This window comes from Trachinotus anak, unplaced genomic scaffold (genome assembly GCF_046630095.1).
Source record: "Trachinotus anak isolate AG129_WGS33_773 ecotype Australia unplaced genomic scaffold, CSIRO_AGI_Tana_v1 ptg000020l, whole genome shotgun sequence".
NCBI classification, from domain to species: Eukaryota; Metazoa; Chordata; class Actinopteri; order Carangiformes; family Carangidae; genus Trachinotus; species Trachinotus anak.
Genome location: NW_027273871.1, coordinates 964,281 through 1,108,459, shown reverse-complemented (window position 1 = coordinate 1,108,459; position 144,179 = coordinate 964,281). Strand labels below are relative to the sequence as shown.

The 144,179-nt window shown below is 40.0% G+C and overlaps 5 protein-coding genes and 1 long non-coding RNA gene across 9 annotated transcripts; 3 read left to right on the top strand and 3 right to left on the bottom strand.

Annotated features, from left to right (window-relative positions):
* The first annotated feature begins 17,099 nt into the window (after positions 1–17,099).
* LOC139637598 (UDP-glucuronosyltransferase 2C1-like) lies at positions 17,100–19,906 on the top strand. Its single transcript, XM_071506434.1, has 3 exons — positions 17,100–17,408; positions 17,525–18,238; positions 18,846–19,906. The coding sequence occupies exons 1-3, from the start codon at positions 17,115–17,117 to the stop codon at positions 19,428–19,430; spliced, it is 1,593 nt and encodes a 530-aa protein (XP_071362535.1). The 5' UTR covers positions 17,100–17,114; the 3' UTR covers positions 19,431–19,906.
* Positions 19,907–24,337: 4,431 nt separating this feature from the next.
* Positions 24,338–30,437, top strand: LOC139637500 (UDP-glucuronosyltransferase 2C1-like). 3 transcript variants are annotated; one of them, XM_071506239.1, is made up of 4 exons: positions 24,338–24,437; positions 25,858–26,156; positions 26,273–26,986; positions 27,678–28,839. In XM_071506239.1, the coding sequence occupies exons 2-4, from the start codon at positions 25,863–25,865 to the stop codon at positions 28,260–28,262; spliced, it is 1,593 nt and encodes a 530-aa protein (XP_071362340.1). In that variant the 5' UTR covers positions 24,338–24,437; positions 25,858–25,862; the 3' UTR covers positions 28,263–28,839. The 3 variants fall into 3 exon arrangements, with proteins under 3 accessions (XP_071362340.1, XP_071362341.1, XP_071362338.1); XM_071506240.1 differs by having other exon boundaries at positions 24,346–24,464; XM_071506237.1 differs by lacking the exon at positions 24,338–24,437 and adding an exon at positions 25,551–25,672 and having other exon boundaries at positions 27,678–30,437.
* A 7,518-nt stretch (positions 30,438–37,955) lies between these two features.
* LOC139637431 (periostin-like) lies at positions 37,956–55,383 on the bottom strand. Of its 2 annotated transcripts, XM_071506136.1 has the most exons (23): positions 55,098–55,383; positions 54,206–54,304; positions 49,210–49,274; positions 48,896–49,053; positions 48,628–48,792; positions 48,381–48,527; positions 48,044–48,185; positions 46,678–46,890; positions 46,438–46,572; positions 46,065–46,213; positions 45,534–45,670; positions 44,845–44,975; positions 44,569–44,699; positions 43,190–43,292; positions 43,035–43,102; positions 42,880–42,925; positions 42,759–42,794; positions 41,064–41,216; positions 40,925–40,951; positions 39,290–39,334; positions 38,968–39,054; positions 38,841–38,876; positions 37,956–38,581 (listed from the first exon to the last, which is right to left on the bottom strand). In XM_071506136.1, exons 1-23 carry the CDS (start codon positions 55,214–55,216, stop codon positions 38,529–38,531), a joined length of 2,445 nt encoding a protein of 814 aa, XP_071362237.1. In that variant the 5' UTR covers positions 55,217–55,383; the 3' UTR covers positions 37,956–38,528. The 2 variants fall into 2 exon arrangements, with proteins under 2 accessions (XP_071362237.1, XP_071362238.1); XM_071506137.1 differs by lacking the exon at positions 39,290–39,334 and having other exon boundaries at positions 55,098–55,330.
* A 4,953-nt stretch (positions 55,384–60,336) lies between these two features.
* Positions 60,337–86,453, bottom strand: trpc4a (transient receptor potential cation channel, subfamily C, member 4a). Its single transcript, XM_071506324.1, has 15 exons — positions 85,958–86,453; positions 81,408–81,637; positions 80,222–80,440; positions 75,598–75,738; positions 75,169–75,345; positions 74,126–74,326; positions 66,332–66,677; positions 64,969–65,108; positions 64,682–64,882; positions 64,463–64,584; positions 63,968–64,163; positions 63,645–63,839; positions 63,315–63,356; positions 62,845–62,934; positions 60,337–62,029 (listed from the first exon to the last, which is right to left on the bottom strand). The coding sequence occupies exons 2-15, from the start codon at positions 81,564–81,566 to the stop codon at positions 61,322–61,324; spliced, it is 2,937 nt and encodes a 978-aa protein (XP_071362425.1). The 5' UTR covers positions 81,567–81,637; positions 85,958–86,453; the 3' UTR covers positions 60,337–61,321.
* Positions 86,454–101,840: 15,387 nt separating this feature from the next.
* LOC139637436 (uncharacterized) lies at positions 101,841–125,699 on the bottom strand. The gene is made up of 4 exons (XR_011694596.1): positions 125,617–125,699; positions 124,534–124,673; positions 104,845–104,920; positions 101,841–104,679 (listed from the first exon to the last, which is right to left on the bottom strand). It is a non-coding gene; the product is annotated as an uncharacterized lncRNA (long non-coding RNA).
* Positions 125,700–125,816: 117 nt separating this feature from the next.
* ufm1 (ubiquitin-fold modifier 1) lies at positions 125,817–134,887 on the top strand. Its single transcript, XM_071506142.1, has 6 exons — positions 125,817–125,955; positions 126,057–126,113; positions 128,331–128,388; positions 130,716–130,755; positions 132,484–132,516; positions 134,446–134,887. Coding segments are annotated over exons 1-6 (264 nt in total). The 5' UTR covers positions 125,817–125,953; the 3' UTR covers positions 134,520–134,887.
* Positions 134,888–144,179: the final 9,292 nt, after the last annotated feature.

The window sequence follows — 144,179 nt, the reverse complement described above, 5'->3', positions numbered from 1 at the left end:
AAAAACTCTGCTCCCTTATTAGTAATGTTGATGTTTCAAGTTGAGTAAGAGTGGTTGACCTTACTGTGGATAAGATAAGGTGGCGCTTCCTCACTCTGCTCTGTGTTAAGTAAAAAAGTCCAGTCCAGTTTGTCAGATCCAGCACCCTCCTTTTGCCTCTTTGTCCGTTGGCCTGGTCTAAGCTGAACCTTAACATCCAAAATGACTGTGCCTGATACTTTTTGTTCTACATAATGTTATGTGTGTGTGTGCTTCCCTGACTCGCCTCAATGTGTCTGTAAATCCAGGTGTGGTATCAAAGTTGTGTAATCCCAGACTGCGCTGCCCAAATACAGGGGAAATCATACTAAAGTAGAATAAAAAAAACAAACAAAAAACTGCAGTGGTTTCTGACTGACTGTGCGTGTATAATATATGTGCAGTGTGGGAGCTGAAGTTTCTGGAAAAACAGTTTGAGAACGAATACACTGATATCTTTCTCTGCACATTCCATGTGACGTACTGGGTCTGTTGGGGCGTTGTTATGTTCTGAGGAAGGAGCTGAGACTCCTTCTGAGAGGGAGACACATATTTGGCTCCAGCTCAGCACTGGAAAGTTAAAAGGTGTTTGATATTATGGACGACACTGGGGGTGGGAGGAACGGGTCTTAGTGTGGAGCCTGGGGATGTAATTACAGCTTAAACTGATCCTGAGTGGGATTTTAAAGTGGGCGAATACAAAGGACAGGTAGAGTAGTTTATATTTCTCTGTCTGGCTCTGTGTGTAACTATTCAGAAATTCATATGGCCAGCATTAGGAGAGAGTCTTTGGAGAAGAGCTTCTACAGTTCTCAAAAAGTACAATCATGGAGTGCTTTGGGCAAGGGCAAGACATTGTTTTCAGAGGATGCAAATAAGTACATAATTACAATGTAATCATCTTAGCACACTTATTAAAAGAAACAGCGTCTAACTGTCTGGAACAGTTGCAACAGGAGAAACAACAGAATACAAATGGAGTTAGCAGCTGCTTTTAATGAGGCTCAATTCTTGCAGATAATAAAAACAGACATGACTTTTCTATTAAATGAATGTATTGCAAATATATTATTTTATGGCTAAGCTAGGACTCATATCTTGTCCTTTGGCACATTCTATTGATTTCTTCTTTTAGTCTTCCTGCAGCCTAACCACCAAACACAATGTTGAAACAGTATCTGATGATGTTGCAGAACTTTACATTGTGTCTTGAGACAATAACGACACATTAGAAAAAAAAGCCTTATTCCAACAGTAGCCATGCAACTGCAGTTACAAAACCAGCCATTATTTGAGCAAATCATTTGCTTATTTTATCTTTTTATAATACCATAATGACACATATGCTTTGGCTGCGTGGTTTGAGGTAGCGCTGGTGGTTTTGGTGTGTGTGTGTGTGGTGATGGCATTATAAGCTGATTTCTCCACTGCTTACATCATGCTGTGGCCTTAACCTTTTCACTGTTTATGGATATTTACAAAAGACTCTCCAGTTAAACGTTAAGCATGTGGAGATCTTTGAAGCCCTTGTGACTAAACTCTTCTGTGTTCTGCATGAGGCCCTCGTGCCTAAACACAGGCTTGCTTCATGCAAAACACTTCTGACTATAACTCTGGATGTTGTAAATGGACCTGACCCTCTGACACCTAAACACACAGGCAACATACATGAAGTTTAGCCTGTGCTCAGTGCGTAACACTACTTCCCATGACACAGGACATTCCCGGTCTTGTTTGGTTTATGTCCTAAATGGTTGTTTATGGAGCTATAAATATCCATGTGTATATGTCTTAGTCTTTTACAGAAAATAAAATACAATTAGTCTTTCTTTAGGGCGCAAGCACAGGAAGTGGATATCAGGTATCCCTCTTTGATAAGAGAGCATGCCCTCTCACACACTCCGTGTTGGACTCTGAACACACTCAAACAGCTCATTCAGCACATTAACAAGCCCATGAGTAGTATATTGTCTTATTAGAGATGTGAGAAATCAGCAGAGGTACAGTATAACAATGCACACACCTCACTGTTGTGCGCTGTGCGTAATGCAAAGTTCACAGTGTGATCAGGTTTGACAGCTGGAGCGCTGCAGAGTTTCAAATTTGGCCTTCAGCTTTTTTTCTAAAAGGATACAGTTAAGTGATTAAAGTGTTTCAACCAAGTGGAATTTTACCAGGAAGAGTAAAAGTTATCCCCACGTGGAATGACGCACGGCAGACATGCCCTTTCCTCTTCCCGTGAGTGCGCTTTGCTAGCCAGCAAGTGTCGGCCACAGAGTTCAGCGTTGTCTGTGAAGATTATGGTTCTGTGAGTGGGCCTGTGAGGGCTGCTTGTCCGATCGGCTTTCCACTTTTTCTGACCTTACAATGAGCTTGTTGTTCTCTGAGAGTGAACATTTGACTCCTGTACCCCACTCAGAAACATTTGTTTTTCATATGAAAGAAGGGTGAACAGACTGATCTTTAACAAAGGTGCACATTTACCAAGCCCCATAAATATAAAGAAGATAATGTCATACTGTTTTCTGCTGGTATCTTGTCATCGACGTATATTTAAATTTTTATTTCTGTCTGCTCATTAGAGCAAACACAGAATCTGGGAAAAACAATATTCAGTGATCACATGCTGTTAATAAGAGGTCCATCCATTTCAGCCACAGCATGGTAAACAAACTGGTTGGTACATCCCTCGCCCCAACCAGTTCTTCCAGTTATTTTAAGGGAATCATGTGGCGGATGGGAAATTTAATTCCTCCAGTGTGAGTCTGCCCTGCAGTTGTTTATTAACGAGCTGTGGTTAACATGGGTAACCTCAAATGAACACTATTCTGTTGCTTGACATTTCAGAGGTCAGAGGCCCAGCTAACGACTTGAGCCTGTTAAAAGAACTGCTCCCCAACTCACTTCCGCACAAAAACAAAGAGCCCACCTGAAAACATGAATCAGACATCAGACCCAGGATATCAGTAATTAATCATCCCACTCATCAAACCAATTTGTGTGTATGTGCATGCAAATGTATGTGCACGTGTTAACATACACGTGTGCATTGGCGTGCTCTCTCCAGAGAGCTGTCAGTGCTATTCTCTGACGTTCTCCATGTCCAGGATGGAGGACAAACTGAGCGCTATGGATGGAAAAATAACTGCCGCGTTCACACATGCCTGCAACTTCGCATATGTATGCACACGTGCGGGAGTCAGCAAGGGGGCCCGCGCTGAATCACGTCCAGTCATGAAGATGGCGAAATAGAATGAAATCATAAACCTTGAGGAGTTTTTGATCTCTCCCAGATGATTGAACTGACTCCACCATGCAGAAAGTAAAGCAGAGGTTAACGTTGTTAAAAGCTGCTGAACTTTGGACCATGTTGGGTGTTTTGCATTTCAGTAGCATGCATAATTTGCTTTCCTGTAGATACCTGCAAGTCAGCAAGTGAGTCAATAGCACAGATATTACTCTGTATCTGTGGCTTTCACATTTAAAGACTGTAAATGATGTAACAGGCTCCATTACTGTGTGGGGTCTTTATGTAAACAATCCAAAAGGCCATGCTGTTTACAGCTGTTTATGTGTTATGTGCGTGTTATGACTATAACGGGTTGCAGCACAGATTGTTGACTGGGTGAGACTAGTTTGTTTTTACTTGTCTTCAGTCAGTGACGAACATGAGAGGAGATCTGAGATTGTAACAGTTTGCATCTGTATAGACAAATAGATGGACTTTGGGAAATTGTTGGCTACATCTGTTTGTTACATTAATGGTGAAAGTGAGGATGTCATGCTATGTCATGCAGTTTTCTTTTGTTCTCTTTAATGGATTCATATTTTCTAATCAAGTTACCTGCTTGGGATAATAAATAATATACTGGAAATATGAGAATGATTGATGATTATTTTAATGAAAAACTTGCCCGACATTAGAGAGCAGATTAAAGAGGCAGACCAATGTTTTTTGCATGTGTTAGCATGCTACGAATCCTAGACTTTCACTGACTATTTTCCATATTGTAGCTTTTTAGATTTCTGTTCCTGTCAGTGCTGTCAATCAGTCTGCAGGGATGTAAAACTTGCTTGGGGGGAATATGTGAATGTTTTGTTTTGGGAAACACAGTTGTGAGCAGGAGCTGTTATGACAAATCGTCATCGTTGGCATGACTAACTGCTTTGAGGAAACGCGATACATCTGACACTTGGGAGACAGGTGTCAGCCATAACCTTTTAAATACAAGTGCAACAATAGGTGAGTTTCCATTAACCGCTTTCTGCACAATTTGAAATTGTGAACTTACTACTTACTATTGCTTACTACTACCGAGTAATGTAAACACATGAATTTCCAAAGAAAATGTCTTAAATGTTGCAAAAGAATTTCTATGTTCACATGGCGTGGTTTTTCAGACTATTCGACCAAAGTAATATTTTGCAAAACTGAAATTGGAAACTCTTCTCTCACAGTCGTTGCACCTGCTGTAACGTGCCCCAGGGAGCCAGTTCCAGTTTCTGTCGTCACGTTTAATTGGAACGATATCGCGAGAGGAGAAAACTCTTTGTTCACATGACATCACTCAATGGAAACACAGAACAGTTGCAATTGTGGTTTACTGACTATTTTGAACAAAACTGCAATGGAAACCCGTGACAATAAACTGAATTTAACAAAGAATAAATGTGTGTGTCCAGCTACTCAGGCAAACTGTATCTTATATGAAAAAATGCACTAGCATTTTGAAAATGGTTGTGTCTACTCTTGCTGTCGTCACTGTATGATGCACACACAAATGCAGGTGTGGCCCTCTTATACAGATTTAATTTGCAAACGCTCTTTTAATTTATCAGGTTGCACACATTGAGTTCGTGCTGTGTACAGCAAAGTCATGGCAGTTTCTAATTATCTTTTTGTGTACACAGTGACAGGTCACTTACGATGACATGGGATGATAAGGGATGAGTCAGTGGGATACCACAATAAAGCAGGTTTTCCAGTTGTATCTAACTGATGTTAGCCTGCAAGGTGTAATTAAAATAAGCACCTTAAAAAAAAAATCTAAGACAAATGAAAGGCTAAGATGGAGCCTGTAATCAGCTTTATATTGTCTCAGAGGACTTATCTGTCCTTTAATTCAGACTGTATAAACAGTAGGGGGAAATTAAAGATCAGTTTTGTATGGGTGGATATGAATGATAAACTAACACCACTCTGTATGAGTAACAAAACTAAAATCCACCCAAGTCAGGTCAGCTCAAGTGGGGGGTACTCCACATTTCCATTATCATAAGAGACACAGTGTACTCTTTCAGATAAGTAAGACTTTAACCAGGTGGGTCCCAGGTCAGAGACACCAAATTTGTTTTCCAGGTGGTCTGAGTTTGTACAATGATTTATGGTACTGGAAGCTGCACTGAGCACAGAGGAGGTAGAACCTGAGCCCACAGAAAGCAGAAGATCATTTACCACTGTAGTAAGTGCTGTTTCAGTGGAGTGACATGCCCTGAAGACAGACTGAAAAGGTTTAAGCCGAAAGCTGCTGAGACACAGCCCCTTTTCAGCACAGTCCCTCTGTACTTCTGATTTTGTTCACAAAGGAGAAAGAATTTGACAGTTTTTTCCTGAAAAGCTATCCATCACTGAAACACTGAGCTTTCATGTGCAGCACGTTTCTTCCCCGAGCAGGTTGGCACTTGAGAGTGAAACTTCATCAGGGAGTATCTTGGAGTTGTGTTTGTTTTTCTGGTCTTCATCTTCCAGCTGCAGGATCCTGCTACAACACTCTGAGATCACCATCATCATCATCATCATCTCCACCCTGAGGAAACTTGAACAGCTCCATTCCAAATACACACACACACACACACACACACACACACACACACACACACACACACACACACACACACGGAAACCTGTACTTCTATATACTTCTATTTTTATGAGGACTCTCTAATGCATTCCCTAACCCCTTACCCTAACCTTAACCATCATGACTTATACCTAACCCCAACCCTTACCCTAACCCTAACCTAGACCTAATTCTAACCTGAACCCTAAAACCAGGTCTTAACCCTCAAAAAGCCATTTGAAGGTGTGTCAGAAAGTGAGGACTGGCCAAAATGTCTGAAAGCGCTCCTCACAAAGGTAGCAGTACACACACACACACATGCACACAGACACACACACAGAATGTCACTGTAATTGGAAAGAGTCATTTGGCAAGTGTATACCTGCTCTCCCTCAGTCTGAAGTGAAAAAAAAAGGTAAACAGAGGGATGAGCAAGAGCCTGTTCAACAGAAGCGACATTGACCCCGGTTCTACGTGTATGACAAAAATGATGTATCCATATTGGGCACTTTTTAGGAACACGAAGTGATGTCCCAGTGGACTTCATCTTAAGTCCATTCAGTGATGATGAATATAGTTAAAGATTTGTAACTCGGTCAGTCAATCCAAAGACCTCCAGACTCCGGAGCAAGATATAATAATGATCCTCCATTCTTAATTCACTAACACTAACACAGTAATGCAGAAAAGGAACAAACTTGCTCTCATCCAAGATTCCCAGGTAAGTGCACAATCTTGGCACCAGCTACTGCCCTGTATTTAACCTTCAGGGGACTAGGAGTCTTTCTTACAAGACTTACAAGTAACAGACATACATAGATGTATGTCTTGAATACCTTGTGTTGAAATTAGCCTTCAGCCTTTGAATTTAACAAATTGTACAGTGTTAGTTGTTTAGTAAAACAGCTCACAGCTTAGGATTTGTTGAAGCTGCACATCTTTTGCACTTATTACATTACATGTGAAATATCACACATTGCCTATGCTTTGGTATATTTGTCAAACAACTGCCATATATTTAAAAAAAAAAAGAAAAAAACTTAAGATTTATTTCAGTGGCCAGTAGTTTTAAGGTTATTACAGCTGTCAATAAAAATTTATTTAATTTTGTTTCCCAGGGACAGTGCAGATTAATTCACTTTGATGTAAGGGAGATTTAGTCAGAAGGTATTTTGGTCTTTGCAGTCCTTGGACAGAAAGATGTTACACATTGATGTGATTGTTAACCAATAAACTCACTCAACTTGGTTAATGAGCAAAGTAATTGTTTGCCAATACTATCTCAAGATGAAGAAGACAAATACTCTAAACCAAATAAAAGAAGTTGAGCAAGTTGCCGAATGATGGCTTCAGAGACCCCTTCGCTGCTGCATGAGTCAGACATCCCTGGGTTTCCACATGGTCATTATCCTGTCCAGAGCCCTGCTGACAAATGAAAATGGCTTGTGTAGACTGTAACAAAAATAATCCTTCTGATACTGTAATGGCAACTTCTATTTATTCAGACTTGAACTGTTGCTTAAGATATATGACACGACATACTTCTGCAGGCATGGCTGAGTAGGTTTGTACTTTAATGTTATTTTTATTATTTACTTTTCCCAGTTAATCATTTTGAAGTAGTTATTTCATATGAATTATTGGACAGCCGATGATGAACAAAGTCTGCCAAACCTGCCGTGTAATAGATTATGATCTGGTCTACAGGGTGTGTTTGCCTTCCTCCATATAGCTGGGGAGAGAATCAACTACTAAAATGTAGGAAGCACCTGGACAAATAAGGAACACAAAATATAAAAGCTGATGGGGAGCAGTTTCCTGTAATGTCTGCTCAAAGCTGTGGGGGGCAAGTTAAACACCAGTAGACCTCATATTTTAGTGCTCAAACATCCTGTCCCTGACCTCAATGTTGAATCACAAACTTTCAATCAGCTTAAGTGAAAATAATGAATCCTATCATGTGTGTGTAAATTAAAGTATTTCTTTTCGGCATCTTTCTCACGGCATATTTAACCACGTTAGCTCTTGCTGAATGGGAGATGCTGTATGAGACAGTGTTCCCTCCATCAATAAATCATGAGATGGTGGAAACTGCCACGGAAGAAATAGTCACAGGGTTTCATCCTCCAGCCGACTTGCATGCTTTTTTTCATATCATACATGAGGAAATCCTTTATTCTTAGTAAACTGTGGTGAAACTGATTTTCTCTGGAGACTTGAGGAAGCCCGATGTAATTGTAATGGAAGAGCACGGGGGATTGAGTAATTTCATATTGCACATGTGTACAATTTCTTCTCCTGTCAGTGCAAGATTAAACTCTTGCATGCAGTGCGTGACAAGCTTGTTGTTTGGTGACCTGTGTTTGTTGTGTTTGTGTGTGTGGTGTCCTTTGATGCAGGTGGCAAAGTGACATCAGACATATCAGAAAGCGACCTGCACTTTCTCTGTGGAAGTGTTTCAGTGTGTAGAGTTGAATTTATAACATAGGTAATTCCCACTCCACAAGCACAAACTTCCTTGAGAAAATATTTTGAAGACCATCAATAAAACACCATTAATTCTCTCTCCATACATTTCAGGAACCATGTCATTGCATCGTGTGTGTGGAATATTTGTGCTCCTCAGTGTATGTCTGGTTTCCTTCACAACACCTTGTGATGGAGGGAACATTCTGGTGTTCCCTGCAGATGGCAGCCATTGGGTCAACATGAAGATCTTGCTAGAAGAACTTCATGCCAGAGGACATAACCTCACTGTGATCAGGGGCTCCAACGCCTGGTACATTGCAGAAAAGTCTCCTCTTTATACATCCATTACAGTTAAAATGTATGAAAGATTTAAATACTTTTTAAAACCATATCTACAGGAGCACATGAGGGTAAGTCATTAAGGATGATGTACTGGACCCCATATGGGTCATTTAGTCACTGAATTATCAAAATAATCTTTTTTCTGCAACTTTTTTCTCTAAACTCTCAGAGAGAGGGCGCTTCAGCACTCACTTTCTTCAAACTCACAAAGGATTTCCTTTCTACAGTTTCTGAGGGCCATCTACTGTGGTGTGAAGCCTTCGCTCAAATCTTTGATGATAAGATCATGGTGAAAAGCTTAAGGGATTCCCAATTTGACCTTGTTCTCACTGACCCGGCCGTATCAACAGGGCTTGTACTAGCCAAGTATCTCAAACTGCCTGTGGTGCTCAATGTTCGCTGGATCACCAGTGGAGAAGGCCACTTTGCAATAGCCCCCTCACCACTCTCTTATATCCCAGTACCAGGATCAGGCTTAACTGATAAAATGAATTTCATGCAGAGGATCAAGAACATGTTTTTCTACAGCATCATATTGTTCCAGCAGAAATTCATGTTGGGGCCAAGCTACGATGCCCTTTGTGATAAATATATCGAAGGTGGATGTGACATCATCTCACTTCTTCAAGAAACAGACATTTGGCTGTTCAGGTCCGATTTTGTGTTTGACTTCCCTCGGCCTACAATGCCAAATGTTGTCTACATAGGAGGGTTCCAGTGCAAACCGGCCCAACCTCTGCCAGCAGACCTGGAGGAGATTGTTCAGAGTGCTGGGGAGCATGGAGTGATCATCATGACTCTGGGAAGTACAGTTAACGCTTTGCCCAAAGATGTTGCAGATGAAATTGCCAGTGTCTCTGCCAAGATGCCTCAGAAGGTAACTGAGTCGGTGATCTATTTGTAAAGTTGTGAAATGTTAAAAGCTAGAAGTGTGCAACTCAAAATGTCTTTTGTTTAACACTGAGAGACCTGGATATTCTTGTGTGGCAATTAAACCATTACGGAATAGATCAAATTAATTCAATTCAATTCAATTCAATTTTATTTGTATAGCGCCAAATCATAATATACATTATCTCAAGGCACTTTACAGGGTAAGGTCAAGACCTTACTTTGTTACAGAATAAACCCAACAGTTCCCACAAAGAGCAAGCGCTTGGCGACAGGGGGGAGGAAAAACTCCCTTTTAACAGGAAGAAACCTCCAACAGAACCGGGCTCGGGGTGGGCGGCCGTCTGCCTCGACCGGTTGGGTTTAGGAGAAGATAGAAAGAGGGGGAGGGGGAGGAGAGGGGAGAGAAGAGAGAGAGAGAGAGACCAGGAACAGCTGTGTCGGTAATGGTGTTATCAATAATAATGACAGGTAACAGTGGTTAATAGTAAAGATGAGTAGTGGTGGATCTGGATCCTGCTACTCCCCGGGCAGAGATACCTGCAGAATGAGGACAGAGAGAGGGAGAGAGAGGAGAAGCACAAACTACGGGAGGGAAAAAATACAAAGTTAATGGCATGAAGTTATCGAGAGAGAGAGGGGGAGAGAGACAGAAATAGAGAGAGAACGCCCAGTGAATCATGGGAATCCCCCAGCAGTCTAGCTCTATAGCAGCATAACTAAGGGATGGGTCAGGACATACCTGAGCCAGCCCTAACTATAAGCTTTACTAAACAAGACAGTTTTAAGCCTGATCTTAAAGGTAGAGAGGGTGTCTGCCTCCCGAACCCACACTGGGAGCTGGTTCCACAGGAGAGGAGCCTGATAGCTGAAGGCTCTGCCCCCTATTCTGCTCTTACAAACTCTGGGAACCACAAGTTGACCTGCATTTAGAGAGCGAAGTGTCCTATTGGGAAAATAGGGAACTATAAGCTCTCCAAGGTACGATGGTGCCTGACCATGAATGGCTTTGTAGGTGAGGAGGAGGATTTTAAATTCGATTCTAGAGTTTACAGGGAGCCAATGCAGAGACGCTAACACAGGAGAGATGTGATCTCGTTTCCTAGTTCCTGTCAGTACTCGTGCTGCCGCATTCTGGATCAGTTGGAGGCTTTTTACTGAATTTTTGGGACATCCTGACAATAAAGAGTTACAGTAGTCCAGTCTTGAGGTAACAAATGCATGAACTAGTTTTTCAGCATCCTTTAGACATAGAATGGGTCTGATTTTAGCAATATTGCGCAGGTGGCTGTCCTAGAGACTTGCTTTATATGTGAAGTAAAGGACAAGTCCTGGTCAAAAATGACACCAAGGTTTCTGACTGTAGCACTGGAGGCCAAGGTGATGTCATCCAAAGTCAGTATATTATCACATAGTGTATCTCTGAGGTGTTTTGGGCCAATTACAATAACTTCAGTTTTGTCTGAATTTAAGAGTAAGAAATTAGTGGTCATCCAGGTTTTTATGTCCTTAAGACACACCTGAAGCTTGGCTATCTGGTTAGTCTCACCTGGCTTAATGGATAAGTACAGCTGGGTGTCATCTGCGTAACAATGGAAATTCATCTGGCGCCTCCTAATAATGTTTCCCAGAGGGAGCATATATAGACTGAAGAGCATTGGTCCTAGCACAGAACCTTGTGGAACTCCATGACTAACTTCTGTGATGATAGAGGAGTCATTATTAACATGAACAAACTGGAGTCTATCTGACAGATATGACTTAAACCAGCTTAGTGTGGTTCCTTTGATGCCGACCATATGTTCTAGTCTCTGTAATAAAATCTTATGATCAATGGTGTCAAATGCGGCACTAAGATCTAGTAGGACAAGTACAGAGACAAGTCCATTGTCTGAAGCTATGAGGAGATCATTGGTAACCTTAACCAGAGCTGTTTCTGTGCTATGATGGACTCTAAAACCTGACTGAAAATCTTCAAACAAACCATTCCTGTGCAAATAATCACATAACTGGTTTGCAACAACCTTCTCAAGGATTTTGGAAATAAAGGGGAGGTTGGATATAGGTCTATAATTGGCTAAAACATCAGGATCAAGAGTAGGCTTTTTAAGTAGAGGTTTAATTACTGCAACTTTAAAAGCCTGCGGTACATAACCAGTTGATAAAGATAAGTTAATCAGACTTAATATAGAGTTGTCAATTAAAGGAAAAACTTCTTTGAACAACCTTGTTGGAACGGGGTCAAGAGGACAAGTCGATGGTTTAGATGATGAAACTGTTGAAGTGAGCTCAGGGAGATGTACAGGAGAGAAACAGTCAAAATATAAGCCAGTTACAGTCGACTCTGAGGCTGCTGAACTGGACAGTACATCTGAGCCGGCTGAGGGGAGGAGATGGTGAATTTTTTCTCTAACAGAGACAATTTTATTTGTAAAGAAGCTCATAAAGTCATTACAGCTGAGGGCTAAAGGTATAGATGGATCAACAGAGCTGTGGCTGTCTGTCAGCCTGGCTACAGTGCTGAACAGAAACCTGGGATTGTTCTTGTTTTCTTCTATCAATGATGAATAATAGGATGTTCTGGCTTTACGGAGGCTTTTTTTATATGCCAATAGGCTGTCTTTCCAAGCCTTTAGAGATTCATCCAGGTTAGTAGAATGCCACCTTCTTTCTAGTTTCCTTGAATTTTGCTTTAAAGCTCGTGTTTCTGAGTTGTACCATGGAGCTAGCCTTCTCTGACTCATTACCTTCTTCCTCAGAGGGGCCACAGTATCTAGAGTTGCACGCAGTGAGGCTACAGTACTGTCAACAAGATCATCAACCTGTGTGGATGTGAAGTTAAGAGAGCTGTTACCTACTGCATTGATACATGGCAGCGGGCTAAGTACTGATGGGATTCTTTCTTTAAATTTGCTAATGGTATTGTCAGAGAGACACCTGCTGTAATAGATTTTTTCCCCAGATGCTGTGTAGTCCATGACTGAAAACTCAAATGTTAACAGAGAATGGTCAGATAAAAGAGGGTTTCTGGGAGAAACTGTTAGATATTCGATGTCAATCCCATAAGTCAGAACCAGATCAAGGGTATGGTTAAAAGAGTGAGTGGGTTCATTAACATGCTGAGAGAAGCCAATTGAGTCTAATAATGAATTAAATGCAATACTCAGGCTGTCACTTTCAACATCTACGTGAATGTTAAAATGAATGAATGAACTTTATCTGTACTGAGAACTAACTCAGATAAAAAGTCTGAGAACTCAGATAAGAACTCAGAGTAAGGGGCAGGTGGACGATATACAGTAAATTAAAAGAAACACTAGTTTTGAAATAGAGGAATTGACAAAAGACTAAAAATTAGAATTACTGCCTGGATGTATGTATGCCTCCACCAACAGATAAGTTGACCTTTAACCATTTGGATATAAAACGTCATCACTTCATTTTATCGTTATGGACATTTGAGTTACATTATGTCATAATTAGTGTATGAATTTGTGAGTTTTTGTGAGATCACAGTGACCTTTGACCTCTAAATTCTAATCAGTTCAGCCTTGAGTCCAAGGGAATGTTTTAGCCAGATCTAATGAAATTCCCTCTTGGCGTTCCTTATATATTGAATTCACAAGAACATGCTGTCTCTGTGACCTTGATCTTTGACCTTTGACATCCAAATTATAATCAGTTCATCTTTAAGTCCAAATGAATGTTTGTACAAAATCTAAACAAATTTCTGCAAGCTGGTCTTAAGTTATTATCGTAAGGAGGCCAAAACCATGTTTTGTAAGGTCACTGTGACCTTGACCTTCGAAGACCTAAATCTAATCAGTTGATCCTTCAGTCTAAGAAATTCCCTCGAGGCGTTACTGAGATATCACATTCACAAGGCCAAAACAATGTTTTGTGAGGTCACCGTGACCTTGACCTTTGACATTTGACGACCAAAAATTTATCCTTGAGTCCAAGTGAATGTTTCAGTGTTTCCATTGTGATGTCCTTTTAGGCATTACTGAGATATCATGTTCATGGGAATGGGACAGATGAACAGATGGAAGGACAACCCAAAAACATAATGCCTCTGGCCCTGGCTGTTGCATATAAACCTGTGACTTTCAGGCATTTTAGACCTCAGTTATACTTGCTTACAGACACATAAACAGACAGGTGTAGACACCATGGATGCCTAACTGTTTTCCAGTCCATGTTTGTTTTCCAGCTCATGTGCAGTTGGTACCCTTGTAGCGTTGTAGCCAAATAGACATAACAAATTGTTCGGTACACTCTCTGATGATGAAATTTATGTCTCGTGGACCCAAGTGGACCCCCGTGCACAAGGAAAGTATAACATTTGTGTGATCGCTTATGAGCAGTAATAGAAGATGGATTGATCAGTTTATAGAGTTTGAAAATAGAGTGATGTTGTCCAATAAATGGTGCACCATTGAAAACTCACCATTAAAAAGTACTTTTAATGTCAGATTTTATCTCCCACAGTATTTTGAGCTTCTACTGTGCTCTTGATTTCAAGTCTTGTAATCATGCAAAGCAGCAACTGTCCTGCTGCTGTCTGCTTTGGCCATTTTCAGGTTTCTATGCTGCAGCAGTAGAAGAAAGACCAAAGCCAAACAACACTGACTGAGGTCAAATTTGCTACAGTGGGTTCTCTAAAGCATCGTATTTAGACAAAAACATAAATGTTATGATATCTCATTTGTGCCTCTTTATTATTCAAATCTGTTCCCAATCAATTAGTCAATTGATTTAGTTGTATAAAATATACATATAGTTAAATTCATATAACCAATAAAGAACCCTTCAATCAGCTTGGCCTTCTCTCTTTGCCTGTCATGTGGGGTGTGGGATGGTCATAGTGGATAAGTCCGAGCCTGTATGCCTTTGACAGTCCAACCATGCGGTCTCCACCACTGGAAAGCCTTACCAATGTTAACGAAGCACCTTGCCCTTGCCTGATCATAGCACCTCTTTTTCAACTTTCTCCTCTTTGGCTGTTCCTTAGCCATCTTTTCATAACAATGTGATTATCTTGTGGGCTATATTCCACCATTCCGCCGGTAGATATTTCTTTCATTCGCTTGCTAACACTTTCGGTCTCTGCACCGGCCTCTCGTTTGTAGTGCCACTCAGTTCCATTCAAAACTCCGCAGTCTGGTGTGTCAGTGCAAAGTCAGACACCTTCTCCTATTACCCAAGCTAATCCTTAAATTGGCACTGTCAGATTTGCCGTCTACTGCTTCCACACCCCCTTCCCTCCATTTTCCCTCTTCCTCTTTACCTTAACCTGTGCACGAGCATGAACGCCGCCTCTTGCTGATTGGCTGAAATAGTGTGGTGTGACTCAGTGTGAGCCATTTCGTTTATATCCCATTTACAGAGCCACGGCTGTATGCAGACGCCAGAATTTTTTTTCGGCACACACACCGAATGGAAGGCTAATAGCCCATGTGGAAATATTCACTCAATCTGACAAAAGTTGTCTACAATTACAAGCGCTTACTCTACCTTTAAATGTAAGTATTCGCCTTCATCGGAAATACTGAATTTCATGGATACGTGAATGGATATAGCATATCAGAACTACAGAAGCAGGTGTGGCAGTCCTCTGTTTACATTCGATAGATTCAGTCAGATTACTGCTGTTCAGGGGCATTTTCAAAGCATCCACATCCCGATACTCAGTTGTACTGGTGTGAGGACCAGTCCAGACAGAGAAATATAAGGTGAGCTATTTTCAACTTTGTCCACTGACAGAAATATGAGGAAGTCCAGCCCGGACTTCCGGAACCAGTGCAGACATTGATAAACTAATATTTAGGCTGCAGTAATATAAGTAAAACTTATTTTATACTTTATAAAATTTGTACAGCTCTTTTCAGAGCCAGAGTTAAAAAGAGCTGCACAGTTACAAAAACAGGATAAAAGCAGTTACCTGTTCTAACTCATAGGCAGTGATGGAAAGAAAAAAGCACATTTAACCTACTCAAGTACTAACCTTACGTTAAAATTTGAGGTACTCGAACTTTAATTAAATTCTTCAGTCTTTTACAACTTAATACTTTTACTTGACTACATTTCATGAAATACCATAGTTTTGTTTTGTTGATAGTTACTAGTTAATTTACACATTCAAATTATACATCAAAACCAGTAAAGAGCCATTAAAGTATAATGCATTCTAAAGGATTAAACCCCCAAACTGTATAAAATTGGAGCTGAAAGGATTAGTAAATCTACTGACGAGTTGTTGATCATCAGAAAATTAACCTGTAACTTTGCTAACTGATTAATTGTCATTTTTCAGGCTTTTAGCTTCACAAATGTGAGGAATTGCTGCTTTATATTTGACTATAGTAAAATGAATCATTTTAGGCTTGTAAACCAAACAACTGATGAACTGATCATGTTAACAACTGTCACCTCCAACTGAGATGACTCCAAGTGCAGGCTGAGCACTCTAGGTGGCTCAGGATAGGACAGGACAGTGGAGCTCACCTGGTGCATCAGCCGTGAGTGTAATATCTGGATCTGCAGTCTCTAATGAAAGTAGTCAACTTTTTTTCCTCAGTATGGATTTTGAAACATGAAGTGTTTTCATCCACCCAGGAAAAGTCGCAGTTAGTTTTCATCCCTGACAGATCCCCTGCATCAGAATCATTGCTGACCAAGTGCTGAAGAATCTTCAGGCCCATAGCAGATAAAGATCAATGTGACAGAGTATGGTTTAAATAGGTAAAAAGGATAATATTTTCTTAGCTTTTTGTGCAATTTATATGAAGACCCTTTTCAATGAAAATACATACACTTTTAGGAAAAGTTAAGAATCAGCAGCGCTGTATTTTTTTATTTTTTTATTTATCAAGGTTATTACGCGTGTAAGTTTAAAAAATGTCAAAAAGTTATGGTTGTTCTAGTGTTAATTGCAGCCGAATATAAAATAATTAAGACTTGATTAACGATCTATAAATCAATCCAACTAACTAACTGAACTGAGACCTCCACCTTGAGAGGTGGTCACTATTCCATTTGATTAAAGGAGCTATTTGTAAGTTTTGCTATTTCAACAAAGCCAATGTAGCATCAATAAGTGTTTTCTTACTAGTCTAGAAGAAACATAGCAGGTTCAACATCAAGCTTCATTCCTTTTCTTGAGAGCTCTCTCCAGCTGTGAAAAGCCTGTCTCATTACTTTCCAATGGTGATTCACTGTAGCCTCAAATCTTCCCTGAAGACATAGTAATGCTCAGAGGTCGTATTATAACTTGTTTTTAAATGCAAGAAATTTAAATGCACCTGCTCTTGGCATGAAACCGTGTTCGGCAGCAGGGAAACCTTACAAATACCCCTTTCAAAGCCACTGTTGCCTTTCGTTACACTTGTGTATTTCGAACAAAAACACCCACCTTTTACCTTTTGCCATTGTATCTCAGCCCTGGCATTGGCAGATCACATGCTATTGCAATGAGAATGCTTGAAAAAAAAAAAACCAAACAAATGGATGGAAACATTGCCATTAATTCTCTCTCCATACATTTCAGGAACCATGTCACTGCATCGTGTGTGTGGAATATTTGTGCTCCTCAGTGTATGTCTGGTTTCCTTCACGACACCTTGTGATGGAGGGAACATTCTGGTGTTCCCTGCAGATGGCAGCCATTGGATCAACATGAAGATCTTGCTAGAAGAACTTCATGCCAGAGGACATAACCTCACTGTGATCAGGGCCTCCACCAGTTGGTACATTGCAGAAAAGTCTCCTCTTTATACATCCATTACAGTTGAAATGGAAGAAGGTTATGAGCACTTCTTTGGTGCATACCTAGAAGAGCATCTGAGGGTATGTTATTAAGGATGATGTATTGGGCCCCATATGGGTCATTTAGTCATTGAAATATTAAGATAAGCCCTCATACCACACTTTTTCAACACTTCTTTTTAAATCATTTTTTTCAGGTGGAGAGAGAGGGTGCTTCAGTGCTTACTTTCTTCAAACTCACAAAGGATTTCCTTTCTATGGTTTCTGAGGGCCATCTATTGTGGTGTGAAGCCTTCGCTCAAATCTTTGATGATAAGATCATGGTGAAAAGCTTAAGGGATTCCCAATTTGACCTTGTTCTCACTGACCCGGCCGTATCAACAGGGCTTGTACTAGCCAAGTATCTCAAACTGCCTGTGGTGCTCAATGTTCGCTGGATCACCAGCGGAGAAGGCCACTTTGCAATAGCCCCCTCACCACTCTCTTATATCCCAGTACCAGGATCAGGCTTAACTGATAAAATGAATTTCATGCAGAGGATCAAGAACATGTTTTTCTACAGCATCATATTGTTCCAGCAGAAATTCATGTTGGGGCCAAGCTACGATGCCCTTTGTGATAAATATATCGAAGGTGGATGTGACATCATCTCACTTCTTCAAGAAGCAGACATTTGGCTGTTCAGGTCCGATTTTGTGTTTGACTTCCCTCGGCCTACAATGCCAAATGTTGTCTACATAGGAGGGTTCCAGTGCAAATCAGCCCAACCTCTGCCAGCAGACCTGGAGGAGTTTGTTCAGAGTGCTGGGGAGCATGGAGTGATCATCATGACTCTGGGAAGTACGGTTAACGCTTTGCCCAAAGATGTTGCAGATGAAATTGCCAGTGTCTTTGCCAAGATGCCTCAGAAGGTAACAGTCAGCGATCCATTTGCAAAAACATGAAAAATTAAAAGCTAGAAATTTGCAACTCAAAATGCTTTTTGATGGACCCAGAGAGACCTGGAAATTCTTGTGTAGCAATTACACCATTACTGAATAGATAAATTTAAAATAAATACTAGTTTTGAAATAGAGAATTAATAAATGACAAAAAATCAACAAATTAGTCTTCTAAGAAAGACATAAAAATTAAAAGACTGGTATCCTGCCTGGGGCATTTAATGAATCATAAGTGCGTATGGAAAACAGCTGGCTTGAATTGTGGAGGGGTTGAAAGTAGATTAATGTTACCTAAGCATTGATGCTCACTTCACTACGCAATTTTCAAGACATTACTCAAAACTCACCTTCCAAAAGTTCTTGTAATATTGGATTTGATCTCCCATACTTTTCTGAGCTTCTACTGTGCTCTTGATTTCTATATTACTGTAATCAATTTGTCATATAAATCATGTTTGATTGTCATGGAAAGTGCTCAGCACTCAGGCCGCAGCAATCCCAACATCTTTGTATTGTCTGTCTGCTTGTGTACATATATGCACTAAGTTCATAATAAATCTTTTTGTTTTCTGATCAGGTGATATGGAGGCACAAAGGGGACCGTCCCTCCACTTTGGGCAACAACACTCTGATAGTGGACTGGATGCCACAGAAGGACCTGCTGGGCCACCCACAGACCAAAGTCTTTGTAGCTCATGGAGGAACCAATGGAGTCCAGGAGGCCATCTACCATGGAGTCCCTGTGCTTGGCATACCCTTGTTCTTTGACCAATATGACAACCTGCTACGTTTGCAGGAGAGAGGAGCTGGAAAGATCATTCAGTTAAGTGATGTTAATGGCGAGAGGTTTGAACAAGGTGTGAAGGAAGTGCTCCATGAAGACAGCTACAGACAGAACATGCAAAGACTATCACGTCTGCACAGAGATCAGCCAGTCACACCCATGGATCAGGCCATCTTCTGGGTGGAATATGTGATGCGCCATAAAGGGGCTCCACACCTGCGAACAGAGGCTTATAAGATGCCCTGGTACTCATACTACTGTGTAGATGTAGTGCTACTATTGCTGACTGCAGCAACTGTCCTGCTGCTGTCTGCTTTGGCCATTTTCAGGTTTCTTTGCTGCAACAGCAGAAGAAAGACCAAAGCCAAACAACACTAACTGAGGTCTAATTCATTTACAATGGATTCTCTAGAGCAGATAAGTTATAATTCAAGTTATATAACCAATAATGAATCCTTCAATCAGCTGAAGTAAGGTAAATAATCTCATCATGGGTGTGTAAATTAAAGTATTTCTATTCACAACATATTTACCCACATATGCTCTTGTTGTATGGGAGATCTTGGAATGCTGCATGAGTCAGTGTTTCCTCCATCAATAAACCATTAGATGGTGGAAATTGTCATGGAAGAAATTGTCACAGGGTTTCATCCTCCACCTGATTTGAAAGCACTTTTTTTGTATCATGCACAAGGAAAGCCTTTGTTTTTGGTAAACTTTGATGAAACTGATTTTCTCTGGAGGCTTGAGAAAGCCTGATGTAATTGTAATGGAAGGGCACGGGGGAATGAGTAATTTCCCATCGCACATGTGTTCAATCTCTCCTCTTGTCAGTGCAGTGTAATAAACTTGCTTGCTGTGTGTGACAAGCTTGTGGTCTGGTGACCTGTGTTTCCTGTGTTTGTGTGTGTGGTGTCCTGTGATGCAGGTGGCAAAGTCACATTGGACATGTCAAAAAGCGACCTGAACTTTCTCTGTGGAAGTGTGGATGCTGAGGTTTATGATGTTTAGAAAAATCCTCTTTTCCTCTAAGCCAATGCTAGAAATCATAATTAGGTGGCACCTTCCCTGGTTTAAGCAAAGCACTGCACAGGCTGGACTGCCTTATGGATGTCTACTCCACCTCATGTGGAGATATGTTGTAAAAATGTGATATTCATCAAGCAAATTGTCACAGACTAAACATTTACATGTTGCTCCAGTTGTTCCATGTAGAGAGTGATGGATTTTCAACCAGGCTGTGATGTTTCTAGATCCTCCTTCCTTGAAACCACCTTCCTGTCAAACTTAAACAATCAGAGACTATGTTGCAGCTTTGTAGGTGGGGGGGTCATTGTCTGTGATCTTTTTCCTTTACCTTTATGCCGTATGTGGCCTGTATGAGGTTCACAGTGAAACACCAGGAGGGAGCAGCCATAAGGACCCAGCAGAGTGCACACTGTGTGCATTGTTTTTTCCTGGTAAGGATGATGGTTGTTTTTCACCTGATTGAGTCTGATGAAAACAGGTAAACCAGAGAGGCCAGAGCGGAATAAGAAGAGAAGCAACTGGTATAATCAAAACTGATTGACAGACTATAGAGGTCATGTTTAAAACATATCAGCACATAGAAACCCCAATGATTACCTATAGAGAGGCATGATCTGTGTTAGTAATTATAACAATTTGGTATAAGAACTAAGCTTATTACATACTGTAGTTCATAGATTGTATTTACAAGTGAATATACTTTAATCATCATTTAATCACGATTTTTCTTAGTCTACAGACTTGGCATTTGCTTCCTCTCTGCTTAAATGTAAGTAGTATTCACTTTCATCAGAGATGCTTTATATTTACAGGATTCTTTGTCTTCATGAATGGATACATCATTTAAGATGTACAACAAAAGGCGCTGTAGTCCTCTATTTACATTGGATCCAGTCAGATTACATTTTATCAGAAGCATTTAAATAGAGGTTGCAGTCACATATTTACTTTATTTAGTTTTTACCTCAAATGTAATCATTATATAATTACTCTATTTATATACTATTTTTTGTGGTTATGACTGGAGGAATGTTTATCTCTATAATGAGCTGCTGGATATTTGAATTCTATCTATCTATTCAGTTGTGAAGGTATGAGGACCAGTCCAGACAGAGAAATACAAGGTGAACCATTTTCAACTTTTTTCACGAAGAGAAATAGGAAGAAGTCCACCCTGGACTTTCAGAGCTGGTGCAGACGTTCAGAAATATCAGTCATATAGATGAAATAACTGTTCTCTTGGTTGTCTCTCTGAGTTAAATTGATTCAGGCTGCAGTTGACAAATACATATACAAACATATAACATAAATATTTTAAGCATGTTTTTAATGAATTCCTACAGGAGCACATAAACACACACACACACACACACTCATACACTTTTTCAACACTTCTTTTTAAAATCATTGTTTCAGCTGTGATGCCCAGGTACTCATACTACTGTGTAGATATAGTGCTACTATTGCTGACTGCAGCAACTGTCCTGCTGCCGTCTGCTTTGGCCATTATCAGCTTTCTGTGCTGCAGCAGTAGAAGAAAGACCAAAGCCAAACAACAATGACTGAGGTCAAATTCATTTAGATATATGGTACATTGGTTTCTCTGGAGTAGATATAGTTCAGGTTATATTGCCAATTAAAGCTGCAAGAGGCGTTGAGTGGGAACTCGCACTCTTTTGGACATTGGGGGGTGCCGTCAGGAGGAGCCATGTATCGTTGCACCCATTGGACACCATGCTTATAAGTTAGATGCTATTTACTGCAAGTGCTATGCAGCTGTGGACACGATGCATTGTATGTTTTGTTTTGTTTTACTACTTGTGTCCACTATATGGTGCCAGAGAACACACACCAAATATGTGTTATGTTCCTGTATATCAATATATATAGACCAGAACATAAACTTTAATGCAAATCAAATGATGTAAAGACATCATATTAGTATGCAAAAGGCTTCAGCATAGGACTGATCAAATGTGAAATTTGGGGCAGATTGGACAATTTATTATGAAGCTACAACAACTTCCTGAATGAATGGCCACAAATGTGCCCTTAAATGAAAACTCACAATTTTCACAATAAATCATCATAAAGGTCTTAAGTGTTATGTAAATGATCATCACTGCCACTAAATGTCGCACTCTACCATGAGCATCATGCGCACCTTGGTCTCCGTGTCGCCATGACCCCCCTCACCTCCCACACGTTCTCAGTTGGCAAGGTGTTAAGGAGCACAGTGAAAGCAGCCACACACAACAAGAAGCACAACTGAATAAAGTTACCAAGTGCATGAGAGCCAACAAAAAACAATCTAACCACAACCATTAGCTTGTATTGCTGTGATATGCTCCATAGCTATGCTGACAGTTAGCCAGCTAGAGATAGCAACAGCAGCCAAACAAATTCAAAATAAGGGTAGGCAAACATTATCATGCCTTCTGTAGCTAGTCATTAATGAAAACAGACATTTAACATTATGTAGTCATCAAGTTACTTACACATGGAGGAGAAGAAGAAGAGGTTCAGCCTTGGACTTATCCGCTGGGATAAGTTGCAGGAATGACACTAATGGAGCTGGTAAAGACATTGGTGGAGCCAGTAAAAAAAAGTTTTTGGATGTTTTGATGTTACACTGGCTGACTGGCATTTGAACCAGTATCATGGTCAGTGCACCAGTCTCTTTCTTAGTCAAAGGCCTTTTTAGTTGAAAAAGTGGTTTCTTAAGTGGAGGACATTCTGGAAGATCACTTTCACCTGAACTCTTTGTGCTGCACTCTGCCATCTAGTGTGTGGGTGGTGTTTATAAAGGTGGGGAGGGCCAACATTTTAGCAGGATGGACACACATGCACAAACATGCATGCGGACATGCACTAACATGCACATGCTACCAGACCAGCTACCAAAAAAAAGACCAGGGAAACTCCAAAAACACACAGACGGTGTGTAACTTCATTTTCTTCTCAGGACTTCATTACTCCACTATATCTGTACAAAGTAAATAGTTATTTGCTGCTATATTATTGTTTAAAATCTTTTTTACTGAATCTTTAAGTATGTTATGACCAAGTTTGAGGTGGGTGTGGTTAACTGGCTAGATGGAGTACATACATCAAATTGTTAAATGTGATATTTCCCTTTGCCCTAAGGTGGCGCTATAGTATAGTAGTATAACTGAATATTGCCATGTACACGTCTAGAGGCTGGGATGCTTATCAAACATACAAAGTTTGTAGTTATTGGGCAATATGTGCTTGAGTTATAACAAGTAAAATTTTTATGACAAATCATTGAAATTTGCCGTGCTGCCAAGGGCATGCTGTTCAATGAAATTAAAAGCTTCACAATTTAGCATTTCAAAGGTCTTAAAAGTAATTCCCTACGAGGAGTTTGTTAAAGTACAACACATTTAAATGGCAAAAACAGCACCAAAATAGCAGAGTAAATTCAAAATAGCTCATTTCCTGTGGGTATGGGATGCAGTAGTCTTATTTTGTAGGTCTTAGCCAAGCTGCAGGCTCTGGGGCTGAAAAGTGAATCCAACACATGTTAAAACCTGCAATTCTTTGAATGTCCACTTGAAGCTGGCTCCAAAAGCGAGTCAATCCTCCCAATTTAAAATGGCCAATTTTACAGCAGAAATAAATATGTTTACAACCTGGTTTTAAAAAAAGGGGGTGTATATAAGTCACCCATTTAAATTTTATTAACACTATTATGACTATTAAGGCTATGGTCTTGGCATGTTACATGTGCCTACTGAATTTCATACATGTCGGTGAAACACAGGAGCCATTTTGTCAGACTCATGGGCATGACCCATAAAACAAGTAAATTTTCACCAGGGCCTGATGTGTGAGCAAAGTTAATGGGTTTTTTAAACATGTTTAGGCCCTCAAAAAAGCTATTTATTTTCAGGAATAAGAATAATCTAATGAATGAACAGGGGCCTCGCTCGCTCATCGGTGCTTGTGCCCTAATAACAAAAATGAATCTTTTTATCAGCTGAAGTAAAGTAATTAATCTTATCACGGGTGTGTAAATTAAAGTATTGGTGTCTTAGTCATAACATATTGGACATCTTGGAATATTGCATGAAACAGTGTTTTCTTCATCAATAAAGGTGACATTTAAGCTTTGTAGGTGGGGGTCACTGTGTCCCTTTTTCCTTTACCTCCATGAAATTCACAATGATGAGACAATGAAAAAAGGCAGGCATTAGGACCCAGCAAAGAGTTTGCAAAGTGCACATTGTTTTTTTCCTGGGGAGGAAAGGATGATTGTTTTTCTCCTGAGTGAGTCTGAGGAAACCAGGGAAACCAAAGAAGCCAGAATGGAATAAAGAAGAGAAGGAACTGGTATTATGAAACTCACAAACTAAGCAGGTTATCTTTAAAATATATCACTGTAGAGACAGTCATGATTACCTAAACAGAAGCATGATCTGTGCTACTAACTATGACAATGTGGTATAAAAGTGCTTCTTCATTTTTCCTTGTTGGACACAACAAAAACTTCTGCGGCATTTGGTTTACTAGCTTAATTGCATAACCCACATATGTCTGTTGAGAGCTATACATAAACATTTCCCAAGAGGAAGCCATAATTGACTAGTTGTTGTTGAAAATTATTCTGTAAATTTTTCATGCTTTTTTCATGCTTTCAACCAACTACAAGAGTAAAATGCTGCTTACACATTAATACATAAGTAATAATAATCAAAGGATGTAATATATAACAGTATAACACTCACAGGCGCCTTTTTCTTGAATTAAGTGTTAAGTGTTAAGTGTTTCCTTTTGATACTGTAATTAAATTTTAATGGTTAAACAGTTATACTTAAGTAACATTTTCAGTGTAGGATTTTTACCAGTTAATGGATTGTTTTTATAGTGAAACATTGGTCATTTTAGTTGAGTAAAAATTTGAATACTTCTTCCGTCACTGATTTTAAGAGTGATATGAGAGGACATGCTTGGATCACCTGAGTTCACTTCTGTGACCTGCAACCTACATTCAGCTGGCGGTTATATGTGACATATTTAGCAAGAGGGAGTTGTAATAAACAAGCCAGCAGGCCACAAACACAGAGAAAATTACTGCATGACATGCTAAAAGCATGATAAAAAGTACAATATACATTTATCCAGGAATCCTTTGTTGTTTTTCTCCAGGTTTAACATGGTCTGTGTGAACCTCATGTTGGTTAACATTACATAACACACCCTAATAACCTTATGAAAGCGGTCACAGGTTGATATGATGCAAGCATTGTTCTTGCGTGACAGAGAGAGACACATTCACAAAACTACACACAATATATGATATACTACCACTAGTTTAACAAGATGATTAAATGAAGCAATAAAACGATAATGACATGAAAAATAAAAAACAATCACTTTGATTGTTATTTGCCATACTCTTATTGCAGCACCATAGCTTCATATGACACGTGCCATGTGTAACTCATTTACCTGTGTAAGGACCAATCATCTCTGAGACTGGAGTTTGAACTCAGATATGTGAGGAATCTTTTAGATGGACTGTTAGTCCGCAGGCTTAGAGCTAGTGTTCCCACTCTCCAGCATGGGTAAGTGACTTTCAGGAACATTATCATGTTGTGGTTACTATCATAGTATTTTTTCAGTGTGTTGGATTTCATTTATAGCATAACTAGTTCCCACTCCACAAACCTGTAGAAGTACATACTTCTTTTAGAAAATATTTTGAAGCTCATTATTATAACACCGTTATTTCTCTCTCCATGCATTTCAGGAACCATGTCACTGCATCGTGTGTGTGGAATATTTGTGCTCCTCAGTGTATGTCTGGTTTCCTTCACGACACCATGTGATGGAGGGAACATTCTGGTGTTCCCCGTTGACGGCAGCCACTGGATCAACATGAAGATCCTGCTAGAGGAACTTCATGCCAGAGGACACAACCTAACTGTGATGAGGGCCTCCACCAGTTGGTACATCCCAGAAAAGTCTCCTCTCTACACATCCGTTACAATTGAAATGGATGAAAGTTTAGAGAACTTCTTTGATCTGTACCTGCAGGAGCACATGAGGGTATATCATTGTGGATTGTGTATTTGGCCCCACAAGGGTCAATAGTCATTGAAATACAAAGATAATCTTTTTTTTGCCAACTTTTTCAACATTTCTTTTTCTAACCATTCTTTCAGGCGCAGAGAGAGGGTGCTTCAGCACTCACTTTCTTCAAACTCACAAAGGATTTCCTTTCTATGATTTCTGAGGCCCATTCATTGTGGTGTGAAGCCCTCGCTCAAATCTTTGATGATAAGAATATGGTCAAAAGCTTGGAGGATTCCCAATATGACCTTGTTCTCACTGACCCTGCCATAGCACCAGGGCTTGTACTAGCCAAGTATCTCAAACTGCCTGTGGTGCTCAATGTTCGCTGGATCACCAGCGGAGAAGGCCACTTTGCAATAGCCCCCTCACCACTCTCTTATATCCCAGTACCAGGATCAGGCTTAACTGATAAAATGAATTTCATGCAGAGGATCAAGAACATGTTTTTCTACAGCATCATATTGTTCCAGCAGAAATTCATGCTGGGGCCAAGCTACGACGCCATCTGTGAGAATTATATTGAGGGTGGATGTGACATCATCTCACTTCTTCAAGAAGCAGACATTTGGCTGTTCAGGTCCGATTTTGTGTTTGACTTCCCTCGGCCCACAATGCCAAATGTTGTCTACATAGGAGGGTTCCAGTGCAAACCGGCCCAACCTCTGCCAGCAGACCTGGAGGAGTTTGTTCAGAGTGCTGGGGAGCATGGAGTGATCATCATGACTCTGGGAACTTTGGTTAACGCTTTGCCCAAAGATGTTGCAGATGAAATTGCCAGTGTCTTTGCCAAGATGCCTCAGAAGGTAACAGTCAGCCATCTGCAAACATATGAAATGTTAAAAGGCAGAAATGTGCAACTAGAAATGCTTTTTGTTTTTGCTATTAATCCATTACTAAGAAATAGTAGTTTTGAAATAGAGAAACTGATAAATTACTCAAAATCAACAAACCAGTCTTCCAAGAAATACATCAAATTTAAAAGGGGATATATTTTGCTGCAACAGTTTGGCAGCCTCCCTTGGGCATCTTGTGAATCACGAGTGGGTAAATTAAACACTTGCCAGGATGGATATGATGGTCTGTTCTTGATAGTTATTTCACAAAGTATATCCTAGTTATTGTTATCAGATACAATAAATAAATAAATAAAAGATACCATGTATGAACTAATGTAGTTTAAGGTTGGGTTTTAGTCCCCTGCTAAACAACACATTTTCAGAAACTTGAAGATGTTGCCTTTGGCCATCACATCATTTTGTATGGCCTAACAACTCCTCTGTAATAAGCTTTTTCATATGAATATGTAAATGTATGTGTCTCTTAATGAGGCTGGGTTCTATTTAATCTATTTAATTTGTTGTATAAACCATGTTTAAGTATCATGGAAAGTGCTCAGCACTGAGGCTGCAACAATGCCAACATCATTGTATTGTCTGTCTGCTTGTGTACATATATGTACTAAGTTCATAATAATTCTTTTTGTTTTCTGATCAGGTGATATGGAGGCACAAAGGAGACCGTCCCTCCACTTTGGGCAACAACACTCTGATAGTGGACTGGATGCCACAGAAGGACCTGCTGGGCCACCCACAGACCAAAGTCTTTGTAGCTCATGGAGGAACCAATGGAGTCCAGGAGGCCATCTACCATGGAGTCCCTGTGCTTGGCATACCCTTGTTCTTTGACCAATATGACAACCTGCTACGTTTGCAGGAGAGAGGAGCTGGAAAGATCATTCAGTTAAGTGATGTTAATGGCGAGAGGTTTGAACAAGGTGTGAAGGAAGTGCTCCATGAAGACAGCTACAGACAGAACATGCAAAGACTATCACGTCTGCACAGAGATCAGCCACTTCCACCCATGGATCAGGCCATCTTCTGGGTGGAATATGTGATGCGCCATAAAGGGGCTCCACACCTGCGAACAGAGGCTTATAAGATGCCCTGGTACTCATACTACTGTGTAGATGTAGTGCTACTATTGCTGACTGCAGCAACTGTCCTGCTGCTGTCTGCTTTGGCCATTTTCAGGTTTCTTTGCTGCAACAGCAGAAGAAAGACCAAAGCCAAACAACACTGACTGAGATCAAATATATTTAAAAATATGCTACAATTAGTTCTCTAAAGCACTGTATTTAGACAAAAACGTACATCTCATTTGTAGGTATCTAAGATATCTCATGTGTACCTCTTTACTATTTATGAGGTAAAATGATAATCAGTCAATTGATTTAGACATGTAAAATATACATATAGTGAAAGTAATATAGCTCCTTCCTGTTTGAAAATCAGTTGTCAACTATATCTTGACACTTTAAGATTTTGGTTATTAAATGCTCCCAAATCATTGGTTGGCAGTCTCACCTTGTCAACATTATTCTGAAATTTTATGTATTATGTATTAAAAGTATGGAGCCAAAACACCAATCACTGTCTCACTGCCCTGACATTGATCATTATCATGATTTCAAGTTGATGTCATCCATTTCTAATGTGCTGAGCCCCAAAACTGTATAAAACTGAGTGTTTTGGGGCCAAAATCAATTCAGATGTGACAAAACTGAGTCCAGATAATCAGTATAATTCATGAACTGTCTAACATAATTTGTCCCAGTTCATAAAAGATCAAGGATCAATAAATTTTTATGTAAAAGAAACTGTCCCTTTGTTATCTCTCCTAAAAGAGCAAATATTCGACCTAAAATCTTTTTCTAACATTAACATCTTTCTCTAACTCGTCGTCTGTGGACTTGCTCTCTGTTGCTCTCTGTTCATTTTACAGACGTCTTGGCCTCACATGCCGAAGACATTCCCCTGTCCAGATGCCACACTTGTAAAATAAGTGTAAGATATGTGAAATATGCTGAAAACCAGACCATTGCAGCTGACTTTTTCTGTCAAGGCTATGAGACCAAACTTCCACTGCACAAATCTACTCTATTCAGTTAGATTTAATGATGTTAAGATACCAATATTCTTATTGAAGAAACTGAAAAATACCAGAGAAACACGTAGCTGGGATACATTTAGTAATCTGTTATTTGTTACTAAAGACAGTGCAGTGTTTTCTCTGAGATGCCACTGGTATACGATTGTATGAGCAACCGCAAAGTTAATTATAATATCAACAACACATGTATGTATCTCTAGCAGGATGCCACAGGCAGTCAGTTTTTATGGAAAACTTGGAGATCAATTATGTCCTCGTTGTTATTATTTGTATTTATATCAATCCATATAAATTACATCATCTTCTAAACTAATATTAGTGCCAGTGAGAAGACAAATCTCAAAAATGAATCTTATAATTTCAGAAAATAGACCGTATTAAAACCATTTCCCTCTCCTGAAAAGTCCAAAAACAGATGCCTTGAAACAATCACAGGCGGGAAAGTAAAGCTCTCTTTGAATAAAGCATAAGCTCATATGGTTTTGATTTATAAGATGAGTGAGTCTGCGTTGGTAAATCTAACTAAAAGCTAAATTACATTCACTTATCATTCAGTGATACCCGTTTGAGACTTCTGAGCTTACTGATGAGGAAAGAAAATCTGTGAAAATGTACCAAGGTATGAAGGCAGTGAGGCGTTTTATTTATATTTTATGAAGTGTGCGTGTGGGTTTGTGTAGGTTTGCATACCTAATGTGTGTCTAAGTGTAGCGGCATGTATATATACTCACCTGTGTTATCCAAATCTGAAAAATGAACTATTGTAAATCAGTTAAATAGGCTAAAGTCAAAGTCAAATATAATTTTGTGAGAGAAATAGTGACCCTACTAAGATTTACAATATTGACAAAATAGATGCTTTATTTCATAGATTTGCACATTAATAATGAATATTTTCATAGAAAATGATTTGATACAAATACATATAAATGTGTAACAATCCAATAGACTTGGCCCTGCATTGGCCCTGTGTTGGCCCTGCACTTTGTATACACACCTCTGCTGCCCTTACCCTGGCTTGAGGAGGAGTGGTTTTAAAAGTTTCTTTTATCATATTATTTATTTTCTTCCCACTGTAATTTAGGACCATTATAAACCATGAATGACTAACATGAAAACAACAAAAACAAAACTTTTAACAGCTCTGAAGACGGATGAGGGCTTGACACTGAAAGGATTTTGTTTGGCACATTACTTTATTAGTAGATTTCAAGTATGGCTATAGAACTAAAACACTGCTTTGTAAAAAGGGGGAATGAGTTGAACGAATTAAAACTGAATTGAGAAATAAAGTGGAAGAATTGATGCAATTGTTTCTTGAGTGTAAATCACATTTTAATGACGATGAAACAGACAGTCCAAATCATTCTCTTTAAACAAATACAAATCCTAGATCAGTCCTCCAACATACTCAAGTAGACATTAACAGTCCCGTTTTGTCTGTGTTAAAATGTAGTCGATGAATGCTTTTGTTGTATAGTGGAAAGAATCCAGTTTTCCTTTTTCAAGTCAGACACAGCACTTTCGTAATTTTTTTTTTAATTAAATACACAAAGTAAGCTCACAAATCACAAATAAATAAAACTACAACCACATGAAGACAAATAAGCCAAACAAACACACAGTGCACACCCTGTTGCTGAGAAATAAGCAATAATATTTATTTTTGTTCTCTCTTGAAAATAATATTTCACATTCTGGACAAGGTTTTTTCTCTTTCTCTTTCCCTTTTCTCCTCTTTGTCTTTCTTCCTTTTTTCCTCATTTAATTCTTCCCACCTCAATCTTTTGTATTTCTATTCAATATACTTGCCGACACATAAAAAACCAAACAAAAAAAACCAAACAAAAAACAGAACAAAAACAAAAATGGACAAATACAGTATCACAGGGATGTCTTCCATCTTAAGACAGGCATTTCCACCTCTCCTGACAATTGGAGGAGAATCCTTGTTTAGTGACCTATTGACCTAAATAACCTAATTTAACTGCTCTGAATACAAAACCAATTATGTGTGTAAACAAGATTAATTTAATTATAGTGACAAACAATACAAAAATCTTTTATTAATTATCTTTTATAATCTTTCATCTTTTACAACTGTTCATTGTTAATAACCACAGAATTTACTGGCATTCAATGGCATAAAAGTACCATTTTATCTTACCATGGATGGCTTGTGGGGGAGACACTGTCATCATTCATCACCATGGTACAGTATACTTCCATAGTTGAACTTACATAACTCTATTGTGTGGTAACAGGGTGTCCTGGCAAATGTACTGTCTTTATCGTCTCACAATAAATGTATTCTCAAGGAGGATAAAGTTTACTGCGACCCTACTTATGTGATAATCCATGTAGTTCTGAGTTGCTGCTCACTGCACAGCTTTTACGCGTACTTCTCCACATTAGTTTTGCCCCGAGGGATGCGTCGACTAGTCCAGACATAAGGTCAGACACCTTAACATCTGCTGTGGGAACAGCCGACATACATACATAAAACAGATGCTGTGCATGGTTCTGTCTCGTCGCTGGTATCAGCAAATGTGCCAGTGAGCACACAGCCTTCCTCCCTTTGTGTCCTCATATCCCCCCCTTGATCTGTCCTTTCCCATCTCTGCCTGCCCCCTCTGATTTTGCCCCCCCCCCCCCCCCCCCCCCCCCAGTTTCCTTGGAAAATCCTGACTGTGATCATGGCTGATATTGGATGATGTCACTGTGCATGTTCTGTGTTAGACACTGGTCAAGGCTGGGCTGTGAATGCGGTTTGAGCAGATGCCTTCATATGATCAAATTCTATGTCTTGAGTATGTGTGAACCTTCACAGAGTCTACACAATAAAAGCAAAATAAAAACTTGACAACTGCCAAATAATTGAAGAATAAGTGAAAACAACTGAATTACCACAGCTGGCCGGGTTCAAATCTGGCCCCACGCTGCAGGTCATTCCCTCTGTCTCCCCTACATTTCCTGTCTGAAAAAATAAATAAATAAATAGAATAAGTGCAAGATAAAAAAATTGAGAAATAATTATTGAACTTTATTGTGGCTTCTGCGCACATTGATGTTGACCTAGCTGGACCTCCTTCATTTGCCTGGATTCAGTGTTGCATTGAAGCTCAGATTTCTCAGTATAAAAAAACAAAAAAAACAAAAAACACATCTCAGCCTAAACTGGAACATATATTTATTGACCTCACTGTAATGATCTGTATTAAAAAATCATTCTCAACTTGGATGTTAAGAGGCTTCATTATTTGACTTGGCAGCCTGGGTTACTACAAATCAAGGGGTCATCTATGCACCTAACTCTGTGAAAGAAAAGATGGCAGACGGAAAAGAGGAAAAACTAAAATGTTCATAAATTAGCTGATACAAAGCAAACACTAGACTTTAGTGCTGATGGCAAAATTGTGTGTGTATTTGTGTGCGCGTGGTTCTCTTTAAGCAACAAGCATGCACTTGAGGTTTCAGGTATCCCTTTCTTACCACTCATCACACCACACATTCACACACACAAATTTAAATTCGGCTGCTGTGGCTCCTAAAGGGGCTTTTTCAAGGCGTGACATCATTCTCTCCGCAGACACACAGATCACAATAATGGCTCTCTCTAAGAGGAACTGCTGGCCAGATGCTCAAATGGGGCCACTGATCTGCACAACAAATCCTGCTGTGCTTTGGCTGTTTGCACGTGTTGCTGTCTGTTGAGTCTCGGAAATCACAGTCATACTTCAGCGATGTGAATTTCTTCCAGACAGACCGCATTGTCCATTCCCCCGAATCTTTTGTTTGTTATAGGGGCTGAAAACATGACGGCACCTGCAGTGTTTTTCCCAACTCCACATGTGTCTTCTTCCTATCGCTGTTTTTGTATTTAAGGGATTACAGTAATATTTTAAATGTCTCAGCAGCTCATTTGTAATGGTGAAATATTGTTATGCAAAACTTATTGTAATATTAAGAAAATGACTCTAGATGATATGTTGCTTGCAATAATCATACCCTTCTCATTTTATTGTAAGTTACTGCCTCTGTTGCCTCTTGCTCTCAATTGTCAGTCATTTTCATTTAACTACTTACCTGCTATTCAGGTTAGATATAGCAACCCTAATTCCTAAGAAAAAACTATACAAAAACAAGGGATGCAGACACTATAGTTTATTGCTGCACATCTGTCGGTTTATAACACGCAACATCCAAACACATTGTCTAAGATCATTGAAAGTGGCACATTTGGAGTGGTTTGATAATGCTTCTCTGTCACAGCACATCGATCATGAAGCAAATCCTGGATGACACTTGTCTCTGCAGACTACCCTCAAGCTCCATGAATTTCAGCTCCGTAGCCACGGTCAGCTGCTTTTAATTTAGAGTTGGAGGACGGACAGACAACAGAGCTGTCTGGCAAAGAGCTTGGAGGGGAAGAGTGTAGTAAGCCTTTTGGTCAAGCCATGGGAGGAGGGCAAAGCGCAGTTTCAGTATAAGTGTGTTTATCAGGGGAAGTCGTAGTTATAGTTACAGGTAGCTACTTGTCCCGAAGCATACATACAAGGTCACAGTAGGTCACTAAGGATGATGATGACGGTATATTCATCCAACTCAAAAACTTTTAGACTTACTCATTTTGTATGCTCATTAAAGTGAAGACCCGGAAACAAGGTTACACATGAAGAAATAACAGCAACCACATTAAAATAACAGGAAGAAGATTTTTGTGTGACATAGATGTGACATAGATATGTTAAAGAGTCTCTTAATTCTGAAATTTAACATCACCTGGAAGTTATAATTACAGGTCATTTCTGATAAGAAATAAGAGCTAAGTGTTGAAAAGATGCATAAAATCGTGCAAGAATAACCCCTGTTACAGCCCGGCTCTTCAACTCCAACAAAAAAAAAAACAAACAAAAAAAAAAAAAAAAAACAGGAGACACATTGGTGTACTAAATAACTAAGCAATTTATGTGTAACGAGGAAGTCAGGAGTGTAGACTGGCTGAGTGGGTACTGTGTTGTAAAAGCCCGCCAGTGCCATACTCGACCGGCTGCAGCTCTTGAGGCCTCATGTAAGCACTGGCTTATTCGGTCCAACTTACGATCGTACCAGTGATGCATTCTCATGAGGGCAACTGAACCCAGGTGCTCGTGCTGCTCTGGCTTATATGCATGGGGCACAGCAGGCCCAGGTGTGTCCCATGCTGCTGATTAAGCTCCTAATTGGTGTGCAGCCCTGGAGACAGAAAGCACAGCGACAGCAGGGTGAACCGAGCAGAGGGGACCTCACACCACCTCTGCTGGGGCAATACAACCCACATGTTTAGTGTGGGTTTTTATTAGGTGATGAATTGTTAAGATTGTGTTAAACTACAAAACACCTTTCAGAGGAAAGCAAACTGTGTCACATGGAGCAGTCAATAATGTTTGAGTTAACTAATAAATATGGACTGAATTATGCTGAAAAACGATGTTTGGTCACGGTGACATAGTGTATTCCCACAGGCTGACAGGTATATGATTATTGATCACAAGCGACATTCACAAACCATTTTTCAGAGAGTTGATTTCCATTATTCTTATGTTCAGTTATTATATCCCTTTGTTATGCCATAATTCTGACTGTGAGGTCATACTTGGCCAACTGTAACATCTGGAACAAGATGACATGATCTAAATCACATCCATGATCCTGGATCAAATGTGTCTTTGTGAGATTCATCGATTCACCCACCACTTTTACTTTTTCAATTGTCATGTCTACATTTCTGAAGAGCAAATGGTTTCAGCGCTGATTTCCTGCTCCTGCAGCGGGAGAATGGACAAGTCAGTGCTCATGTCAGGTTGGTGAGGTTGCATGAAATATCTGAACATTTCTCTACATATTTCAGATGTGGTGATAGATGAAGAGGAAAAGTTGAATACCATTCATCCCACTCCAGACGTGACACTCTTCATGTCTCATGACAGCTGCGGATGAAACGGTAAAGTTTGTCCAGTTTGACACCTGGTCAGGCCTTAAGGCTTCCAGTGGGAGGACATCCAGGTGTTTTCTGTGTTTTTCTGTCTGGATCACATGGTCAACCGAGCATTGCAGATTAATTGTGTGTTTTTTGCAACTTTTTGTGCTTTTTTTAATCAAACGAGACCAAAAAACGCTGAAAATCTTTATTTCCAACTTATTGTCATATTATCCTTTTGCATTGGAGAAATGTAATATTGTAATTTTCTGTAACTGCAGCACATAGTGTGCTTCTGATTTGTTTGTCCTTTTGAGAGACGTGTTTTTCCTGCACCTGTACCTATTTACCACTTGCAGTTCAAAACTACAAAGCGAAATAGTAGAGAACTTATTATATACCATGCATGATGAATGATAATGTGTAGATACTCTTTTTTGGATACTATTATCATTTTCTACCCAAAAGCTGCTGAAGCAATTTTTAAATTTCAATAGAAATCCAGTCCTGTACAGTCACTTGTGGCTTGATCATGCCAAGATGTCTGGAGAAGTCAATGGTCTGCTGAATATCTGGCATTTCCAGTGAAATGGGTAAAATCAGCTATGTAAAACTCCATCTGAGCAGTTTTAGTTTGAGGGCAGTAAAATCACCAACAATGTGGATCCTCATCTCTGTAGAGCTTACACGTCAGGCAAAGAAGAGTAACGCTTTTGCACTTTTCTCCTGCTTAACATACATCAGTGATGATGTATTAAAGGTAAAATTTGTGTACCATTACATTGCAATACATGTCGGATCACGGACGAAAATAACATGCATAGTCTGCTGTTCATATTTACAGTCATCACTGCTTTTATTTCTACTAATACTAACAAAATACCATGACAACACTCAGCATTAATAAAATTATTGACTCTAAAAGCATCACTATATTATATATTATATCACTATTGCATTCTGAAGGGAACAATAGATGAATGAAGCCAGAATTCAATCCTGGCTATTAATGCAAATAATAAATCTGTCAAAACAATATAAACATATCCTGGGTGGTTAATAATCTTTGTGCTGACTGTTTCCTGCTGGTGTGACCTGCAGAAGTGAAAGTATGTCTGGATTTGATTAGTGACTTGAACATGTGTTTGTTTATCTGTGTGTCTGAAGTGGGGTCCAGTGTCATTGTCAAGACTTTGATGCAGGAGTGGAGCGTCATCATATATGTGTGTGTGTGTGTGTGTGTGCAGTTGAAAAAATGCTTAGACTCTGAGCTTCTTCAGTACATCCCTGTGCTGCATGAGCAGACCTAATAAGCTAGCATTTACTGTCACGTCCTCTTCTCATCACCTTGTTATCTGCACTCTGTGACGTTAAACCAGCAGCCCCTGTGCAAACTTCAACTCCCCTCTGCCCCTGCTGCTGGCCTGGATCTTTTCAGTGATGTTACGAAAGAGCTACACTACACACAGAGCACTGTTTCATGTTAATTTGCTTATAAGGTGAGAAAAAAAAGTATATTGCAGGAAAACAAGAGGCCAATAGATGCACACTTGTGTAATGTGCTTCTGTTATGCAATTCTCACCTTGCGGATACACTTTGATCAGATAAATAGCTTTCAAAATCATTTGAGCACTTGTCAGATCAGGCTCATGAATTTCATATGGCAGATTAGCCATGAGCGATACACAAGTGGCAGTCTAAAGCCAATGGGAGATTGCATAAATACTCACAACTGTAAATACTCTGGTCAAGACCTCGCTCTTCTCTGTTTGACACACCCTCATGTTGTCAATGAATGGTAATATCCTTGAAGGTGTGCATGTTTAATAGGGAGAATCAGTTTTGATTAAATTGTACTAAGTACATAATCAAGGCCTGGAGTGCTTAAGAAGGTTGGTTAAACACAACAAGGCCTTGGGTGTTAAACGTTTGAAAATTATTTTGAAACACAGACAGATCTCTCAGGACTTTCAAACATGCCTATTCAAGTCAGAGAAAAGAAATATTCACCTTTTAATAGCAACTAAAGAAGCCGTGGACTCAAAAAATATACAGAACTGTTTTCTCTATGTTCTGTATTGAGCTTTGGTTTAGGATCGATATGGAAAGACAACTTTGGAGTTTAGAAACATGTGGCTGATGGTGCAACTCATCTACTTTTGTGTTGGTGAATTACATGTCCTAATGCAGATCTGAGATAAACTAATCTCACGCTGTTAGACACTGTTCATTATTACTTTTCTTGTTGTTTTTGTTTTCCTATTAGCACTTTCAGCTATAAAAAATGAAAATTAAAGATTAAACCATTAACAAATAGAAATCCTGCAATAGTACTTTGTGTTGGTAGAGCAGGACACTCAAGACCATTTTCAGTGCAGTGCTATGCCTCTTTTTAATGGTGCTATTTGTAAGTTTTCTCAGCTGCTGAACAAGCGTTCACAGGACAATAGAAGAAAAGATGTGATAGAGACAAAAGTTAACATTAGCGTTGCTTCTCACCACTGGAGACAGCTCTTGGTGGGTAAAAGAATGAAGCTTCACACTGAACTTGCAATCTTCTAGACTGGTCAGTAAACAACTGTTAATGCTAACGCTGGCTATGTAGCAATAGCAAAACTTACAAATAGTTCTTTTAATGTAGTCACAATATCAATGGCTATAACCTGGAGAGCAAACATTATTGTAATGAAAATTAGGTCAAGCAAATGAAAGAAAATTAGTATACCATTTGTTGCTGAGATATGGTTGGGAAGCCTAGTTGTGAACAAACACAAGTCATACTAACATTCAAAAGCATGAAGCATATTTGGTACTGTGCAGTGAAAACTGTGATGGAAGCCGTAAAGAATGACTGAAAACTGTATAAAAATTCATTGTTTTTTTTAATTATCATGTGATAATTTACAGAGGTACAGTACAGCATTTGGTAGCAATGGTAGCAAAACACTGTTTCATTTGTTGTTGTCATTAAAATGCATCCACTGTACAGAATGCGAGCACCATAAAAAGCATACAAAAATCTTCCCAAGCCAAGTTTACAAAGCGACATGATTTTTAAAAAAGCAAACTTAAAAAAAAAATCTCTTTGGTAGAGTATATCTCACCTTACCCACCACACCTTACCCCGTGGCAAAAATTCCCCATGCACACTTAACATGACTTACATGAAGGGTATTCTAATGTCATTGCATTGCTATTACACATCATGCCTATCACATACAGTATGGTCCAGATGGAATAGTAAACAATCATCGTTATTGATGGTTTGAACAAAGCTAGATTTGTTGGATCGCTCCCTGTTGGTCCACAGTTTTTCAGTCCTCCAGCACTCGACCAGGAGCGCTGGAGATGCATTCAGTCTCTGCGGTGAGCCCGTAGGTGTTTATTGTTTTTTTTTTTGTTTTTTTTTTTGTTGTTTTTTTTATTTCTGCTGGATTCACTCCCTTGGCTTGTGGTGACGCCTGACCAGTCTTACTCTCCTCACTCCAGCTGTAAAAGAGGAGACAGAGTTAATGGAGGGAATCAGAGGTGTGAATGAAAACAAAGACAAAAGAAAACACGTCAACGAGGAAAGATATGAGACATGGGTAGAATAGGTGGAAGGACAGAAAAGGTAGATAATGGAAAGAAAAAAAATCCAAGAAAGACAATTGCATATTTTTCCCAGCAGTGATTATGTGGTTTTTGGCAAACTCTTTTTAGTCCGCTCCAAGTCTGGTGTTGATGAATCAATGACCTGTTCTCTTACCTGGAGCTCTCCTGGCAGCTCCACTTCTACCTCCCTCTGTGAAAAGAAGAGAGGCCGCAGTCAGTCATTGCATTTGGAAACACACATGCAAGAACTACTCAAAATCTTTGCGGTCATGAGTATTCACCTTTAATGATTTTGGTAATTCTCTCTGATTCCAAATCGATCAGATTTGGGTTGCCATGGATGGTGGTGATTTTAGAGAAGTCTGGGCCTGAACATTTGAAAGAAAAACATTAGGTCCAAAAGACAGGACAATTTATCTGTCACATTGAAAATCATGCATGGGGTTACAGTTCTAAAAATGCATTATATTCTCTTTCCCACCTTGAAGTAACCACTTAAAAGATGAATAAAGATTTGTAAACAGGATTATTTCAAGGAGGAAAGGACATAATTATTTGAAGCAACCTGTTTGGTGCTGAAGTGTTCATGTAAAAGGACCATACCCTCAATGATATAAGGCTCTTTCGCCGTGGTGTGTCTGGTTCCACCTTCAGACCGGCAGCGGAGAAGGGTGTTGAAAGTCATTTAACGACTTAACAACTGTACTGACTGACAGACAGACAGACTGACAGGTACATACACCCCAAAAAACCTCCTCCGCTACCACACAAAGTCAAGCACAGATGTCCAGTATTTATGAAAACACACACTCACATAAATTTGCACACAAATGCACAGGGTGTGATGTGCAGGTGTTCGGGGGGGGGGGTGCTCAGCTCAAAAAAAAAAAAAAAAAGACAGCAAACTCTTTTGCTAAGCCCACCGACTAAGCTGCAAGACAAACAGAGATGCAGCTCTAGGTGAAAATAGCTCCCTGCACCCACACAAGCCAGTGGCATTTTGGAGTTGTATACCCCAAAATGGCACGTCACAATGTGCACACTGCTCACGCATACGCATCACAGCTACAGTGAGTACGCAGGGTATGGGTAATGTTGGGATTCCTGCCTGAGAGGAAAGAATGCTGACGGAGAGATGAAATCAGGATGGATGAGTAATGACATGGACACACATCCAAATCATGGTGCACCGTGGGTAGTAGAAGAACAAGCACCAAAACTTTGCTTTAGCTTTGTGCGTGTGCCTAATCATGAGAGGGGCTGTAAAACTCAACCTCCTTCCTCAGTCACATCATTACTGAGGCTATATAAACATCATAAAGCAGAAGGAGCTTGTGATGTTTTGACTGGTGGCTGGCCAAAGCTTGTCAGAGTACAATGCGCAGTCCTAACAAATAGTGTTCTCCGTGGAAAGCACATCCTGCTCTCCATTATGACAGCTAGTTATTATAGATAACCTGTGATTCTCCCCCAGCAGGAAGTGACATAACTGCTCCAGCTCTTATGCTACTCTTAACTTGTGAACCATTAGATTTGATTTGGTCGGTCCAGTCACAAATTCAGAAAGTTCTGTTTGGGTAAATCTGACTTGATCTTCATGAGCTGCAGCAATTTATTTTTGGTTTTTGAGGGTTGGAAATGTAACTATAGAAGAAGGTTTATGTCATATAGTGCCCCAGGCAAATGTTTTTATTATCTTTAGTGGATACAACCTTGTCTTTTCAGGTTTGCTGCTAACTAAAAAATGTACTTGATGACTAATTTGTTTTGACTACTAATTTGCTCGATCGTGGGGGAAGCAAATGACAATTTGAGCAAGATACTTTAGCGACATGCCAAGTATTCGCTAAATTTGAGGACTGGCAAGTGACCATTCCACTTTTGGCAATCACAAAGTGTGAATGGTTACGGAAGCCAGTCTGAATATGGTTTTAGGTTTACAAATACATCGATTTACATGTGATGCAAATCTGCAAAATCATCCAAAAATAATTTGTCCCTGTGAAGCTAATATGGTGCCCACCATGAAAACGATGTGTCAGATGACTTAACTGATGATCACCAAGGAAATGTAATGTGAAATGAAATTCACATGACAGATGATGATGATGCTCAGTCAACCGTGTTCAACAGGACCACGGATGCATTTGTTAAAAGAGCCGTTAGGAGACGCATGAAACTACTTAGATCTAGACTATCATGCTTCTCATGGGAGCAAACGTGTCAAGAGAAACTGACCTGCATTCTCTGCATCAAGCTGTCCACCTGCGTCAAATAAAAGGTGTGGCGTCATCAAATGTGCGTTGAAGCCTTTGTGAAGTCCAAATTTAATTGTCTAATTTATCATTTGCACTTGGAACACGAATGATGACCTTACCCTCGATGACTCTTGTGACCTTGGTCGTGATAGGATCCCCCTCGATGACCCTTGTTACCTTGGTCGTGATAGGATCCCCCTCGATGACCCTGGTCACCTTTGTGTAAGTTGGTTCTCCTTCAATGACTTTGATCACCTTTGTTACGTCAGGAACTGTAGGAAGGGAGGAAAGAGAGGGAGAGGTACCGTGGAGAGGTTATCTATAAAACACCCACATAATCTCTGTTATGAGTGAAGAAGCGGGCTGGAGCTACAGCATGTGAAGTCATCAAAGCATGTAGAACAAATAGAGGCTGATGTGTGTTTAGATTGCATCACTTAATACACTCCATGGTCCAATGAACAGCTGTCTATGGACAAATTAAATTTTCTCTCTGTTGATTTTGAAGCATCACATTAGATTCTGATGGACATTTTCATACTTTGTACAACATCTACAAGTTTTGGTGTTTAAAGGATCGTGACTCCTGGTTAAAAAATGATACCAAAGATATTACTTTAACACAATTTTCTCAGCAGGATTTGAACCCAGTCAGTAAATTCCCATCTGGGAACAGATATCTTTATAAAACCTTACAAATCCTTTTTTTTTTGATTCGGCAGAAACTTCAGCCAGGAACATTCCTTTACTTCTTTTACATTTTCTGCTGCTGAGTGATGATTTCTTTTGTGGAACAGTACTCATATGAGCCATAAAGAGATGAAAGCTGACAGATGTGTGTTTCTATCAGAGAGCTAATTTTTCCTTTGATATGTGGCCTGACCCTGGAACCACAACCAGACTTGTATTAGTCTTTCAAAGTAATTAAGAGATTTTGATACATTTATGCCTCAAACTGTGGCTGCTTTGCTTTGAGAGCATATACTACAGCAAGGATACGATTTATTTTTTTTGGTACTTGTGTGTAAAAAGTGAGTATGCATTCTCCACGTGCATTTTATAATTTATGCGCATGTTTAATTTCTCCTTATATTCCTGTAGTAGCAGTATTTTGCTTTACCAAGATGATCCACTCTTATTACTGAGGAAAGTTAACTCATCAGTCACGTCCTAGGAACCATAATGCAATGTGATATCAGAATGAACCACAACACAGCTTCTGAACCTTTATGACATTATGGAAAATGTAGTGGTAGAAAACTAAAAATCATAATGCCTTTATTATGCCCATAGAATTATAGCATACTATTACAGCCCCTAAAAATTTTGCTCTGTTGTCCATGTAATCTGCCTAATCACCTGTGGAGAGTCAGACTTTAGCTCTCCTATGTTATCTAATCCATCGAGGCATGCTCCCATCTGTGTGGAAGTGCACTGGACTGAGCCCAACTGAATGAAGAGCCTCCAAAAGTCTTCTGTGGTCTCTGACCCTGTTATGCTCTGACAGCATAATTACCTCATCTCTAGAGGAGCTGATTAAACTTGCCTAGCGCTCCAAATGGACTTAAAGTAAGAGTGAGAGTGGGTAATCAAAGGAACAAAGGAGAGGGAAGTCGCCCGAATGGAGCAATGATATGTACAGTACGTAATATGCAGGTGGCTGCAGATTGGATTTCACTTTAGAGCAGCAGCTCATTTTTGAACAAAGGACATTATTAACTTTAAAGGCAGTCGTGCTTTTTATAATCATCGCTAATGATAAACCAAAACTAATTCAGAATATTCAGTCATGTGGTTAATAATAGTGGTCTTACCTGTCTCAACATAACGAGTAGTTGTGATGGTCCTCTCTGTGAAGTAAGAAAATTAGTTTTAACTTGTTGCAGATGCAATAATATTCACAACATGTCATACAGTGACATTACTGAAACTTACTGATGAAAGTGAGTGGGATCTCGGTGTAAGAAACTCCGGAAACAAACTAAAGAACAAAAAGCATAACAGATTGGAAGGTATGAGGCAAAAAGGGTACAAAAGGTAGAAAATGTGAGTTGTGCATATTCATACGCATGTGTTTTCTCTTTCTCTACCTTTATCTGAATGTACTTAATCAGCTTCCTCAGGAGGACCAGGAGGTCCTGACGGCCCACAGGCAGATCTGTAAGTAATCGAAAGAACATAATATAATGCATCCCAGCACAGCGTGCACATTGCATGAATATTTGGTAATGCGTGCTGTTCTCACCTGCAGGATAGAGAACATTCTTCACTATGTGGATCACACCATTAGTTGCCATCAGGTCACTGTCTGGAACGTCCACAGAGTTGACATGAATAGAGTTGTTTACCTGTCAAAACAAGGACGCAAAGTCTTTTTTTTTTTTTTTGTTATATCAAAAACTGCCTTGAAAATTTTTCGTACTGAGACAGTTATTGTAATTTTTTATACTTCCTAAGACATCTATATTTACACTTTTTCAAAAATGGTTTGACGTGAGGCGTTTTGAGGTCTGAGGAGTTAATAGAAATCCCAGGCAGTCTGCTCCATTATTGGAAGTGAGATCTGGCAGTCCTGTTTCTGATTAATTTCCTGCAATTTAACTGTCTCTGCAGATGTGACTGAAGGTGGACATGCTGAGTAAGTAAGGGATAGGTTTCCCTTCTCCTCTGCTTCCTCTCTCTCCCTCTCACCCACCCAACTGAGCCACATCAATTTAAGCCTCAGTCCAGTTTTTAAACCTAACCACACATTACCATGAATCACTGTCCCCTCTTTTTGTTTTAACTGATCGACGTCTGAATAATGTGCTTTCTTATCATGAGTGCATTATCCCAAACAAGCTTTCCTGTGTCTGTTAAGGAAATCCTGTAGGCCTGATATGAGACCTTGGCCGAACCTGATATCACGATAGGAAAGAGAATAAGGGCAAATTTGAGGTAATGGGTGAAATGGGTGATGGGTGGGATAGAAAAAGAAAGTAAGAGAAAAATGGCCAGGGGGGTCAAATAGGAGGTAGGAGTGGTGGGTGAATACCAAGAGTGGGTGTTGACGGAAATGAAAGGACGCCAGATTCTATTATTTCTGGCCGTTCTCCAGAGACATCCAGCTTTGAAGTAATGGGTTAGTATGGGGTCCTTGATGCTATTGTTTAAATGAGAATGTGGAGAAAAATTGTGTTCAAGTGTCATGATGGAGTCTGGTGTGAAATGGAGATGGAGAAGAGGTGAAAAATGCCTGGCCTTTAAAACTCAGTTACATAATACAAACATGCTTTTAAAGGAAGAAACAACACTTAGATAATGTCTCATCTGTTTCTTCTCCTCAGTTTACCACATTTCCCAGAATGCTTTTTCCCCCTAATTTAGGTTGGCAGGAATCTAGCTATTTTGTGGGGTATTCTCATGGCTGCACATCCAAGTCAAAACGCCAGTCTTGATGTGGTGGATTTCATGTGCTGATGCAACTGTTGGTGCAGAAAAAGGAATTTCCTTCAGTGGGTTTATCTCTGTTTGACTGTTCAGCGACTGTGAAATACAAAATGTAGAAAGACTGAAGAAATAAGCACTGCCTCTTTGATTCCAAGGACACAAACACAAACTCAAATGATATCTGATTGCACATACAGACATAACTTGGAGGTTTTTGCCCTGCAGGGTTTTGAGCAGGTTGGTAACTCCTCCCTCTAATCCTCCATTGATGAAGACGCCATTACTGAAGTGGTACAGCAGAATGGTTCTCAAAGCGTTTATATCACCTGTCAATGACAACACAAGGCAAACGTGATTTACATACATAGTTAGCACACTATATAACCTTAATCAGAACAAACCTGCTTGACAGCAATCCACAGTTTTTAAAAACAAGATGCATGAAAGGGAGTGTTCATTTTTAGTACTTACTTTTCAGCAGAGCTAAGTCCTCTCTGGAGAGGTCATCAAAGGCATCATCAGTTGGTGCAAAGATGGTGAAGGAGCCTTCCTGCTTCAGCAGATCAGTCAGACCTGCAGTCTCCATCAGTGAAAGGAAAATCCTACATTTATTCAAATAAAGTAAAAAAAAAAAAAAAAAAAAAAAGGAAAAGGAAAGTTATTAATTCATGCAATAAACATACTGCACAGTAGGAGTGAAATACATTTGGCTGAAATTTGACGCTTTTGGTTTCATGGAAATAATGTTGATGCTGATGTTGTTTTGCACAGTGAGTTGTGTTGCTCATTCTAGACTGGAGGATTATAGTTTTGGCAACATGATGAGAAGTCAATTTTGGGATTTGTGTGAGACTTATGTGCTTGTGTGGTCCCGCTTATTCACACATCTGCTTCCTCAATTTTTCATCATCAGCCTGTACTGGTGCCAGTATTTGTCACACAGCCAGAACATGTGAAATGTGTATGGTGAGGCATTGCCGCTGGTGTTTGGTCTTTGTATTGTGAAGAGGGTAATGTTCAAAAATTAATTCATAAGCTCCAGTAAGATAACTACTAAATAACATGAGCTACTGGTCATGCCAGCTGATCAACATTTTTTGAATTAATAATTCATGTAAAAAAAAAAAAAGCAAAACATAGAAAGAAGATGTAATTCTTACTTGAACCGTCCGTCGGCAATCAGGAGCTCATACATAGTTTTCTCGGCCGGTTTGATGAGGGACCTCATAAGATGGAGGGCCCCATTGCTTCCCTCCTTACTGCCACGCACCATACATGCATTTTCTATGCACACAGCCTAACCAGACATTCAGAGAATAGAGTTACAGGTCTAAAAGTCACTGTACAAATCTGATAAGTATTTAGTGTAGGGGAGGAGTACTGTCACGCTGTCCTGTGCAATACATTTCTGTGAGGAAATGTAACCCAGCTGATTCTAATATATGAACCACCAGAGCAGAAACACACACTTCATTTGCCAAGAGCTGCACTAATTGGCTATTTTATTGTTATTTGTTTATGGTTGAAAGACAGCAAAATCATGTTAACACTTAGTAAGGGGCCCGGTAATAGCTTTCAGATCTCCAACATGGTCTCTCCAGTGTCTTTCCATCCCCTCTTATATATCTTTTTTTTTTGTTTGTTTGACTCTCTGATATAACCAACACACACAACACACACAGAGTTCTCACAGTGCGGTAAATGAAGACTCTGAGCAGTTTGCCAGCCAGTGTTTCCAGCAGCTGTCCATTGTAGAGCTCACTCAGCGTAACCTTCAGCTTCAAGATGTGGTTCTCCAAAATGATTCTCAGCAGGTTCTGGTCTGTTGACATCACCTCATCTGACAAACGCAAAGACAAGTTACCAGTTAAAAAATGACACAGGTAATATGAGATGGCACTTTTGATAATTGATCCCATTATTTCTCCTATGTGCTCCTTAAAAGTCATTAAAAGTAGTGAATGTGACAAAGACAATTCCATCATATTGTACAAAGCATTTTTATTGTCTCGCACGAGGTAACTTCAGAACTGTCCATAAAAACTTCTTCAGAGGTCAACTCACTGGTGAAGGCAGTGTTGAGAGGAGCAAGAAGTGTGTACTCAGTCTGTGGACCCAAGGCAGCGGCTAAGCCCAGTTCGGACACCATGTCATTGAAGGTACTCTGGGAGTCTCCCATCAGCTCTCTCACCTCCTTGGCTGATATGAGTCACACGAACACGACAGGTTGGTCATCACAGGAAAATGATACAGCTGAATGATTTGAGCGAACCTCAGTATAATACAGTCCACAGCGAGTTTTACCTGAGTCGGGGAGGAGCACCTGGTCGATGAGGTGGACGACGCCGTTGGTGGCGACGATGTCCTTCTTCAACACCATCTTGATGCCATTGACTGTCAGAGTGTCGCCGTCACAGCCGATCTCTATGGTGCTGCCCTCTGCTGTCTCATACACTGATCCTCCCATGATCGCTTCTGAACACTGGACACTGTTCAGCAGGTGGTAGTTCACCAGGGCTGATGGGATGAAGACGGAAAAGTTGGCAGAAGTGTGTGAAAGAGAGAGGGAGAGGATTTTTTTTTTAAGTATCTGATCAGATTATGCACTTTTATAGACTTTGAGGCTCGCCTGTAGTTATTTTTATAATCTGGTTATGCACTCCTAAGGTTTACATTTGTGCTCATTATTCAACGCACAACCACATGGACACACACACATATTCTTTCAGCTCTTTTAGAAATATTTAGGTAATTCTGTCAGCATTTAGATATGGGATTACACCTCCAACTGAGTCCAACTGTCAAACTGAGCGAGCAAACTGGGCTGCAAAAGCGCTGCAATTGCAACATGGAGAATCCGTCCAAACCCACAAAAATTCAAATGCAATCAGTGTTGCACTGCAGGCCAAATTGCTCTGTGGCCCAAACCTTTCCTTGTTCAAACAAGGCACAAGGCTCCATATCACTTTTACTCGGTGGGTATTCTAACATGGTTGGTCAGCAAAGCCTGTTTGCCAAGTGTCTGAGAATGTATCTGAGGTTATCTTGTGTTCCCACAGGGAGCCACTCATTGAGGACACTGTAAACTGATTTCATGTTGATGGACATTCCTGGCTGCCCAGTGACTCAGCAAGTAAGCAGATAATCTGCCACTGTGGAGACATGAGCTTTCCGCTTGCATGGTATGTGGACCTGCTTGTGTACGTGTGTGAGGGGGCGCCTACTTCCTTATTTCTGACAATATTATGAAGAAAGGAATGTACAGAATGGATTTGAAAGATGGCTTCAATGGTTTAATTTTAATTTGACATTAATGTATTAGCCTGAACAGTAGATGTTAAATGATTGAAACAACCTGACTCTGTCATCTAATATCATTAGTTTTGCAGGTTTTTTGTCATAAGCAAAAGTATTGGACAAGACAAAATTTTAACCTGATGATGGTGCACTATGAGATGTCATGAATGTCTGGAACAGATTTTGTTTGTTGTTGGACTTTTTAAAATATTCTACTAAAAACCAAGTTTTAGTTCAAACAGCTGACACTTCCACCTCTTGAATAGCCAGCATGGCTAAAAATATTTAAATGCTCTTAACCTCTTCACACCCAAATCAACCAAAGGAGTTGTATGATAGTACTTTATGTCATTAGTGTACATGTCCAATATACCTGCAATAACAGCCTTGTCGCCCATGATACGCTCCAGGTAGCCTGGGCTCAATTTGTCAAAGGCTTCATTCGTGGGAGCGAACAGAGTAAAGTGGCCTGGCTGGTCCAGCTTGTCCATCATACCAGAGGCCAACGCTGCAGCCTGGGAAACAAGACAGGAGAGTACGTCTCTGAAAACTGGAGCAAACCTTTTGCCAGAAACACTGCAGTTCGAGTCGATACCATTTTTGGTGCTATTTCTTTTCCTGACACTTTATACTCCACTCCAATTCCACTGGGCAAATGTAATGTTTGCTTTAAAACCCAATGTGTTTGGAATGATGTGCTTTTCACATACATTGAAGGAGGAGAGCTCGTCGTTGACATCTAGGATTTCCTTGATTGTGTTGCTCACAGAGCTGATGACCCGGTCGACCACATGCACCACACCGTTTGTGGCCACCTGGTTACCGTGGATGATCCTGGCACAGTTCACTGTCACCACCTTCACAGAGAGGAGCATTTTAGATTAAGCCAAGATAATCAATGGGGTTAGATGTCATGTACAGACATTTATATGCATTTTTTACAGTTTATAAACTGACCCCATTTGGGTAGTGGTTGATGTAGAGCCCCAGGTCATTGTACATGGAAGTTTCAGTCATGCCGTTCCTCATGTCTTTGGTGAGAAGGCGGCGGTTCACCATGTGGAAGTGAAGAGCGTTGTACAGCTCGATGTTGACGTTGCTCACCAGCGCAGACCGAATAGCCTGGGGAGATCACACCATTAGTTAAAGGGAACTAACTGTGTGAGTAATTGTTGTATTTATTTGTGTTCCTCTAGAAAACCTTTAAACCTCCAAATTTACTTACAGGGTCAAGCTCATCCCATGCATCATTGCTCGGTGCAAACATGGTGTAGGAGCCTTTGCCTTCAATTTCCTCTCTCAGCTTGGAGATGTCGGCGTATTGCTGTGTGGCCGTAGCCTGTACGAGCCCCAGTGTACCATACACATGGTCGATGGGAGCCACTAGAGGGGGGAGAGAGATTGTTCACGCTACAGGCTAACCAACAGTACCAATAAACTGAAAATTTTAATTAACTTTGAGTTAACTTGTACATGGGACTGTTGCAACAGAGAATAATATTATTAGACCAGATGTTGCCTTTGGTTTGAGCCACTTACCTGCAGGGCATCCTTTCATGCCCTCCAGCTTCATGTACCCAGGACAGCACTCATATACGACCATGCTGCAAGGAAAAGCACATACATATTAGACCTGTGAGGGATTCAGGAAATTAACTGATCATGAAAAGCATTAATACATTTTTTCCAGCTACAGACTGTAAAAAAAGAATGATTTCTATGGTGTTGGAGTACATATGACCAGACAGCTGTACAGTTCATTATAATGATTCATTGTTTAAAAAAAAAAAGGAAAAGAAAAAGACAAATCAAAGCAAGCTGTGATATAAATGTAATGTAAGAAACAAAAGAACTAAGCAGAACAAAAAGGAAAAAAAAGAAAAACCTCTAGAGCTGTGACGGAGAGAATGACGAGGGTTTGGATTAAGAGGCTTGTGAAACAGGAGAGCAAGGCTGCACAGAGAGGGGATCTCACTCACCAAAATACAAATCCATAATTGGGCAAAGTACATTTCAAAGCTGGAGCAGAAGAAGTGAGAGTGTAAGAAAACATCCAGAAAGGCAAGCAAGTCAAGGATAATTAAAAAAAAAAAAGGCAATAAAAACACCATCAATATGAAAGTGGTTCATAAACTGGCAGAGGGCACACAAGTCCCAGCAGGCCAATAACAGAGAGAAAGACTAGCACAAGACACTTGACTCAAGTAAGCCAGCCAAAACCCTTTCCAATATCTCATGCACCGGCAATAAACCCAGCAAATGAAAGGAAAAATTAACAAGAATTTCAAAAAAAGCAATAGGAAGAGGGTCATGTAGGAATGTAGGAGCAAAGGGATCAAAACAAACCCTGAGAAGGGAATATAGTAATTACACTGACAAGCTGTGCATTGCTAATATGAAAGAGCAAAGACAGTAGGGAGCAGGCCCAAAGCTTCATAGCTATCATTGAAAAAAAATATGTAAAGAAGCACTTCTGCGGGCTGTCACATTAGTAAAACTCAACAGCATAGTTATATAGTCTAGCGGAGGGAAGCACAGAGAAAAGCAGAGATTTACAGCATGTACTTTATATTCATCGAGATACTGTAAGTATGTTAACCTGAAAACCAGACAGCTGCCCTCCTAAACTTTCTCTTGGCCATTAATCTAATTCCCAAGGAACTTTGGATTTCGGGGGCGGAAAGAGCAGCTTACATGAAAATTTGTAAAAACAGAGCTCAAAGGAGTAGAAACATCCTGGCAGGAAGCCGAGAGGACCTGCTAACACTAAGCACACCAAGGGAGCTGCACAGTTGACCCTCCTCAATCAGCCATAAGCTTTACAGGAAACCACGTTGCACTATATTGCTGTGCTATGAATGACAGGTTAGGATGTGAGAGGACTTACACTGTGAGCCACAAGTCACTATTCCATAAAATGTAGTTAAATGGAGGAATAAATTATGTTTTTTAAAGCAGCTTGCCACTGAAAAATAACTATAAGCAGACATTTGTTTGGGACTCGTCCCAAGTTAACACACATCTTCCAAGATGCAAAAGAAAAAAAAAAAACACCAGCAGTGAGTCAACATTGGCTGCTCAACAATGATCCACCAGAGAAAGAGCCTGAATGCTGGAATAAATTTAATTGGGGTTTGACCTGAAGCCCTTCATGGGTTCCAGTTGGAGCCTTCAGTGAGTTTGCTAAAGAGGTTTGCTTAGAGAGGTGTGCACGGAGCTTATTACACATTCCCTGCATACAGGGCTAGAGTTTTAAGGTTTCCTGCTTTCTGTTTTCCCATGGAAATACTGCGTTTCTATATGAACTCTGTGCTGTCGCTACAGAATTCACATCCAAAACAAACAACTATTTCCTTTGCTCTGCAGAAATGAACAGTAGTGGCATGTTATGCAAGGGCAAAGCACTCCCTTCAAAACATACAGTACACACACACACACACGCACACACACACAAAACTTTCTCCCATCAACTCCCTAAAATGACTCACATATTTTGGCGAGCCTCTCCAATCCACTTTAATCAGTGCTTGTGTGTTGATAGAAATATGTCTGATGATACTAAACTTTGTGAATTTGTGCACATGAGACATGTTGCTTACAGAACAATTATTCCATGTGTTGACATTAATTGATATAATGTAAAATACATAAATATCCATGCACAGCTGGCCGTCAGGAGGGCATGAAGTCATTACCCCCCCAGCGGCAAGCTGACAGGATAATGGATGCAGTATAGACCAGAGACAGAACAGGCCAGCGCGCTGCAACCAGGCCTCTGGCAGTGTCACTGCATGAACCAGCTCAATGTGGCTTCCAGATGAGCAGATGTGCAAACGCAGGGCATGAGCACACAAACACACATACCGAACACTTGACTGGAATCAGATTAAAAGAGTGACTGTTTTTTCCTGTTATGTAACCAACAATCATCAGTCTCTCTTGTGTCCTAATCAAGTGTTTGTTTGTTTTTTTCAACATTTTTTTATTTCATACACGCTAACTGACTGTTAATTAAGATGCCATACTGTGGTTTTACCACTTCTGTGTCATTGTCATGGTATTATTATTGTAACCATGATTAAACTTGATTTTAAACATGCACCCACTGCTCCCTGCATGTTGTGTCCGTCACCTACAGCACATCACAACGACGCAGAAAATTGCTTCCACCTGAACCTCCAGCAGCTCACTTCAAGAGCTCTTTATGGAAATGAAGGCATTAAGAAATCCCCATGGTGTCATTTAACTCCTAATGAGGAGATAATTAGACGAACAAAGTGCAGGCTGAATTCACAGCAGCATAAATTGTCCTTTGTAAAGTAGTGGTTTCTCAGAGATTGGATCCAGGTATGGCTCCAAATGCTGCACTCTCAGAGCTTGTTCAAACACCAGCTTTTTCATACACCACTGTGCAGTGACCAAACAGCAACGCTGTAGACTCAAACACCCGTCCCTAATCTCTCATCAACACCAAATCCAGCGCAGACATAACCACAGCTGGGTGGATTTCCTCCACTGCTGCCGAACAATGTCCCCTCTGTGACCACAGACGAGGGCTAGGTTGTTTTTTGGCTTTTGCATGTGTTTTTTGTTTTGTTCTTTCACTCATTTTTAATGTGGCTCATATTTAGTCTCTTTTTGTTTGAATGTACAGCGAGTATATTTCATTCATTCATGAACATCCATCTGTTTTCTTTACAGTTTATCAGTTTATGAAAACAATTTTATTTGTCTCTACTTCTATCCATTGTTAGGAACGACAAAATATTTTTACTTAACTTTGATCACTTTTATTTTAACTTAATAAACTTCTCTGAATTTGTTTGATATGCCTAACACAAAGGACAGAAAAAGCAATGGTTAAATGGTTAAAGAAGTCTGTAGCGTACCTTAGCAACCCAAGAAACAAAAACAATTAAACATGATCGGTATCTACTGTAGAAACCCTCATTACCTTCCTTCTCTGTACCCTCATATTATGTTCTTTTACAGTAATTGCTGGGTGGTGTTGTGTAGTATTACCCCAGTGTGGTCTGCCACTGTACCGTGTGTTGTACTAAATCACTCTTTTATCTGTTCTCCCTCTCATCTTCTTATTTTCATGCTAATCCTGACACAGCAGCAGGTGTTACAGCTGATTGCTTGACAAAGCGAAGGTGTGCTTGTGGATTCTTGTATGTGTGTGTGTGTGCATGTGTGTTTATGATTGAGGGTATGTGAGACAGACTATTTTTTTTTTTTTCCAATCTCCTGCTACACTTTAGTCACCGACGAGGCAGAACAGCTCCAGCCGAGCCTTACACTCCATCGACGCAACAGCAGCTACACCTATTCTTCCCTAACATCTACTCATCTGCACATCACATCACAAGAGTCCTCTTAGAGTCCCAAAAAATCTAAAACCATTCATTCAGTTCACACTTCCGTTTTGGTGTGGTATTTTTAAACCCGCCAAAACGAATTTTTTTTTTTTTTACAGTTCATCACTAAATTCTGAAACAGATCACTCCCACTGTGAGACACAAAACTCCCACTTACACCGGCGCTGTCACATTCGCCTCAGCAGGAGAGTCTTTACAGCTCACTCAAAGATTTGTCAGCATGAGACACACAAACACACATACTCTGCATGCACAAATTATGGCACATATCAGGTACCCCCTACCCCTGCCAAGACCCCAAATCTGGTGAAACTGGAGCTGCGGTATATTCTTGGTTTCGCTCACACACACACACACACACACACACACACACACACACTGAAAGCATACAGACAGTTTTTTTTTCTCCTGAGCACCTGAAACATGTCAAGAGGGGAAGTGAGGCATCAATCACACACTGTTGAGCAGAGTTTACAACATCAGCAGGCCTACAATAGTGTGCGCACCCACCCGCAGGCTACAGCATGCTCAGACTTGTGTGGGGTGAGGGGTGTGGAGGGGTTGGGGGGGTATGACTTTGACAGAGCGGGTGTTTATGCCGTATATATATAGAAATTCTGTGTGTGAAATTGTGTCGAAAAGGTAAAAACCTATGAAGGGATACAAACAAAAATGATTGTACTGTCTTTAAAATTTAAATGTTCAATCATCATCATCATCATCATGAAACCTGCAGCTTCTTTTTTCGAAGGTTCAGAGAGGAAAGTGAGACAGCTACATGCTCAGACGACTGAGACAAAAAGAGCCTGGGGGTCCACACAGCTGGGGCCATGCAGAGCAGGGGTCACCTCTGCTGTTTGAACCATAGTAAAAATAAAAAGTGACCAGGTAATAGATGAGGCGTGAAATCTATCCGCATGTGCAGAAACCTTAAGTTCCTGATGTTTCTCTGACTGATTACAGAATTTCATTTAGTTTGAATACATAAATTGTAAATCTGAGTAACAACCTCTATTGAAAATCATCTGTAATTTGAAGTCTTCAATGCGCAGGATGTGTGGAGGCTGGGAGTGGTTTGTACTCCGGCTGAGACCAGCTGGGCTCTATGCAAATGAAAATAAAACATGTCATTTCATCCATTCAGTCAGACTTACGCCTTCTTGCCACAGATGGAACCTTTGTACCAGTTCCTACATGTGCTGAAGTACTTCTTCTTGGTCCCCAGGACCTGCTGCAGAGCGCACACGTTGGGTCTGCGAGAGGAGGGATGGGGGAGGACAAAGAAAGTGAGAAGGTGGATGAGGGGAGGGGAGAGAGAGAGAGAGAGACAGGTAGGGTGAAGAAGAGAGGACGATGAGATAAGAAGAGAGGATGGTTGTTGAGTGAGGGTGTGAAACAGGGATGGGTGCAAGCAGGTAAAGAAAGAAAATGTTAATGATACACACTGAGGCTTATATTCACCGTTTCTTAACAATGAATAATTTGAAGCATAAACTTTTCACCCTTAATTTGTCTGTTAACAGCTCTTAATAGAAGTAAGTTTTAGAAAGTAATGAAATAAATTTAAAAAAAAGAATGTTCTTAAACTTAGATGAAGAACTTTAACTCAGAATCAATTTCAAACACTAAATTGAGCAGATATATTTATGGTAGAGGAGAGAATGAATGTGAGAGACAATATTGAATTTTCCGTTATGGCTTGAATCAATATTTTCATCAATGTGGCTGACCTGTTTCTCAAATCATGATCTAACGCTCTATGTATTTTAAAACCACCTTAAAACACAGCACAAATATAAAATATGACATGCATGGGCATTACACATATCTGTTGTCTTGTTAGTAATCATGCAATTTATGTTCTTATATATGCAAAAGAAAAATGATCAGGATTGTTAATATCACCAGATATTTGCTAAAAATCTAAAGTTAGAAAACAAAAAAAAAGCCAATAACGGTTTGACTGTTCTTTATATCTTTATATTCTTTATATTTGACTATTCTTTATATCTTTCCCCCCTTGTCACCCATGTCCCATCTCCTTACCCTTCATTCCTGGCCCGGATGCGACTGTGGGTCACTATCTTGTCATAAGCTGAAGAATCCACGCTCCCTAGGCAGCAGAGTGCCACCAGCACTAAGGTCACCACGAGTAGCTGATGCATCCTGGGGAGTTATCGGTCCTCTGTACTGCAAGGGCACTAACACACACTTTGCTTGCCTTTTAAACACACACACAAAGGTGCCCCCCCCCCTTCACTAAAATACACAAGAGATATGGGAACGCGTGAGAGAGGGAGCTTTTATACCAGCAAGTCTCTCTCTCACTCTCACACACACCCGTACCCACCCACTCCTTTTTTTTTTTTTTTTTAAACTCCCTCACTGTCTTTTCCATACCATTACATCCTGCTCTCTCCCTCACACACCCTTCTCTTTAGTCAGAATCCTCCCTCCAGCTCTGACTGGAGCACAAGCTCATTGTCTCCCCCTCCCTCACGTTGTTTCACATGAATTTCTCATGGATTTCTTTACTACCATCACATCCCAGAGCACCAAGGACACCCTGGAGCTCAAACTTTACCTTGCTCCACACTCTGTAGTGACACTTTGCCTTCCAACTGCTCATTGTCCTGTAAAACTACATCAGACCACAATGTGATACAGAGGTTTTGACACATGCATTTGAGAGTGATGGAGGATTTTAAGAGCGGAAACACACTTGGAGTCCCACCACAGCTGAAAGATGCAGAAAAAGGAACATGGAAGTACACACAGAGGAATACAGAGTCACTCTGTTTCACATTCACACCTAAACACACACACACACACACACACACACAGAGGCAGCAGGCACACTTCTAGTATGTATCCTTGGGACATTTGGCAGCAAAATGTGTAAATAAAATTGATTTAGATGTTTTTAATGTGCTAGAAAATGAGGCTGTAAATTAAACCCAAAGACCCTTGGTGCTGAATCTGTGAAGATGATAGTTTTACACTTTACACTGTATTTTTATATCATCCATCACCTGGGATACCACTCTCCTCCTCATTACTTTTATGATGTGGATTCATCATTTCCACCTGCCTTTCCTTCCCTGAACTCCCGTTTGTGCTGCAGCTCCTCTGTTCCCCTTCATCCTCCCTGCTGTCATGTTCATCGTTCATCAGCTCAACTCCCTCACAGGTCCCAACTTATCCCCATGGCTGTCTCGGTCTCCCAGGTTGGAGCCAGATCTGATACAGCTTCAAAGGAAAAATTCATCATGGGACAAGCTCCATGGATGTGGTCATGTACGGTCTAAACAGGACCAGGTAACTGGAGACACACATCAGGACTCTCTTAATGATGTCAGGTCCTTGTTATGAACTAAATCTTTAGTATACTCTTCTAATGTGACTACAGAGAGAGTTTTTTTTGTTAGTCAGAAATGATAAATAAATAGTTTGTTATCAGCAGAACAAAGTCAGCATGTTTTCTTCTTTGAAAAATTACTTTTTAAAAGTCACATTTAATAACCCATAGTGCATAACAGATGAACTCGCTCTGCATGAACTCGCATGACCTCTCTGATTCCAGGGAGCACGGCAGCACGCAGGAGGCTGCGCCTTCTCTGACGGGGCCTCCTCCCTCTGGAAAACGCTTCCTGTCTATGATGCTATCTTAGCATTGGATAGGAAAAAAAAAAAAACAAAAAAACATTACAATCTGAGAACACACATACAGTATTCAACCTGGTCTGCAATTTACAGCAATTTAAACTTTACTAGCTATTGATTTCCTTTTTGTTTCCTCCCATGCCCCAGGCTCCTCTAAGACACACACACACACAGACACACAATGCTGAACATGCATGCACACACAGACTCAAAACAGGACATAATGGATTATCACTTTGATTACAGTTAACCGTAAAAGATGCGCCTCTCTGTCATTTGCCTCTGCTACATCAGCTTTCCATCCTCTAAGACAAACCTTTAAGAGATATTTAAATCCTGTTCAGCCTTGTACATCCCTGTGTTGCTGCCCGCAGGACTGCACCTCAGTCCTCTCCAGCTTGCAGGTGGGAATTTTGGTTAATATGAAAAGGAACTAGAATTGAGGAACTCCAGCCTATAATGACATCTCCCCCTGGTGGAAAGGAGTTGTCAGTACAGTCATGTGTGAGGCCTCTAACTTTGGCCTACGGCAACCAGTCAGGTTGCAGTTTACATCCAGGTCTGTCCACACTCATGTAATATACAGTGAGGTCCAAAAGTCTGAGACCACTTTCTGGAATGGAATAGTGCTCTCAGACTTTGTATGTAGTGAAGACTTTAAAGGAATTTTGTGCAGTGAAGACTTTGAAGTGAAAACTTTGAAGTGTCTGAAGTCAAGACTTTGAAGAATTCTTCATAAAAAGTTATAAAGTGTATTATATATACATGCATAAAACTGATTTATCTTGACGTTGTTAAGCTTTGTTGTTTTCTGCTGTATGTCGACTCTATTAGTGTGTAAGATCATTGAGAGAAACGTGTTTGGCCAATTAAGCTGATTCTGTCACATTCTGACACAAAAAACACAAGGCTGTGGTCGTCTGACTCTTCCTGAGTCACAGCGCTGAAGAATGGCTAGAAAAGTGTTTTTTCAGAACATCATTGTGTCACAGTGAAGTTGACCTTTGACCTTTGTTATGACCTGGCTCAACAACAACAACTATTCTTTGTTAACAGTTAATAAAGAATTTTTTTAAACCATTAAACCAATTAAAGCCCCAAATTAAATCTTAACAGGATGGTGTGATGTAATCAGTAAAGTCAGCAGTGTGTGGTGCTGCATGAGTGAGGAATGAGGGTGCTGGTGTTATAAGGTGCAGAAAAAAACCGTGTGTGTCTGTGGAGAGGAGCAGAGAGAGAATGGTTAGTTTGTAGCAAAAACTTAGGACTGTACCCTGGAACACACTGAACGCCACAGGTGTTCCAGATCCACCAATCAGCTGCCATGACAGACAGAAACGGATCAGTATGGGACAACTAAACCCCAAGAGGACTCCAGGGGTCATTACACTTTTTGGACATAAAGTGTCATCACTTCATCGTTTTATCCTAATAGATATTTGTGAGAAATTACAATATATAAAAACATATTAATTCTCTATGTTCACAAGAAGGGGACCGATGTGAGATCATGGTCTACATGCTCTGCACTATAATAAACCAAATCTGTTTGGAAACTGTGAAGCTTGTGTGTCGACTCTCAGCTTTTAGAAACCTGAGTCATGTTTGGAAAAAAAGGATATGATTCCATCAACTGTTTGTAAATGTGAGTGTGCCTGTTTATGTTGGTTCATGCATTTGCTGCACCTGGTTACTGTTGCTGCTGGAGCCTTGAGCATAAGTTATTCACTTCTTTTGCCCTTTGCTTTAGAACAGAAATGACACGCTTCATTTTGGATTAAAGTGTCCACTGCCCACATGGCATGAAAGCTTCTAAAGGCCATGACAAGTGGTACAAAAAAAAACAGATGTTCTGTACAATCAGTTTAATCCATTAACTGGGTATAAAATATAGACTCCAGCATGTAAAGTTCTAATTTTTTGTTCTGCTTTTTCTAAATTTTGAATCATACAGGTCATATTTAACAGGACTATAGGGACACAGAATTCCTCTAAATTATTGAGAAAACAATAATTCATATCAGCTCATCTTGAATGAATTTAATTTCATCCTATTTTTTAGTAAAATAACACAATTTTATGTGAATTTAAATGTAATTGTATTGTATGGATAATACAGATCTTTTTTTAAGTGATGAAGTAAAATCTAGAGGGCTCAGAACTAATCAGCTCAGTCGTAAATTAAAGTCACACATCATTGTCTTCAACTAATACTGCATGTAATGTTGCATAATACATAATACATACATAATAAAACATTCTAACATATGAAATAAAATATGAGCATGAGCATATTCAGGTTTGAGCACTTTATATTCATGTGTTTCTGCATGTGTGACAGCCTGGGTCATTGCAGCTGGAAGATCCATCACAACCCCAAAAGCATTTCAGCACAGCGGGACAGTTTCATCATCTGTTGAATATTTCATCTCTTTTTCACTTGCTTGGTCACTTGTTCACTAACAGAAATTACAGGCCACTGAGAAGCACAGATAAGAAAGTGGTGGAAAGCAGCCAAAAAAAGGGTTGGTGGTTCAATCTCCTGCTCCTCCGCTCTTTGAGCCAGACTCCCGAATGAATATAATGTCACATAATGGCTGTAGCACACATTTGACTAAGTCCTGCTCCTTATAGGACCAAAAATGTTTTTGGGGGCAGTTTAAGACCAAATTGTTGGCAGATAAATGACACATTTACAATGTCCTCTCAGTTTGTGGTTTTGCTGTACTGGTACTGACTGTCTGAACTAATGGAAAAATATTTCAGCTTTTAATGGCCAGATTGTTGTTGGACCAAAAAGTTTCCTGAAAGGATTCAGTAATTCTGTGCAGAACTTGAGTTAACTCTACATTAACACAATCAGTATAATTTTCAAAAGTAAAACACTGTTGTTAAAGCCCAATCAAACAGCAAAGTTACGTGGTAAACAGTTCAATAGCTGGGGAAGTGTTTAGTGAAGGGGACAGAGTCCAAAGATTGTTTTAATTGAGAGATAACTGACTAACTTTGAAATCCAATACATTTATAGATATTTCTTGTCTCACAATCGGTTTACTGAGCTGACATTGTGCCTGTGCAGAATTAATCATTTTGGATTTTGCACGAGCTTTTATTTTGGAGCCTGAGGAATGGAGTGAACCTCAGTCTTATAAACAGGAAGTGATTAGGCAAAGTTGATGACAGATTTTGAATGATTTATTTTTTCAGATCATGTCTGGTAGATTGTGAGCTGGATAACCAAATTTAACCAATGTGTCAGCTACATGTCAACTATAAACCAATTAATGATCCTTGTATGTGTGCATTATCTTCAGTGGCAGTTTGATGCTGCTACTATGTTGTTGCGTTTCCATGGCTTCAAAACTCTTTGACAACAGACTAAACCCATGAAAACACCAAAAAAATATAGTGATATCTTTTTTAAGGAGCTTTTTGTTTTGCTATTGCAACATAGCCAACATTAGCATGAACAGCTGTTAACTTACTGAAAAGTAAAATTCTCATAACTGACAAATTTCCAAACAAATGTGTTGGCCCATCATGACAGCATCATAGCATTTGTGTGTTAAACTCATGTTTGTATCTGTCTGCAATCTGCCTTGAACAAAAGAAAAAACGAGACTGTATTTTTCAGTTTATTTCTTGTCTATGTTTTAATCGCTATAACATCATTTATATAAACTAACATGACATCTAAAGATACTTTTTAAAAACAGCAAATCTTTTCAAAATAAAAAGCTTATTTTCTGTCAGAGTGATAAACCATGAATAATATGTTGCTTTAATTAAATGGTTGATAGGCTGTGTTCATGTTGTATATCTCCCATTATTCTATCAGCCACACTTTACCGTACATATGTAAATACTTGTCATGAACTGTCGCTGCCAAACATACCATCGTCTTCGTCAGAATAATGACAATCACAATCCCAGGTTTTTGCATAGAAAAACATTGACAGAGTTGCTGTTGCATTATCAAAGCTTGACACGTTCAAATACCATATGCCAGTGTAAAGTGTGTAAAGTGCAGAAACAGAAAGAATAAGGCAGAGAGTGGGGTCTAAAACAGAACACATCTATTGCTCTAGTGAGATAAGCATGGGTGGAGATAAAGCAGTGTAGACACAAACAGGAAAGGAAAAGAGGTAGAGAGAGATTGATAAGAGAACATGTTGAAGGATGGAAAACTGGAAAAGTAAGGTCGCATGTCAGATAAGAGCAAGGGAGAGAGAGGCTGTTAAAAAAAACAGGAAATTATCAGTTTCAGGAAATAATTACTTTCCAATTATCTGTAGGGAAGATATAAGATAAAATGATTTTTATCCTAAAATCTAAATCCTTTACACAGCTCTTTTACCTTTGCTGCATCTCCTTTGCTAATATAGCGGCATTTTAAAACTCTTAAACCAGAGGCCTCCCTGAGTCTCCACAGATCAAAGCTGATCATTAGTTTAGTAATTACTGGAAAAGTTAGACTCTTTGCAAAACAAGCAATGACACATACAGTATGTTTCTGAAACGGCATTCCTCACTTGATTGTCAGTCTCTGTCTTCAGTCCAGCAATACGTGGCCTGTAGTTATGTTCATGCATTGCAATGTCTTACGCTTATTCTCTGCACGTTCCTGTCAAGCATCCATCAGCTACTGGGTCAGCACAAGATAAACTCTCTTTGTCCTTTTCATTGGTTTCTTTTTCCTCATCTTCCTCCAAGCTGTGGTTGGTATTTGAGACCTCGCTATCTTCATTTGTTGCCTCAGCTATTGCACCTTCTTCTGCCTTTTCTCCCTTTGAGAGCTCTTTCTCATCCTCACCTCTAGTCGTATGCTCTTTGACCTGTTCCTCACCATCTGAGCCCCCAGACTCCCCTGCTTCCTCTGATAAAGAGTACATCTTTCTGGACATCTCCCCTACACCTGATGTGGCTTCATTGCCACTCCAGTGGCGTTTCTGGAACAAGCCAAAGTCAGTGATATCTTTGGGGAAGTTTTTCCTCTGGCTTGAATTTTCACTGGGGCTCACATCAGAGACCAGGGGCAGGAGTCCATTGGGTAGACCACTGAAGGCCTCAGGAGGCCTGGGTGAAGCTGTGGAGCTGCCCAGCTTGAGGATAGAAGTGGTGATCTTGAATCTGTTGAGTTTGCTTTTCACCTGGCTGCTCTGAGGGCAGGTAGAAACCATGAGGGAGGAATTAGGATAAGCAAGACTGGACTCCACTGAGCTGCCACTGGCCTTTGCCCCCTGTAGAGCAGGCTTGCCCGTCTTCATCATGCCCATCACCTCGTAACGAAAACTGGAGATATCTTGTTTCAGCTCCTGAGAGAGCAAAGCAAAGAGTAAGCTCCTCTGGTAAATAAAGTAATGCTTTTTATTTAACTATTATTAACATCAGTCGCAATTGTTGGTATCTGCAGAGCACTCCACAGAGTATCGATTACATTTCAACTCTGTCAATACTAAGTGGATAAAGTGTAATTCATAAAGTATTGATACAGCATGCTTTTTGACAAAGCACATAACACATTTTATCATGGCTTCTTCTTTTTTTTTTTTTTAGCAATTACATGTCTTGGAAAATCAAAAACACACTTTACAAGTAACAGGCAATATGCATTAACAAGCCAACAGTCAGTAGCTACTTGAGGGTAATGGAAACATGCAACTTTTTTTGGTACACAGTTGCTTATTTACACATCCAGCAGACACAGACTGACATTATCATTCGTCATGTGTGTCCTCCTGATGAATGTCAGCCCAATATTCACCCTCCTTTTAGCTCAATTTTTGGTCTCCACCAGATCTCAGGGGCAAAATGTAGCTTTCTAGCTGCTAAATGCTAAACAATTTTGCTAGCTAGTTGTTAATTTTGTCTGTCTGTTATTTGGTGTTTAATCTTTTAGAGTGGGGTTTTTTTTTCTAATGGAAACAGCTGCCTACTCTGCATGATTTGGAACCGACACTGATGAGTGTGTTGACAGTTGACAACCGACAAAGCAAAGTTGTGGGCCGTAAAACCAAAACAATGTGCTGAAAGATGCTAAAAAGCACTGGTGAGTTGGGTGCTATTTCTCTGTGAATTCCTCACCATGAGTGACCCCTTTGAGGAAGACCCCCTGTGAATCGAGCCCTACCTTGAAGTTCTCTTCAGTTAAGCCTTCCTCTGTCTTGGCATCTCTAATCATGGCGGCCACATAGCGTTTCACCAAGTTCCTCAGCACCTCCTACAACATTAAAAAAAAAAAGAGGCTTTGAACACAATAAGATCTAATATTGAATGAAAGTGTCAGAAAGCACATTTTATACTACAACTCCTATAAGAAGCACTAGAATAACCCCCTGCAGATGTGGACAAATAGAAAACGCTCTAGAGAGAATGGTAATGAACATCCCACTGAGTGTAATTGTCAGGCCTATTGTACAAGACATTGCTTTACCATCCTATTGACAGATTGAAATTGAAAGTGGAGAAAGGCAGTCGAAGAGCAGAATATGTGATGTGTCTCACACACACACACACACACACATACACAAACACAAACACACACAAGCAGCGGATAGAGAGTTTTTTTTTCCGTCTTGCTTTGAAAGACACTACATGTACCTGATACTGATGGTTTATCCTCAGATTCTCTGCTGCTCGCCTCTGCACAGATAGAGGATAGATAGAGATAGATAGAATGAGAGTTGGGGATGGGGGACAAACCAAAGCATTTTAAATTTCTCTTCAAAAAACATTGCTTTGTCTGTGTGTCTCACAATGTGATGAGCCCTGAGAGTCGTAGCTTGAAGGACTACTGCTCTAAAATGTGATTTCTATTGTCTGAAAAAAAACTAAGAACTTTTCAGTACAAACGTATTCCTTTCCAAACAAACCAGATGCTTTGCTCTGTCACTGTGACACTTGAATAAATGTGTTTGACATCTGACTTACTCCGAGGGATCCAAAGGTTTCAGGGCGCTTGGAGTTTGTCCTCTTGCACACTTGCCTCTTAATCCAACACATGAGGTACAAGAATGATTTGGGGCTGGGGATGATGTTGAAGGGGGCCGGCAGAGTGGCCCCTTCTTCAAAGTAACTCATCCACAGCTTTGTCCTGGCAAACTTCCACTCAATGTCTGCATGATCCTGAAATCAAGATTAGGGCACATGGGAAAAGCATGTCTGTATTATATCATCTATTCCACACACACACACACACAAACACACACACACATATGGCTTTTTGTTTGCAGTGTGTCTGTTTCTCTGCTCACAGCAATGTGCTGGTAGGAGTTGTTCATCATGGCTATGAGCATGTTGAGGAGCACCACCAGTGAAATGATGTTGTAGGTGCCGAACATGGTGGCGCCAACAAACTCGGTGAACTGGTGATCCGCGTCCACGTTGGTCACGTACAGGCTGATCAGGCCGAAGATTGACCAGAAGAGAGACTGCAGGGTCTCAAACAACCTGCGAGGGGAAGATGCAAGTTACCCCAATAGATATTTTATATTGTCATTGTTGGGTGAACATTTTATTTATTAAAGGATTTTTTTTTTTTATAAAGCTAAATAAAAGTCCATTACTCTTGTGTTTGTGAAATTCTGCTGAAACACCAGATTCTCTTAGCAACTGAAAACTTTTTTATGGGTTTTCACACATTTTGCACATTTTGACACACAACTCTCTCTTTCTTTGCCACTCAATTTCACAACATCACACATACTACACGACACGTGCAAGCAGAGTTTAGATTCATGTGAACTCACGTGGAGAAAGCGTTATTCTGCTCCACACATCGGATACCCTTGCATTTTCCCGTCTCATCGGAAGCCTTGGTCTCGTAGTAAAAGTACAGCTGGTTCAGCCCGTTAGCAAAGGCCAGCAGGACCTGGAGAAAGAAGATGTGTACACAGAGTGACGTGGTTGTATTTCTGTCATATTTACTGTTTATGTTCCTGCAGGTGTGCAAACATTTGCATGTTTACCAGACAGTAGATGAAGAGGAACTTCAGGATGTCCAGCAGCATTCTCCCCAGAGAAATCTGCAGTGGCCCCAGATGGGAGTTGGCGGTGAACAGTGAGATCAGGCGCAGAGAACTGAAAATGTTTGCTATGGCAAACACTGCCTCAGCTACTAGAGTTGGGTGCCACATTTCCCACTGGTTTCTTGGTTTACTGCCACTGTACTAAACGGGGAGAAGAAGAGGGAAAGAATAAAGTGAGAACACACTACACCTGATTATTCACCTGCTATTCATAGATAACTGGTTACCTTAGTGTAGGCTACAATCTTGAGGGATATGGTGGCCAGGTATAGAGAGTTCATGACAAAGTCCATCAGGTTCCACCAGTCATGGACATAGTCTTGGAAACCACCGTCCCACATTTGCTTGATCTCTGCCCAGATGAATCCTAGAAATGCAGAGATTGTCTGATCAGCTGTTCGATAAATAACCTTGAACAGTGCTTGTTCAGTTCAAGTAGTGTAGTTATTTTGGGCATCCAGGGTTGAGCAAATCCGCTCATTTGCCGCATAGGCAACTTTTGGTGAGTGGGAGTCACAGCACTTCAAGCTTGAGTGGGTGTGAAACTCCCCTGACTGAATCACCACTACAAAAGATCAGAGACTGCATTAGAAAATATCTGGTTATTTTATTAACAGGGCTAAGAGTCTGCAGCTGAGTTTAGATACAATGAGTTACATGCTAAAATCACCTTGCATAATGATAGAGCTTACATGCTAATGTTTAGAATAATACAGTGTCTATATATGTAAAATGTTTGAAAAAGGCAGCATCTTAGTGTAGCATATTTGCATGCTAATAACATGATAATTAGCAGTTTAGCATAAAATCAAGTATAACAATCCACAAAGCAGAGTCCAATCAGAGGGGAGGTGGTTTTGTTTCCTTTATCTCCGCTGCAGGTCCTGAAAGGTGTAAAATATTTTCAAGATGGATAGTGGCATGGACTCTTCCTCGACCCAGGTAGATTTGCATACATACATTGGACTCTGCTTTGTGATTGCATTGTCATTGTCCAATCAGATTCTGGTGTAAAGACAGGGTCAAAGGTCATATTTGTAACTTCTGTATCACACGCAGTGTTCGAACATTGAGCGCTGAGTTTTGTAGTTATATAGTTTTACAGTTCTATACTTTATACTTTGTAGTATTTGTAGTAGTAGTTGTTGTATAAATCTTTTCTATACATGCAGATTTATTTGACAGATTTCCAACTACAAACTTTGGAATTATTTGTGAATATCACTTTGCAAGCTCAAATTCTTTTTGACCCTAATTTGAGCCCATAGAAGTGTTCTGAATTTGCTCAGTGTGATTGATTAATTTTGATCAGTTTAATGACTAAGTAACTAATCCAGCATCCATCTCTGACTTGCAGCTCTGATTAATCTTCTCCACACTAATGTCATCTGAGGCTCATGGTATCATAGCAATTAGAGCCATTTACTTCACCACCATGAGCGAAGAAAATCTGATATTTTATAAGTGAAGTTTGGTAAACTGACTACAAATTAAACTCTTAGAAACAGTTGGTGAGTTGACCATGTTGTTATTTTCCAACATGAGGACACCCACTTTACAACCCTCGGTCGTCACCCCCCGTTTACTCACCCAGCACCCAGGGCAGGATCATCCACTCCACAGTGGTTGGTGCGGGCCCCTGCCTATCCTGCCGGTCCTGCTCTGTGGTGACAATGTGCTGGGAGGCGAGGAGCAGCAGGAATAGAAAGGTCAGGTAGGACGCCGTGTGGCAGATGAACTTGATGAAGGGCTTACGGATGAAGAGGCCGTAGCGACTCTTTGGAGCGATGAGGTAGCAGAGCGCGAACACTGGGTAGAGGAGGCCGATGAAGACGCAGGTGAAGAACTTGCCTGCCCAGTGCCGGCGCCTCCAGCCGGGGAACTCATCATACCACCGGGACGCCAACAGCTGCTGGCAGTTTGGCTGAGCTACAAACTTAGAGAAACAAAAGAGAGTGCGTGGTTATACTTTTCATCTGTTTGATCTCCAGAGATAAAATGGACTCAGAAGAACTTCTCATACACTAATCTGAGGTATGATTGCAGCATGTAAACCTGCTGGGAGTTAGCATCCTCAGCCGCAGGCTATTTAGTGGTTTTACACAGAACATTATACCCTAGTGAGCACATGCCAGAATTAGCACTTGCAGCAAGTTCCAGTTCAGAGAAGACGAATGGACGAGTAGGAAGTGTTGTAGGAGTGAAAAACTAAAGAGTAATCATCTACGCACAAGGATATATCAGAGGGAAATCAGGTAATGGAAAGAAAGGGAGCCTTACTCATGCAGCAAGGCTAGAGCAAACAAATCCACGTGTTGTCAATAAACTACAGGATCGTGTTTTTAATGGTGACTGCATTGCATTTCTTGTTGATTCTCTCCAGATAATAACACAGCACTGAGATGTCTGAATATGATTGGAACTTGACCTAAAGCAGACAGTATTTTGTCTAAAGCAGACAATACTTTGTCTCATTTTTACCCACAACTGGAACATAAATCAACATGTGGGAGATATTTTGTTTTCTCCTCTGTTCTTGGGCTTGATTGATGTTTTGTGTTCCTGGGGCATCAATACCTTATGTGGCTGCAAAAGTGAAAAAATAAAAATAAAACAGGAAATTTCATGTAAGTTAAAGCTGCTCTCCTCTTGGTAACTAAGTACAGGTTTCACATAATCAGCAAGGCTAAAATGTCTGCATCCAAACTGCAGCTGTTCTATGAGACTGTCTCAGCGAGTTGGACCAAAGTTATATCAACAGCCTCTGGTGACAGTCTGGAGGTATCTGGGTTAAACTGGAGCAACAACAACATCTCATACTGTACTGCTTCAAACGAGTGTAACTGCATCCACACGCAGAGACACTTACACAGGCACACACACAATGCTGCAAAATATCAGGTTGAGCCTCCATATCAGAGTCAAAGTGTTGACCGGCACTGGTGGGTGCCAATTCACCAACTCTGCAGCCTTGTTACCATGGGAACCAGAGATCCCTATATGCATCAGGGTCTGGAGTGGAATGGCTCATATTTCCATTTCCATTTCAACTACACTATTACTGTAACACTAGAGAGGAAATGCAGGGATGTGAATACAGGGGATGAATTTCATGGATGAGTGGAGAAGAAGAGGAATAACTTTTCTTTTCCCAAATGAGGGAGAGAGAGAGAGAGAGAGAGAGTATTAAGATAATAGGGGTGATCAATGATATGGCTTCAACTCTTTGTATCACCAGCATATTCTGATGATGGAAGGATAAAGGGAAAAGAGAAAGGGGGAAAAAAACCCTGCTGATTTTCTTTTTTCATATGTCTCCTTTGAGCGTGAGCCTTATTATAGAGAAAATGGCTAACCTCATTAGGTTTCACCCAGAGTCTGAAGCAGACCAGTGGGTGCAGGGTGTCTCTTGTGATGAAGTATTTCACCCCAGAAAATAATTAAATAAAAGAATAATAATAAAAAAAAAAAAAGACAGCCATTGTTTTTAATTCTGCAGCAGCTATAGATAGAACTATTCTGTCTGTTTAAAGAAAGCTTCTGTGATTTTTATCACATCTGTTCTGTCACACAGGTATTTGGACCTTTGGATGCACAAGTGAGTGGTCCGATAATAAACAAAAAGGCTTTATTATTAGTTTGCATCTTACACCACTTGTCAGAGCGTTACTTCTAATTAATGGCAGTAAACAAGAGGCACTTGAACTGCCTAATGTCTTGCCTTAATCAGCATGGATTAAAACTTGACAGTGATGCTAATGAGGTCACAAATTAAGGTAATTAAGGCTATAATTAGGAAGCGTATCCATGCTAATATTCTTGTCTAAAAATCTAATCAGATTAACTACTTTAAAGAGGAAATCTGTTGTCATAGTAAGAAGCTTTTATTTTGTTATTTTGTTCACATTATTTTATTTTGCAGAGATAAGTTAAGGTAAGCAAATGTAGCAAACTCTAGCAAGAATGAGTGAGAAAAAAACAGCTACTGAGACAGGATGATTTGCCTCAGATTAATTCTTTTATTTAATATTCTATTTAATCTTAACTTCCATTCATTATACATAATAATTTCCTATCCTAAAACCTCTCTTCCAATCCTTTGTCCTTGAGGAGAAAGACCAAATCTGTCGTATACCTCTGTTACGGCACCCTGCCTTTGTCTGCAGCAGTCATTTCCAATGCTCAGCAGTGCTAAAGTGCCATATTTGCCTGAAGTGGCTTGTTCTCACAACTCAAACAGAATCTCTCCTGGTCTCAAGTCCAGGGGGAAAAGTGTCTCTCTACCTTTCCCGCCTCTCTCCATACTCAACTGTCCAAAAAAATGCCAGGTAAGTGCATATCAGCTGTTTCCACTCTGTGATGACAAGTTCTTCTGCAGCTTTACCAGCATAAAAGCTCCTCTCCTCCACTTTCACAGACTCACACTAACAAGCACACAACTTAGAGTTGGTTATGTTTTAGTTGCTCTTTGCTGTGAAAGGAGTTGAGAACAGGTGGATATGAAGTCTATAGTTTAGACCAAGATCATAAAATCATAATTTCAAATATTTTTCAAAGGAACAATAAAGCTCTCTTCATTTTTCTGATACTTATTTCATTCTTTCAAAGCCAAAAGCTTATACATATTTACTCTTTCTGTGGTCAAATGTGGCAAAATCTTGGAAAGGATATTGATTTTGAGTGTTACAATGTGTAAATGTGTGATTTGCTTTTTGAACCTGTGGTGTTGTTGCATATAGACATATATTCCTTTACAGATTCATCAGAACGAGTCTACAAAGCTCAAGTCTTAACCCTCTGCACATGAACTTGAAGATGAAAAACAGGATTTCTGAATTGACCCACGCACCGATGATCTCATCTGTCTGTCTGTCACCTTTAATGCAGCCGAACTGAACTCTTCCAACGCTTAGATAAACAGGGTGTTAATGGACTTTACACGACACCGCCAAAACAGCACAAACATGATAGCTGGTGGTGAAAATGTCCCCTTTTAAAAGGTGTCCCTGCACATCTATAATATAAAAGTTTACAAATGAAAAAAAAATTGGCATGTGTGTGTGTGAGGTTATTTTACCTCTTCTAAATACAAATACACTTGTGTGGGCATGCACATTTGTTCCTAATGCAAGCTGCATTAGGAACAAATGGTGTTACCTATGACGTTGCTTGTTTCAAGAAAACCATCATTGGATGGCTGAACACTGGGGACTCACTTGTGAAGACAGATATATGTTGCAGTGAGCTGGTTAAACAACCGAGAGCTAATGGTCCTTCACAACATAACACTTAATCCTGTTAATGCAATTTCATCTGCCTATAATGGAGACATTAAAAAACATGTGAAATTGCAGTTTTTATGAGATATCACAAGGGGGCAATGTCAAACTACAGCATATAAAATTGATAGGTTTCCCCTGGCGCCTCTAAGAATTTCAAATATTTAAGAGAAAGTCTGCTTGTTGTCTCACTGTGAATCTTCAACGTACTCACCTACAGTTTTTTTTTTTTGCAAGCGTATGAGTAAGACGAGGGTAATCCACTGCTGAAACCCTCAGGGTGGTAGAGAGGATAATCAGCACTTTAATGTGTCTGTGTTACTGATCATATTTATCTGATTTGACTTCCCGCTGCATCAAAGCAAAGACTTCTCCTGTTAGCAAAGCTCTTCAGACGTGGGGCCTGTGGAGATTTCTCCTCAGACCAGCCTAAATTGCCTTTCTAAACCCTGGGAACGCAGCAGCAGCAGCAAAGCTGGAAAACACATACAGATGCGAGGATAAATACAAAGACATAAATGATTGGTGCACACACACACACACACACACACACACACACACACACACACACACACACACACACACACACACTACATGCATAAGAGGGTTAAGAGGAGAACTGTCCTTCATTTTTTTCAGTTGAGGGTCAAAAACCAAGAGCTCACTTGAACACTCATCACTAGCCAGTACTATAAAAAATGTTTTTTTAAAGAATCACACATTCAGGTTGAGTCTCATGGCAATAATATGAGAGCTTGACTGTTCGTCTGCAAAACTGGTGAAAGGGACGAGCGTGATCACGCCACAGACTAAACGCCCTGAACACAATTACTGCTCTCTGCACAAACAGTCAAACGCGCCTTTCCAGTGCAACTAAGTGTCCACTTATCGCTCGATGCCTCGCAGGGGGGCGAAACCCTGTCTGGCCTAAAGATCATCTGTCACCAGCACAAAGCCATCCCTATAACTACCTCTGTATGCGTGGCTGTGTATGTCCAATTACACTGGACAGATGTCATTTTCCCTCTCTCAGGAGGCGGCGGTGAAAGGTGTTGTTATGTTACCAGTGCTTCACTAAGCTTAAGATCTTCCCCTGCAAACTGTCATTTAAATGTGCACCAAGACTATGGTCAAAATCTTTAATGCTGTATTAATACTTCACACATTTCATGTTTCCTTTCTCCAAATCCATTAAAAGTTGAAAAAAAAAACTCAAAATGCCTCTGGCTATAACTGGCAATAAATATTCAAGTAATATTTTGTACACACAACTATTTTTGCAAGACCACTGCACCTCTGCACATGCTAAAAACAGTAACTACACAACTGCATTACGACCTAGTAACAATTCAAGCCTGCTCTCTCTCATATTGAACCTCCCAATGCAGTAAGATTACTTAGCTCTTTCCTGTAGAAGTCTTCTCTCAAACTTCTCTCAAGTGTTTTCTAGAGATGAGTGCTTAAGTTTTGAAACAAGACAGAATAAGGGATGCGGCTTCACAAGAATGAGAGAAATATAACTTGATTTTAGCATATACTTGAAACTAATGCAGCTCTTCCTTCAATGGCAGATTTTTAATTTGTTTTTTTGGAAAATAAGACTCTTACGGACTCAATTACAGAGAGCAATGACTTTATACAAGAGAGATTTTTACATCAATCACACTACAGCACTGTCTAATAACTTCTTGCGATGTGCACCACACACACACACACACACACACACACACACACACACACAAACACACACACACACAGTCACCCTGACAGAAGCATTTCCAGCAGAATAACTTTACCTTGAAATGACTGCTAACCAGCCTAAGTAGCTGGGACATTCATCATATGAAAAGGGCAGCTGGGTGGATTGTTATTGTCATCATGCGACACTGTCCTCCATCAAAGTCCTGCAATCGAAGGGTGTCATAGATAGGAAGCAGGAGAAGGGCATATTGGGATCTCACCTGGATAATTTAAACACCCTTGGGGAGAGGAAATGTGTGGAGGGAAAGCTGTGGCAAAGAGGGGAAAGGCAGGGGGCGGTGGGGGCTTTGATTTACTGGCAATAACAAAGAGGTTCAGTAAGACGACTGGGACCTGTCCATCATCATGTCCACCTGTGCTCTTGCATTACTCCAAGTTTGTCCTTTTGTGACTTGACATCATCATCTGCCAACCTGTGTCCCTGTGCACAACAGTTGGATGGATGAAGGAGGAAACTGCAGCGTCACAAATTGAAACTCCTGCATAAGTGCATCTACTCTGACAACCAGACAGAGCTCCCCACAAAAGACAGCTGAATGAAATATAGGTCGCTCCCGGGCGTAATGTGTCTGTTTCCTCTTCATTTCTGCTTTAGCCAAACAGTTGTGTGGCGTAATATCTATTTTACCCTTGCTTGCCTGAGGAAGCCTTAAGCTATCCCATAACTTAGCAAGTCAATTAAATCCAGGCCTCCCATATCCTCTCTTAAACCAAGAAAAACATAGCTCATGCCTTAGTTAAATGATTTTTCTATTCATCCACAGCACTAACATTTTAACAGGTAAATATATGGTAAGGAACTTATATACAAAAGAGGAAAGAAATCCACAAATTACCTAAAACACCTATTAGTCAGTTATAATTATCATAGTATTTTTATTTTACTTACATATCTGTAGTGTAGTGTGGTTGTAAGATGTTTTGGTTGAATTGCACATGTAAAAGCCCAACTAGGGACAGGAGTTGAGAATTAGCAATAGCTCTAAACTCTTTGTGCAGCACATTAGTTTCATGCTCTGTTCTGGAACTATGTTCAATGGCATCGTCCCTATCATATTGTTAAATAAATGAATAAATAAGCAAATAAAGACACTGACTGAGTTCACCACTTAAATTTGAAGGGGAAAAAGCTACAGAATTTCAAGACATATCTCTATTAATTATATAGAGTACTGGCAGTTTTCTATAGCAGGAGCACACATTTGATGATATACTTCACAGGAATTAAAATGCACCTTTGAATCAGCTTATTTGCATACTAATTGTTCATGGCTCTACCCACTGGGAAAGTGTTTATCATGCACCAGAAACAAAAGCATGAAATCAGCAGACTGTAAAACTGCATATTGTTTTTGAGTTATCAGGGTTGTACCATTAGCTTAATAATTATTCATATACTGTATGCGCTTAAGGTCCCACAAAGTTGCTGAATTAAACAGCCCACTTTACTGAAACGTGGCTGTGAAAGTAATTCATGCTTAATTACCATATGTTTTCTCTGTGTCGTAAAAAACAGATGCACGGCACGTTCTGCATTAAACATTACAAACCGTTACAGATCATGTATGTTTCAGTGGATGCACTGCATGAACAGATTATTCTCTTTTCACTCACAGAACTTGGCTTGAACCAAATGAGTTATCATTATTTCATGTAGCTATCTACACGTAATTCTAAGGTGGAAAACATCCTGAATCTAGAGCCGCAGTGACAATTTTAAGTATCAAATATTACTGTGCAGGTGAAACAATATGGTAATGGAATTCAAGCTCCCCGCTGCCTATCTGTCATCGGTTTGAGCTGCCAAAGTGAAAAAAGATAAAATCCTACCCAGAGTAGCATCTGGCAACATTAGAAAAGAACCTGATGCTAATCTAATGTCATTATGCTTGGTTCATATTGGCTGGCAGTGACACCTATGAGAAGTATTAGCTTGGAGTAGCAAAAACTTGGCAGTCCTCCCCAGGTAACACAGTGAATGCTGTCTGGGGCATGTGGCATTGAAACCTCACAACAAGCTGTAATGTAGGAAAAAATACAGGACAGAAAGAAAGATAGATACTAGAGGAGAACCAAAGAAAAGTGTGTTTCTTATGTATTACAGAACTAAATAATAATAAAACTTTCATATTGGAGTCATTCCTTAGGTGAAAGAGGACGATATTCCCTGCTTCCTTCATATGAAGCCACTGCAGAGTTTCTGTTTTGGCTTCATAGATCAATGCATCCACGTGTTTCAGTGCATGACATAATGGCTGGGTGCATGTGAAATTAACTACAGATTTTAATCTATATCTAAAGCAATCAGTATGGAAGTGCATGCACTGATATATATCATGCTTACCTCTTTTTGGTGGTACTTGATAGCTAGTTTGAGTCTCGCCAGGTCATTGTTGCCCTCCTCCTCCAATAAGTTGATATCGTCTCTGTAGTTCAGGATCATCTCCAGCTCCCTGGAGCTCCTTGTCTGGTCTAGGAGGTCCTTGGCAAACTGTTTACACTGCTGAGACAGCTCCTCATACTCTGATTTGAACTCATTCTCCACCTGTAAGACACAGGTGGGGTGTATACAGAGTACAGGTATCTTTAAACATCAGAGTCCTGGAAGAACCTGGCAGCTGAAATGAAAATCAATACATAACTGAAATTCTCAGAGTACAGGTATGTTGAGAAAGCGTATTTCTAAAGCAAACCTCGCCTCTGGCTATTTTGTGTCATGAAGATTTTTTAAACTTGTTTACAGATATTTCTTGAGTCCATCATCTCTATAAGACATGCTTTCAAACATTTTTATCTTATACTCTTGGCTGGGGGAAGGGGTTGTTATATAATCAACTAAAGTGCGCCAATGTTAAAATCTGTTTAAACTCTCGAGGTAGTCTTGAGATATCACATTCAAGTGGCCAAAAAGTGTTTTGTGACCTTTGAACTTTGACCACCAAATTCTGATCTGTTCATCTTTGAATCCAAGTGACACTAACAAAGCTTTACTGAGAGGTCACAATCACATGAAAGGACCATGGGGATGGATTGAAAACACCTCTGGCCCTGGTTGTCACCAGCACATTTAATTAGTGTCAGGTAAAACAGACAGAACTAAGCAGTGCTATTTGGAAAGCATCTGTTCTAAAAGTTTATTAGCTATTCAGCTTTACTAAAAATTTTAAAAATAAACTTTTTATTATCCTAGCCGGAAATAAAAGCTTTGAAATCAAATAACATTTACCAAGAGCAGTTAATGATTTACATTAACGATTATCTAATAAATTCACATAGCAATGAATGTCACCTAATGGTATTATAAAAGGGCACATACAGGTTAATTAATACTCCATACAGTTCACATTCCTGTTCTGCTCCACTCCGAGCTGCCTCTCTTGTCCTCACCTTGCTGAGCTCCTGCAGCTCCCAGCTGAGCCTGAACGCAGTGAGGAAGGGGTCCTCGCTGGACAGAGCAATTAGTGAGGGACTGGACAGCGCTTTGTAGATGTTGAGGCGTGAGCGTGAGTGCCGCAGGCTGTCCACATCTGAACTCGACACACACTCCACACAGTTACAGCGCACCTGCAGTACCAAAGAAAGTGTGGACACATTTTAATGCAGCTCTCCTGTGTTTAGTAATAGCAATGAACGCACTGTATCTATTAAGTCGACTAAGTGCAGCAGGATGCCTGCGTATATTAGTAAATGTTTAAAGGCCCAATATAAATTATGGAAGGCTTTTGCTTATTTCCTGAACAGTTGTTGACATTTTGGAGATGTGGGGGTTTTACGAAAACAAATAGGCCAAAAATCAGAGACATATGGTTTACCCACCTCATGTGGCTGTGGCATAGACACACCTTTCTGCACCAGGAGCTTGATAATTTCATAGTTGTTGGTGTGTGCAGCGAGTATGATTGGAGTGATGTCGGGGGTGAAGTCAGAGAACTGCTTGTCCAATAAGATAGGAGGAACCTGTCAGTGGAGAGGTGAAGAGAGCTAAAGCTTTAATCACACATACCTGTATATTAAATGAGGCTCTCAAAGCATCACATTTGGCCTTGGGGTTATGAAATATCTTGCCAATTTATAGATGTTGGAGTCTTTTTTTCCCCCTGTCAGGTTTAAATGACATGCTCAGACTGCAGTAGAAATAACTGGTTAGGTTAAACACAAGGTCTGAAAAATCCACCTGCAGTTGAAAAGGTCTTTACAATTAAAGAAAAAAAAAAAAAAAAGGTCAAATTCCAGCGAGAAATAAGAAAAGCTGTAGACAAAATGCCATCGATATCAAGACTGCTGTAAAGGGTACAGGCTGCTGTGTAGTCAAAAGCATCAGTATTTCATTTCAGAGGGAATCATTATGCACAGAAAGAAACTCATTCCACCTAACCCTCTTATCACCGACTCCAGCTAAGCCCTTTTGCTATTCCCATGTCATTCAGTGGGAATACACTGCTGTGGGCTGCAGGGGGGTAAGCTGGCCCTTTCTGCTTTTTTTAATTGAAAGCCTATTATCTGATTCTGTGGTGAGGGGGCAAAGGAGGAGAGAGGGAGGATGGTCAGACACGAATGGAAGGATATACATGAGATAGGTAAGGGCCTATTTAGCGGGCAGATGCAAAGGGAGGACAGATAGGAATAAGGAGCTCTAGTTCCAGTGAGAGAGCTTAACAAGACAAATGTTAAAGACATGAGAGTAAGAGCTTGAAAGAGAAGACCCTCACCATACTGTCACCAGTATGGTAGCCAGGATGGTAAGAGTCTGTCAGTATCTGTAATGTGTAACAGATACTGTTTATAAGCTGAAAACCTTATTTTCTGCCCCCAGTAGTTTGGGTTTCATACGTCAGGATACGCTACACCAGTGGTTCTCAACATTTTTCCCATCTAGGACCCCTAACTAAACTAACACAAATTAGACCAATTATAATATGACTTTTGGTTTTATATGTTTTATTATACAAAGTGTTTGAAACCCACGACCAAAATACTCATACATTCTGTCACTGTGTTACTTATAGATGGAATTAGAGTGAAAATAAATTATCCCCCTTTTTGCTGTTCGAGAATTACTGCTGTACACTATACAAACACATAAATATATGTTCAAATTGCTGTATTAATAACTACCTGGGGTTCAAGATAAGGAAAAAAAAAAAGTCAGCAGATCACTGAAATCATTACGATTCATCCTTTGGAGACCATGAACATCAGTTAAACATTTTATGCTAAGGAACCCGATACTTCGACAGTTGTTGAGAAGTGTTAGTCTGGAGCAAGGTGGTGGACTAACTAACCAATCAACAGGCCATCCATAGAACCATGCTAATAAACATGGCTAAAGTCAGCTTGGTTTAGGGTTGGGCAATATGGCCTATAAATAATATTGCAATATTAAAGGCTGTATTGCAATACAAAATTTATATCTCAATATTTTGAAAAAGCATAAAACCACACCAGTATAATGCTTCTGTTCCTGCAGCATTTGTCTGCATTAAAACATTCTTGTTTACTGTATATTCACTGGTTGGCTTCTATCGGAACTATTTAAAATTTGCACAACCAAGTTAAGTTATACCTGTAACAAAAGCAGAGCTTAGAGCTTAAGGTAGGGGTGAGCGAAGAAGCGAATTTAAAAAAGAAAAAACAAACAAAAAAAAAACATTGGTTGTTGGGTGTGTTTTGGAACTGTTCATACCTTACAAAACTCAATATATAGATTTAATTTAATCCATTCATTTGATTTAGGGAAAAAATGTCTAAAAGACAGAGAAAACAGATGTGAATGTACAAATCACATTTTAGACAAGATATGAGATACACTGCCCTGTAGGTTGTTTTGGTCTATTATAAGTAGAAGAGGTAGTACCTGTGGAACTTCACCACCAAGTAAGAAAATATGAAGAATTGTTATCTAGGGCACTGGTTCATTTTCTCAAAAATATTTCTTCATCTATATTGCACCCGAAAGTCATTTTATAATGTGGATATTAGTTAGTTGTGTAGTTTACTCTCAGTAGTCACAGTGCAGCAGCAACTCAAAAAAAAGTGGCAGAGAGCAAAGTCTGAGAGCAGTCATATTTCGCAGAGGAGGGTGATCTAATAAGCTATATACTCTGTTCTCCACGTGGGAGGAGGAGGGATATCAAATAGTCTACATCAAACGGCCTTGGCCTCAGCCCAAGCATGGAGCTGGAGGAGTGCAGGCTGGTAGATGTGAAGTTATGACAATGGTGGAGAAAAAAAATGGAATTATAGCCCACATGTCCGTGTAGTGCATGTTCATTATAGAATGAGGCATCCACCGTCAGCATATTGATTAAAAATGCAACATTAGCATCTGCTGGGTGTTGGACTTCACAATGCGAGCCTCTGCCTTTTTTCCACAATGCTTTTTTTTTGTTTTCAAGCCTCCCTGCTGGTTTTCTCCATACAACATCACAAACCTGTAGATAAAGGTGGGATAAAACGGGACACAGAGCGGGTTTTGTTTTTGAATGACACTGCGGAAAATAAGCTCAAGTCTTTGTGGATTCACTGCAGGCCTGGTAATCCTTACTTTACATGATGCTCTGTGTCATATGTGGGAAGAAGAGGGATTCCCTTACATAACTACAGGATCTGTATATGCACATTGTATGTAGGTTGCACAATAACCCAAAAAACAATGAGCACAATGTGGACTATGAAAAGACTGACAGAAAAACAACAACAACAAAACACAAAAGCCCTTTTAATTGAGAAACACTCAGAGCTCCAGTGTTTGTGCCACCAACAGATGCATATCTGTGCCCGGAGGATGATACATGGAGCGGTTTGAAGCGCCGATATCCAAGGTGCTCCTCTGTGGAAAACAAATACCCTGCAACACTTGAGAGATTATTACAAACAGATCATTCAGACAGCCTGCAAAATAGAAAGACAAATACACACAGTTCCAGCAATGCATAACATAAATCTCCTTGTTAATAAATCTCATAAAACGGATGATAGTGGCAACAGATAGAACGCACTTCTCCCAGACAGCCTTTTAATATAATCAATGAGCTTCTCTCGGGGAGATTTGGAAGCGCTAGAGTGATCTATTTTCACAATCTGCTCATGTGATGGGAAGAGGCACTATCTTACAAAGACATTAAGGTAAAGAGGAAATCCAGCAGCCGATAGATGTCACGGCTGAGTGGTTTGGACTGCAAATTTTTGGCCTCTGTATCTCAGTCGTCCCCCCCCCGACACGTCCATTTAACAAACAAGCCTGAGCTATCTCTTGTGCTTGCGCTCTCTTTGGCTCCTTAATGTGTTCTTCCTTTTCCCTTTTTTCCCCCTCACTATTTCACTTTATTTTATAAAAGCCACATGCACAGCTTCCAGCAAAACACAACGGGAAGAGCAATAACATCTCCCCTACAGTTCATCGACGGAGCCAAAAGCATTTGCTCCTTTGTGGTTGACGGTGCAGTACTGATGATAAGAGGTAGAAGAAGAAAGGCATGAAGCATGTATGTGTGTGTCCCTGTGCGAACTGTACATGTGTGGCAGGAGCAAGTAAATGAAAAGTTGAGAGCAATCAGCGCAAAGGAGTACCAATCTGAAATTAATTAGACTATTTGTTTTTGATTACAGTAATTAAAGCAATAAAACAGGCAGTTCTCATCAGCTAGAGGAAAGGGTTTGTTTATGAGCTGCAGTGTTGCATTCAGAAACTAATCTGAATCCTTTCAAAAGAAAAATGCATGAAAAATGTATCTAACTTAGGACAAAATATACATCATATTTTCTCTTGGTGAACGTACTCATTATATCTCTATTCCTTTTCTAAAAAGAACGACAAAAGGCTTCTGGAGATAGCTGTTTGAAGCGTCAGTTTTTGTTGTTGCCAGCAATGCTGGGTCAATTATTTTGGATGGTATAAAAAGCTCCAGGCAGCCGCACACAGCTTATAAGCTACACAGCGAGCACCAGTGTTTTACTGGCTGACGCTGAACCCTTCCCTGTTTAGACTTAAGGTGAGAACATTTTTGGTCTCTTTGATCCTTTTTCTAGGATTTTAATCATAGCGGCGCTGGCAGTTATTCATTTAATTATATTAATTATTTTTTTTTATGATAAATGATATATGTGGTGTGAGTTGTGCGTCAGCGGATCTGTGCACTGTCACATTCTGCTGGATAAAAGAAGCTTATTAAAGCTTTTTACAAACAGAACTGGCTCAGGTCCCTTCAGTGTATTTTATCAACTAAAAAAATACAGATGAGCTGAAACATGATGATAAAAGGGATCTGTTTCTTTTGGAGGAAAATTAAATGTCAACAATCTTCGTTTCTCTCCCAGTGTTCCTCCAGCCCTGTCAGCAGCTCACTACCTGTGCACTGATGCACTCCAGCCTTATGAATAAAACACTCTTAATTTGAAACTACCTCCATTCTCCGACCTCCCCCCCGATTCCTCTCCTCACCTGCATGCCGCCACTAGGTTTCTTGTGATTTAGCAGCAGCTCCACAGCTCCCACCACTTCCTTGCGGATTGCGTGCAGCAGGGCATCGCCGACATAGACGTTGAAGCTCAGCAAGAGCTCAATGATCTCAAGGTTCTCGTTCTCAATGGCAATTAGCAGAGCCGTGCGGCCGAGGGGGTCGATGCAGTTGATGTTGATCTTGAAGTAGATCTCTGCCTCCTGACAAAATAAGGTTGTGATTTAAAGTTAGGGGTTTGTTTTAAGAGCTACTCTGGGATTTGGTTCCAAAGAATATCATTGATTCGAAGGTAAAACAGTCATTGACACAGACGGCGCGGTGATTTTTGAAAGGAAACTTTTCAGACCTTTCAGATCTGACAGAGCAACTCAAAGTAAACAGATGTTTCCTCTGCTGCTTTGTTTGCAGCACTAATGCCCACATTCTTTTAACATAACGATATTAGTAGTAGTTTGTGCTCATGGGTCTATGGGAGCATTGTGGGTAATGTAGGTGCCAGATTTAAGGACAAAGAGGACAAAGTGTGTGACATCAATACCACTTTATCTCTGGTTCCCCTGCATCGATTTTGATCTCTTTTTTTGAACTGTCCACCGTGAGTTCAGCAATGTATAGGAATGAAAAACTAAATGTAGTAAGTAGCAGATCCTGTGGTCATATCTAATTCAGTTGGCAAACTGTCTTCTTCAGTGGTGTATAGAAAAACAAAATATGGACAAGCAAAGCATGCAAATTCAAACTGTTACCACAAAGTGTCTTCTGCCATTGTCAGAGGACACTGTGATGCAATGCAGCTAAAGTTTGGCTTTACTAAACTGTCTCACTGCCTCACTGCAATTGTGTTGCGTTTGTTTTCATCATTTCAGGCACCTCAGGTACTGCAGTGCTACCACACAGATGGTCTCTTGCAATATTTTGTGTCTACTAAAGGTCTGACACTTGTCAAAGTAAATAAAGGCACCAGATGTTATCGGAAATGAGTAGAGGATCATCATGGCTGCATATGTGACCCATTAATCGTCTAATCTTTTATAAATCAGTTCAATTAGATAAGGAATCTAATATCCATTCAGTCGTCCATCTGTAATTTTGAGTGTCAGTGGCTGTTCATTCATCCATTTACCAATCAAGTTATCAGTTCTTCCATATATTTATACACACACACACCTCCAGAGCCTGTTTGACACTAGCATAGTCCCCCTTCTCCACAGCTCCAAGATAGGCCTTCTCCAAGGGCGACAGCTCCGACTCGGCCCTCACAATTCTCAGCGGGATGCGGTCCCGGTAAGAGGAGCTGTCAGTCCGTCGATAGTAAAGCTGTGACATCTCCCCGGGCTTCAGCTTACCAGCACCCTGCTAACACTGCTACAGCTGCTGCCAGGCAGGTGGAGTTCACACTAGAGGGGACAGGGACAAAGGTGTCATGAGAAGAAAGCACTTGTTGTTGTTGGGAGAGACTTTCACAAGTAAGAAAAGATGAGGAAGAGAGGAAGAGGAGAAGAGAATAGAGGTGATTATACAGACAGAGCATGATTTACCTATCCAAGCATCACCTAATGTTAAATATTTACCTATAATTTCAACAAATGCCTGCAGCTGGAGTAAAAAAAAAGTCTTAAGTATAGAGGAAATCCACAAATTTTCACCCTCTATAAATTGGATGTAAGTCTTCTAAAATGTTATGTTTACTGCAGATAAGGCCCATTAAGTGTACCTGACACTTTTTTGTTTCCTATGTCACTTTGTTTGCACTGATATGACTCTTTTAGTGACCTTGGGGCATTTATTGCACTGCTTTTGATTTCCATGTGCCTCACATTTCTCAGTATTTGTGTATCTTGGATTTTTTGGGACAGTCACACGGACACATTGCATTGTTTTCTCTGAGGCAAATTCAAACTAAACCACAGCTAGAAGGTCACTCAGAGGGTGCAAACCTCTGCCAAGGCCAATGTCAAACATGCACCACACTTCAGGGGAAAAAAAAAGCTTCATGGGAAATGATCTACATCTGCCCCAGAATTTAATGGATTGTTCCCTGGCCAATGCCCCATCCCTTCACTAAGAATGGTGCAAATTGGTCACACCAGACACCGGTGAAAACATAACCTCCTTAGCTGTGATATAAAATAGAGGGAAAGTCGTCAGTGGCTGCAGCTGCTGCTCAAAGCGTTTCCCCAAAGATACATCATGACACACAGCAGCAGGGTTGCAGCTGAAATGGATGGTAAGAGTTTTAATTCTTGAGTTACTAATAGCTTTGGATAATGTCATTAGTGATGCTAATTGATCGACAGCAGCTGACTTAGCGGTTGCCAGGTGACAGTAAAATGATGTATGTGCTGCTTCTCAAAATAAAACCAGTGACACTCTATAGTGATGGTCTCCTCACAAGATAATGGTCAAGCTTTGTAGGTTTCTCATGAATACAGCAGAATTGGCACACCTAGCTTCTATTATTTTGCCCAATCCATCAGTGAGGGTAGGTTAAATAGCAGACACACCTCTCTGTATAATGTATAACAGCAACAGCACCACAAACTACATCCTCCCCGGTGATCACACAGTTGGATTGGCTGCTTTCTAATGCCCTTCAGAGGATTTAAAAACCATAAGGGAACTGAGCAGACAAGAAAACTGCGGGAGGAGGAGATGGGGGAGAAAGAAACAGGTGTGTGAAAACACAAAAACAAGATAAAACGGAAAAGTTGCCTAATTATGAAAAAGAAAGGTGTTCTGGTAGGTGCTTTATGCTCCACTCTGTCTCGCAGCACTGTCTCAGGACAACTCATTACTGCTCTGTGTCTCTCTCCAATAAATAATGAGTGGATTAACAGACCCACAGTAGGCCAATTAGTTTGTAAGAACGAGGAAAAACAGCAATTTCTTTTATAAATATGTTTAAAACTGTCTGCGTTGTGCCCAAAGCTCTTTCCTCTGAAGTAGAACATTTAAAGGACTAGTTCAACATTTAAAGAAGCACCTTTCTTTGCTTTCTTGTTGAGTTAGATTGATGAAGATTGATGCCACTCTCAGGTCTGTAGGCTAAATATGAATTTAGAGCCAGCATGGGTTATCTTAGCTTAGCACAGCACAAAGACTAGAAACAGAGGGAAACAACTAATCCAGCAGCATTGAGAGGAAACTAAATCCTTTAAAGTGCACTAATTAACATATAATCATGTCTTCTTAGTCTAATCTGTATAAAAGCCAAAGTGTGAAAACAACACACTGTGGTTTTAAAGAGTTCATCTGCTCGACTGTTTCTTGGCTGTCACAGGAACTTCCTGGAGTCTCCTCTGCTTGCTGCTTCAACCCCAGACTTCAGACAGAAGCAGTCAGGCACATAAATGGACTGTATTTATGCAGCACGTTTTAATAGGGAGTAAAACCACAATGTATGATACATTGCGGATTCACTCTTGATTGTTTTGCATGAATTCAGCAATTGAGATAACAGCTCACAGGGGTGTTGACAATATCCATGACATTTGAAAAAATATTGATATTGTGATAGTAATACACATATGATAATATCATGATGACAAATGTCATGGATCTTTTGTTTATCAGTTTATCCAGTTGCCTTTCTACTTCTGTGTAGTTATGGTTACAGACTCTCTCTCCACCTCCTTATGCTCGTATTTGAGTCTAATTCATTTGCCAAAGAAGAGACAAAACACACAATAATTAACAAATAACAAAATATCATGGATTCTTTTGGTTACAATAATTGTGCAATCTGATGTCCAGACACACAGTGTGGACAGAGCCTGTTTCCTCCTGCTTCCTGCCTTTGGTCCGTGTTAAGCTAAGTGGCTGTAGCCTCAAGTTCATCATACAGACGTGAGAGCGGTATTTTTCATCTAACTCTCAGCAAGAAAGCAAATCAACATGTTTCTCAAAATGACAGAATATTACTTCGATAAAATAAATGACATAAGATAAAATAAATAAATTATATTTCCAGTTTTTGCACAAAACATGTGCTCTTTAAGTGTGAGCACATATTTTCAGAGGCAGGTGTTAAGCTATAATGTGGCTGTTCAGGTTTTGAAGGAGAAACCCTACAGTTCCCACAGCCTGCAGGAATATAACATGGCTGAAATGCACATAATGACACCAAAGTGGAGGACATTAAAGGAGCAACAATCCACTGTTAGTGGGGGTTCCTAAGCAAAATTGTTGTCAAACGTCACCTGTCATCTCCTCTTACAGTCAAGGTGCCACTTTACTGCAGTAGAAATGATCTAATTTCCCTACATGAAAGACAAGAATGTCAAAAATCACCATTAAAAGGATAGCTCTGCTCCACTGAGAACTCTTTCCCACTGGAGAGCCCTTTTGATAGCTGGTTTTCCCTCCTTACTTAAGATCCTGGGCTTTAGTTTGACATTGCGGAACAATTTCACTTTGAATCAAAAATACCTCTGAACTGGCCACATGGGGACCCTGCAATCACTGCCACTCAATAACTTCAATCTCGAGAGGGTAGAGGAAAAATCATGCAGAGAAAGCGCTGTAAGCACAGTGAAGAAGGCTCAGTAGGAAAAGATCTTGGTGCCAATACAGGAGTTGATTTTTACCCAGTGTTGCTTTTTCCCCAGGGTATTGACATGCGTTTAACATTTACTACAAAAGTTTACAATTAAAATATATCTAAATATTAAATTCAGCACTATTCATAAAACAACTTTTTTTTTTTTTCTTAAAGCATGTTTTCAACATTTAGTTATGGTCTCAATAGTCTATTTCCCTTTTATGTGTGTCTTAGTTGGGATTCTGGGAGTCATTGTTCCTCTGAGGGACACAAAGGTTTAAAAAGAATAATTTTTGTTTGGGCGTATTTGACAGATGTCATAGATAACAAGTGACGTCACATACTGTAGGGTGGGTGATGTCACCTAGGCCAACCACCTCACATGTTGATGTGTCAGTCTAATTTGAAAAAAAAGATGATAAATTGATTGTACTACCCACCAAGCAGAACCAGCAGCAGGCTACAGGAGGATTTGTGGATGGTCTGCTGATATCTGTGTGAGCTATTATTGAAAAACACTCACACACACACAGACACACACACACACACACACACACACACACACCCCCACACACACACATACACACACACCCTTGTGCACAGAAGAAGAACACTGAGTGTTTCCCTGAATCAATACATTAATTTGAGATAGAAAATTTGAGCTGAGCTGTTGCACAAAGAGCGCAGCACCACCACAAGTGCGTTGGCAAGGGCATATGTTGTCTTTTATTCTGAAAGTTGTATTGATTAGACAGCACACACTGCATAGATGAGCTTCCCAGTAGACCATGCAGCACAGCTGGAGAAGCCTGTGCTTACAGGGGGAGTAAAACAATCATAAAATTGTCAGCGTTTCCTATTTAACACACAACAGGTCTGTGTAAATTGGCAGACTGTGCCATTTGTGGAGTATGGCGCCTGTATAAACTCACAGGTGAGATTTCTGACATTTTTATTTCTGTGTTTGTGAGCCAGAAATGTTCCAGGGAACAGCGTGGATAAAAATAAAAAATGGTTGTGAAGATAAGAAGAACTGCTGATGTCTTTCAGTTACAAGATTAGGCACACTGAAGACGCCCAGTTACACCTTTATCTTCACAGTCATGAAATGCCTTTTTTTAAATCCAGCAAATGTGATTTTTTTTTTTTTTTAAGTACAATTGAGCAGGTAACTAACCTTTGGGATGTTGTTCATTGGAACTTCGCTCAAGGAGATCAGTGTTGTTCCTTTAGAAAATATCCAGAGACCACATGAGCACTGATGAAACAAGAAGCTTTAAAAAATCATTCGCCTAAACTTCTTGTATTCAGCATCTCCCAAATGTGGAAACTGCAGTGTGGCTCTGCATGAAGACCCTGCTTCTTAATGTGTTAGTGCCTAGTGATGCCAGTCCGTCTTTCTCTCGGGTTTTTTGTTTTTTTTTTTTTTTTTTTTTTTTTTTTTTTAGTCTAGTCTGCATTCTCCCATCTCATTTTTTGGAGTCCCGACAGTACTCCTACTGTAGATCCAGACCCGGTCAGTTTTGATCACGACTTCCATCCGGTCTTATTTGGCGAAAAAACGCAGAGCGGCGCACACCGCATTCAGCTCAACGCGCAACAAAATCCTGGAGACGAAAAAACAAGCGGCAGCGAAGTTTCCTCCGCGGATTAGACATCTGGTTCTGCAACGTGTCCAATTTTCCCTCTGGGGTGTATTTTCACCGATGTTCTTGCCCACTCGACTTATCCACCTGTTGGGGGGGTTTGGGGTGGGGGGGGGTGGGGGGGTGTCTGAGCGAAAAGCAGCGCCTCCAGAAATAAACGCAGAGCAGCCAGATGCCTGGCAGGCGGTCTGCGGAGCGCTGCTGCAGATTGGTCGTGCGCATTTGGAGACGCATTGAACACTGTGGCACCGCATGAGGGTTGAAACAATCGACTAAACAAGACACCCAGCCTCTCAGCAAACAAATGAACACCACACACTTTTCAGTTTCCCATTCACCCTCACTTGTCCCAGATATCACATCACGAGATTAGAAACTGCGAGGCCGTCTCCAGGAGCGTCACAAACGTCTTGAGCTTTTGCACAAAATAATGAAGTTATTTTACGAATCAGACGTTTAAAACAGAGAGGCACAATTCTCCATGCAATCCCTGTGTAAAAGCAGATATTTTTACTTTTATTTGATGGACATCCAGTGAAAAAGAACAACATAAACAGGGAATACAGTAAAGACAAATATACTATAGGATAATCACAGTGTTTCTGATGCCTATCACTTGTTTATTTCAGAATCTGACAGTCTTTTACATCCTGAAACAACTGGGATATTTTTTTGCTGCACTCCTTCAAAACTCTGGCGTGACCGATGTCAGGGTTTAGAGTGGGATGAGATAATGTGGCAATTGTCACATAAATGTCACATTGTCACATTTCTCTTGAGCAAAGGAAACTGTATGGAGGCCTTGTGTTTGTTGGCTTAAACCAAGTCCACCGTGTTGTGAGGCAGACTGAATATGGAAGAGGACTAAGGAGCACACAGCTTCCGTCGAGGGCTGACTTCATTATCAGCAGACTGGACGCGCCGCAAGTGCTTATAGAGTCAAGTTACACATCATAGGTTCCACACTTATTTCTCCGGACAGCTTATCAGCTGACTGATCACAGTTCAAACACAAATACCGGCATAACTCTGTCTCTGTCACTCTTTCTCTCAGTGTTTGGCTGACTTATAGGCCTGTTGATGTTGTAAATTCTTCCTAATAGTGTGTAATGCTGTAGAATATCCACTGACATGTTTATAGAGTCTCCAGGCCTGGCTCATTCCTTGTGTCCGCCTGTGTGTGTGTGTGTTTGTGTGTGGGTTTATGTTGGCACAGCTTGCATTTAAACTGCAGGTCCCATTACAGTGAAATGTCACCGGGGACACAGTTTTGGATACACAGAGCCTTTGATTACTCAGGGCTTGGGTCTGTCAGGATGGAGATACTGGGACTTTCACTTGTGTGTATTGGACAGAAGATGGATTCATGGGTTCGCAGTGTAGGGCACTTCCACTATTGCTCTGTCTGTTCTTCCTCATTTGTACATAATCAAGATAATCATTTCAAGCTATATCCACTTCAGCATTACTCAGTGTGACTGCGTTACCATCCTGTGTACAGTAAGCTGTGTATATGATCAGCTTTTTTGATGCATGGTAAACACTGCAGGAGATTTTAAACACAAACACATACAAATTTAGTCATCACAGAAAAAAAGAGAGAGAACCTCTCCTTCTGTCTTTGCACTTTTGCCTCTTGAGGCATTTCTTAATTAAAAATAATTTAAGGCGTCATGTCCCATGGTGCTTTTTTTTTTATGTACTCCACAGAGTCAAATTAAATAGTCATACCCGTGGGATAACAGGGGTCCCTGAGACCCACAGGGAGACTTTTTTACAGCAAGAAACATGTTCAGCTGCCATTTTATGGATCAATGACCACATTAGTTAAATCAGTCAAACTGATTTAAGAACACACATGCTCACAGACATGTACAGTAGTATTGAACTGATCATGACCGGAAGATAGGAAATTGAATTATGTTGAAATAAATGTGACATATTAGTGATGCTTTTAACCATTCTGTACCAGTGAATCAGAGACATGATAATCAATAGTCAGTTAAGGTGAGCTACTATATCATTAAGTCTCTGCTTGTCCTACTCTCTTTTAAAACGAAGGCTTAAGTAGATTTGGTTGTATGTACAGCACATTAAAATTAGCTCCCTTACACTGCAGAGCGGCGTCTGTGTGGCTGACAGGTCAGAAATCAGAAAATGTTACCAATTCTAAAAATAGTCGTGAAGCTAATTCTTCTCCCATAAAAGGGACTTTAAAGGGGATTGATTGGAACTGACATTTAAACAACATGTGATGCGATGTGGAGGATGGGGTGAGGGGGATGGGGGGCGGAAGCAAAAACAGTCGAAGATTCCACTTCACTTTTTTTAAAGCTGCCTCATGACAGCACAGACCCATTGTTGTAATGGAGGTAGCAGCTCTTGCACTGGTTGATAACATTTTGCCCCGAGGGGGAGCACAGTACGACTTCCGCAGCAGAGGGATGTGGAAGCAGAGGGGCTTCTTTTCTACTTAAGAGTTGCCCGATGATGGTAGATCCCCCCCCCCCCCCCCAGATTCTCGGTGCTGCATTGTAGTGCAGTAACTTCTTATGCCAAAAGAATTTATTTATTTATTTATTTTTTTGCAGATGCCCATTTATGAACAACTGGTGAGTGGCCTTGTAGTTAACAGTTGCATGAGTTTTAACAGATGGCGCAGTTCTCATTGAGGTAATATGGGACTCGAGAGAAAAGGAGCTGTTTGTGCAGCTACAAAGCAAACAGGCACCCTCTCCGTCTGTGAAATGTAACATACCCGGTGTTCCAGTATGAACATCCAGTTGGCAGTGACATGTCCCTTTGCAGAATCCCCTCTCTCCACCTGTCTCCTTGGCCTTCCCCCTTTTTTCTCGGTCCTATCTCTCCCACACACACTCTCTCACACAGCTGCAGGTTTAAACCCACTTCTGCTGGAAGCTTGGCAAAGAGTTGGACCAGCTCTCTGTTACAGAGGTATGTTTGTGTGTCTGTTCCCTGAAATCTAAACTTGCGTTCTAACCCTGAGTGTCTCTCTTATCTCCATGGAAACGCAGTGCCATCCTAATGCCGTCCCAGGCATCTGAGAATAATCAGTCAACCTTTCATGAAGTTACATCCTGCACCCTGGTAAACATCATGATTATAAAACTCACAGGTTTTCATAACCCAGCCTTTCTTCTGGGTGCCATGTTCTGTATGTGTGGATCTAGTGGGGTTGCCTGAGGTTAGTGTGGCCATCTCAGCTGTTTAAATCCCCATTACTCTCATGCTCTCTGAGAAGCTGCGGGGTAATTAAAATTGATCTGTCTCTGTCCTCCCTGGAGATGCTCTGAGGCTGACACTGCCACCCTGACTCCCCCACACACAATTCATATCAGTTAACTAAGCAAAAATGAGCAAAGAAAGGGGGGGGGCGACATTATCTCAGCAATGCAAGGTGAGGGGCAACGATTTAGTTTTCTATGTCTTAATGGTGTTAAGGCACCCTGTCACTGTTGGATACCTGCAGTGTATTTTATTTCCTGTTAGTTCCTTTGTACAAAAACGCTGTTTGAGATTAGGGAAAGATTGTGGCTTTCAGTTAAACACTGAAAATGTGTCGTATATGGAGTTACTGTCAACTTTTGTGAAAACAGAGAAACATTAATAATGGTTTAGTTGCCTGATGTGAATAATGTTGGGGCAACAAAGGACAGATGCTAAGTATGTACTTTTTTTCACTGTATGGAAATAATACACTAGTGGCATTTTAATGCACATGACAATACATTGCTTGACCCTTAAATCTTCCTTTGAAAACTTACTTATTAAAACACGTTAGCTGTATATGAAGCAAGCCACCATTAATACTTGTTGCTCTTTGGGGTACATTTTGGGCAGATTAAAGGTCCCATATTTTACTCTTTTCCTGTGTTTTATCTGAAGTTTTGATATTGGTAAAAAACATCTAACATGTGTAGTTTTACCTCTCCTCTGTCAGGCTTCTCTCGGGTTGGTGAGCCAATAAGAGTAGCATCTCTGAGCCTCTCTTCTGATTGGCTGACTGTTTTCTGAGTGATTGAATAAAAATATAGCAAATTTCAGGTTAATACTAAAAGAAACCAAATCTGGCAAAACTAAGTCCACGGGGGCTGGGCTTGGGGCATGGCTGAAAGTGGTGACTGCTTTATTGTGACATCACAAAGTTACAGAAGTCCTGACAGCTCGTTCTAAGGCTGAATACAGGCTGTGTGCATTTCTCTGTGGTCTGAGGTTTTGATACTTTCACAGTATTAATATAGAACCTAGACCTGCTTTATAATAAAGAAAGACATGGAAATCTCACTTTGTACAACATGGGACCTTTAAAGTTTAGCTTGTGTGCATTTTCTTGTTAGAATAAGATTAAATTAATTAGGTTAACACCAGGGTAAAGTATTTGTCATAATTAATTTAATGTGAAAACACACCTTTGTTACAAATCTCCAGTTACATATATATGAGTTACATGAGTTATGGACCCTTCTTGAATATAATATAGTAGACTAGTGAGTGAAAAACTGAAGTTATGTCATACGTTTCACTGTATGAGTGATGCCAAGGGGTGAGTAAAGTGTTCTTCCAGAGAAGCCACGGTTTGTAACTTCACCAGAAATGGCTAATTCTGCTCATCTATTCCCATCCAGTGCCCTGGGAGAATAAACACATTGCCTCAGAGTATACACAAGTCCTCTGTAAGTGTATCCTGAAGCTCGAAGCTACTAGGATGTTCACCACCAGTGCTGACCCTTATGAAAAAAAACGCTTTGACTCCACTGCAGTGATCTGTCAAGAACCTGGCAGTTATCTGCAGTTATCTTTTTGGTTACGTAACATTCAGTGTAATGCTACATTTTTTTCTCGTTCTTCTGTGACAGAACAAACTGTTTCCAGAGGGCTGTATGATTTTTTTTTTCATTTCAAAGACCACCACTTAAGATTTTTATTTGGGTGATTAAACTGTGATAGACGAGGGGCATTAAGACAGTCTGATCGTTAATGCCGCCCATTCAAAGTAATGTTTCTTGCCTGAAATCTTCAAAAGGAAAGGAATGATTATCTTTTCGTTTCACTTGGCTGTTCTTTTTGTTTTGCAGTAACTATGCTATTATCATCAAGATGCAAATGAAAGTGGTTGCCCTTGAAATCTCAGTTGTTTTCAAAATAACATAATACATCTATATGCCTACTTTCCCCTTTATCTGGCACCCTCAGCTGTACCTTTGACAATGGCTGCTGCTAAATTGGATGTCTGCTGTCTGCTTTTAAAGCTAATTTGCAGAAGAAAGAAAGGGGCTGTATTTTAACATTGGTTAAACTTTTCATTTGCAAAAGCAAATCAGTTTTCAAGCTTTATTTCCCCCGGATGACAGTAAAATAACTTACTGAGGGTGAATAATAAAAGAGCAACTTTTACTCTGGAGAAATGTTTTGGCATACCTTCATACACTAAAATGCAACTGAGTGCATCACTTCACACCTACAAGAGACAAGATTTTTGTAATACAAGATGATAGAGTGTCATTATAACCTGAATTTTATTTTGTTTTTTCCTAAGGGCACTCTAGCTCTGTGGCAAATCTACTTGTCAAATGCCATGTAAGAGGAAGGAGCTTTTAGTGAGGTTTAAATTTATCATTTTATTTTTTTTGTAATTAAAATAAATGTTTTCTATTAATATTTCTGCATTAGCTAGTAAATAGTTTGTTTGCAAAATTCAACCACCCATTGTGAGGAAATACTGGCCAAACAAGGCCTGGCCTGCATGTGAACCTCACTTGGTAGGTAGATATAATAGGCTTCTTAAAATGCACCCAGTGGAATAGCTTGTGCAATAAGACACAGAATGTCTGCATTTTCATTTTGCATAATTTGGTTTATGGTTTCTATAGTTCTATCTTTCATTGTCTCCACTCTTAATAACTTAGACAGTTCAATGCCCTGTAGTCATCCAACATTTCCAGATAAACATATAGACTTCTGATGAGACAAAGGCATGAGTCACTTCAGCAAAGGCCTGCTCACATAATGTATGTTTAAGTTGCAAAACCCCTTTATACTAATTATGATGGTAGCAAACAAGGAAGTCAGGTGATGTCATCACAAAGTCTGCGATCTTAGCATAGTATATGGGAAGGACGTGTCATACTGTAAATACTGTCGAGCACCAATTAAAGTGCAGAGATCCAATCTACTATGTGAGTATGCTGCAGTGAATGAAGTGTCCTTCAGTGTCATAACACTGCAACACTTGTGTGTTAAACCAAGAATGTAAACCAAAAGTGGTTTATATAACAACTCACCATCACTTGCTCAGTGTCTGGTGTCCAAATGACTGACTGAGCAGATGATTCAGGTAGAAATGAAGAGCTGGTACATATACACTTAGTGAGCAGTTATCCAATCAGCCAATTGTGTGGCAGCAGTGCAATGTATAAAAAAAATATGCAGATACAAGTCAGGAGCTGGTGCCAGACAGGCTGGTTTGAGTATTTCTGAAGCTGCTGGTCACCTGGGATTTTCACACATACACAACAGTTCTCACTGAACCTTGAGGCAGATGGGCTACAGCAAAAGACCACGTCAGGTTCCACTCCTGTCAGCCGGGAGCGGAAACCTGAGGCTGCAGTGGGCAAAGGCTCACAAAAGCTGGAAAGTTGAACAATGTAAAAATGTAGCCTGGTCTGATGAATCTGGATTTCTGCTGAGACACAGGGGTCACACGAAGAACTGAGGCCCTGCCTATTATTATTGTGGTGTTCCTAATAAAGTGCTCGCTGAGTGTCCCTCTGTGTTCTTTAGTTTAGTATGCAGCACTTCACTGATTGCTTACCATGCATTCGTCTATAAAGGATGAATCATGATCCAAATATATTAAAATGTACATTTCCTACAAAATGGTCAGTGTCACCACCACCACCAGTTTTTAACACAGACTTTTTGTTAAAGTTTTGAAGTCTCCAACCCCAAGCCCAGGTAGCCCACCAGATCCATCATACAACTGTTTGCACAGGCTCAGGACTCACTGCTTCCACATTTATTTCCAACTGCAAAAACAGTGTCAGAGTCGCTGTCATGTGCGGTATGTAGTTTCCATTTGCAAACTGTCAGCATTTAATTGGCACAATTCACTGCTGGAAAAGCTTTCAGTTGGTGCCAATGTTTGTGTAAAACAGGGACTGACATCAAATTTATTATTTCTGTGGTGGCACAAACCTCTACCCATGCCCTGAGTGTTTATGTTTGTCACTGTCACATCTGCAGCATCGGCATTCAACCAATTCAGCGTGGCAGCCTGTGTGACCAAGTGCAATGTAATCATCCCATGTATATGATAAGCATCAGTCCAATTTTCCACTTTTCTAACTACTTTTAAAGGAAAAATGTTGCAGTTGACTAGACAATATGATGTTCATTTATTGTTTGTAATCTTGCAAAGATCCTGCTGTTTTGCTTGTTGAACAATACACAGGTGTATTTGCTGTTTAACTGAAAAAGTTAAGCCTTGGCTTTGTCTGATACAATGATCAATAGTCATTTATAATCAAAATGAACAGTCCACACCCAAGGATTGTTTGAGTAGACACATAGCTACTGACAGACACAAGCCTCTGCTGGTATCAAATCCCCATTAGACCTAATTTACTGAGCTTCCTTTCTCAGTCGATCATCAATTTCTTGGTGTGGGTCTATCATGTATTGCCCACACAAGGAAACAACCTCTGAGGAACCAGTAGACAATGTACTGCAAATAAATCCCTTCAGCGATATCTTTGCAACATGATATATTTTAGTCAAGCCTGTTCAATGCACTTTAAAGAACAGCTCCCAGAATTGTTGGGATACAATGGAAACATGACATTTCCTCTGATTTCTTCAGTCCATTTAATGCTGTAATTAAAGTCCAGAGAAGATAGCTCAGTGGTTTGAGTGCCCTCTTTCAGTATATTTTCTTTCTTTCTTGGTGTTGGTTTATGCTCTGGAAAACAGTCAGACAAAACTGACTAAAATATCGGTTTGTGTAATACATAAAACAACTGCACCAGATGTGTGGCTCCTCTTTCACCCCAAGTTTTTTTTTGATGTTATTTTGGGTAAATAACACCACCAGGACAGGTGTGCTTTCTATTTTCTTCTGCTGTTGATCCCCCCCCTCCTCCCCAATCTCAAACACATGCAAATCAGCTGGGCTGGAGGCTTGAAAAGCACCCATCTGTAATTATCTGTCCATGTCATCCCTTTAATTGACGGACAACCAGTCCTGAGTGTTTTCCTGCCCAGTGCAACAAAGATTCAAGGACAAAACAGATGAAAGGATTTTTTTTTTTCTTTTTAAAGCAGGGAACCTCTTAGAGATCTGAAAGGGCCTATAAATGGCTGTTACTCTGAAAAACATCTTGTAAAAATTGCACCAAAGCATCTCAGAAGTGCTATTTAACTGTGGCAAACTTGCAATTAAAAGACACTGTAAAATCAATATCAGCTAAATTCAAAATTTAAGCTGAACAAGCACAATGAATGGGTATAAATGTGAACCACGTGGGAATCTGTGCACAATTAACGCACATCTTGTTGAATTCACTGAATACATCTTAAAGTAACCTCTTGTTACCTCAACTGTTTTGAGCATCATTTGTGAGCACATAATCGTAAGCAAGGGACAGAGCGACAGGGAGAGAATGTAAAAAGAAGGAGGGGGGGAGAAATAACTGGCACACCTCCTGTTGCTAAGGCTACTGTTGTCCCTCGAGATGCAGCTTAGTGTGTCCATGTGTGTAGCTGTGACGGCGTGCCCATATGTATGCTTTAAGCATCAGTGTGTGTGTGTTTGATTTGATGACAGATCCTCTCACTTCAGTGAATCAATGTGTGTGCGTCTGTGCCACAGGGGAGCTGTCAGAGAACCAGGTGTTGCCCCACTACTAACCCCCTCTATCAAGGCGGGGCGACCAGCTGAGGAGTCCAAAGGCTTTCTGCAGAACTGAATAATGTCCTGGAGCCCAAACAGAGATGACAAAGGGCGTTGACATGTCTGAAGTGCACTGTGTATCTGTACATGAGTCTTTCTTTGTCTCTTTATACACACACATTATATGCACATCATGCACTACCTTTATGTTCAATACAGGCTTTTGCGGTGTCTGACAGACATTCTTTATGCAACTTGTCACCTCCCTCTTACACAACAATTATTGATTTTTGTGATTGCCCTCTTCCCACCTTCCTTTCAGCCTCAGGATCTAATACAAGACATCATTTCCTCTTTGAACATCCTTCATTTTCCAGTCACTGGACACTGATTTACACTAATCGCACAACCCAATGACCAGACGAAGCATCAGTTTACCCCAAAAAGCAAGTGATTTAAGTGAACTGTGTTGTCAAAGTTCATGCTTTTCATTTGGCTATGTTGGCTGTCCGCCAGGTTGTTGATCGCAAAATTTGTTGTACTAAGCTTGAAATAAAGTGGAGTACAATGGAGAGTGATGATCGATAATGGGCTATTCTGCAAAACCCCAGTCACTGAAACCACAGATGATGGCAACTAGATAATGGTAAAGTCCAGTTAAGTTTTGGGAAAGAAAATACTTAGTTTACATCAAGGAAAGCTTATCTTTATGGTTAAATACTAGAGAAAGTGATTGTTGGTAGGAGGATGTGAACATGTTGCAAGCGCTAGCCATGTTAGCGTGCAAGGCTGTCCTTTGAGCTAAACGCTAATCCCTGCATGCTAAGATACTTGCAATCATTCAATAATTAGCAGTAAACACAAATTATGGGCTGATGGCAATGTCATTAGCATTTGGTCAGAATGGCGAAATTCAAATTTTTAACTGATGATGGCTCTAAGTAAAAAAAAAGTCAATTTATCCTCTGGGCACCAAGAATATCTGTACCAAACTTGGAAATCCATCCAACAGCTGTCATTCTCAAATGTTAATGTTATGGTGGCACTACATGAAAAGTCAGGAGGTCACCAAAGGCAGAACAGAACGTCATCTGGGAAGTGTAGTTATTTGACTTGATATAAGTGAAACATCTGACCTGCTGTTGGCACTAAGGGAAAAGTGAAGAGAAAACCAACATCATAAGGCTCTGATGAGCATTAATGAAATTTCATGGCAATCCATGAGTAGTTGTTGAGATACTTAAGTGTGGACCAAAGGGCCAAAAGGGAAAGATGGCTTGTCATAATCAAGTTCATTGGTACATTTTTTTCAAAACAAAAATTGTATGACAAAATTGTATTTCCTCCTTTTTTTAGTCTGGATTTTGCAGACATGCTGAATATTAAATTCCCACACAAAACATTCCGAAACAGGTGTGATGTGATTTGGAAACAGCTCATATTTTATTCTCTTGCTGATTTTGCAGCTACTTTACTTGTTTATTTTTAAAAACATGAGGTATCAGAGCCATCTTAATATTGGGTTCAGCAGCCACTGCTCAAGGAAAGAAACTATGCTTGGAGGAAAACGAGGATATAAATCAGTTTGTTCCAATTACTGAAGTTCTTTAGCTGCTCACAATTACAATTTACTACTGCAGACATGCAATTAATGGTGTTTACACAAAATGTCGCAGCTGCCCTTGCCCGAGGTCTTTTCACAGATCTCCGTCTGTCAGACTGGCTTACAACACAAACATTCATTCAGGCTCCAGTTTGCTGTTGAGATATTCTTACACTATATCAATAAAGGCTTTCAACTATCCCCTGTTTGTATATATGTGTATGTGTATGTGTGTTGGCAGGGAGTTAAGAACAAGCTGACAAACTAACAAATCCTAGGTTACTGTGACTCTTTGCCTTTGTGCAAATCTTTTGTTTTTGTAAACACAGCGCTCGTGTAGTCGCTGCCAAAATGTTCTCATAATTGATGTTACAGAGAGCTTCTGCTGCACATGGTTAAGAAGAGGCTTATAAAAGCTCCATTCAAGAAGCAAAAACAGTGACCTAGTTGCAGTTGCACAGAGACAGTGCTTCGAGTTCTGGCTTTTCTGATATTAGCTTCTCAACTTTCCCAAACCTTTAAAGTCAAGGAGGTAATTGGACAACAGTGAAATATTCATGTCTGATATGTTTAAAGTGAAAAGACGACTTGGCTACTTGCTTTCACTAGTTCTGATATTTTCATGCATGTATAATTCAGGTGGAAAAATTTTCATGGATTTGCAGCACTCAAAACAGCTACAGTACACGCACACACACACACACACACACACACACACAGAGGCAGACAGGCTTTTGAATATTAAGCTATAGGACATATAAAATGTTACAATAATCTTAGATGTAAATGCAAAAATCACAGAGGTCTCACTGACTACCACACACATAACACTGGACCCTGAGCTTTGATTGAGTGAAATGGAAAAAGTGAAAGGAACCTATGTCTATTTCAATCAGTTTGTCTTTTGTTTTCTATTTTCTCCTATTTCCTCTGCTCATTTGGTCCTCTGTCACTGTGCCACTGCACAGCTGCTTGAAACACAACTGCTAAATAGAAATGCATTTGTCTAGCCATGTCTGTGACAGATATGAAATAAGACTCAACCCTCTGCTTCCTTGTCATGCTACGCCCCTCCACAGAGCTCCTCGAGATGTTGCATAATTACCCATAACATTACTGGTGTTTGAGACACCAGAGAACAATGAGCATACAAATGAGCAGTGGAGAGGTGGATTATGCAGCAGAGGTGGTTTTAGTTCTTGTGAAGTTTTTTCCCATTCATTTAAACTTCTCATGACTGAAATCCATTGTCACTGACTGAATACAAGTATGTGTCCTTCATAAATGAGAAAATCAGAAAGCAGTCTTCTTTCAGCCCACAGGGGATGATCTTTGATTTTGTGTCACTTTAAAACTACAAAGTGTGGTTACTTCACATGTGCCGTTTTCTCCTGACTGTCTCTTTTTACTTTGTGGACCTGGACCTTTAGTTGACACACTGAGATTCAGTTGAGGCTCATCTTTGCATTTGACCCTGGGAAAGATTCCTTTAAACATCACTTAGATACCTGTGAGTGTAGTGGATTTTTTCCATATTAGTGATGTCTCTGCACACATGGCTTATAAACATTGACTTGAATATTGATTTTCTTCTTTGTGAAGGTTCAGTGAGGACACATTTGATGTTTTCTCTATGACACTGGAATTTCTCTCCCAGGCATAGGAAACTAAAGAACTGTCTCGAAAAGATTTAATGTGGTGAAGGCCAGATAACAATACCGACATGTTTAACCTGACATTACTGGCACTGCTGCCATTAAGGTTGACAGGCATTTAAATGCAATAAAGATATAATCACTTTATAGAACTGTGTGGGAAAGACTTGAGCTTGAGGTTTTTTCTCTTTGTGTGTTCATCATACTTCCCTTTGTTTAAGCAAATTATAGATTTCCATAGATGTATGGATCAATAAACACTGCAGTCTCCCTCCTCTACTGCTTTACCCTCACTCCTTCTACCTCTTCTTCATTTTCTCCTTTCCCTTTGTCTTATTATTGTGTAACTTTAAGGCAGAAACACAGTAACACATTATAGCAATGCGGCTCTATTTTAAAATAATAAATAGTGTAAGCAACAATTTGAAATTCAATTAGTACAGTTAATCTAACTAAAACTCTGTTACTTTTACTATTTGGGTTGGCTTGCTCTATGCTGTGGCTAATGTAAGCTAGCTGTTGATGGTAAGTAAACACCTCCAAAGTCTGGGCTGGCCGCTTGTTAAACCACAAAGTTAGAATGTTTTTTTAATCTATGCATAATATAGAATCATGTGATGTGTTTGTGTAGATATAAAGTCATTTAAAGTTCCTCTCCAGACATATTTTAAACTATGTAAAAAATACTCTGCTATGATTAATGTTTTGTTTAACATGGTTTCCACACATAAAAAAAATTGGAAGTACATCTATGCTCATTGAGAAATTCTGGACTAGTTCTTGTGCCCTGCCCAACAATGCTGCTTACGCTAGGTTAACAGATGAAAGAGCAGTGCGAACCAATGGTTTGCATTAGAGGAAACACCAGAGACTCAGCCACATGTCTCTGGTGTTGTCTCAGGCAGTGGCTGACACAGTGTTAGCTGTTGTGTTGAGCAAACTCTCTCTCTGCACTGACAAGGTTTTGGGTTTATTTTGCCAGCCCCTTATCCCCACAAGTTGACCGGATTGGTTCTTGTTGACTAATCTGTTTTTATGAGACTGTCATTGGTTCGCTGCAGTTTAGTCATTAGTAAAGCAATGTAATTACTTTTCCAATGAGTAATATGAAATGAATAGATGATTACATGTAATTTGCCTGATATAGTAGCAGGTTTACTGTACCTACCGTATTGTAACAAAATTTTGTGGTACTGCGTTGCCCATCCCTTGTCAGTGTTCCTTCAGCTTTTACATTAAGCCCCTGCTCTGGTGTTCTGGAGTAATTTGATTGTGGATCTGATTGTGATCTGTCTATCAAACACACACACACACACACACACACACACACACACACACACACACCTCCTGTCATCCTTGTACTAATGCCTTAGGAGGCTCGTGGTAATTACCCTTATCGACCTCTCCAGAGGTATCAGAGTCATGGGTTATCAGACAAGGAATCCAATCACAATGCAAATAAAGGTAAGTTGAGGAGACTGATGGAAGTCATGTGCCGTATTTTATTTCTTCTCCCTGTTGCCTCAGGTTAAAAAAAAAAAAAGAAGAAAAAGAGAAATCCAATTATTAGCATTGATTGTGTCCTCTCCTATTAGGGTATTATGGAAAACAGGGAACAGCAAAGGCAGGCAGTGTCAACCTCACAAAATAAAAGCCCGATCTGAGGTGGCAGTGGGGAAGACTTTCATGCGACAACACATTGCTAGCAAAGGCTTTATCATCTATTCAAACAGACATTATGTTTTCTCCAATCTGAGCCTTTGATTATCGTTCAACATTTGTACCAGTTATGCAATTATACCTGCCACATGTGCTAAATCATATACACTGCATCTGCACAAGAAATCAGATGCTCGCTACATGTCACACATGTGCAACACAAACGCATAAACCAGACGTTAATAAGGTTTTGTAAATGAGGTTTTGTGGGTCGCATGCAAAGATAACAAGCCCTGTGTATGTGTGACCACCCACATCAAACACACAACCCATGTAGAAATCAGAAGACCATGAATGAAAAAGTTCTGCTACACGGCAAGAGGGAAGAAAGACATTAAAGGACTGAAGGGGAGATCTGGTGAGGAGGAGGAAACAGGCATGTCCACATCTCTGCACATACTGTACTATATTGTAGTCAAATATTTATACAGTACATGGCAGCAATTCTCATACTGGCAGCCCAGATTCTGTCTAAACTAATCTAAACCCAGGTCTTTTTTGTGTTCGGTATGTGATTTAGTGAGGGTCTCCTCTGTTGCTGTGGTAGTCTGTGCTATCGCTTTTACACAGTGTTCAGGCACACAACGATGACATAACCTGACCTTCAGTCCCATCGTCTTTTTAATTCTTTTTAATGGACATAAAACTCATTTGGTTAATTTTCGTGTTACGCTCCCATGTTTGTCAAATAAAGAAAAATGAATTAGTAAAATACAAGTTAACATAGCTAGTCGGATGCTATAGTTATAAACTGTGAGTGTCTGCTCCATACAGTAGAGCAGAGTCGCATCACAGAGTGACTAAATCTTATCACATGACGAGAGGAGATTTGACCAACAAGGCCGAGGATTTGGTTTGAAAGTGAAGAGCAAAGGAACATATTTGACAGTATTTTGGATTTAAACCCAGTGCCAAAAAGGAACCCGATAACATTAATCTGCACATCTGTCTGATGAAGGTGGCAGCATCTGGAGGTAACACTCCTCATCTACAGATATTGAGCTGACACATGTCTTTTCTTATAAAATTTCCAGCGTAATCAGTAATGAGTTTATAACCCGAGGGGATAATTTCCCAAATGTGGCATCCCTAGTCTCCTCCAAATCCTTTACCACACCAAAAGTAATGCATGGTAAGAATTGGCAATAATTATTAGCAAGAATTAGCTATGTTACTGGTTTACTACTGCTCCTCTGGTGCTAGACAGTGGCTTCCCACTCCTCTTAAAGAGGTCTGATGGGGCAAATCCAAATGATGAATTTTCCCACTGGGAGCAATAAAAGACAAACGCATTTTGATCACAGGGGTTGACAATTTGCATTATGGTGCTGACAGGCTTGTATTTACATTAACATTTATAGTTATGAGTTTCCCACTTAACACTATGAATTATGCAGCAAAGACTGCAGTCCCAGGTGAAGTGAGTGGGAAAAAAGACATGAAAGACAAAATGTGATGGCCTATAGCAAACCAGTCATCTGTCACTTTGATATTGTATTTAATGCATTATATAAATCCATTGCCTGTGCTAAAGGAGAAACATTTCTGCTTCTCATATTCACACCTGTCTTCTGAAAACAGCTTGTAACACTTTACACATTGCTTGAAATTTTATGAGAAGAACTCAGTATGCTAGAATAGAAATACTTGACAGCTTCCTCCTCAATACACAGTATGTGGTGGAGACTTGACTGGAAATGTAACACCACACTAAAATAGCACACTGGACAAAATAGGAATTTGAGATGACACAGAACATTGGTGTAATTCTTGACTTATTCATTTTTAATAGAGTGAAAATACTGCACCAGTATTTAGGAATGTAATCTTTAAATTATTCATGTCCACAACACAGAGTCTACATGTCAGTTTTCAGCACAGAGTTTTATGAGATTGTGTTGTGGGGTTAAGTGGCTTGCTCGACAGCACTTCTGCAATAATTGGTGAGGGAGGGGTGAGTATTAACAACACAATTGCTGGTTACATAAGAGCAGATGGGAAGAGAAATTAAACAGAATTATAAATCAAGGCAGGAAAACAGAATAGAGAGGGAACTGAGGAGTCCATAAATGGCTGAAGTGTGAGCAGAAACCGCCCCCTTGTAGCAGTGATTCAACCTTTTTGGCCTCTGGTGTCACATTTTTAGAAGAACTGATATGTAGCAGCATTAAAACATTTCACATCTGCATCACTGAATTATGTCAACATTTCAAATAAGAAGTTTGTCACTGTGAAATTCTTCTAATTAAATTTATTATACTTTTCCTTCTAAGTCAGTGTTGAGCAGCACAGAGAAAATTAGCATGGCCTGCTGGTTTTACACCTCTCCTTCACACCTCTCCCATTAAAACTGCATGCTTCTCTGCTGATACACTGAGAGTTTAGGTACTATCAAAAATAACCAAGCTTACTTTTCATCTTTCATGATAGGTTTTACCCTGTAGTTATTGCAGATGGGTACGAAACAATAGCAAAAAGTGTAATCTAGCACCTTGGGAGGAGAGAGCTTTCTAAAGCCTCTCAAAGGACACCATCACCATGGAAATGACCAGTCTCTGAAAATAACAGGGATGGAATCAGTGCAACTGTAATTATAGGTGTAGAAACATGCACTACATAATTTATTTGTCACTGTGTTTTCTCTTTGGAAGACTTCTGCACGTATGAATGATAAAAGAAAATGATAAATAAGTTGGGGATATATATTTTTAAAGGAAAAATCACAAGGCTCTTTACAAGAATAAATACAACATGAAAACAAGACAGATATAATGTCCTACTATTTGAATTTCATTTAGCTTGTTATGTTAGCGCAACATCAATTTCATATTTATGCCCTCATTAATCACCAAGCCTTGTAAACTGATGGTTAATGTCAGCTCTGTGGTCATTAGTGATCCTCCTTTCTTCTTCAGTTACTGAGGACATTATCACAGGAAAATAGCAGCAATATTTACAAGCACTTGCACTAAATGTATGGAACTTGTCTAGGACAGCTACATAGTTTCAGGCATAGCTGTCAGAGCTGTAGGTAAACCAGTCCTCCATTCTTAAGGACTATACAAGCAGTCTCCTGAGTAGCCTTTTGTTTCCCCCGATTCATGCTATCAGTTTCATCCCTGTTTATCTGCAGAAAATTGTCTGTGCAGTCAGTGATGATGACTGCAACGGAATCAATAGGATAAAAATAATTTTCTTTGATGGACAAACAAGACTGTCATCTGCAAAACAATGAAAACTGATGCTGTGATTGCAGAGGATGGCTGAGTGCATCATACCTTTTCAAGGATAATCACGGTGGCTGCTGGATGAAATCAAACAAGGCAAATAAAATCCATCATCATTTATCCAGTTCTCCGTGGATTTCAGTGCACTGTCCCTATGAAGCTATACACTGATTGTGATTTCAGGACTCTTAGTGCAGGTTCATCACATCCTTTTTTTGTGGCTTCCTGAAAGCACATTGTGGCTTTGAGATTGTACATTATGAGTAAAAATGTTTCTGAAAATCTGTGACGTTGTGTCAAAAAGTATAAAGTCTCTTCACTTGTTTCGGTGGTTATCATTTAAGAGTCAGGACCAGTCGTCATATTATTTATTCAGTGTGTATTTCTTCATTTAGTTTAGTTTGTTTGGCCAGAGTGGATTATTCTACCTATTTCTTCTTGTGCTTATCCCGAATAGCTATGGCTGCTTCTGTGGGAATGAAACAGAAATCTCTGTGCAGGGATTTAGATTTAGATATAGATTTGTTATTGTTGTGAGGGATTAACAGAAAGTAGAAAAACTGATATGTATTCCTTAAAAATGGTATTTTAAAAGGTATTGACTCTTACACCCTGTGTATGTATGTCTTTAAAACCAAATTGACCAAAGGAGGCTCACCTGTTATTATCAACCAACGAGATGCTCTGCACCTCAGGCAATGCTAAAAATGTAGTTATTCATTTGCCCTTTTATTTATACATTTTAGTCTGCTTTACTACTTGGTATATTCTTTTATTCCATTTTTATTTTCTGGTTTTACTCACTTCAATTTATTATCTTTATTCACATTTCTCTAACAAGAACAAACCATGTTTAGATTATTAACCAGTTTGAATAGAAAAAATTCTAACTATTGAGATATATTATAGTACTTTCATTTTTTAAATCTTCATTTCATTTGTTTTCATGACGGAAAGGGCTGTCATTAACCAATAATGTTGATCTGAAATCAAAACTTTGTCGCGGTGACCACAGACGTGATGGAAGATGTGACGGCGATCTGATTATTGGCCTCAGAAGCTGAACTGGAACGTGCAGCAGCAGCAGCAGCAGCTGTGGTGTTACTCCAAACTGCTCTTAACATCAGGCTAATGGACTTGCCTGGAGGAAACAAGAAAAATAGGGGAAGAGGGCACAAAGGAAAGTAACAGTGAAAAGACAGCAGCTGAGTGAGGTCAGACTAAATGTCTAAGAGGGAAAAAAAGAACTCTTAAACCCTGGAGGGGTTTATCTAGTGAATGTCACAGCATTTAGCTTCACACCTACTGTTCAATATCTGTCTTTTTCAATACAGTCTGCAAACAGAAGGTCTCCCAAGGCAAGGTACAGTACACATTTCTATCTGTATAGAGAAAACACATGGAGAGAGGAGATACAGCAGAGTGAATTTGAGCAGGCAAGATGAAAAGCTCTGCCTGTACTAATATTAGAATAATCTAACCTGCTCTGTGTACTGAAGGTGTGAAATTGTCGCTTTGCTCACTGAACCATATGCAACCAGGTCAAGTTAAATGGGATACAACAAATTCAGAGTTTAACATGATGGATTTTAACAGATATACTAGGTTTCAGCAGATCAGGGCACCTAGTGTGTGTTGTCACAAACATTTTGAATTACCACAGTGAGATAGAGGAGGAATCTTATTGTACTAAAGGAAGATATTTAGATATTACAGTCAGCTTAAAGATAGTGATGCAAAGAGAGGCAAGAGAGAGAAAGTTTGTTATCTTATCTTCTGGTTTAATTAAAATGACCTCGTAGATGACAAGGCCTTAAGTTCCTGCTGCTATAAGTAGAAAACATGCATAAACGTTCACAAAATTTCATTAAGAGAGATGCATGTGCTTTAATGTGTCATGTTGGATTTACATATGTATTATTACATTTCTATAAGGAAAGGGAGGAAAAGAAAGAGAAAGCTCACAGCTTTGTTCGGTCCATTAAAGCTGAAAGCTTTTCAATCAAGTGGCTAAATATAACACCGCAGGGAATCTCTACCAAACACAACAAAACAGCCCAGACAAAGACCACAGAGAAACAGCACTATGCCACTTTCAAAATGTGAAAATTTAGTCTGCTCATTTCTAGCCCTAAAAATGAGCAGTGTGAGGCTGTTTGACTGTAACCTCCCTTTTTTGAATTTAACACAAGGAGTCAATTTTGAAATCAGAGAAAAGTCATTTAGTAGACTTTGACAAAATCTGACAACCACTTAAAGGTCCTAAATTGGATGCGTTCTCAGCTCCAAAAATATGACCTAAAATAAAATATGAACAACTGTGCATCACCATCACCCATCATAAAAAATAAAATAAATAGATAAATAAATAATAAAAAATATCCTCATAATGTTTTTGTTTGTGATGAATGTCGCACTACACAGTGTAATCCATCATGTCACCAGCATGCATTAAACATTATGTGGAAATGCTCATTTTCTGCTGGGTTGTGAAAACAGAATGCTAAGAAGGTGTTATCTAGCACACTGTACTTGACGTCGGATAATCTAGAGAGATCTCAGATGCTTGAGAGTCTAGTGGCATATGGTATCAGACAGTGCGTGCACTCTCTGCAGACTTTTACATGACAGCCTCATGTCTTTATGCTCAGCTTATTTGACTCGGCATATTCAAACAATGAATACTAAAAATGGCCAAAAGCCCTAGTGCTGCAGCTCCGCGTTAGCTCCATGACAAGATTGTTTGTAATTTTTTTTCAACAGTTCAGGCTGAAGGCGTGAAGGTGATGGTTGGGCTACATTTTAACTGTCTGAAAAAGAAAAGTCACCCAGGGCTACATATTTTCATAAATAAAAAATATATATATTGCAGCGTTGTACACATTTGTTTTTCCATGATCATGAATGATTTGCATAGTTCAGCTCTTAAAGGACATCAGTGGCAGCAGAGGGCGGGGTTAATAATGCCTTGCTATTGACATTTTACGCAACGAGCCTGGATGCTCGCTTTCCTCCAAAGTCTCTGTGTGTGGCAACATCAGCTGACTCGTGCACAATAACTGCCAAGGCCATGTTTCAATCTGCCTTAAATTTGGTTTGTGTGTCAGTACAGGCACACTGTGACTCTACGGCACACCAATCTGCTGCATCATGCCGACGGTACAAAGAATCACAGAAAGCTAAGTATAAAATAAGAAGCCTTGCGCACTTGTTGGCATTTAACTTTGAGAACTACATGTGTGAGAATATTCATATATGGGCCTACTTGATTAATATGCTTGATGGGATACTAATTATTTGCCAGCCTACATGGTTGGTTTAACAGAACAGTCCTCTCTCAGAATAATCAATAGTTCAGCTGATGGAGAGTACAGTGGAGACTTCTAAAGAGGAGAGAGGAGAGACCTCTGGCCTCTCTGGTCTAGTCTCTAGTCCAGGGTTCAACCACAGCTTCATATTAGTGATTTAATAGGTTGGCCTTGCTGTCTCGCTGACCTCTTCCCTCTTAGAGAGCACTTTCAATTCACACAGTCATTTATCCAGAGATTCTGACCTAAGTGTCATCCATCATATTGTCTGCATTTATGTATTTATTTTTATATTATTTTTTCTCTAACATTTGACCACTCCTGATACCCCCACATTTATCATCTCCAGGCACTTGTTCAACTGCCTGAGTAAAACTATCAAGGTTTCCTTCCAGGAGTTTAAGATGTTTTCTATTATAATGAACAAAGCAAAAAAGAATAAAACAAATAAATGTTCACTTTGTGTCTTTTTTGTTCTTTCCAACAAATCAGTATTCAATAAACAGGAATCTGAATAAAGTTTTTGTTTTATTGTTACATAAATGAATCAATAATCTTTTGAAATACTTTAATGAGAGCACACTGGGGATTGTAAAACCATCAGATGTTTTCCAGAACTTCCAGCACTCTGTGATCATTACAGTTCTGTGGAAACGTGCTGCACTACACAAGCTCTTAGCCAGGCTACACAACTTTCGTTTCGCGGTCACAGTTGTATTAACTTGCTTCTTTCTGTACATTTATAATTTCCCATGCAGTTTGACATATCCATGGATAAGTAATACATTTGTTATCATTCGAAAAAAAATAATGTTTCTTCAAGATCAGGGTGAAGAAAATCTGATTAAAAAAACAAACAAACAAAAACATAATATCTGCTAAATGTTTGGGCATAATAATAAAAATGCTAACACATTAATAAATGAGAGTAAGATTTATTGACTTAAACAACCATACCTGATATCTTAGACATGTGCATGATGAAAACTAAGACCAGGACTCAGTGGGGCTTTGCAGATATGTGGGATCAAAATAAGATATTTGCCTGTGAAGTAAAGCCCTTTGAAAAATAATCAAAGTAATTTTCTGTCTTTTCACACACCAGAGAGCAGCCAATGGCTGAACTATAAAAGAAAAGACTCAGGAAGTATGAAAGGAGATGTAGCAATAAAACTGCAGCATAAGAAGATTTTAGAGTTGGTGTGTTCATGGATCTGGTTTTTGAAAAAAGCTAAATGAGGGTTTGAGCTACTCGCTGGACACACTTGATCTCCTCCTGCTGTGTTTTCTAACATCATTATGTTATTACAAATGACCGGCTGTGTGTAACTTGAGTCCAACCATTTGGAAAAGAGCCTCTCTTGGTCCAAAGCTTAAAAACCTCCTGAGGAAGTAATGCCTTCAATTAGATTTGCTCTCCATCCGGCCGCAGCATCTTTTAACTCAACACCACTGAAGCCTATTGTTCGTAACGGCAGGAAATCAATGGCACCATTAAATTTTACAAGAGATCATTATGTTTTTCTGTCTTTGTCTACGTGACAGTGCTTTCGTTGTGAGATATCAATGAAATCATCTTTCCAGCCGCACTAATCACATTGTGTCATTTCTTATGAATGGACAAAGTGCAGAGGAAACCTTTGACACTGTCTAATCAGAAGATAGGTTTAATATTCATGAGTTGTTTCAGATCTATTAAAATACTTCAAACACTCAGAGCCACAATGCCTTAATGTCATTCCAATGGCTGTAATTACTTCACAAAATACCCATAATTTTAGATATACACTGTGAAGAAATACTCCTTCCAGAGGGTGCATTCAGCTGAGCCCGCCTGACAGTGCCGGCAGAATGATGTCAGGGGACGTGTCAAGCGAATTTAATTGGTTTACTCCATGTAGAAGTTAGAATGAACGATAAACTTACACTGGAAAAAGAGTTTAAGGGTAAACTTGTTAAACCTTGGAAAGAAATAGTTATATTAATAAATTATATATATATTTTCTTCCATTTTAAAATGTTTGTAGCTTTTCATTTTGTAGACAGGCTGCAATTGTGTCCGTCTCTGGGTGCAGTGTCTCCTCTCATATGACACATTAAAGCTAAGAGTCTACAGCCATGCATGCAATTCTGTACGGCCATACTGAACAAGAGCTCCGTTCAGATCTGGCATTAGCATCCATCTCAGGTGATTCCAATAAAGTGGACAGTAGAGGTGTGAACGTACCCAAGACGCGGTGGTCCGGGTCACATGTGGCCACATTCAAGGACCACCTACTCAACTAACGTCCTCTGCCACAGTCTGATTTGTCCTGCCGCACTTTCATACTGAACTGAAAATATTTTACTGTTTCAAATGGATAAAGTCTTGTCTCATTGTAGAGCTGTGCACAGCGCAGTGATTCGTTCGACCCCTCCATGACCCACTCTCCCTCTTTCCCTCACACAGATACGTTGACAACAGACCCATCTGTCAGTGGTAGATGCACTGGCTTAAAACAACAACACATACATGCTTATTTGCATACAGAGCGGGGGAAGTGAGATCACAAGTGGTCACTCGAGATGCTTGTGGATATACATTTTAATGCCAGGTGTAAACAGAGCCAATGACCATGTTAACATGCTGATATTTAGCGAATATCACGTTAACATGTTCACCATCTTAATTTAGTGTGTTAGCATGATAGTATTTGCTAATTAGCATAAAACACAAAGTACAGCTGATGGTCATGGGAATGTCATTTGTTTTCTAGGGAATTTAAACTGAATGTGCGAATGGTGGTGGTGCTAGATGAAAAGTCATCAAACTTATCTATCCTCTGGGTATCATTCATATCTGCACAAAATTTCATAGCAATCCATATGTCATTGTATCACAATCTTGATTCTGTTTCCTTCACAATTTAGTCACAAGTTGGAAACAGTGAAAAAGTCTTTAGCAGAGATTTAGGAAGTTCAGAAAACATATATGAAGATATTAGTTTATAGCATATATAAAACACCCATAGAAAATTTTGTATATGTACATTCATTGAAAATATCTATGATGCATTTTTATATGATATAAAATACGACCATACCGTATAAGTTAACAATATATACTCTATATGCAAGTTTGTTAAAACATCTAATTTTTAGAAAGTTAGAAAGTCTCAGTTACAATTTGAGGTTTTATAAACAATTTTTAAATACATACATATATTTATTTTATATGTAAATGTATTGTATGTATGGAAATGTATATATGTACATATAGCACATTTGCAAATGGGATGTATTGTATTACGAGTGTACTGTTACACATAACATTTCAAAAGTCCAAGTACTATCAGGTATAATGGCATCTCAATATTCGACTAGAACTGATTGATTTCATTGTAAGTGTGACAGTTTGTTAAAACAACTGTTGCTTAAGATGGTATCACTTCCTGCAGTGGTATCACAGTGGTAAGGTGCCCTTTAATAAAAGTCCCTTTATTTAACGTCCAGTTAGCTCAGTGGAAGACTGATGGCTTTTTGGTGTTTCACTTGAGAGAGAGTTTTTGAAATGTCTAGTGCTGATAAATATTTAGCTGCTGACATTTCATAGGGTGAGGCACCCAAAAATCCATTACATTATGTGGTTGACTCGAAAACAATATGGCAGGACAAATTATTGCTCAGTCTAAAGGTGAGTCGGCGTAGATGACCCTATATAGAGAAGAAAAACATCAACATCACCAGGTGCACATAGAAAATAAGATCAATTTTAGAGCAGGAAAGGTGGTGATTCACTTAACTTTTCCTTATTCTGAAGGGAGCAGGTGTACTATTCTGAAGGACCTAAGTGAGCAGGTGCAATCTGTATTAATCACGTCTATCTGCGAAGTCCCTGAGGTGAAGAATGAAACTAAGCACCCTATAATGTACCCTACTGTTGCGTGCCACTGCTTGACCACATCAGGGATAATTTACTTGACTCGGACACTACTTAAAACTTTATACGGCTTTTTTTCTGCATGAATTTCACAGTTCTCCCCTGTTATTGCTGCTCATGACAGATTGGCTATAATATCTTTATTCTGACTAATAATGGCAGAGAGGGAATAGTTATCAGACTGAACATAACCAGAAATAGACGTGCTCTAAATCTCGCGTGTGTGTGTGGTAAGTACATACTAAACGGAAATTAGATTCAAACACACCCCTCAAATTGAACAATTTTAATTAAAATGTAAATGTTAGAGTCATTGAGCACTTCAGGCATTTAGTGCCAGAATAAGGGCAGATGAGGGGTGTAATAATTTCTAGCAGAACGGAAAATGAAAATCGCTGCAGCAATCAGTGCTTTTTTACATCCTCTTTGATCCAGCAGACTGCATGGCGAAGACAAAGGGTGAAAAGAGTAATTCTGTAAAGAAATGAGGCAGAATGACTTTGTGTGTGTGTGTGTGTGTGTGTGTGGACTGGGGCCAGGACAGTGGGCTGTTCAGGCTTGTGTATGTCATTCTGCGTATTGTAAATGATCCTTTAGATTTTCAATTTTTCAAGTAGTATGTATAGCATTCAACATACAGCAAAACAGTTGCTCTCTGATCTCATGCTCTTATCTTTTTTTTCTTTTTACTGAGGGGACAAGATAGGGAACCCTGGAGCTTTATACACTGCCCGGTCCATGTATCATCAGCACCTCTGGATAGTCAAAACACATTACTTAATCACCCTGAAAAACTCCTGATTCACTGGACATGTAATCAATTCCAGTGGGTGAGTAAATGTGGCATGATATGGTTATACAGCACAGAACCTCTGCACTGCCACAACCCCATTTTGTAATGATTCTTGTCTCTCTTGGAAACATGTTTGGGGTCCACATATCATATTGCATTGGCGAATCAGTCCCACACAACTACTACAGCACCACAAAATCCCCTAAAGTCTGGAACCACAACCTGCCCAATATCACTGAGCACCTCTGGCTGTGCACTGCACCGAGCACCAATGATTTCACTGAAACGGAGCCACTGAAGTGTAAATATTAGCCAAGGTCAACACAATTTGACTTTCAACACATCTCCCTTCTTTTTGGGCTGCACAGGGCATCGCAACAGTCTAACGCTCTTCCCCACAGAAGCTTGTGTTGGAATCTCAGGCACCTGAAGCAAATAAAATCATTGGCAGCAACAAACAAAAGAAGCAATTTAGCTCCCAAATGATCTTACAATAGAAATACAATATATTTGCAGTTCATTTCTTAATAACAGAATTTGTTGATTGAATGTCTTGTGTATATATGCAGCCTTAGAAATGATATAATACATGCACTGCATGTACATTATGTTTCAATGTCCCTCTGTGAGTCTAAAATGTCAGTACATTCAGCTGTGCAATGTCAACCATGTGGAAACATAATGGAAACTAAAAGACCTTTTATATAACTCTGAGAGTAAGACTTTTTTTTCTGTTGTTGACATTTACATAAAACTGTTTTCTCTTCCAGGGTGAAAGCTACTGATTTCACAAAAATGATTGATATTTGCTTAGTTGTGTGCAGTGAAATTAAATATGATTAACAGGAAAGTAATTCAGGGGATTTTTTTTTTACATGACACTTATTAACCTCAGAGTAATATGATATAAAATAATTTAATAGTCAACACAAAGTGCCAAAAATCTGCACTTGGCTGCTTGAGGCTGGCTGCAAAAATGTCCAGCTTTACAGCAGAAATAAGCCTGATACAAAAAACGGTTTTGGTCTCTATAGCTAATTTTCTACTTCATGACAACAGTACAGGGAGGGAATTTTTAGATAACTCATCCATTTAAATTTCATCAAGGCTTAAAGTTCTGTATAATTCAGGGCGTACCGCTTTGAGTGACAGGTGAGTAAGCATACGCTCGCCACGAAGCAGCATGCACCACACTCTCGGCTCCACACACGCCCCACCTCTTTGCCCATTTTTGGATTAGCCGGGAGTTTGGTGGAGTCAGGCACTGTGAACATGGCAACAGTGGAGCTGCCCACTTTGAGCTTCAAAATCGCTCTTCAGAAACCTATAGGTGACGTCACAGAAGCTACATTCACCTTTATTTACGGTCTATGGAGTATATACTATACAGGTGTATCTCCTTGGTTTGGTCTAACTCTTTAACTGTACCCATTCTTTCAGATATTTCAGATAAGCTTGTCTTGCCTGAGTTTGCAACACTACCTCCTCACTTCTCTCTCCTCCTGTCCTCTACTCCCTTATCTCCTGGGGTAGCCAGTGAATACATGGACACATTATACAACCTCAGACAATGAGCCAGAACTTGTCCAATGGTTACCAGTTATGCAACGGATAATGTCAATAGATGGCTGGTGTCTAATCTCTAAGCTGTCTTAACTGTGTGATCCCCTCTCTTTCTGTCTCTCCCTCTCTCTCTCTGCCTGGAGCCACTCGCAGAGGGTGCAGCGGTATGGGTGCTCAGCCTGGCAGATAATGGCAAACATTGTGGTATTGACCAGGTCTAACCTCACTATGGTGTAGCGATGCATATCGGTTGTGTGATGACTTATTACTTTATGGAGATGGAGATGAGCGGAGTCTGTCTATAATGGATTAAGGATGGTAAATGAGCTTTGTTCACAATCTATACTGCCCCCTGCCTCACTATATCTACATTATCTACTGCAATATCCATTAACCTCTACTCCAACCCTTATGCACACACACACACATGTACATACACACACACAATGCCTAATCTCTGGTTTCTCTCAAGTGGTTATTAGTCTTCCCACAGGGCACATGGCATACAGAAGCACATCATATCAGAGCTCTGAGCTTTTTGTGAAATGAAAAAGGGACAAAGACTGAACTCAGCCACTCCGACGACGTGAACGTGGTTGACAAAAGCAAGAAAGCCTCGGGGCATTAGGAGTCTCTCAAGCTTTGGTAAACTGTCACAAGACACTGCGCGTGGCTCTTCAAAGGATCAAAACATGTTTAGACAGAAATATGTTAAACAGGCAAGAGGGGAGGCATTGCACAAACATGCAGAGCACTGAATTAAAACAAACAGTTAGTGGCATCTAAAAGACAAAGAGAGTAGTTGTCAGCAAGATGAAAACCATTAGCATAACTGAATATTAACAATGCACAAACTGCTATGACACAAGCAGCGGCCTCAGACATCACACACCGGGCTGAATATGCGTCTGAAGACAAATTCATGATCAACAAGTAGACAAGCAGGTAGTTTGACAGACAGGTGCACGGGGCGGCAGCTAGTTGCTTTACCATTGGAAACTTGCAGATAATGTGACTGAATAGCTGTAAAAGGAGCCCACAGATGGCTCCTCCATCTCTTCTACAAGCACAATGCCGTGACTCATCAGTCCAGACCTGACAGCTAAAATTAGATCGCCACAATTTCCCCATTGAGAATAAAACACCTCTCGCCTTAACTGGGCGATAAGGTTTTGGCACAGCCTTCCTGCATATCACATCTAAAGCAAAAGAGAAAGACTTTGTCATCATTAAGGGGGCACATTATTGTAATAATTGAATATAACTTTCAGTAATTGTGTTTTGTTAACTGGCCACCTGGGGGGCACAACAGGGCTGAGGTCTGGAGAATCATTTAATAATAAAAACTGCAGCAATGGTGCAAACGTTATAAAGAAAAATGCTGTTTTTGTTTCAGAGAATTGAAAAAAATTGGCCGCATTTAAACTGTGTTATCTGTCATTTAAATATAAGTAGCTTGCTGCAAATGAAGACAATGGTATTCATTACTTGTAATACCTCGCAGATACAAATTGGTGAATCATTATTTTCATCGATTCATGGGCTCCATGTGCATCAGTGGAGGGACAGATTGCATGGGTTTGGGCACTTTCATGGCAGGGGTGGGATTAGGGGGGATATATTTTCAGGTGTGTTAGGGGTTTGCATCATGACTGGCAAATTGTCTATTTTCCCTCACTAGGGTACATTTTAAAAGGGAAGATCCTCCCACAAAAGCTCCCCTCCTGAGTGGGAACTGATATCCATGGGCTGGATGAGCAGAAACACCACAGGCTAATATATGAGATCTAAAATTAAATTAGTTTAAGGGGGAGATAGGGTAACACATTTGTTTACCAAGTTACTCTGCTCCTAGGAGAACAGTTGCCCAGAGTAAGAAATGGTTTGTTTATATTACAGCCAAACAGATGCAATGGTGGACCGCAGTGACAGCTTTGCTGCAGGAACTAGCACCTCTGTCTTTCATCTCTACAGTCTGCTGGCACCTTCACCACCGTCACATCATGCAATATATGCAACACGGTGCATAGTGATAGTCCGAAGCTGACATTCATTAACGCAACTGTGGCTGATCAGAGTAAGTGGATATATTTTATTTCTTGCTAAAGCCCTGGTAATGGCACAGACCTTGCCTGCTGTTAGTGACACGAGTCTTGAGGAGCAGGTGGGCACTGAAAGCACAAATCTGTGACTGTGCATCAAACCAAAATGCCAGTGCAAAACGCTGCCATGTACCACGTACTGCGAAAAAAGCAATGCCCAATTGTCTCTGAGATATCACATTTTCCTCAACGAGCACAACCATTTGAAATCCCACTGTGTACGTCTGCATGCGTCTGTGAGTGTGTGCCAATGTGTGTGAAACAGGCACATCCCGAGTCAGACCTCCATCACTTCAGTATAGTGCCTGCAGTTTCCCAGCCATTCATCCATTAAGCCCATGATTGCTGAAGGAGGCCCTGGGTACACTCTGTGCTGACACCCTGGTGCCAAAAACAGCAGGCTGATCTTCACCAGCTTCACAGCCTTAACTGTTAACGAAGCGGATTCCTTTCATTCGCTTGCCATCTCTCTCTCTTACTAAAATAGTTGTTTTACTATTTAGTACAAGTGTCTTATCATTCTTTTTCTGCATTAGATCACACCTTGGTATGTACCCAGGGGGCGCAAGATACAACTGCAATGCATGAAAACTGATTGATGTTAAAGCTGTTTACTTGGCAGTACTTACAACGACAAGGCAAACCCGAGGCATGACTGTTTAATTAGGAAGGAACGGTGGTTTGGAGGATTACCATTTCAACTTGAACCTTCCTTCTGTAAGTTTTAATGTAGTTTGTGCGTCAAATGAACAGGAGCTGTAATTCAAATGAGTGTTAGCTGTGGAAATTCATTTGAAATAGAGCCAGAAGCTTCCTGCATCTTGTTAAAAAAAAATATACAGACAAGGTTGCATGAAACTGTTCTGACATATTGAAAAGGAGCTATTTGTAAGTTTTTCTATTTATACATAGTCAGTGTTAGAATTTACAGCTGTTTACTTACCAGTCTCACTTGATCCATTGTTGCATTTACAAGACAAGTGGTTATAGTACGCCCTCTGAGCCGTACTACTTTTTTTCGGGGCAGCCTGGATGCTAGCATGACTAGGTATCAGAAAGTGATGAGACTGGGCTGGGGCCGGGGCTAGCTGGCAAGCGTGCTGACTTCAGTAGAAGAAAAGAAGTGACAGAAATAGAAGCAAAACAAGATGGCTGCTTCTTATCGCTGGAGACAGCTCTTGGCGAGTAAACATTGATTGACACATTGAGGGACCCGTCTGTCACAGCCCCTCCTCTACGTGCACAATCTCAACACATGATCATGCATGGGAGTAAGGATTGTCTCTGGCATTTCCCCACAGAGAAGACCTCCAGTATAGCTACTAGTCAATATATATGTTATATGTAATATATGTTATATATAACATGTTATGTCAAATGTTTGCTTCCTCAATTCAGAAAAATATTGAAAAATATTTTCAAAGACAAGTCCAAGTCCAGTTTAAACTTTTACTGGAAAGGGGCTCTGGAAAAGACACTCTGTACCAGACACTCTTAAGAAAACAGACATGGGAAAGCTGAACAGTCCAGCCTGTGTGATTAGCTATCCAAATAATTTGTTTTGTATATTTTCAGCCTAAAACCAATGGTGCCCATGCTGCTGTGGCTTATGAGGAGAGAGATGTAGAGGAGGAAGAGGAGGAGGAGGAGGAGGAGAAGGAGGAGGAGGAGGAGAGCAGCCAACAGGCAGGCAATAGGTGAGATTGACAGCAAATGCAGAGTTGTAAGTATCATTTATTTGTTACAAAGAGAAATACTTGTCAATTAAAATATTTGCTGTGGAGCACCTTATATATTATATTAGGGTGGATGGTGGTGTGGTTAGGGGCCTGATTTGAAAAATTTAGTCCCCCTGTATACATTTACCAATGGGCTGGCCTGGATAAGAGTCTCTGCTAGCTCCTATAAATATTAAATGTTTTCAGTTTTCTCCAACAGTAGAGTCTAGCAAAGCATAATGTTTTCCTTTTGAAAGCGACGTACAGCTATTGAATGTCAATACTCTTTATGCTTTGTGTAATTTTTAGTAACAACTTGCACCACAATGATTTATTGTGCACTTTGCTCTGCTGTGCTGCATGCTTGACCCTGCCTTTCATCTCTGTGTCATCCCCCTGCATTTGCTGGAAAAGATGAGCTCTGCTTTCATATGTTTGTAACTGTCTGTTAAATTACAGTTCATCTTAGCAACACTTGAACTGTCATTCACAATGCTGAATTCCCAATAAAGCAAATAGGCTGTTGGAAACCAATGCATTAAGATGAGTCCTGAGTCCTGCCCTCCCTTCCCCCCTTCCATGGGCAACATCAGCATCACACTGTCTCTGACAGGGCTTCCATTCAAGCTTACCTGGAAATCTGTAGCTCTGCCACATATTCATGTCTGTGTTATGTTTGATGACAGGCTCTTACGAGTCCCTGCCCCCATCTCTCAGTCTGCTGCAAGGTGTCCTCCGAAAGCGGCGTATTAACGGGTGGAGGAGCACATTAATAAACCACATGGAATCACAGCACATACTGACAGAGCTGACAACAGGAAATAACATCCAGCAATGAAACTATATATTATGGCAGTGTGCTGCACACCGTCTATATACATTCAACATTCAGTATCTATGTGCATTCAAGCACTACAGCTGAGTAACAGGCAGGTCGACTGAAGAGAGTAACATCCATGAAAGTAATTATGAGCATCATAGCAACAGGGAATTGATTTCTTAGAATAATGAGAGGTAGAAAACCATGTGCCTATATGGCGTGTGTGTGTGTGTGTGTGTGTGTGTACCATGAGATATTTTCAGTGTGTGAGACAGGACATTCAGGCCATCTGCAATGAGTGACTAGTGTTTACATGGCAGCGGATGGAGAGCTATTACTGCCAGACAGATTAGAGCTAAACACGGCTACTTAGCCATAAGTTAGTCACCAGTTCATCACCATCAAACTGGACTGAGAATCTGACAGTGAGAACAAGACCCTTACATCATTTAAGACCTGTTTTACAAACATTTTATTCCTGTCTCTACACATAATTTGATAAACTGGAGATCCAACATCATCAGGAGGTTTTCTACACTTATTGCATCCATTTGTAAATGTTTTTAATATTACCGTTGATACACATGTATGTTCTTCCAAGTGAACAGCTGAGGATAATATCTTTCTGCACGTATCCTCTGAATTTGTTGCTCTCTTTACTGTAAGTGTGTTATTATACAAATTCATCAATAGTACGATGTCACTGAGACCAATAGGAATTCCCCTAAATAACACTGCAGATCTGTAATGTTTACTGCTCATATTATTTTGGCAGTGTGGTATTTTTCAGTCCTATTCTTTGCCACTGCAACAAATGTAAATAATTCCCCACAAAGGCCATTATGTGTCATCCAGTCTGAATTAATCACGTCTCAGTCATGGATGGCTGAGCTTGCAATATAATACACAATAATGTACACGGGCTGCAGTTCCATCAAGGTAATCCCATTTCTTGACATAAACAAACCCAATATGCACCCAAGACCTTAGATTACCACAATGTTTTAGGCATTTAGGCATGTTTTTTTTTTTTACTTCAACAAAGTTAATGTGTGGATGAGTAAGATGTCCCAGCAAGTTGGAAGAAGGAGATTTATTCAAGAAGGTAAGTCATTAATCAATCTATTTTCACTTTCAAATGTCACAGACATCCTGCAGGGGAGCCTGCCCTTTCCTTTTCACCTCTAAAATTAGTCACGTAATTAGAAGTTTTTTTGCCCAGCACATTTGGGCCAGTGGCTGTGGCCAGTGAACCACTGCAGAATGGAAGTTTTCACTGATTGGACAGAGATATCTTAAACACAAAACTTGAAAAGCTCCGTGCAGCATGACAAATGATCCCCACTAAGCAGGTTAGTATTGATTTCACAAAGGCCATCCACTCCTAAATGAATCTGATCCAATGAGTCAAGAGAGGACAAAATAAAATTGGTAGTGCAAACTTTGTAACTCCCATTGATTTTCTTTGTTTAAAGCAAACTGAATGCTCTGCGTAGGTGAAATTCTGCAACCCCTGGGCTTATGTATGCTTTTTTAAATGTGGCATATAGACTAGAACATTTTTACAGCTTTGGCTTCAAAATATCTACAAACCTTGTTAGAAATGCCAATCATGTGCATCCCAGACTAATTGCAGTTTAGTGTTTTCTGGCAGAAACACTGATTTTCTTCCTCTAAATATAGTTGACTATGTCTGGAAATGTGTGTGTGTGTGTGTGTGTGTGTGTGATGGCAAAAGAAAGGGACTGAGCTGTAATCATAGGAACTCTAATTAGCACTCTAGGCCTCATCTTCAGCAGTGTAGGTAGCTGAGGCACAAATAGATGCACTGCTCATTCTTACACATACAAAGACATGGCATCTATGCACATACTTCTTGGGGAATAACCATGGGGCAGTTTAAGGGGCAGTTTGTAGTTTAAAAGGCTGGTATATAATGGTCTTATTTGTATTGATACTCCAACTGTTGCTGCTTTTTGGTTGACCTTTTTGGAGAATTTGAGGAGGAGTAAGCCACCACTAAAGCCGCCACCGTAATGCGTTTACGCTTAACTGCAGAGGGAGGGTGCTTTAACTGTCGGCATCACATTGGATTTCCATCTTTGAGGAAGGACAAGGTTGACAGGAAGATGGTAAATGACAAACTGAATGCAAAATTCTGAAGATGAAGAGATGGTGGGAGGGGAGGGGGAGTGGTGCAAAGCCATGGCAGCGCATGAGTGAGGAAATAAAAAAAAAAAAAAAAAAAGACACCTGACAAAAAGGGGGAAATATGCAAAAGAGGAGCTGAAACAAGAAAGGTAAAGCATAGAATCATATTTTCCACAATGAAAATCCAACAGACAGTTTTCGTCACTAAACCATCACCTAGTTGTGATTTTAACACCTTCTTTTCATATTGTGTAAAAACACAATGCGGTGAAGTTAAAATAGAGGCTGCTGCTAATTATCTGTATGACATGTTGATTTGTAACCAGGGCCACACACACACACACACACACACACACACACACAGCTTCTCCATATTTTCACCACCCTTCTTAAGGCCTTCTGTTTCATCTCCTCTAACTCTTACCACTGCATAAGCTTCACCTTGTTCTCCAACAGTCCTCTCACTACTTTCCAGTATCCATGCATCCCTTTCCACACCCTTTTGGGGGCTGTTACTCACAACCTCCGATCCATTCTGAATGAAGCATGTAATTAAAATAGATGCTTGTCTGCTCTGCCGCTGTTGCCCTTTTAACGTGCTTCTGTCTTGACTTCACTTTGACACCTCTTTAACTCACCTGCTACCTGAGCGCCAGTCTGTTGGCAGAGATGATGATGCAGATTATAAATATGCACTGTGCATGAGAAGTAGGGGTCATGCTGAGAGATAAAAATACATTTTTTTATTTTGAAGAACTTTCATCAAGGGGAACATTATTAATGTAAAATGATACATAATATTTAAAAAAACACATGATATGTTTTTTTTCCCCAGTTGCTTTATATTTTTGAAACGCACAGTGCATGCACCTCTCTAAATTATTCTGTCATGCATCATTAGATTTTGGTAATTGTGTGTGTGTGTGCATGTGTGTTTAATAATGTATCTATCTGGCCTCTCTCTCGTGTCCGTGATTTATTTTGTTTGGGCTCAGTGTACCACCTGGATAATGACTTGTCTCCTGGAGAGCATTAACAACAGGAAGGTATGATACAGTAGATCGTATCTGGGAGTTATTCACACAGTACACAAACAACATGCTCATGTAACTGTGCCCCTGCTCAACCTTCCCCTTAGTAACATTTGAAGTTTTTGGGAAAGCTGCTATGTTACTTTGCTTATCGTGCCCTCTCTCTGTTGTTAACACAGCCCAGGCAACTTACTCCCCAGCTCAAATTTAATTACAACTCACTGTGCTGGGGATTATGCAAAGTGAGTAAACACTGGAAGAGTGACACAGGAGTTTGTCTCCTGAGGTCACTGTGCTATAGTTTTCACAGATGATTATTCATCATCGTGCTTAATACTAAATTAACCTTACCAAACACGGTCACCTGCGCAGTGTGGAGGAAAACAACTTTTATTGTAACCCAGTTATCAGTAGTAAAACTTTTTTTGAATTATAAATATGTTTTCCCACAACAGCCTGTTTAACAAAATAATACATCAGACGTTAATTTTGTCTCAGCAATCACAACCACACGATCTATACAGTACATACCTAACAAAACTCCATTATGTCAACAATAATATCTGATCCATGAATAAATAAACGAGACCAAGAAAAAGACAAAGAATTTGGTGCCGATTGTTAGTATATTTTTAGTTTCATACTCTCTGATACAGACACAGAGGATTCAATGTTTGGATTGTAAAGTCAACCCCATAATACGAATGCAAACTGCAATTATGGCATTATGACAACTGTGAGTAGATAATCCATTGCAGAAATGGTTAAGTGAGCCTCTCAGACAACAGAACAATAATATGTGCTAAACTCTTGTTGTAATATATGTTTTTCATTGACATAAACAACTGTCATCTGTGGAAAATATGTTATATTTTTTATCACTATGGAAAATTACTGGTGGACAGATTTTCGAGTTATTATCAGTTGAACCCCAGAGACCAAGACATCATGAGGAACAGAGAGGTGAATTAGATATAGTGTCAAATTAATTAACTGCAAGTATATTATATATTGCACTGGATCTGTACACACTGGAGCCAAATCTTCAGTAACGCCTTTAATTTACAGCTTTAAACTAATTAATTTCCTTGTAACAGCATAAAAACTGAGAGTTTAATAGACCTTTTGTGAGCTCTCAGCTAAGGTTAATTACCAGAGATGGTAGTATTAATTTGGGTTATATTATATTATTGTTTGGGATACACTGCAACCGAGCAATATGTAGAATATTTCTGTCCATTTGTAGCATCCCACCCACTGCTGGAATGAAAGGAACGCCTAATACATGGCAAAGAAATAATAAGTAATTGTGACAGTTTGCGATATACTACTTTCTACTCACAACCAAATACTCCAATGACAAAGAGTGAGTTCAGGTATGTGCAGATTGTGTAACACATTATGTGATGTAAATGCTAAAAGCCGTTACATAAGTCCCAGGGAAAGAAGCAATGACAGACACTTAGAATTCTCTGCAGCTTTACAGTGTTTAGTTAATTTCAATATCTACTTTTCATGCTATATATACAATTTCTTGATATTTGTGAACGATACTTATTCCTTTTTTAGCTAATTATGTCTGTGAAACTGTGATCTGGTTTACCCTCCGGCTGACCCTTTGTTCCAGTGTTGATAAGCTAAACCACAGCTTTTAAATCCAGTCTTACCTACAGCACTCTCCTATTAAAAATAGCAGGTTGCTAAGAGGTTAGGGGCTCGTTATTATAGCAATTCATTATGAACCACTTCTCGGTCTGGAGCAGCATATATTTCAACTGTGGAGGGAACCTGAGGAACCAAATGTTTACTACAGAGCAAAGCAGGCCGGCAATATGCAGCTTATAGAGCAGGCCGTTATATCAGCAGTCAGTGTGGAGAGAGGTGAGGTCAGGAAATAAATGAGAGGAAAGTTTAGGCTTTTAAGACATCTACACTGTATCTTGAGTACTGATACAAGTCTGGTATATCTCTCAGGTCAACTACACAAAGATTAAAGCTACTGTACTGTACACAAACCATGCTGGGGAACATTAGTGGCTCGTAGAAATATAAAAACATGGGAATATAAAACCCCTAAATCAAAAGCAGCACACAAATATCAAACAACCTGAAGCTTAAAAAGATTCCTGAGGGGGTGTTGCGGAGTATTTGTAGCAACAGAATCTTCTACATATGAATAGAGAATGATATGCATTCGTAAGTGGCGGAGTTCTTCAACAATGAATTTCATTTACACACTGTACACTATTTATTGCATTGTGTCAATATTAACGCTGATCCAGTGAAAAATAAAACAGTCGGTTCACCAGTGGCCTTTTCAACAGGCAAAAAGACTCCTGTTGCACGCACACAAGCACATGTATAATGCATGTAGTGTACATCTTGTGTATAGGTGTATGTCTGTGCACATGCTCGCCTGCATAAGCAGCAGTATTAGCATTGATTACTGTTATACGTCTGCAGGTAATTGGCATTTCTTCATTCTCTCTCTATCCATGAGAGTTGCTTTTCGTATGTTAATAAAGTCTTTCAGTGGAGGCTGCACGGTGCGCTGGATGCAGTTGCTGGGTTTTGCATTTTGAATGCACTCTCAGACCACCTCCAAGAGGACGATGGAGCTGTCACATATTCCTCTGCTCCCATTGCTTCAAAGCAAATATGTCTTCTGTACCACAATGGTGGCCTCAGACAGTCAGTCCATGGAAAACCTGTTTCTTTGTGGAACCTCTTCCCAGTTATGTAATTCTCTTTATCATCAAGGAGAATAAGATGAGAAAAGGAACTGCTTGATTAAAATGTGTCCTGAATATGCTGAATTAAGTCACTATTTTAATGCCACTTGTAAAATGTGAAAAAAAAAATGTTCAATGGATCTTGACTGCTTTTGATATTTTCAATGTCTAGACCCGATGCGATATCCATAAAACAAAACAAAATTCTATGATATACTTACTCATACTCAGATATACTCATTTGCTTTCAAGCCACAGCCCTCAGCACTCCTTTTTTCATATGCTACCATCTTCCTTTGTTCTTTTTCCAGCTTTGCCACATCTTCCTCTGCATTTGTACTTTTTTCTGGGGGAGACCCACCACTGAAATCCCAGAGGTGTGTGCCTGAGTGTCTGCAGTGTAACTCTGAGTCATCATAATAAGTCTGCTCCCATTCTCTTTGCCGCATGTCATTCCACTGCCTACACTGCATCACCTCCGCTCTCTTTCTCTCTCTCACATAATCTCTCTATTGTTGATACAGCATCAGGTGGTGAACTCACATAGGTAGCATCTTAAAAACGTGGACTTTGATACACATTTACATGTGATTTGTCATATTTTTACAGATGTAATTTACAAATTTCACATATAAGACAAAATAATCTAAGATGAAGGGCCCACTTACAAGGTTTCAGAGATTTCAACTGCATGTCACGGCCTTCTACAGTGAACAGAGATGGTTAAATTGTCATCACATGACCTACGTGTGGAACTTCACTCACAGTGGGTTCCTTGATCCTTCTCCATCTGTTCTCATAGTCAAATTGATCTGTTCTTGGATGAGAAGCCACACACCACCCCAGTCTTCACCTTACCGTGACTTGAAGTCTCTCACTAGATGTTTTGACAGCTCAGCCACAAAAGGGAGTCACACTGGGATGTTCCCGGGGGTCTGAGTCTATTTAAGTGGCTCCTTCCTTGTCTTAAGCTGGGGCAGGATTCTCATTGTCCTCGCCTTAAAACAAATAGTGCCACAATTAAGGTATTCCTTTCAAACATAGTATATATGAGTCAGAACACAAAAGTAGGTCTGATGAGGCTAACTGATTATATGACTGGACAATAACATAACCCTCATAAGGAGAACTGAAATCTCATTAGATCTGGTTGGAGTTGAGGAGGAATCTATACAGACTGCACTACTCCTGGGATACACACATTACACTCTCTTCTAAACTTCCTGCGGCAGGCAGAAATCATTCATGCCCATCTGTCACCAACTATTCTAATGTGTAACCACTCAAACTCTGAATAAATCTGAGCAAGTCTCAGGCCTGGTTCATGCTTCCTGTTTGGTTTGATGAGAACAGTGAACAGCTTGATGTGGCTGACCTTGATGTTCCAGATTTTCACACTTTTAAAAATGGTGCCTCTCAATATGACCATGGCAAAATACTAGAAAGGCACTGAAATGCTCCCCGCTGTGGCCAGACAGTCCAGCCATGATTACATAATCTGACACGCACCCACTGCTTTCAGTTCAGCATTAAATAGGTTCAGATACTTGGTACAGGATTCATGCTGATGTCCATGTCCATGCCAGGTTTTTCAGCTTAAGTTATGAAAATTTTCATTCTGCTGCATAAATTTCCATATGAGCTAGTGTAGTGGACATTATATAGGTTTCTGTTCATTTTGTAAAATTAATGTTATCCAACTGAAAGCACAGGTTGATAGCATATATTAAGTCCTGTTGCTTTCTTGTGCTGCTGGCTTGAAAGTCTGACATGACCGAGATCTGGCTGATTGTGAGGAAGCCAACCTGGAGGACAAACAACATTTAAATATGAAAGCTGTGGAGAAATATCTGGAGTTCATAAAAAAGGCTACAATGTCTTAAAGTTTTCCAGTGTACACTATAAAAGCAACTCTTTTGTTGGAGAGAAAAAAATGTTTACCTGTGAGAAATCCCGTTTATCCTTCTCCACTAATTTGAACACCGCTCAAGAAAATGTGAGTGCGCCTTAGTGTTGTTATTTACGGCAAGTGTTAGTCGTTCAGTATGAATGCCTGTCAGTTATTAGCACGAATTATACCTCCAGTGTTTATCGTATTACACAATTTCGGAAAGGACAAATTTTAGCACTTCGTAAAAATACTAAAATACCGCTAAAAGCAGGAAATACACATAAATATGTTTCGCAAATACTATTAGGTGGATGACGTGTGTATGTACGGGTCCTTCGGACTTCCGGGTGTGTATAAACAGGTTGCTAACGGAGTCGCCCTGTAAAGATGTGAGTTTTAGTCCTATTTTTGTTAAATTTAGTTGAACATATTTGCTGGGAATTAGCCAGTATAAAGGCGCTAATCACTGTCATTTCCTTCTCTTCATTAGGTCTAAAGTAACGTTTAAAATCACCCTGACGTCGGACCCCCGGCTGCCATACAAAGTGTGAGTACACTGACAGCTCAGCACTAACAGCTTTACATCTTTGTACATTTTAGATCTTGAATCATTTGTGAAACACTGGTTTCAGCTGACCGCCACCACAAACTCAAATATTTTTGCTGCTGTGGAAACTTGTGATGAGGTGTTTTACCAGAGCTACATGAGCTGTGGTCAATGATACAACATCTGTTAAACTGAGATTCACATGCTGACACTTAATGTACCAGCTAACAGTTCTGTTTACTTCCGGTTTTTATATTTTGCTATTTGTATTAGCATCTTATTGGTATGGCTGGTGGACCTTGTAAAATGTTTTCCTGGTTAAAGTAAGAAGTATAGTTATGGCTGTCACATTAATTCGACACCTTCAGCAATGAAAACTGTGTTTTGTCACAATCAAGCACAGGCATGTCTTCAGACCTATGAAAATACTTTGTTTGGAATAATAATAATTTGTCTTTCATATATGTAGTTTCTCCACGAAATAGTTTTATTGCCATGTTAAAAAAACATTATCAATGAAAATGCAAATATTGTTCATTTTGCTGGGCAGAAGATGTTTCTAACTTCACGCTAAAGCCATTTCTCAGTGTATGTGCTCTGGAGGCTTCGAGTTTCCACATCACATGTGTAAGTTGCATACTGAACCACAGCCGGCCTCCAAACTAGTTGTGACATCTTAATTGCATAAATCCTGTTATCGCAGATTAAGTAATTTTACTTTAACGTGCATAGAGAGGAGTGCTTAAAGATTTCATTCACTACTGTTGACTGCTAGTGTGTATGATCCAAGGACGTGGAGGCCCTATTAAGTGTTATTGTTTTGCAGAGTGTGAAGAAACTGTCACACCAAACGTCCATAAAACTACAGATAATCTAGGTTTGAACTATCAAAAGTACTTCTTGATCTTGATCTTCAGGAGCCTCTGTGCTAGTCACTACACATACCCTATTTGAAGCAGCTGGGATTTCAATTATTTGAATTAGTTTTTTCTGCAGCATTTTTGCCACTTTCCATTGGGTTTTTAGAGGCTGATTCAAGGAAGTTTATGGGTTATATTAAATGTTGTGTGTTTCTCTGTCAATAAACCAGACACAGTGTAAAATTCATTGTGGATTTACATGTTTTCTGTCCCTTTTATCTCTACATTTGTCCTGTGCATGGTAATACAGTGCTGGAATGAGCCACTTTGCTGCAGGAAACAGGGTGTTTACCATGGGTCAACCAGATACTGGCAAGAGTGATGAAAATCAGACACAGAAGTGTTAGTTAAACTTTTGAGTGTCCACAGCCATTTTTCCACTTGATGCATTTTAAATTTCGTGAGGGGATTTTAATGTGTGCAAGTGCATAGTTTCAAAAATATTGAGCCATGCAGACTGTTCTAATATTCTAACCTGAAAACGCACAGGGAGTGAATTCTCTAAGGAGGCCTCACTGCAGCTGTTAATGTCTTAGCATGAACACAGGGATGATATCGGCAGTAAATGAGGCATCATATTAATTCTGGCAGAGGACTGAACCTGAGGACACCGTCAGTCTCTTCAGCTTATTTTTTATAATCAGTAATCACATTCAGTTCCCGCTCACTCTCAGTTAAGACAGTATGTTGGTCTTTGTAATATGACAAGCTTTCACTGTCTTACAATTCTGAGGCTCTTCTCTCGGCTTCTTGCTGCTGTGCTGATGGTGTCAATTGATTTTGCCCTCCACCACCTCAGTTCCCTCTATATTACCTTACTTGGTGATCGCATCTCTAGCCTTGTGATTTTTTTTTTTCTTTTTTAATCTCACATCGCAGCAAATATTTGTGTTGGTTTATATTTTTATAGCTCTTGAAGGGGGGCGGTTCTGCACTCCCTGCTGAAAACTGTACTGCAGGATTCATTGGAGAAGCATCCTATTATACCATAAATGGTCTAACACGTTCTGACCGAAATGACTCTGACAGAAGTAATGTTACACTCAATTTAGCCTTGTAAAGAAATTTTTCCTTTTGTTCTCCTCTTTCCGTGGGATGAGGCTGGGGGAGGGGGGGGGGGGGGGGGGTTGTTAAAGTGTTTGGTCAGCTACAGATTTACAATAGGTTGAGAGATGATAATTAATCATGTGGCACTCCCGCTTTAAAGAGTAAACAGTAAAACATGGGGAATAAAGTAAAGGCTGGATTTTATGGTGTTTGATACTAAATCCTGTTTAAATGCATTGCTCTGTTACAGATTAAGTGTCCCAGAGAGCACACCATTCACAGCAGTTCTGAAGTTTGCAGCTGAGGAGGTAAGCTTGTGGTTTGTTCTACACTACACATGTGAAATAAATTCCTCTTGAATGTTGAGAGTTGATAGTCTGAAAAGTTAGAGATGCTTTATATACTGTCAGGCAAACAGAGGGACATCAGTTGCTGACTAAAGACATTCAGGTGTTAATCATGCCTTTTCAGTATAGCGACCCTTTGGCGTGGACTCTCACGTGACATCCTCACACTCAAACGGAATACAGTGACACTAAATCAATACATAGATTCCTCAGTCTAATAATCTAATATGTTTTCCCACTTACTATGAATATATAGTCCAAGGCTTTGATATTTGCTTCACGTCGGACTGAACTTCACTAGTTACATTTAGCCTGAACGTCTTGTAGATGAATATGCATATATTCTGTGTGTGCGAACATGTTTGAGATCATTTAGAGTGTCTCCATTGCACAGTTAGTCCCTCAGAGAGCACTAACAAGTTTATTATCAATCTGCTCAGTACATATCTTGTTCCCAGTTCTTAACTTATTTATTTATGATTCAACACAGATTTAAAAAATCAATAACATTAGCATAACTTCACAACAAGACTCAACATTTGTTGTTTAAAATCTGAAATCTTAGGAGTAAAAGGCAGGAAAAATAAAGTCACAGATAAGGTTAAATACATACATGCTGGTGTAAAACCCCAAAAGATTTCCCCCTGCAGAAGCTATGCATAGAAATACTTAAAAAAAAAAAAAAAGAAATCCATGTCATGAAAGTTTGCTTTATATGCCTCTGTATATCAGTCGATAAATCGTTATCTATTTTGTTTTGTTTTCAACTCTGAAATATTGGTATTAGTATCGGCCAGGATCTAATCTCAATATGATTAACCAAGCTTATTAACTGGGCAAATCTGGTATCAGCAATTATACATGACCTTTACTATACTGAACAGACACAGGGTGCATTTCAGCTGCATAGTTCATTCTTCTTGATTGGCTTGTATTTTAATCAGTACAGCTGTCTGCACAGGCTGCGTAATGCCTCAGGTGTCACACACGCTTTTCACAAATAACCATGACCTAAAGCCTCTTTTTAGGCTTCAAGTCTATTTTCTTCCATTTTACACTCATCAACACACAGCAGCACTGAGGCTGAACGCAGCCTGACAGAGGACTGTGGCTGCTGCTGCTGCTGCTGATGTGTGGCTTTTACAATGTGTAGACGGGGCATTAATGTGCTTCTCTTACAAACCAGCATCCTGGTGGGATATAAATTTCACATTCGATGTCTGGCTTTGCATGGTCTAATCTTTGAGGCTCCATTAAGCCAACAGAGAGATGTTTATAATTTTAACTTGTAAAAGAGCAAAGTGTTTAAAAGAAGACTGTTGTTCACAGAGCTACTGGGATGCTGTTTTTCTTTTTCTTTTTTTCCCCTTTTTTGGCAAAAGCTCACTTTCCAAAGTGGTTGGTAAATTATTTTGAAATTAAAATTAAATTATTTTACTTGGTAATAATCAGGGGGTGATTAAAACATTAACAGTCCTTTTTTAATCCTTTACAAACTATATTTTATCGACCATTTTTATGCTGCATCAAACAAAGCTCCATTAACACCCATTCATTCTTAATATAAACTGTAGCTTGTGTGCTTCTTGTGCTACCTGGCAGTAGTTTGTTGAGCAGCACTCTGCTAACCCTATCTCCCCGGTGACAGACTGATCCCAGCGTCCTTTCACTGCAAATCCCTCCAGCCCACATCCCCCCTCTGCCGAACACTGAAGTAGGACATGTATTGTGACCGCCCTGAGTGATTTTCTTCCAGAAATTCAAGCGTGGCTATCTCTCCCTCAGGCTCTTTCCTAACTCTGTGTGTGTGTGTGTGTGTGTGTGTGTGTGTGTGTGCGTGTGTGCGTGCGTGCGTGCGTGTGCGCATGTTCATGTGGGCCTGAATTGGTGTGAAAATGCAAACACACGTGCGTCTGACAAGCGTGAAAGTTGGCAGACAAAGGGCTGAAAACAAAACGCACAACACAGCATTTTCTTTTTCGCTCGTTTCACAAAGTTTGTGTCTGAAGACACTGCAACCGCAGCTCCTATGATGAAGTTGTCACCCAACAAAGCCAGCGTATCTCATTGTGCTGACTCACTGGATGAAGCTCTCTCTCTCTCTTGATGATTTATTCACAATGTGTCTTCAGGCCAAGTGAAACTGAGTAGCAACAGGTCCCTGATTATTTAACCAAAATATTTTAGTGCTGCTGAAATTCCCAAAAAGTCAAACAGTAGCTTTATTTGTGAGTTTCACTAGCGGGGATGTGTGATCATTGTTCTCTCTTTTTTTTTTTTTTTTCCAGTTCAAAGTGCCGTCAGCAACCAGCGCAATAATAACAAATGGTGAGTTTGGGGGGAAAAAGTCTTTCTGCTAATGATTTTTTTTTTTTTGTTTCTTTAGCAAATTACTCCAAGTGACATGTTTACCAGCTTGACGGTTATTAAGGACAAAGTTAGATTAGAGTGACCTTCATTCTTGTAGAAAAATGTTTTGACAGAAACACGGGTACGTTTCAAAACCTCAGCACCAAGCTGGAAGGATTTGAGGGAGCTCTTGAGACCGCAGTGTGATCCTGGAAGTAAGGTCATACATGAAATACTCTCCAGTCAAATAATGACACATCATACTGATCAGAAAACCTGAACATTTTCCCTTCAACATCCAGTGCTTATAGACAACATAGTCATACTTAACAGTATGTCTATAATACTACATATAGTAGTATCAAGAGCCAAGTTAAAAATTTGGTTAATGTGTAAGATATATTAAACCAAGAGAAAACACATTGTTGCCTCAATATTTTTCACATTTTTTCAAATTGAGATTGAAGATATATTCTGTAACATTCCCACTGTTTGTCCAGTTTGTTTTTATTATTTACAAAGTCTTATCTTTTTCTGCTGCTGCACATTAAGTGATGTAATGTTCCTTTAATACGAGGTAGTATCTGCATCATCACACAAGAAAAATGTGGAATACTTGACAAATTTATTGTTGTATTTTGAGTCCAGTTCCTGAGTTTTAAGTGAGAAAATTGAGTGTGTTCCTTGTAGCAGTACCAGTGTTACTTACAGCAGCTTTAATTAATGGCAGCCTCTGTTTCTGCTATTAATTCAGCTTGACCTTCATTGATCTGTATCAGCTACCAGCTGGAATTGCAAGAATGCTGATGGCACTTATCTAATCCCCCGAACCCCACTAACACATATTGACCCATAATTGGCACAACATTTTGTTTGTACACTAGAGACAAATGAAGGAGCAAATTAGCGCCTTGATAAAATAGCAATTAAAGATGTTGGTATTCAGAAATAAATCACATTACTCGATATATACTGCTAGTAGTAATTTATTTGACTTGATTGAGAACGTGAAATATTAAACTAAATTTAAGCATTTGTATGCATATGTACACACATACATCCTGTAAAATGTAAAGATACTCAGCAGGATTCATCCAGGCACAGAACACTTGTAACCACAGTTTCAGTCATCACTGGAACAAATTACAGTAAATTGTCTTTGTAGCTGTTAGAGGGAAAATTGTCAGCTTATTCATTGTTTCCTGACAATTACACTGTGCAGTGTCACATAAAAAAAAAAAACTGATGGTGTTTTTGTTTACCTCTCCACCTCTACGCTAACAGTGTTATAGACAGTGCTATAGACGGAGAGCGGTGTGCCTGATGTATTTTGTCACGTACTGAAGGTTAGTCATAAAAAGATGACATTTCCGCAGGGCTGTGGGAACATATTGGACATATGAGCGTTGCACTGAGATGAGGTTTCTGTTGAAATGGCTCAGATATGACCGCCACGTTAAAAATGAGTTTTAGTTTTATCAGTGCAGAATTAATGACTGGGCTGTTATTATTCCAGATAGAATTGCCTGCTGCTGAGGCACGCTCTCATTTTTGTTGCCTAGTGCAACATCATTATGGATGAACTGCTGATATTGTAAACGGTCTTTTCTCATTACCGTGCTACTCATTTGCATGACAGTCTATTCATTTTACATTGTATTGTTGTTTTTTTTTTTTTTTGTTCTTTCTTTCATTGTTGGCTTGCAGATGGAATAGGAATCAATCCTGCCCAGACAGCAGGTGAGTTGTTATGTTTGTTTTGAGCCAATGCCTTAGACGATCTTTGGAAAGCTACAGTTTTTACAGAAGAAAACAGTTGATGGTGTAAGATGTTGTTCAGTTGTATTACATTTTTTGGAAGCGTAATCAACCTCAGGGTTTTCTATTAAGCTCTTTACCACATATTAGTACTAGAATTAATAACCTATGGTATTATTACAGAATTTGAATAGATCCTGTTTCATAGTGCACTTTGGGTAATGTGTTAATAATAAAATTAATAAGACTACTTAAAGCAGTTGAGGATGGTTCCACAAATGATCACAAGGAAATGTAAGGTTTAATATGAAAAACCTTACCTGAGGTAAGTTAATAAATCAGTCTGGGGTAATGGTTAGGTTTATTTAGGTCGGGTTAAAACAGTTGAGTAAAGTTTGTATTATTGTAAGAAGTGACCATCAATTCCGAATGTAAGGGAGACAAATGTATGATGAATCCAGAAACATGCAAACAGTTACCACTAACAATACCAACTTGGAAAAACATGGCAGTGACACACACTGACTCTGAGACAGATCGTAGTGACAAACCAACCGAATTGTCTAATGCTAAAACTCATGGTGTGTCCAAACTGGGGTTTTGAAAATCTTTTTTTGTAGATGAACTACACCCAATCTGTCCCTAACCAAAAAACAAGTTGATGTAATCCGCACCATAATGCAGGGTTACATCACCACTGGGCATGCTCAAACATGAGCCACGTTGCATTGGTGTTGAGTGTGGTCAGAACGGCAACCGAGAATTAGAATGAAATAAAAATAGCTGTTGCACAGCTGAGGCAAACCCCAATACGTCACCACAGGAGCGGTTTTGTTTGATAGGATAAGTTGAAAAATTAAATGGAAAAAAACAAATTAAAATAAACTTGACTTAGCACGATAATCCTGACTTAACTGACTGAGTCTGTGTGTTTCAGCAGGCCTCAGAGTTGTTTATATGGAAATGGAGTTTATGGAGTCATGAATATAGATGCAGTGCCCCGAGAAGCAGTATTTAATGTTAAATTAAAAAGCGACCTCTGACTGGAGGCGAACTAGATGCACCAAGCTGTTTAGTCACTTGATTTTAGATTCCCATATTCGTGCTGAGCTGCAGTGAATCACTTTTTTTCTCTGCGTCAGCCTCCTTGGTGTTTCCCCCTGAGGTTCGCGCTGAAAGTGTAGCCCACCTCTCCTTATGTAAGTCATCACTTTCAACAAAGACAGGTAAACACATGACTGGGTTTTCTGCATAGAGCAGGATAAGATAAGGCAATGCCTGCTTCGACCGAAGGCAAGTTTGGGTTTTTCTGCTAAGAAAAGGAATGAGTGGTGGGCATTCAAAACAGCTTTTTATCTGCGCAACACTCATGCTGCGCTGTGCTGCCAAGAATAGCCTTGGTTCAGACACCTCTGTCAGATTGCCTTTTTTTTCACCCACTGCAGCCAGTCTACCTCATGTTCACAGGATTGAGTACATGGCAGAAACTGATCGGATGAAATTTTACATCCCTTTTCTCTCCACACATCTTTATAAAGCCAATATCACACCGTTCCATGATGATGAGCATGATTCCTGGTTGAATGAGCAAGTTAATGGATTCAATTACTTTGTGGTTATTATATATTATTCAAATGAACCTACTGTGTGTGCTCACTAATATACACCTGATGGATTGTGTTTTCTTAAATCTTTATATTAAGGTTTAAACTAATCAGTGACGGTAACATTAACAAACTCAGACGTTTTCAGTGTTTTTCTTTGCATAAACAATCATTCCAAATAGTTTTCTAGTCGGTGAGCTGACATGTTGTTTGCAGTGTAGCAGCAATAGTGACTGTAAAACCACCCTATTAAAGCACACAGATTATAAACTGTTCTCTTTATGTGGTGCTCTGTCCTGTGTTGCAGGGAATGTGTTTCTAAAACACGGCTCAGAGCTACGCCTCATTCCCAGAGACAGAGTGGGAGGACAAGGAGACTGATGCTTGCTTTTCCTCCTTGACGGCATAATGACTCACCCGGCAGAATCATATAACACTTGAGACCCAGGAAACACCTCAGCGTGTGTCATATTTATTTTCTGGCCCACAACTGACAGTGACTCACATGAGAATATATATTTAAACGTGACAATGACATGCTTACACACTCGCATGCTCCCTGCTTCTTCATCCTCAGTCAAGTTCGTCTGAAAGTGTCGCTGCATCAAAAGATTACCGAGTAATTAATATACACACACCCAGCAGCTGCATCCTGGGAAAGATTTTGGCTAAGATTAACCAACAGCTGAGTCAACAGTTATAGCTTTTGTATCTTTGTAAATGACAATAAACAACCAGTATGACTAACAGCACATGCCTATTTTGCAATGTTTACTTTTGTTTTTACTGGTATTGTGAATATGGTAATGTGAGAGATGAAGCTTTTTAAATTTTTTAAATATCTGTACAACATGCTTATAAGGACTATTATCTATGGGTCTATATTATGTGGCTGTTAATGCAGGTAAATGTCTGTACACATTAGTTGTTGTATGTCAGGCACCTGAAAAGTATTTCTCTTAAATACAGGACTTGCATCATGGACCTGTGCAGAACTTGTATTGTGGACCAGATTTTCCCATAACTTCCATTATCTACAGATGCAAACATTTGTTGCTAATGTAAAAGAAGTGTGTTGTCAAACTGTGCAGGCACGTGGATCTTTGCTGCCCTCTGTCAGGTTACATTTTAACATCAGTTTTGTACTCACCCAAATACCTCCTCTCTGAATTCCAAACCATGTGTTACGTCCCTTCTTCACACAATAAATATAAAAAGATAACCCTGAGTAATCTAAACTTTTTTTAAATATGCACGACTAGACTGATTAGGAGCTGAGGAGCAGGTGGTGAGGAAATAAGAAAGGCATCAAAAGAGTGTAGACTGAAATGCAGAAGCCCCCAGACTGTGTCACCATAGCCATCTCAGAGGTTCAGCTCAGCCAACACCAAAAAAAGCACTGGTTCTCATCTGGCAAATAAATGAAGTGTTTGATTGCAGTCTTCAGTCCTGTGTCTTTTCTTTTGTCAGGACCTGCTGACAAATTTGAAAAATCACTGGATAGAAAATATACCTTCATATTAAGTCTCCAGTTTATTCCCGTTCAAAACAAAACAAAAGCATGAGTAATAGGTAGTTTTATGTTTTGTTGTTTCTGTGACTGATTAATGAGGGAAAGCAGTTTATTATCCCCTTCACATTAATCAGTATCATCTGAGAAGGTCTGAATCATTTGTTTCTGAATTGGTTTTCTTTTTTCCGCCCCGGAAAAACAAAAATGCATAGTTGGTAAAGAAAAATGGAGGAGAGAGAATAATGGAGCGTGCATAATTCACAAGCGAAAGCACACCGTTGTGTCTCACCATCCATTAGGACGCAGACTCAGATGGTGGGGAGGAGCAGCAGCGCCATCACAAATGGATTTCCTCATTTATTTTAATCAAAGTCACTGCTGGGCACATTCACCAGAAATTTACTTCTGAAATGACAAAAGACCACAGAGTGCTCTGGATGCAGCAGAGTCTTGGCCTTGGTGCTTGGAAAAAATGTTTAATTACTATGAAATAATCTGTATTTACACGCTTTCTGTATACCTGAGTGAACATTTTAGTTGAAATCTTTGTGTTTCATACTGGGTGAATGGTTGTTTTCAGCTCAGCATAAATACATAAGCACAAGACAAACAATAACATGGATTCATTTAGATTTAAAAAAAAAAAAAAAAGAAGCAGCTCATTTCATCACCTCCTTTGATTTTATGCTCTTTTAGGCATGAAATTAAAATTTCACTCTTAAACAAAACAAGAGCCGCGGCTTAATCTTCATGAGCGCTGAAGCAGAAAGATGCTTTATAATCACATTTCAGGTTGAGCTCTCTGTCCTGAGCCAAGTCCAGAATGTACTGCTGCACAGACAGACCCGAGGCTCACAGAGTCGCCTAGAACAAAGTTCCTGACTTGGACTCGCATAAGAGGAAGAGTGTTCTCTGATCCGCCAGCAGTTTTCCAGGCCTCAGCAGGTCCATAATGGTCCCATGGAAAAATGTTGTCGGGCAGCTTCCAGAAAGGCTAATGATACAACACAGCCTGTTGGCTCTGCAGTGGAGCGGATCCTCCAGGCAGATGTAACCTTATGATGATGATCTGACAGTGAAACATTGAGAGTCCTTCAGCTCAGATGAGTCAATACAGAGAGAAACTGAGGAGGGAATGTGTGTGTAGCTGTGGATTGATTCATCATTTTTGATGATAAATGGCAGAAATTAGAAGAGTTTAATAGATGGTCAGTTTTGTCATATTTAACTGAGTGTGAGTTGTCCTTGCCCTCCACTGTTCTCCATGATGAGATGCCAGTTCTTCCTGAGAGTGCAGCAGTGTGGGTGTTTGGTTGTGTCTCTTGCCTGGCCTCTTTGACCTTGCACCTGTATTAATTCAGACACACATAAAAAAAAAAAAGAACTACAGAAATAACTTCCTGTACTACAACTGCCCAGCAACTGTATTTTAAATTGTTCATTGGGTTTTGCAGAGCAAACCACTAAACCACCTGTTGAAACAATTGCTCTGTCTATGGCTTTATTTTAAATTGATTGACAGTGTGCATGTTAGTATAGAGATGAAAATAACAAATACGTTTATGATTGATTTATGACACATTAGGAAAACTGATTTTCAAATCCATTGTCAGGACTTTAAATTTTTTATTTGATTATATAAAATTCACAAAGAGCACACTTGTCACTTTGATGGATTGATCTGTCTTGCAGTCGGCCTCGGTCCATACACAATGGTGAATGGCTTGAAGTGTCCAGCAGTGTTTAAAGTGTCTCAGTCTGAAGATGGCGGACATGCAGAAGAACAGTGGGACGGTTGCTGACATGGGGATGATCAGTAGTACTGTCTGATGGCAGTGGGTGTGCATGAAGATATGTGTGTGTGAGTGTGTGTGTGAGGGACAGATGGGTTTTCCCACTGACTCCACTCTTCTTTTCCCCAATCCTTTGTGCCCCCACTGCTTTATAAATGACACATTGAGTGTGCTCTTTGGCCATCCATTAAAGGCAGCCAATCTAAAATGAGATCTGGTGGTCTTCCACAGATGCACCGTGGGTAAAACCAGCGATGTGGCCACAGGTCAGTGAGCCATATAAAGAAATGGGGAACCAGGGAATGGAAACAGCCCCTGCTCTGACAGCCCATCCAGCTCATTCTCAGTTCATTCTGTCACTCAGACAGGTGTGTGTGTGTGTGTGTGCGTGCATGTGAACAAACGAACAGTGTCCCAAATCAGCTGGAACTTCAATCACCACACACACACACACACACACACACAAACACACACAGACAGGTGGTATCACGCTTCAGGGACACTGATAAAAAGCCATCGGAGTCTCCACATCAAGATTATTTAATTATATTAATGACCTAATTCTGCCCCCTTCTGTTTTAAAATAAGTATGGCAGCTGGAGGAAAATCCCATGGGGGAGAACAGACACTGTTAGGCAGCTCTGATTCATGTTCTCGTATCTCCTCCTCTGCAGAATGACAGCTAATTAATCTTGATGGAGAACAGATATTTAGGCAACTAGCATATTTTAGACATGCTACAATTCTCTGTAATTCAGCGATGAGGCGGGACACTGCACTTATCCCAGCCTGGAGGAAGATACTTCCTTATCATGGAATCGGAGAATCTGATATCCTCTGGGCTAAAGTGAGGCAGATAATGTGGCTTTAAAGCAGGGTTGCTCTCTTGGTTTTCAAATATTAAAACACACCCAGACTCATTTTTTAAATCATTCTCAGTGGTACATATCTTTATTGAAATGCTGTACATTGTTCCCATTTTCCTGTGTCCTTTGAAATCCATTTGTATTTTGATATGAATCACATTTTTTGTTTTACTGTGTTATCTTATTCATCATTTGTGGTTCTCCTCTAAAATGCAAATGAATCTGTGACTGCTGTGAATTTTGATAATCCAACCAATGTGTTTTTAAGAATAATGAACCTGTCATCATTTATAACACATCTCAGAAAAGGCCCACACACACACACACATACACACACATACATGCTCATCAGATACAAATGGATCCATTTATTTCATATCCAAACTGTGACTCATCAACCTGCTATTTGAGGAGTTCATGGAAAATACCTCCTGCCTCTCAACACCTCTCTCCTTCTTGGCCTTCACTGTATTTTCAACTCTGTTTCCAGAATAACACATGAGCTGAAGCTGGCGGTGCTATGAAGAATTTACATTCACATTTTTATCAATGCCTCCTTCCTTTTCAACAGGAAATGAATCGATGCTTTTTGCTTCTGAAGAGCCTATTCTGGTTTTTGTCTAAGTGTGCTAAGGTTGTTCACCTTGGCTCCAAAAACCAGGTGCTCTTCTTTGTAAATTTGGATTTTGTAAGTGCAAACCTTTTCACATGAACATTCATAACAGGCATTGTACATCATGCTGTCACACTCTTCAGTTGTGAACTTAATATATAATATAAGCCTGTGTAACTGAACGTTTCAGTTGTGCTACTATTATGAGCCGAGCAGTTTAAGAACACTGTATTCTTCATATTAGAAATGGAGGAATATGATCCTCTACAATAATGTAAATGCATTCAGTGTCTATGACAAAAATGTGTTAATGTAATTTTACAGCATCTGTACAGTTTTCAAATGCAAAAGAGAAAATAAAAACACTGAAAAGTCTCCTTGCTCCTTTAAGTTAAGTGGTCTCCTAAATCTGTTGAGGCAGTCCCAGAGCTAATCTTTTATAATCCCCTCTTTCTTTGTAGGCCATCGCTTCTCTCGCTGCACCAACTTTCTGCACCAATGTGTATGAAGGGCTGGTGGGAGTATTAATAAACTGCTTGGAGAGTGTGTTTTAAGGACACAACAGCCACAGGCGAGTTTAGCCTTGTTTGTGGGTATACCCATATCCAAGCTTGTTTAAAACAGAAAGAGCAAAGTCTTTCCAACAACAGCTCATGCTGCATGAGTGTGCAGAGATGTACTTTAGAGGTCCACACTTTCCATCTGTGCCTTGTTTTGCTCTTTCGAGCCATGCCAGCTGCAGAGCTCAGTGGATGGCAATGTCACTCTGTCGGTCCACCACTTCAGTCCAGACTGAAATATCCCAGGTGCTGCTGGATGGATTGGACCTTCAAGGTTCCAGACTATGACCCTACTGATTCTGGTGATCCCTTGACATTTCCTCTGGCATAAACACAAGTTCACACTGAAATGTCTCGACAACTATTGATTGGAAGGACATGAAGTTTAGTACAGAGATCCATGGTTACCATGACGATGACTGTCCCTCTGGATGAACTGTAATCGCTCTGGTGATCCTCTGAGACTCCATTCAGCAACAGTATGGCAAAACTGTTTATGATCAAACATCTGCAAAGCTATTGACATTCCCATCGGCTTCAGCTATTTTTAGTGCTAATTAGCATATATTAGCATGCTGCTATGCTAAACAAAGATGGTGAACATGGCAAACATTTTAGCCTACCTGCTAAAACAGCATGGCAATCATTGTGAGTGCTTCATGAGTCACATATGAGTGCATAATGAAATCATAGGTGCTTATTATAATAACCATGGACACAAGTGAAATACTAAACACCAGTAAAACAGCCACAGGCGAGTTTAGCTTGTTTGTGATATATCCATGAAGCAATTAGTCAAAACAGAAAGACCAAAGAGCAACAACAATAACAACAACAAATAATGATAATGTAATAGTTATGACTATAATAATGATGACTTCAAATGCTTCTTCTAAACAGATCATTGTTATGAGTCCTAAATGAAATACTATCTTCTGTAACCTATAGCTTATATATTACAGTATTTTTGGCAGCAGAAACATCAAAATCATTTGGTGGAAACTTATCCAAGGACTGAATATAAGTTCAGTCCAATAGGAGCCAAATGTTACAAATTATACCCTGAGAACTTTTTTTATTACTAGCATTTACTAGCGCTGACTGGGTCGGTTACGGTTGCACTGCGCTAGTTTCACTCCTGAAATGAAGTCTTACAAAGACTGTTATTCAGCATGTGAAATCAGTTGTGTAATGTCCTCTGTGGCTCCGGAGGGAACTCTCTAAAGTCTGAGAAAATAGTGTCATCAGGATTACCTTGGCTTGGGCTTGAGTCTTAAACTTTTTACAGGAGGCCTGCATTACAACCAGAGGGGTGAGGTTTGAAAGAAATTTGTATTTAGGAGGTAGGGAGGGCGTATAATGAAAGACATTTATTTAGCGGCATTGTAGTAATTGTAGGATTTAGCATTGTAGCTTGGGCTCATACTAGAGACTGAAAAGTTGGTCTCTTTTGAGTCCTTCATGGAAGTGCAACACTAAATCACTGTAGTACCTCTGTAGAGTTTTGTCTTTTTTCATTGTTGATTGGCCAAATCCTGCTTTCCTTCATTATCACCCCTTCTTACGTACTCTCTCTGTGGGGAGGGGGCAAACCTTTCAGTCATTAAGACTCTGAGGTTAGAGGTAGGAACAGCTTTGCCTCTGTGTGTCAGGTAGCGCTGACCTTCTTAAGTCTTGTGCTTTTTGTGCTTTGAGTGTGGACTTTACACAGGCTAGACAGGTTTGATCCACATCAAATGAAAGTGTATTTTTAGAGCAGACGTCGCGTTTTATCGATGACATCTTTCTGATGTTTGTCTATGTATTAGAAGCTCTTTTCTCCTTCTTTTCACTCTGCCGCCACAAGTGGTACAGTGTTTGCACACAGGTGAGTCTGTTGGTCACACAGTTACACTAAACTCTGAGGCGACTGCTGATAAGATAAAAAGCAGTCTGCCTTGTAATGGAGATCTCACTGGTGCGCTGATATTAAATGTCAGAGAGTGTACGTGTGTGTGTGTGTGTGTGTGCAGCAAGTTTTTCGTGGACAACGAACAACTCACTGGAACAAAGGAAAGAGCAGGGCTTGGGTAAAGGGAAAAGGGTGTCATGCAGAATGCTGTTAACCTTCAAACCAGCTGCACTGTCTGGTCTGACTCCGACTTCAGCTGTGACAGTTGAAACTTTGTTATTAGGCGCTCACACACTCTCTCTCTTTTCTTTTAATGACTGTCTTTAACAGTGCCGCCTTTTCTTTGGAGTATATTTTGAAGAGCAGATAGATGCCTGTAATGTCAAATGTCAGTGTGAAAATCCTCACTGGAATAAACTTGCAAATTAAACATTGATTTTTTTGTGTGTGTGTGTGCGTGTTTGTATCATCTGAGGCCTTTGATGTGCTTCTATAACTTTCTTAATACCCTAATACCCTACCCTTAAACCCTCTGATCCAGCTCACCACTCACAGCCTTGAGTGCCTCGTAATATCTGTGGCATGATCAGTGGAAATAATTCAGTGTAACACAACACTCGGATGCCTGAGAACATTAGCCAAGGACCTTTTAAGTTTTGATTCTGCTTAACCCATTGCTGTGTCATCCTCATTACGGCTGTCAGCGCAGCTTGATGAACGTCAGGCACCTGATAACCTGCAGGACTCATGAGCTGCTTCGTGCTGCTGCAGCTCTTCACCACCAGAGAGCAGTAGTCTATTAAAAAAAATAACACCATTACTTTCCTTGATTATTTTAGATGTAAGATGATGATGACTGCATTTAAACGGCCGATTTGCCTTATTCAAATCAATCAGTGGGGGTGTTTCTATTCCTCTTCTCTCACCACTGAAATCTTTAGTCTTCTTCTTCTATTCATCTTTGGTCCATATTACAATTCCCAGTAACAAGAAAATGCTGGAGATGAAAAAATGTTCATCTCCAAGAAGCCACAAGAGGTGACTGACAGCCACTGCAAATTGCCGTTGCCTGCAGGGCTGTGGGCTGAGTGCTCTGTCTGATGCGTGATAGAGTGCGGCAGGCTTGTCCCTTATTAGACTCATCACCTCTGTGAAATCGCATGAAATAGATAGAATACACTCTGCGGGTGGGGGTGGGTGGGTGGGGGGGGGGGGGGGGGGGCGGGGGCACATGACAGAGCCACCCGGCATTTCACACACAAGCTGTAAACAAGTCATTAAAGCCTAGTTGAGTATAGAGGCTATTATACATGTAAGGTTCAAGACACACCAGTGATTGTCAACCTGGGGAAACACACTTTGCAAAACTACGGTATCTGGTGGAAGTAGAGTGTTTTGGCTCATTAAAAGTCTTAAATGTCATTGAATGACTTTCCTCAGTTTTTCAAGCCACTCATCTAGAAACAGATTCACAGATACAACAGATATTTACCCAATTCCCCTCTTCATGGTAATAAGCTCGTTCCTCCGACTGAAAGTCAAACCGCCTACAGGAGCATTGTCATCTGTAAATCATGTAAATGAGCAAGCGAGACACAGGAACAAACTGGCAGTTTCACCAGACGGTAAACGTTTACCAGAATGACACTTGGTCTCACATGGTCATTGTGCTGATGATTACAGAGCAGCGGCGGCGCTGGGATGCCTGTTTGGACTAAAGAGTTCCTGGTGTGTCCTCTGAATGCCTGCGTTTTCACGACTGTAATATGGGAACAAAGACGGACCAGATGTGAATCTGGATGCGTTTGTATGTCATTGTGTGAATGTATGTGTGCAGTGAGGGGGGTGGGGAGGAGGTTATGGGGGTTCCCATAACACTTTCAGCTGACCTGGACAAACAGTAATTGCAGGCTGAGGTAAAATCAGTGGTTTTGGACGCTGAGCCGTTGCTTTTATGCGCAGGCCTCCTCAAGAAGCAACAGGTTCTCTGCAGTTATGGAGACAGTGAGGACGCAGCAGTGAGTGACAGGGGGCCCACTCCTTTCATTGATGTTGAGTGCTGAAAGCATGAGGGAAACAGCTGTGTGATCAAAAACAAAGGTGCTTGTTAACCTAAATTCTTCTGCAGAGTAACATTTCATTACTGGATTATGATGAATTCATACATACAAAGCTTTTTCTGGTTGATTTGAACGACCTACAGCAAAGTAACTGTGCAAAGTGCAAAGTAACTTTAGCTGTTAAAATATAGTAGGGAGTAAAAAAAGAATGCCATTACCATTTCCACCTGAAATGCAGTGAAGAAGAAGTGCAATGTAGCGTAAGATGATAACACTCAAGCAAAGTGCAAGCAATCCAATATTATATTTGTTTTATTTCCACCAGTCTGTGTGTGTATAGGAGATTCTTTTCTGTCCCTTGAATATATTCACTGTATGAATAATTCCTTTGGGTTATGGGTCATTTATTTAATGTGTATGAAAATGTGACCGGGAGTGATGTGCTTCTAACATGACTTTAAATAATACAACTGCAATCTTCCTCTGCCACACTCAGCTCTGTCACAGCATCACAGATTTAAACTCCTACTTCTTGATTCTGGTGGGACAGAGCCTGAGGTGCGTGGGCGGTGTGTGTGTCTACAAACAAACCAAGTTTCCTCGGTGTAGTACGGGGGCTCAGCCCTGTGCTGAGAATCCGCATTGTTTTCTCAGCAGTTATTTTTGGTCTTTATTGTGGCTTTTTTAGTGGCTGCATCTCCTGGTAACAAAATGAAGTCATTTGCTCCATATGTTTACAAGTCTA

Excerpts from the sequence above, each read along its gene's own strand:
- ufm1 (XM_071506142.1), top strand. Across the intron at positions 126,114-128,330 it reads CCCCGGCTGCCATACAAAGT|ATTAAGTGTCCCAGAGAGCA; the intron begins GTGAGTACACTG and ends GCTCTGTTACAG. Across the intron at positions 128,389-130,715 it reads TGAAGTTTGCAGCTGAGGAG|TTCAAAGTGCCGTCAGCAAC; the intron begins GTAAGCTTGTGG and ends TTTTTTTTCCAG.
- LOC139637500 (XM_071506237.1), top strand. Across the intron at positions 26,157-26,272 it reads ACCTGCAGGAGCACATGAGG|GCGCAGAGAGAGGGTGCTTC; the intron begins GTATATCATTGT and ends CCATTCTTTCAG. Across the intron at positions 26,987-27,677 it reads TTGCCAAGATGCCTCAGAAG|GTGATATGGAGGCACAAAGG; the intron begins GTAACAGTCAGC and ends TTTTCTGATCAG.
- LOC139637598 (XM_071506434.1), top strand. The coding sequence starts at position 17,115 with ATGTCACTGCATCGTGTGTGTGGAATATTTGTGCTCCTCAGTGTATGT. Across the intron at positions 17,409-17,524 it reads ACCTAGAAGAGCATCTGAGG|GTGGAGAGAGAGGGTGCTTC; the intron begins GTATGTTATTAA and ends CATTTTTTTCAG. Across the intron at positions 18,239-18,845 it reads TTGCCAAGATGCCTCAGAAG|GTGATATGGAGGCACAAAGG; the intron begins GTAACAGTCAGC and ends TTTTCTGATCAG.
- LOC139637431 (XM_071506136.1), bottom strand. The coding sequence starts at position 55,216 with ATGCATCAGCTACTCGTGGTGACCTTAGTGCTGGTGGCACTCTGCTGC. Across the intron at positions 48,186-48,380 it reads ACGAGCTCTCCTCCTTCAAT|GCTGCAGCGTTGGCCTCTGG; the intron begins GTATGTGAAAAG and ends CTTGTTTCCCAG. Across the intron at positions 39,335-40,924 it reads GCTTGATGCAGAGAATGCAG|GTGGAACCAGACACACCACG; the intron begins GTCAGTTTCTCT and ends GCCGGTCTGAAG.
- trpc4a (XM_071506324.1), bottom strand. The coding sequence starts at position 81,566 with ATGTCACAGCTTTACTATCGACGGACTGACAGCTCCTCTTACCGGGAC. Across the intron at positions 75,739-80,221 it reads AACCTAGTGGCGGCATGCAG|GTTCCTCCTATCTTATTGGA; the intron begins GTGAGGAGAGGA and ends CTCCACTGACAG. Across the intron at positions 63,840-63,967 it reads ACTCCTACCAGCACATTGCT|GATCATGCAGACATTGAGTG; the intron begins GTGAGCAGAGAA and ends TCTTGATTTCAG.